We start from the raw sequence: 144,179 nt of genomic DNA, 5'->3' as shown, positions 1-144,179 counted from the left end.
CCCGTTTCTATCAATAATTCTGACAGTACGTTGAAATGCAAAATGGCTTGAATAGGTTTGACGTTGCTGGGATCTTGTCAGATACCGATACCCGGATATTTCCGTGAATCTTGTTATCACTGATTTCCCGTTCGCATAAATAGCTTTAATCCGATACATCTCGTAACAACTTTGGCATCATCGAGACACCTTGAATCTGTCGGAAATTGTGCATACCTATTCACGAAATAGATATGTGTCATTTAAGACAAAGTATATTAATGTCTTTTCAAGAAACTATTGTTTTAATTGAATGGTTCATAAAAATATTTAACATTAGAAATATATATATACATATACATATATATAGTCAGGAAAAATGTTTATGTTATATTAATTTTTCTTATAATTAACTTCAATATCTTAGATCTTAGATATTAATAGATATTAACTTATAAAAATATATTAAAAGTTATCCTTTTTTATTTAAAGTATCTTTGTGTACAAGATTTTATTTTAATTTGTATACATGTAAATTAGTTTGTATAATTTTGTGTACATAATAAGATTAATTTGATGAATTAACTTTCTTCAAAAATACCATTTGTTAAATGCGCATTAATTATCTTTGGTAACTATACAATTTCTCGAATGCCACGAATGTAGCGAGATAGATCCAGATCCTTGTTATAGCTCGACACATTTCACGACTAAACTTTTGCAATATTATTCAAGACTCGAACTTTGCTGAAGGCGGTCATCGGTTGCGGGATACTGTACAACACGTGACTGCGATCCTTCCGAAGTACTTTCCGAAATCCAGGGCTCAAGTAGAGCCGACACGGCTATCTTCCTAAACTTCGGCATCGGTTTCTATCGGTGATTCCGCGAGTGACGGCATAACTTCCGAGTTTGCCGAGAAACATGCTCGGAAACCACAGAATCCTGCGGGTGTCTTTTCCCGTTAATGACGATTTCCTGTTGCGGAATGAGCACGGACTTATTTATCGCGCGATCTTGTTGACGTCTTTATAAAATTAGCTTAGCTTCTCGCGGCTCGCTCGTTATAGATCACTTTCAAGCGTCCGTGAGATTAGGATTAGATGTACTTGCGTGTCATCACTTTTCATTTACAGTTAGACCTTGTAACTGATTTATTACGACAAAAAGTCAAAATTGTATCCAGTTTTAAACAACTTTATGTCGCACATGCATAATGCTTTTTCTTTTAATTTACTTTTCTCTTAATTTAAATATTCTTAATGTCTTCTTCTATATATTTTTGCTTCCTCATAGAGGAAGCTTTGTGATTTTATTTTTTACTCTGCTTAAACATTGTAGTAGATATCTAAATATCTACGCTTAATCAGCGTGTGCTTCTTGAAATTATTTTATTTAAAAGTTAAAGAAGAATAATTTTCGGTTAAAAAATAGAAATAAATTTTATAATTTTTAAAATTTGAACAGGCCATAAAAATACGTATATAATAGCGTATATAATACTGTTGAGAATGAAGAAAATTATGCAATAATCAAATCGTGTTCCATTAAACATAGATGGTTATTAATTGCAAAAGCAAAATTGCAAAAATAAGGATATTTGTGCGTTTTACATGAAAAAAACGCTTACTGTCGCGAGATAATGGATTTGTTAAACTCGATATTTTGTTCGCGACGTCATCATGAAATGAGAATAGATGTGCTGTAATGCAAATTTCCCGTTTATCGCTTCTGCACTCTGTGGATAACCCCAATTTTCATAAATCAGATCAAACGCGACCTGGTTTTTCCCCTTTCCTTCCATGTCCATTAAATTCACGAAACAGTCAGCAAAAAAGCGGAAGAAAAACGTTATTTCACGTTGTTTGCGTGAATCAAAGACTGCAAAAGCGAGCACATCGAAGTTCCGTCAATCGAATAACATTTCCGTCGATTTCTATACTGTGCACCCTACGACAGATAGATATACCGCAGGGAGAGAAAACGAGCTCGTGATATAGTATGAACCCGCATTCTTCACTGCCCGTTGTTGTTTGGATTTACAACTCTTTTTTCTTGCGAACGTTTCCATTCTATCGTATATATCATATTGTCGGCGAACCTGATAAATGAGTATTCGATACGACAGAGAAAATCTAACCCCTTTAAAAACTTGGTGTTAAAACATATTTATTTATTACGGGTCCGTGTCTTATTCTAATTGTACTTCTGGCATTTTACTGCACTTTAAATAAAACATGTAAACATTTATACTTTTGCAAGAAACTAACAGGAAACGCAAAGACTTAAAAAATTTTTAAAATGTAGTAAGTGCAATTAACAAGAATAGACTTTATATTAATTATTAAAATAAAGTATTGAATTTTTCATTGCTAGAATGAATTTTTTTTACGTAAAAGGATCGAAAATATGCATCGTGACCAAATGTAAGTGTATGACATGTCGCTATAATTACCAATTAATGTGGTATTACACGCAAAGGTGGCTCTCGGACGGACGGATGAAAATCTCAGTAATTGGTTCAGCCACGGTCCTGACGCTCTAGATCCTCGCGAAATTATCGAGCCGATTAATTGAAAGCGTCGTAATTGCTTCCGGCCAATCTTGCTGTTGCTTGGCAAAGAAATACTAATTACAGTAGAACTGAATAGGAATTCCCGAGTACATTGTCGAATCATTGATAGACACATGATCGAGGCAATTGTAGTTTCAAACTTTGTTCGCGCATCGTATATTGATATCCGAATACGTTTAATATTCAGTACGCCGCAGAAGAAGGCGTTTTTGTTATCAATATTATATTAATTCAAAATGTTTGCGTATTCATCTGTTGCATCTGTTATTAAGTGTATCGCAGAACGAGTGAAATAAAGCTCGGTTTTTGAGAATGAAAGCGGAGACAAAGAATTAAATAATGGAATTAAACACTGAGAACTTTAATATTTATATGCCTAATAAGGATTAAAGGATTTGTGAATTCAATTACTGAGGCATTTAAGTACTTAAGCACATAAAATTCTCCAAAGCTTGAACACGAAAGAACTTAGGTATTTAAACATTTTAAAAGTAAAGGATCTGTGAGAACATACGTAACCTACTTATTTAACGTATTCGAGACTTGATTTGCGGTTATACGGATTATCCGTCTGGTATCAAAGTAAAATCTTGTTTTATCTTTCAGTATCTTCCTAAGTACTGGCAACTCTCGATGGACATTTTCTCGATGCTTCACAAATTTTTCAAAATCTTCGTGTCTATATCACTGTCTGTTTTATGCTAGTGAATCAAATTTTATCTTCCTTCCACGGAATACAGTATTATCGTGTTTATAATATATGAGAGAAATATATTTACAGTTTTTGATGTTAAATAATACGTAAAAACACTAGTAAAAAAAAGCTGTTATTAAAGTGTCTTATCTTGTTGTGATGGAATGTGATATGTGTTTGCCATAATGCCTCGTGCATTAATTAAATATTAAATAAATAAAATATACAGTATATATTACGGATAATAACTACAACATTATTATATAAATCTACATTCACAAAGAAATTCAGCAAGCAAAAGTGTGCATAAAGTGAGGCGTCTTACAGCTTTTAAGTGTGATGTCTAAAGTGTAAATCTTTAAGTGTAAATCTTCAATGATGACAATGACGAGAGTACGAAAAAAATACGTCATAGTGACCGAAACGTTATTAAAACTAAAGCTTAATACGCGACAGATTACTTGTACTTAATGTGAACTTGTTCTTCCGTATTTGTAACCGTGTACCTGATTTATCCTAAAATGAAGCAGTAAATACTCCAGCAGAAATCTAATTAAAGCTAGAAACTAAAGCTAGAAGAATCGAATTCGCGACTCAAGAGGAAAAAAAAATGCGTGGCTTATACGTTCTCTTGATGGTGGGCGCACTAGTCGCTTCATCGAGGGACGGATTGAAATCATCGATCGGTCAGACTGATCATCCAAAGTTAATGAGAGGCAGTAGCAATACCTCGCTGCCAAAGCTTAGCATCGGCCTGATAGTGCCGCACACGAGTTTCGGCCAGCGCGAATACACAAGAGCCATCAACAGGGCCGTCGGAAATATGCACAGAGAACATAGCAGGTCCAAAGAGACCAAAGGCCAGTCCAGGTTCTCTTTCCTGGACAAATACGAGTTTACCCACTCCCAGGTCAATAGCACTATGATGAAGCTCACACCGAGTCCGACAGGTAAATATTTTTACGGCTGATTGAGTCCCGAGGAGAATGCGTTCATTTTGTTGTCGGACATAGAGATTGACATCTATATTTTATGACATTTGACTCTACAGCTTTTGGAACAAATATCTAATAGAAATATTGTTCATAAAATAATTAACTGACAATCCATTTTTTTTTTTCATTTGCAAAAGTATAACAAGATTAAAAGCATTACATGATTTTTACAAATTTAAAATAATATTATATAATTATGTGCAATTAATTGAATTATATTTTAATGACACACACAGCAACCTTTCTTAAACTTAATATGACTTTACATAATATTTTTTAACATTACATTTTCTGAATTGATGTGAGGATATGATTAGATTTACGCTGAATCAGATAAATACAGATCTGGCGCAGTCTGATGCTGTTCCAAAGGTAAATAAAATACTACGTGAAATCGAGGAGAAACGGTTTGTTCTGTGAATATATGTACAATGAATGTCAGGTGATATAACCAGCTACCATCGGAAGGGACTAAGGTGCCATGCAATGGGCACTGCTATAGCGATGTTAAGCTCAGATTCTTACCTACATATTTTCTCATTAACTTTGACAATGTGGTACAGTACGATAATAACGTTAAAGATATAACGGGGTGTTTATATTATATACGTATATACGTTTATATTATATACGTATATTTTTTAACTAAGATAGATTTCACCAACGTTGTGTAAATAGTTTTACACAATTTTATTAACAATAAGTAATCCGCAAGAAGTAAAACTACCTCTAATGCTCTCGTGCGTTGTGATATTTTTCCTTTTTATTCAATGATGTTTGAAGTCTACTCGCGTCGTGTGAACATTGCCGAGCAAACATAACTGCGCGCAGACTCCTTGTAATTTTCCTCGTTTGACGACGTTGGTCAGGAGGATTTTACCATGGAAAATATTTCTCCGCGCGTTGTTCGGTCGTAGGAGTGATATACGACCTGTCGGAATTAACATTGGCGCATTGCGTTTTCTTCGCATCCAAAAGATGTCCTGGCGAACCAATATTTCAGGCTTAACTCACACGTCCATGACGACAGGCGAGGAGTCGATGTCGGTGTATTTACGCGTTTGCTTTCACTCGGTATATGATTCTCGCGTCTGAAATTCCCTCCTCCGTCTAATATTTGAACAGCTCACTGGCTATTCCAATCTCGATGTTTGCAAAACGACCGCAACCGTGCCACTTTAAGGTACTTGACGATGTTTTGAGCTTTAAAAACCACCTTCTTCCAGGTGATATGTAGGAAGAAAAGCAGTTTGACAAAGAAACGATCGTATTATTAATGGTTGAATAGGCAACTTCCTCAATATTCTTTGAGATCACGAGAATATATTGTTGCAAGAGAGTAATTAGACTTTTTTTTTAATTTCTTAAAATAATTATTACTGGATAAAGTGAAAGTATCAGTGCAATCAATTTGCTATAATAGCCATGAAAAGATGTGGTATATAATCCAATTCCAATTTGTCTTATTTCATTAAAAAAGTCTAATATAATTAAATCAACAATATGTGAACGACTGAATAATTAAAAATCTAATTAATTTTAGAAATATATTAAATATTTATGTGCCAAGTTTAGAGAATTAACAGGCGATCGATTAAGCTCGTTTCATTATGCTAGGTATGTCAACTGTCATTAGTTTTGTGTTTACCGAAACGCCACTATACTCTGCGCGAGCTTTTAGACTAATTGTGAGATATTTACTCGGGATGTCCAGTGTGCATTCAATTAAACTTACCTCAATTTATGCTTCACGGCAAGGAAGTTTGAAAAACACATCGCACTTTTACTGCCTGGAGTCTTATATTCCGTCATGACATAAACGTCAAATCCTTCTCCGTCGAGTTCCAATTAAATAAAACTTTGAAATTTACGACCGAAGGTAAAACTGCTGCGTACTGAAATTTGCACGAGAAATGTTTGGTCAAACGCGAAGGAATAATTAAACAGTAATGCATGCAAATATACAATCTTCTATCATGCGTTATATTATATTATATAATATTTTCGTTAACCTAATTACACAGTTAACAAGCTTAACTTAATTATAACATAATTCATACTTACAAAATACTTGCATCTGCACATTTTGTACAACTTTTTTATATCATTATTACGATATAATGAGAATAAAGGGATATAATATAAATATTGTTAATTCTTGAAAGAATCGCGCAGAACAAGTAATTTTTGCAAGTAAATAAGTAATTTGTGTTATATGTAAAATTATGTTTTTTTATTTTGGCTTAAAAAGATTAATTTAAAAAATATTAATTAAATACGTTAGAAAAATGTGATGCTCTTACAATATTTTTGATATATTTTCAAGTATATATACTTTGAGAAAGGTAAAGCAATCTCGTTTAATTAAATTTCACTAGATATACTTTAATATGAGTGTATGATGTCGACAGTGCCAACTGGGAAACTATTTTTACGTTTTCTGTAGTTGTTTCTTGGCATCCTCACGATTACGCCTTTTCTTCCGCGATTACTTCAGACACAAATCCGCTGCAAATTAAAAAGAATTACATTTCCATTGTAATGTATCGCGTACAAGATAAGCTAATTGAGCTAATAAAAGTCGTACAAGATAAGCTAATTGAGCCAATAAAAAGTTGTGCATAAATAAACGTAATATATTGCTCAGTAGAATAAAGCCATATATAGTCAGACATGTTAATGCGTTAGACATGTTAGTGCGTTAGACATGTTAATCACATTTTTATGACTATAGAGAAGAAACTAAATTTTTTTGTCAAACGCGCTTTTATTGATATTTATTGTAGAGGATAAAATAATTTTTATAAACATTAGTTGTGAAACTACAGAAACCTGTTCCATACGCTCATAATTGGCTGATTAATTAATATGCGGTTAAGCTGACTATCGATATATACGTTGAGCCGCAGCGGCCAAGGCAACATTCCCAAGCCAGTATCTCCGATTACGGTAGCGTAATCATTACTGATATTGTAATTACTGGTGAAATATCTTTGCGGCCAATAATGTGGAATCCTCGATTTGTCAGGATTGTCGTTATTGGCATCGTAATTGTTGGTCGAAACAAACGCGTCCGATTTCTGGTTCGCCAATGTAGATGTGTTAATATTAATGGCTCTGCAGGATTGGTGAAATCGTGTTAAGTCGTTCCCAAATATCACGATCGGAATAACGTCACGAATGCAGTGCTGTTAGGGGTGACTAATCTTGATGATTTACGCGTACAATTACGTTAACCGGATTTACGTCGGTATCAATACGGATTAATAGATTACGTTAAATCGCAAGGTTATTCCGATGTATGGCATTATATGGAAATAAATATATAATTCGAAAAAAAGCACGTGATTATTACAAAGTTAAATACAACCGGATATTAATTTGGCACTTGCCGGATGGGACGCGAGCAGCGCTCACATTGCTAATTCCACGCATCCAATTTTAAATGCCATTGGCTGTTACAAACGAGAATCTGACATTCCATTAGGAATTATTAATTTTCGTGGAACACGCAAAGTCGTAAATAACCCATTCATCGATTTAAACCAAATACCAACGAGCCGTGAATATAATCTGCTCATTTAATAACACTTGACGAGAGTTTAAAACAAGCGGCTCTAATTCGTCGAGTTCGTCGTTCACTCTGGACATTTATCGTTTTTCAATATGGCTATAATTCGTAGAACAATTCGGAACAATATTACTAAATGCATAAACAGGATCAATAATAACGATGCAGTTTTATTGTAACTAACAGATAATACGTTAATGATTTTGTCAAGAAATCAATCCTTTCGTTAAATTTATAATAATATTTTCTTTTAATTGTAACACTCGAGAAGCATTGTGTGTTTTGACTGGTTTACTGTACTAAAGTTTACTTTAGCGAAACGTGTACGTTCAATCTCAACAAATTACGGACGCATGGTCGATGAGGCACTCGACTATAGTATATCCCGAAGTCAAGGTAGTTCCTGATCAAAGGCATTTACGTTAATCGACTTGTTGTTACTTGATACAAATTTAGCTACTACATTCGTGGTATTACGTTTTCATTAATTCGGGACAGAGCGTAAATGTATACGTACAAGGAGAAGTGAAACTTGGACCGTTAATTTAATACGATCATTCCAGAGTGACTTCTGTATATGTGTGCACTAGTTCAGCAGTGCAGCAATAAAAAAAACAGACCTAATGAATCAGTAGCGTGCACTAGCGCGTTGTCGTGTTGAACTTGTTGAAGGAACCTTGAATTGTCTTTCTATATACAGTTCAAGTCTTCTTCTCCTAACATTTCCTCGATCTGGTTCTCGAAAAGACATCGAGGAAAATTTGCAGACGGACCCGAAAAGCATGTACCAGGACTGATTTCGGAAATGTTGAGCATAATGTATTAACGGTGTTGAGAATAATGTATAAACCGAAAAAGAACATTTCAAAGGAGATAGGACTGACTAAGTTTTAAGTAAACCTCCAGAAATGATAAAGATAAAATCCGGGAACTTTTTGAACAGGCCTCGTAGGAATAGATAATATTATAATGTATTATGTTTTCTTTCGTCACAAGTAACATAACCATGTTTGTCACATACATTAACCATGTTTCGTATATTATGACTTTTATTTTTATCGTAATTTTATTTAAATAAAGACAGAATAATGCTATATAAATATTGTTTTATTGTGCTAATTATGATTACGGCCTTGTTGGTAACAATATACGTGAATATATACAATTAGTGTTATGATAAAATAACATCAGTAGTGTTAATGTAGTTATATCACTTATTAAATTAATTAACTGCGTATTTTCATAGCATTGATATCAAAGGCATGAAATTACCATTCGTATATTTCAATTGTTTTCAATGAGCGGATTGATTTTCTCTTGGTATTTTAATCAAATTTTTCGTGAATATTTCAAGAGAGATAGATAATAAAAGATGAACGTAGTCGCTCAGCATATTGAACTAATTGTACCAATTGTTTTATGCTGCAATAATTATATAGTTTATTGAATTATCTGCACGTTGTTTCACAATTTTATACTAAATAAATACAGTGATACGTTATACATATACATATAATGAAAGTGGAGATATATAAGCGTAGTGTCTGTTCAAATATGCCCCATTACATAAATTATATTTCATATTTAGTTTGTTTTCAAGACGCTTACAATATTTATTAACTCTTAAATTACTTCTAAATTTATAAATAAAATAGACAGAGAAGAAGATATTGCACAAGCAAATACAGACTTTCAAAAAACAGAATATTCCCAAAAACTAGCAAAAGAAATATGTTTAATAGATATTGTTTTATAGATATAATTATACATAGATAGAGAAAAAAAGTGTCGATTTTTTTGTTGAAATATTTATAATATTAACAGGATAAAGTCTAATCTGTTTTAAAATTAAAGTTGGTTGTTGAAAGAGATCGTATCATTAAGATCATTGGATGAGACTCTTTCACGATGAGATCGATTTTCTCTATTAGTACTAGTAGTATTAGTAGTACTACTAGACTGGGCAACGGTACACTTGTATTTCATGAAACGTTATATCATAAAAGTGTTTTCCGAACCTCTCTAGTTCGGAGAGAGTATTTTCTATTGCAAGTTAAATGTGATTATCAAGTTACACATGTGACTTACAGCGAATTTCGAGCCGCTGATATCAAACAAGTTCATCTATAATGTATGGATTATTAAGTACAAAATTCCAATCTACTTCTGTTCTACTGATTATGAGATCAATAACACAACTCATCTAGTTCTACAAATAATTAAAGAAAAAAGTGTCCTAGTAAGATAGTTAAGAAAGTCTTATAAATAAGAATTTTTAAAGCCAATTTAAAGCACTCACTTTAATCTAAGCGCACTATACACTTTTAGAATCTCAATTCTGTTTTATGGCTCCTGTGCTTTTTACTTAAATTGGACAAACCAAATGGTAATATTGCACAAAATAAAAATCGGCTAAACTAAAACTTTCCAATTACTCCGTATTTCGAAATAATAGAGCAGAATGAAAATCGAGGTCAAGCCTGTCGCTGCGTGAGATAGGTCGGACTACATTCGTGGTCGCCATTTCCATCGTCGTTTTGCTTCTCGATTTTTAAAAAATGGGCGTGCGTGTGATAAAGGCATAGAGATAAATTTAGCAGGAAAGAATAACGCGGCATAACTGGGATGGCCGTCGCAAAAAGTTGAAGCTACGCGTTCTACTTTATTCCCGCGGCTAAATGATAGTGCATTCGACATATAGATGCGCTTGATCGCTCTGATGAAACGAAGATCCACTTGATTTAACTCGATTATCGTAATTTACGAAGTATAACACCAATCATTCGCCAATGCTTACTCGATTGGACTGCTTAACCAATCGCTCTGTAAAATTTAAGAAGTAAAGTTAAATTGGGAAAGAAACATATTAAACTTATATAAACGATTGTTTTGCTTCTTCATACAGAAAGCTTTGTTTTCGTTTAAAAAAATTTTTTTTTGTTTTTCTGAATGTGTTCAGAATGTTCTAAAACGTCGAAAAATTGCAATTTAAAAAAATGTCTGTATGTATGAATGTGTGTGTGTGTGTATGTGCCAAAACCGAAAGTTCTATAACTCCAGAACTAATCAACCAAATCTTAACGAATTATATATGAAATAGGGGTAGAAAAAACTGAAGAATATAATAGAATCAATAAAAATTGCTAATAATTAAGGGGTTCTTTTTTAAAAAAATTTTTAAATTTTTGCTCTGTTAATGCTCTAACTTCCGTAATTTTTTAGATATCCGAGTGCATTTTTTTTTTAATCGATAGAGTATCATGTAAGGAAGGTTGGGATTGAATTTAACAATGATCGATAAAAAAACGGTTCTTTTTTAATAAAATTTTGAATTTTTGTAGAAATGTTTATGCTTTAACTTCCGCAAATTTGAAGATATCGATCTATTTCTAATTTTATTATATTTTTCAGTCTTTTTTACCCCTACTTCATATATAAATCTTTAACATTTATTTACACGAAGAACATTTTTTTACACACATCAAAATTTTCTAAAATTTGCGTACCTCGGTCAATAAGTTATCGCTAGACAATATCGGGCGAAAAGTGTGTTGAATTGCATTAAAACTGTCTCATACTAATTCACAATCGATTGGATTAAGATCTTGATTAATATTTGCTAACAAACAGAAGAGGGGAAATGAAGGGCGGCAGTGTGGTCTAGTGGTAGAGCGCCAGACTCGTAATCTGAGGAACCAGGTTCGAGTCCACTAGAGCCATGTAAACATGGAATGTTTTTCCGAAGCTGCGCCCCTCCCCGTGCAAGATAGGCTCTTGTGCGGAGCAAACTGGGCTCCGTCTTTCGGAAAGAGACGTTAAGCCGTTGGTCCAAAGTTTCTCCCATCATGGGCCCACCTATCTGCCCGTTTGGTCCACCCATAGGCCCCATATTTCCGGCCATTCCCATCGGTGGGCCACCCTGTTGAGGTGGGCTCCACTGACCCTGATGACTATCGTTTATTTTGCGTTATGAATCCCGCGGTTCTGTCCTTTTAATCTCAACCTGAAATGAACAGATGCTACACAAATGTATTATAAATTTCATTTTTTTAACAAAAATAATAAAGATTTCAGACTTGTATCAATTATCAAATTTTTGAAAAAAATTATAGAAATTTACATTATCGTCATCTACAATTATCTTTACAAATTAATGTATATTTTAGGCTAACAAGTGGGCTATTATTAATTAATTTTATATTCTGCACTAACGCTTGTGCTACCTTATGTAGAAATAATATTTAACTCTAATTATAAAATAGAGAGTCATTAACTGAACTTATATTGTAAACTAACACATTTTTTAGTGTAATAATACTTATATAATAAATATTTAAAAATATTTATCACACATTTAATACTATTCAAGTTATAAAATTAATTCAGTTCTATCCCTTTCAATTCTACGTATTAGTAAATAATTTATGTGACTAAAATTCTTATATAATATTAATAGGCTTCAAGGGAGGAACAATATCATCACATACTTATTTTCTATCTTTTGCATAAAATCACACAGTTACATGATGTTTTCCATCAAATGTATATCGTTTTATAAATTTCGAATGATTGAAAGTCATTGATGTGTATCATCAAGCAGTGTTAGGTATAACCTATGGATATTAATAAAATTAAAGATTTAAAAAATTTTGTTTAAGTAAGTCAAAAATTGGAATATTTATTAGAATGATTAATTGTTACATAATTTGTGTTTTAGCTATTTTGGACTCATTATGCAAGGAGTTTCTTTCGCTGAACGTATCGGCCATCTTATACCTTATGAACTACGAGCAATACGGACGTAGTACGGCCAGCGCTCAATATTTTCTTCAATTGGCCGGTTACTTAGGAATCCCTGTGATTGCATGGAATGCCGATAATTCTGGTCTGGAGAGAGTAAGTTGATTCAACTAAAATGAAAGAGAGTGAAAGAATTTGCGAGTTAATGTTTCTACCGAGCACGCAAACAATATTTGCTCGCGGGTGAATTTTTCATTAACGTCAAAAAGAATTTCTCAAGTTATATTGAAATATACGAGATGAAACGTGCAGTTTGCAATTTAAGCAAGTTTATACCATTTACCTTTTCTTCCTCCGTATAATAGACATAGAAAAATATATTTTTTTTTATTACATAAAACTGAAATTAAAGTTGAATGGAAATATTCATCAACATTCACGAAATATAATGGGAATTCCGTTGGTTTGCAGCGGGCCTCGCAAAGCAGTCTACAGCTGCAACTGGCACCGTCACTGGAACATCAGACCGCGGCGATGCTGAGTATCCTGGAGAGGTACAAGTGGCATCAGTTTAGCGTAGTCACCTCGCAAATAGCTGGTCACGACGACTTCATACAGGCGGTCAGAGAGAGAATCTCCGACATGCAGGACACATTCAAGTTCACCATACTGAGCGCCATTCTGGTTACCGAACCACACGATCTGCTCGAGTTAGTCAACAGCGAATCTCGAGTGATGTTACTGTACTCGACCAGAGAGGAAGCTACTCATATCCTGACCGCTGCTAGGGAGTACAAAATTACCGGGGAGAATTACGTATGGGTAGTCACGCAAAGCGTTATTGAGAATTTACAAACCCCCAGTCAGTTCCCGGTCGGAATGTTAGGTGAGTAGCAAAATCATCCGTATTCACGTACTTTCGGTCATATGGATCCACAAATTCACATAAGTTTACAATATGATAAGTCCGTATATAGTATATATACGAATCGCCAATCAAATTATCCGTGAATTATGATTCACACTTTAAAATCCACATATGTATAATAAAATAAGTAATTGCGGTATATTTTATTTACGATCTTTTATGTAGTTTTGATTCAATTTTGCTGAGGCATTTCCATATCTAAGAAATTAAGTTTTATATTTTAAAAGCTTTTTTTCTCACTTTATAATAAATTTTTAAAGAAGATTAAAACATATTTACCGGAGATTTAAAAATTACGTTTATTTATTGTATCGAAGATGATTTTAAAATAACTATAGTTTATAGTTACAAGTAAGATATATGTGCATATAGTAAAATAAAAACAATTCTGTTTAATTAATCTATATAAAATTCGTTGGAAATATATATATAATCATATCTCTTTCGAATACGCTATAGGCATCGCGGTGAATCGGAGTATATTTACGCCCGTTACACATACGTTAACAATCAGAATACGCCTCTTATCCGTAAGAATGCATGGCTTTCGGGCGGGAAAGTTATTCACATCGTGACCAGAATCGCGGAAACAGAAAATTGATTTCTTCCTTGAGAATTTCCCAAGAATATCCTTGGGGGAAAAATAAATTCGTTGAATTCCTCTCAGTGAACCACGTGGAATAACATAACTCGGATTGAATCTCTCGCCGTCTGAATTTCCGCGAGCTAAAACTAGCGCGATAAACTCGCTCTACGTAAAACGCAAACACCTCGCACTCTTAAACACGATTGCTATGAATCGAGCAAAGCAAACGTTGCTTATATTTAATATTCTCTGTCTCTCTCTCGATGCTGCAAGAGTACATATTCAACCGTTCGTATAAATCTACGTTTATTTTAGCTAATACGAAAAAGATGTAAGGATTTTACATATTTCATCAAAAAGATGTTATGTGTTATTTGCAGCTCTGCAACATTTCTGAAGACCGTCCCGTGGAATTGAACATTTTTCTATACAAGTATCTCAGTGAATTTTCAAAGGATATCTCAGCTTAAAACATATTTGTGCAATACAGGAAAATTTTGTTGACGTGTGATTTTTACGGGTCAACTTCTGGCTGAACAACAAGGCAGCTCGACGATTCTTGCATGAATCGCCAACATTTCTCAGGCTTATGATACATCGATTTATCTTCACTTTTCTCTCCTTTTCTCACGTCTTTGCTCACATTTTTGATATTTATGGAAATGTAGTTGTCGCAGTGTGTCGCATAAAAATCTGGCTGAATAAAATCTTGCAAAGTGCAGCTTCTCCGTGAAAATTTTTTGCGAAAAGAGATATATTCTTCATATGGAAAAGAGACAGTCAGCAAATATTCTTAAATTTAGGCGAAATAAAATTAACAGCGCAAGTTGTAACTATGAGAAAATTTATCGTAAAACTGGATGAAGTTGTTCTATCATTTTTATCTTTTTATTTCATTAAGTTATATTATGTCTACAAAATTCATTTTCTGAACCACAAATGAATATTTGTTTAAAGTTTAAGATTATATTTTTGTAAGCAGCTTTTAATATAAACAGAATGATGAATTTATTAAGAAATAAACGAACAAAAAGAAAATCAGAGCAAACTGAAGTTCAGTTACTTTGAAAAATTAATTTCTGTAAATCGCAAGCTTATACAAGATTACGAGTTATCAAAGAATTTAAACAGTAAGTTGGATATTGAGAATTTAAATCCGTGTCTCATAAATTATTTTCAATTTCTCGTTTGGTTATTCGCCCATCCGATTTTATCATTGGCAGAGCAAATCGAAAAAAAAAATGAAAAATCTTCTTTATACTGATATAACTGAATTGGTTATCGTGCAAACCAATATAAATCTCGCTGAGATAATAAAATCGCATTAACGAATCCGCTCGATATCTTTTCGCTGTTACAGGTGTGCATTTCGATACGAGCAGTGAGAGCTTGGTAAATGAAATTACGACAGCAATCAAGGTCTATGCTTACGGTGTCGAGGACTTCATCAATGACCCGAAAAATGCAAATCGTAGTCTGAACACTCAACTGAGCTGCGAAGGCGTCGGTGAATCACGATGGAGCACGGGGGATCTATTTTTCAAGTAATTTCACATAATTTATTAAAATGTGGATAGATTTATTCATGCGCCAGTCACACGGAATTTTCTAAATAGCAAGATTGAAATTTTCTTCGAATAATATTACAACAAATTTTTACAAAACAACTTTGCAAAAAATTAACAGAATTTTGTAAATTGTCTGAAAATCATATTTGAGGAAATAATATAGAATTTTATTTATTTTATGTAATATTGCAAAATGAAAATGTTAATTTTATTAAACGATTTGAATTCATGATGCAATGTAATATTTAGTAATTTAATATTATAATCTTATTACGCATATCACAATTTAATATTTTAATGTTGCTTTATATGTACATATTAATACTTCAATATCATATGATTATGAAATATATAATGTTTATTGTATATTAAGCTTATAATAGCTTCAATTATAATTTTTACGAAATACCTGCAGTCTTTGCTTTATATATTATAACGTATTGTACTTCTTCCTCTCTGCAGATATTTGAAGAACGTTTCCGTCGAGACTGATCATGGAAAGCCAAACGTAGAGTTCACTCAGGATGGTGTGTTAAAAGCTGCGGAGTTGAAAATTATGAACCTTCGACCGGGAGTTAGCAAGCAGCTTGTTTGGGAAGAGGTAAGCTCAAATCATCTTGCATGCACTTTACCAGCCGCGAAACTTTACTTTCCAAAAGCTATCGCTAGTCATGACACGAGATACGGTGCATCAGTTTACAAATAAATACATAAAAACGAACGAATAATTAAACTAAAGCCGAACCAAGATTAAAATCTTCATGCCACCTTCGCCGAATAAAACTGAATTTTATTACGATGTTGTTAATGCAACGAGATATTTGCATATATTTGCATAAAGTTTGCATAACAGAAAGAATTTCTAGTATATAGAAATTGTGTTTGAAAAAAAAACACAAAAATTTTTTATTATACGCTAGCGAATAAAAATTATGCACTAAAATTTGTTCTGGCCAACAAATTATTGTAACCCCCCAAAAAATGGGAACTGTAATATTAAAGATTAATAAGTTTTTGATTTATTGTGCAAGACCTTTTTGATCAGATGTTTGTGAATTAGACAATACGGAGTTTAATAAAAAAAAATGAACTTATGATGTAACGCCTAGTTAAAACTATTGAAAAAAGATGTCGATAAAAATACGCAATAGGCGGAAAGTTTTTTTTTTGTGCACGAGCTTCAAGCTCGAAGAAGCGTTATCGAGTAAAAATGTAGAATTTATCGCCCTCGCTGCCGAAACGGCTCAAAGGGGTCGCGCTATATATAACTTCGTGATCGTCTCTTTCGTTACATTGGATTTACGGCACCGAGCCGCGGAATTGCGGTAAACTTTAGACTTCCTTTTACGTCCGACGCCGATGATATTCCTTTTGCAATCTGCTCACCAGAGAACCGCAAACGAAGTGTCGCTCTATTACTCGGCGGAACAACTTTATCATAATCCGTATCCTTTATCGTTTTCACAGTGCGGTGCCGGATCAACCACGATAATAAATTAATGCGTCGGTAGAGGTTTCCATTAAGTCTCGTTGGCTGGATCTCCCATCTAGCGTACGAAGGCATGCTCTGCCGGGCTGATGCTTTCTAGAAATTGTCAGACTTGGATGGTTCATAATCGCGTTATGAAATGCTTTGCAAGATATTTCAGAACGCATCCGTTTCCTTCGCCGGCAGAAACGGCAGCACAATTGTCACGTACGCAGCCGTTGTGAGAATACTGCGTAGTGTTTTGTGGCAGATAAAACTAATATACTATCCCTTAATGTGCGCAGTGGAAATTTCCGACGACGAAGATATTGTATTAGGAAGTTTTTCTTCTCCCGGCGGGAAAATTTATGATACAAGCTTTGCACAAAATTAGATATTGGGAAATCAGCTGAGTTTCGAACGACTGTAAATGTAATTGCATGTGGAATCATATAATTATACCATTATACGGAATTTTTAATTGTTATATTTTTATTAATAATATTCTTCAAAATCCAGCTTTATTATTATTCAAATTGTTGCTGTTGATTAATTTATTGGTTTATTGTAGTATCTTGTTCTGATAATAATTATACAAAATAAGTGTGACATAGAACGTTTCAGTTTTCTGCACATTCTCTTTTCTGCATACTTTTACTACCATCGTATCGTAACGTATCATTGAATATTCGTCGGAAATTTTTATTGTGTTTGCAAGTTTTAACAGTATCGAGTTTTGCAAGTTTGATGGGAATTTCGTCAGAAATGCCGGCGAAGTTTAACTCCACCTTTCGACATTCCTCTCGCGACACGAATCCATCTTTGTTCAGCGAACCGTTTCATCCAGGAAATTCTTTCGTCACCTCATTAAAGTTTGAAACGCTTGCGTTGTGAGAATCATGACGTCTCGACACAGGCAAGAATTTATCATCCATCCGCTTCAGTAAATTCGCCATTTGCGGAGGATGAGCCGTCAGCCGTCAGGATAGACTTTTTTGCTGAATGGCTGATAAAGCTTTTATACTTTGCGCAGGCTATTCATAATATATTATGATCTGTACCGGGACGGCGGCACTTTACACCCTCCACTCTGATAAAATATTGTTCTAATATTCCCATGTCCGGTATTAGCTCTATATAGGAAGTCTCGAGTCTTTTTTCATATAATACTACTGTTACAGTCTAGAGGTCTGTAATAACACTGAGTTTAATATCAGAAATATATTCATTATTCTTACATAAATATTATTTATTTCTAATATTTGTAAAACTAATTTGACCAGAGAGAAGAATGTCATTTACGGACTGTTTAATAATAATATTGTATGAATTTTATATATTTTTTCCAAGCTCAATAAATTGTGCGCCGATTTTTTGTCGGGCTTTAAAACATAGCTCTTTGTTGGAATAGTGAAACCAAATACGTAAATTGATAATCGATTTAAATTTTGATGGTAATAAACATTTTTATTAAATCACTGGAAAGAATTTATTGCAAAAAATATTGCCCTATCACATTGTGTCACGGAATTTAGGAAGATCCATGTTCGAACGTTGGCTGGGGGTGATATTTTTTGCAATAAATTCTTTCCAGCGATTTAATAAGGATGCTTATTAGCATCAAAATTTAAATCGATTATCGATGTTTCAACTAGGAGCTATGTTTTAAACAAAAAATTGGCGTACGTTTACTGAGTTTGGAAAAAGTATATAAAATTTACACAATATTATGTATGCTATATAAATGGACATACATTTAAACACTTTTTGAGTAAAAATGACGCGATTACTATTTCTGTTCAAGTTCTGCATTTATTGTGACGCATTTATCTGCGCTTATCTTAGTGAAGCTATAATTGAAACGCTATTAATCCAGCACCTAGCTCGTCACGTAATGAAAGCTGCGCGAAAATTTCATTTGCCCTGCAACCGGCGTGGCAGGACACGAAACTTTGTTACGCCAACACGCGCGACTGCTTTCGATTCTAACGATTCGCGTGCACTAGTCACGATTTTAATTATTTCTTTTAAAGAGAATTATCTCGACACTTTGCAACTCCGAAGACTTACAATCCATCGCGTGATATCACAATCCTCATCTCGTTTCCAATTATATCCTTCGTTTGTATCACGTCAGCACGAATCATCCACCGGTGGATTTCGGAATAACAAGATTCCATGTTTCTGTTTAGGTATCTCATTTTTACGGTGACGGCCTTCCATTTTACTATGCTAGAAATAATTAATTGGAGATATCGACACTTGATATTTCCTGCGCAAAATCGAGCTGACAAGTTGATAAGGGAGAACAGTATTATAACGTACAAATGTAGGAAAAAAAACACATTTTTAAATTAAAATGAAACATTCATATTTTTTCTATTTGTTTAATGAGAAACAGTTGTTAAAAGCAGGTAGATAATACATGTTTTTCACAGAAAATATTGGATCTGGGATGTTAATAATATTCTTATGTTACATAATGCACATTTTCTCTCCTCAGCACGGTGTAAATAATGCTATTGAATGCAAGCTGCTTCGTATCATGAGTTTCATTAGAATTTCAAAGCCATTGAAATGTTTCGCACCTTTATAACGGCTGCATAATCAAGTTCACGATCATCTCAAAGAAATTAAAATATCCGAAGGAAATTACGCACTGCTAATATTTTAAAATATATAATAATTTTTTTATGTCATTATAAATATAACAATACTCAATTTTCACACACACAATACACAAATTATTTCTTGAAATACATTTTTAAATTTAAATTTTACAGTAAGATTGAAGAAACTATATCGAACTGGTCTGTATGTTACGTTTATAAAAAAAAAAACAACTTTAGTTTGTGTAGTAATATATGAAAATATACGAATGTAATATCTTTTCTTTGTTCGTGATAGCGATTTAATTTTCTGTACAAAAGAGTTGAATCTTAACTTAGTTTGCAGTATTTTTTCATAGATTTGTTGTCATAATTTGTACAAGGAACCTTTCTCTTTTATAGAGGATCAATAGATTTATAGATAGAGTTGCTCGTTGTTGTAACTTGGAGGAAATCCTTTTTCTGATTTCAATTTTCACATATTAAAGGACACCGGGTGTTCATGACAAATTTTAGCGGCCCGGGTGATGCATCATTTTCCGGCGTGCACATGTTTCCCTGCACATTTCGCGCGCTACTAAATTGCCGGCCTTTTGCAAAATAAGCGGATTATCGGATCAAAGTCTGTCCGATGCGAGCGTGAAACGCGTCGATCGGCTAATCACGTTAGATACATCCGCTAAATCCCAATTCCCGGCGCAAGAATCGCACCAAACTCTCCGGAACGCAGTTTACTCCAGACTCTCCTGCATTCGCGCAATTGTGCGAAATTAGGTCGTCACTTAGGTAGCTGGAACTAGAATTAATTAGTATGCATGCATCGGCGGGATAACGTGTGAGGCGACTCCGACAATTAACTGTACATGCATAAACGTACATGCAACGAGCACTCGCCATTTAGTCGATATTTCAAACTGCTATCGCTTTATGTGTGTATGCTTGTGTGTTATTCTCTCTTTTCCCCCTTTTTCCCCTATTCATGCAAAATGAAGTAAATCGTACTAAATAATATGCTTGAAAAAATAATTGCTCCAAACAATCGCTTTTTACTATTTTGTCTAATTTGTTGATTATTTCTCGTTATTTTATTAGTTTTACATTTTTATTTTATTTAAGTTATAATTATTGTGATAATTGCTTTGTGGTATATTCGCTTAAAACACATTTTGAAATAGAAATATCGCCAATATTAGTTGTAATCTATCTCATTAATTATTCTTGTATTTTATTCGTGTTTTATTATAAATTATAAAATAGTTTATTTATATTGTCCTGTTTAACTTCATTTCTTATGAAAATTATTTTGTGATATTTAAACAATTTATTTGAAAATTAATATTGAAACGTAACCAAAATACATAAGAAAAAAATTATATATTAAAAATAATTATTAAAATAAATTAGAAAGTATTTTAAAATTCAAATAATTGATAAAATTTATTACCATGCTTTTGGTGGCATAAGTGATAGCTCGCGGGAAATTAAAGATAAAATGATATTGATTGTTGGTCAAAGGCGCGAGTAATAATGCCTGATGGCAACCCCCCAAGGATACAGAATTCAAGGCAAATATGAACAACATTTACCTTGAATTCTATGTTTGATTAAACGATTACTGATTGTTATGATTTCTCGCTCTCTTAAATAGCGTATGTTATTTTTGGATATTGACAAAGAATATGAAAGAAAAGTATATGTTCTTGTAATCAAAATATTTTTCTTCATGCACTATTTTTCTTCATGTTTCTATTTTAAAATATCTTTAGATACAAGCAAAATATTTTAGAACACAACTACTATAACTTAAGAGAGTTCACAAATTTACAAATTTTATATTTGTTCTAAAAATGAATAATATATTTGAAATATTTTTATCTCGCATTATTAAAACAAAATTATAATAAAACATAAATATGTTTGTTGAATAATTTACTTCGCAATAAATTATTTAACATGTATTTTAATTGATAAAATCATTGTCATTACGACGCATGTACATTTTGAGAAACAAATGCAATTCATTAATGTAGACAAATGCAATTAATGTCAGATTATATAAATAAATAGAATATTGTATAGCAATATAACTTATTCAACAATTACATATGACGTTAATTGATTAATTCATATATTAAAATCACAAAATATATTGTGTACAGTTAATTAGGATGTGTAATAACCAACAGGGTGAGCGTGAACAAAGTCGAATAGGTATTGATGACCTCTTAAATGGCTCGCCAAAATCAATAGCAAAATGTTGACGATCAATTCTCGCCATTCACGATGACCATTTGCGACCTTCCGTGATACCATTCGCGACACAGTTACTCCCAAAACATTTTGATTTTTTACAGCATGAAAGCTATTGCGGAGAATTCTGCGATATAACCCATCGATTTTGCGCCAAAGTGGTCTTTTATTTTTGCACTGCAGTTATATCGATTTTTTCCGCTACGCCCTATATTCTTCCAAACAAAAACGAATTCCGGGGATTCTCGGCAATCCGGAGGATTACGTTGCGAAATCCTTAGTGCGAAATCGCTCAAGATAACAAAAGATGGCCAAGAAAGAAAAATCAATTTAAGCGCTAGGGCGGCGTGTCTGAACGGCAATTTACTGAATGCCTTATTAGAGCGCCTGAAATAATTGGATTTTCGGTATATTATCCAAAACATAAAACAATAAAAAAAATAAAAATAAATGTCGATAGAGATGATAAATTATCGAATATAACAGATGATAATGTGATGGAAATGGAATAACTAATATCTACAAAGTAACAGAGATATTTTGATGCATAACAGAAATGATCGTTGTAAATAATATATGTTCTTTATTTATAAAGGTTCTTTATTTATTTCCAGAGTGTAATATGTTTATAAAAATAGCAAAAATCACAGGATTACGCAATATATGCAATTATGCGAAAAGCATGAACGTGATGTCAAATGCATCTGTACTTTCCAATAAACTTTTGTAATAACTCTCTTGTCATTAGCATTTTAATGAGAATATTTTATGCAACTTCTGTCTGTAGCCCTTCTTGTCACGATCCTGTTGTGCTGAGAATGAAGGACTCGATGAGCTTGCCTCCTGCAAACAGCATGCACAAAGGGTGGTAATCGGCGCACGTCGTGTCTATGTAAATTGTTAGCTGTAAGCGCGGGACGAGTAATTAGTCAATTATCGGAAACGGCGAAACTGTACGAGCCTGCCTCCGGAATTAACCATCGACGATACGTCGCGGTCACTTGAAGCTTTTCGATACCGGGTATCCCATGTATGATGTACCTACAACGCGTGATGACGCACGCATGCGAGCACGCATGTATCCTAAGACACACGTGCAGCGCGTACATCGAACTAATTAGCGAAATTGTTCGAATAGCGCTATCCGATGCTCCTATTTACTCGTCAGCGGTGTTAATTGCCAATGGAACAGAGAATCGGAAAGCTAGGGAAATTGATAGAATACATCTATGTGTAGGATCATTTTGTGCGACATTCGACGTTGCAGATTTTGAGCGCGTTACTTCGCGCATTGCTGGTATGTCTATAATGGTTTAATAATTTGTAAATAATTGTATATCTTAATAGATTATTATAATTATACCAGCTTTTGCATAAACGCAAATATGTTTCTAAATAATTCATGTTTCATTAAATTTATATTTTTCTCAAATCCAACAGATATATTGAACTTGTATATTTATTGCACAATTATTTGTTCTTAGCAAAGTATTTTATATCATTCTTATGTATTAAATATCATTAAAATGGATTTTAAATGCATTTTTGTTAATAAACACTACAGCAATTTATAAATTTTAAAATTATTTATTTTATTTTGCAATACAATTACCATAATCTCTCCTCTACAATATAAAATTTGTGGTTACATTGTGACATTTCTAAGTTAATCGATCAGAACAATTGTTATCCAATTTTTTATATATAATAATTTTAATTATAAACAATGTGATTCAATACAGCACTGACTTATACTCGTAAGAAAGAGGACGGAAAACTATAACAAATATATTAAAGTGCTTTATCATTTTATTTGATCAAAAATCCAGACTCGGCAGCAATTTAGAGTGCGATAACTCGTCGATTTTTCGGAAGAAACAGCACTGCGAGCATGCACGTGCCGCATATGCGTTTTCTCCTGTCACATATCTTGAGTTACATTCTGCCCCATTCGCATTCTCGATTGCGGTAGCCCCGAAGGCACCACGACCACGAACGAGCTTAAAAATTGTCCGTCCCTCCGAGGAAGACGTTTTCAGGGAAAAATTTAACCCGGTAGTTTTACAGATTATAAGGAACCGTGGCGGACTTAACAGGAATGGCTGGAATCATGCCAAATACTGCGGGATGTATCGTCGCAAACGATTCCAGTAAAACGCGGACAATGTATAGCCGTAATCCCCGTTTCCCCCTGACCTGACCGAGCTTATCGAAGGGACAGCTATTGTGGGAACTTTATGTCGCGGTCGAAATCCTGACGGGACAATTAACCTTTTCCAAGACCGCCAGTATTCTTAGCGCAACGAATTCTCCGTGAATTTTTTTCGTCACGTACGATTAAATTTTTAAACGTATTCCGGGATATCGTAAAGAAAGGAAGAAAGAATGGTGAAAGTCACTTTGGAAACACGTTCTCCGATAATAGATTGAAAGGCTGACGACAATTGCGTTAAATACAAATTGATGTTTCTTTGGATAACTCAATTCCTGTTTCTTTCATAGAAAAGAATTGCTTTCATAAATTTTTTATGTGTATAAACAGAACTTTTTATTTAATACATTTTTAATTTTAATTTGATAATTATTTAGGTATATTGTAGTTTCTTTGTTTATTTGGCTAAATTGATTAAAATTGTACATGATATTTACCTACTATTCGATATACCTATTTCATGTAAGCTACCTATTTCATGTAATCAAATCAATAAAGAAAATATAAGTACAGAGTTAACATTAAATGACACTTTAAATGACGTTAATATACGAAGAACAATATTTAAGATGTCTGGATGATTGTCACGTACACTCAATACGTCAATCTCCAATTGTCGTTAAAATACGTCTCACAACTGTAATCGCTGTGATTATTGTGGAAAGTTTAGGTTTCGCCGCAGCGCAATAAACTGGTTAACAGAATGTAGGTAACTACTAACGTGTCCTGAACTAAACGGGCGGCGGAACTTATAATTAGGGAATGACGCACCAACGAGTATACGATAATTAGGAGATGCCGTAAGATTTTACGGTGCATCGCGTTGTTTCCACGTCGAGAAAGCATTTACAATTGCCTTGATGAGAGAAACATCAACGACAGAGAATATCAGCGTCAAAGAACTCGTTACGGCGTATCACGTGGTATAACAGTTAACTCGATATAATCTCGACTCGTGTAATGAACTTATAATCTGTTCATTAATTCACGGCATGTTAATGTAGTCATTAATTCATCAGCCGGCGCTTTGTAGCCGGCGCCATTGCACGTGACGTTTTGCGAGATATTTCTCGGCGAAAGTTTAATTTCCGAGTCTTCCCTGCGGTTTACTGACCCGCGCGTTACATCGCGCGATTTAAATTAAGTAATGAGTAACGAGCAAAAGCACAAGGAAACACGTATTATTTATTCCGTTGTTAATTGTTACCGCGCGCGTTAAAATGAAAATACAATTTCGGTGATTGCAGACTTGGATGTATGAAAAAGAAATGAGGACAGTCTGTGGAAGATCTTGATTTAGATTTGTAATTCATTTATATTTGCAACTCAGAAATAAATTTGACCTATTAAAATCAGCGTTAAAATTATTATCTTAATTATTAATTATTATGTTTATATATTAAATTAAAAAAAAAACAGTCAAAAAATGATACGTAGTACATATATAATTTTCTTTATCAGATTACATATTTCTATTACACGGTTTACGACATCGTATTCCGAAATTTATGATTATCCTTCGTATCCCTTCAAAACGCGATCTTGTTTGTCGAATATCCCGTATGACGTTGCTTTCGTTAATCTCTCTCCCGATCCCCCGTAACCACGTTAACATATAAATACGTACGCGCTTGTCGTAATTCCTTCATAAACGAAGGATTTTCCGTAACGGGCAGGCCCGGCGCAGGCTACGGTCGATGGGTACGCAGGCGAAAAGCTCCGAATGCATGTAACGCTGGATCCCCGAGCTTTTAATTATGAATGCATAAATCTCCTGGAGAATTTTCAGCTTTTCTAGAGAGAACGGATTTTGATTGAAACTTCGCGCGTTTTGATTTTTTTTCGTTTCTTCGCACGGGAGACGATAAAAAGTGTACGATCACACGGCTGTACGGTCATGTATATGAATTTTCATGGCAACATGTTCGCTGTAACTTACTTCCCCGTGCAGTATCGGTTTCTAATATGTAGATGTCTCGCGCGCATCGCCAGTGAGAGCTTTACATATTCAGAAGTTGAGCAACACTCACACCGGAGCGATCCAATTTCGTTTTATTGGCCCCCTCGCACCTGGAAAGTTGCTATGTAGTATTCTACAAGAAGTCATTTACTTTCTTCACCATGGTGCACGACTGCCAAATAAATTTTGGCGAGCTGACAGAGACAATAGCCGTTGCCAACAACGCGCGCAATGCACGGGGACGAAATGACGGAAATGCACAGAGCCCGGCGTACGTAATGTTGACGATGTAAATAAACTGCCCTAGTTTGGCTCCTTGTTCACATCGCCGTAAAATTACCTCTTTGAATGGAACGTTTTGGAATGTGTGGAATAAATCAATTCGCGTTCGAATGCACTCGATTAAACGCATCGCACGGGAGTCGATGAATAGTCGATGAAGTGTGATATAGAAATAGATACAGCCTGTTTGAAGTTTCAAACTGGATATATGACTAGTTTTAAAGAAAATGACGTTAAATTATTATAGATATCGTGGAGAGTTTATAAGAAAAAGAATCGATTTGCAGATATTTCAGTGGGATCTTTTCCTTTTAATTGAAGAGATTGTGGAGCGTTGTGCGATTTTTTTTGGCCGAGTTATCGAGATTTGAATAAAAAGTGGTCACTTTGACTTTGATCACTTCAGCGATCCGCAAGATACAAATAATAGAAAGTCTCCACGATTTTTTGCACGCCAGATGTAGCGCAGCAAATTTGCATTAAAAATGTTTATTTTGACGGATCAAGCTTTATCATAGTGCCGTTTTTAAAAAAAAAGGTAATTAAAATTGGCAAAAAGCATTTAAAAAAAGTTTCAAGCTTTAAAATGCTTTTTTAATGTTGTGTCTACGATGATTTTTTGCCGAGTTTCAGTGATTTAAAAATAGCCCAAATTTTTAGCTTATCAAAAGAGTTCCCTATTTTTTGTTGAGTAATTTAAAATTGTAATTTAAATTTTTAAAGAAATAATATTTTAAAAACTACATGATATTTCACAAATATTTATATTTTAAAAATTGCTTGTGCGTATTAAAAGAAAAAAAAATATCAAAAACTTCTTACTTTTTTAATAACAAAATCGAGAAAATTCAGAATTTCATGTTAATAAAATAGATTATCAAAATTTTCTATGTGTATTTTGTTTCTTTCCATTCGTATTGCAACAGTACAGCGAGAATCTATCAGCAAGATTATCAAAAATTTATAGATTTTACTTTTTGATAAAGCTTTTACGAATGCAATGCGAGAGATGCAGAAAAGCGGGCGTGAGTGCACTTTTCAATGCCGCCCACGTGTCTTTTTGACACGACGGTCACGTATTTTCACATAACCTGTGTCGACCAAGTTTTCAACATACGGAAACGTCTGGCATCTATGCAAATGATTTTAATAACCAACGTAAATTACATCCGCGTTAATTTTACATTTTGGTAGTTCATCTATTACCGAATTTTGTAGGGCAGAGCTACAACGTTCTTTATATCACAGAAAAGAATATAGGATTGATAGAATTGATAAATTATGTAAATTATGGAATCGGTTTTTGTATTTTTTAAAAAAGATTGTTATTTTCAAATAGCTATGTATATAATATCTGTAGTAGCTACGTAATATTCGTTGTTTAAGCTTAGTAGCATCTAATACTAATTATATTTCTGCTTTATGTTATCAAAAAAATCTTTTTCATAAAAAACGTAATTAGGTTTCTATTTTTTTTTTACCTTGCCCTAGTTCTTCTTTCACAGTAGCAAACAAAGTGGCTAAAGTTCCAATCGGACCAATCATTAACAATGTTAAAATTTCTAAAGCGCGATAATGCCAGCAATGATGGATGTATTATAAAATTTTCGTCGACATTGACTAATGGGGCTCCATTACCGAATACAGTTTCGTCTGAATAGGAAGTAAATTGCGCGCCCGATAGTGAGAAACGATACGCGTCGAAAGGAAGCAAGTTGAAGTACGGGACCAGTTTATATCGTGTACAACTAAACCTTTTCGTATACTAGATTCGTCACGACGCGATTCAGAGAAGTGTAGGAAGAACTTTGTAATTTCACTTCCGTTTCACGTTATACTTTTGTCGCCGACACTTTCTGTTGAAAACAATTTTGCACGCAATCAAGTATAGAACGCCAACGATACGAAATTTAAAGCAATAAAGCTGAAGTTTTATCGTAATACGCTTTATACACGTTAAATAAAAGTTTTGTAGGACCTATATTAAAGAACTAAAAAGCTGATTACGAATTACGATTCAGAGAAGATACCTTTAAAATTATTTAAATGGGGGTCAAGTAGCATTAAAGAATGTTGATAATATTTTTAAAAGGAAGCCAAAAAATATTCTCATCAAAAGTTAAATCATGAAGAAGAAAAAGATGACACGAAATAACGAAGGACAAAAGAGCTATGGTAGAATTTTTTTAAAAATTTTAAATTCAGCACACTGGTAGTATGCTACTTTGGCCATTTATTTTTATTTATATTATTTGCTAAAATTAAAAGAAACACTTTAATTTTTGAAAGTAAAATCACACTAATAAAATATGACATTTATGAATAATTTATTAAAACTGCTACTGTATTTGATCACATTTGCTTTCGTCTGCTTGTCCGTAGATCGGTGTCTGGAAATCCTGGGAAAAAGAGGGTCTAGACATTAAGGACATTGTCTGGCCGGGCAATACCCACACTCCTCCGCAAGGCGTGCCGGAGAAGTTTTACCTTAAAATAACCTTTCTGGAGGAACCGCCTTACATCAATCTTGCCCCGCCGGATCCTGTGACCGGAAAATGCTTGGTGGACCGCGGTGTTCATTGTCGAGTGGCCAAGGACTCCGATATGGTTGGGTAAGTATGAAAAATTGGATTCTTTTGTTGGAGAGACATATCCGCCAATACTTTATATCGATATCTAAATGTTTAAGCATTTACAAACCTGCGATTCTGAATGGATAATTACTAATATACTCACATATCATCTTTTAATTTTTAGTCTCGGATCACTTATATTATTTGTATATTGTTTTCTTTTTATTTGAATGTAATTGAATTTTTAAAATGTTGTTAATAATACTATTCAAAGGATACTTACAACTATTAAAAGTGTTTTTAGAATTGTAAAAATTTTTTTATGTATTAGCTATTATATCATATATTATTTTGTTAAGCTATTTTAGATGTTAAAGTGTATTTTATATTATTCACATTATTTGAATAAGTAAAAAGGTATTTAAACGTTGCAATGAACAACGCGTCTGATTAGAAAGAAATTGACTTTTAAGAAAGTCAGACTATTAACGTCTGACTAGAAATTGATTATTACTACTTCAGTAGTAATAGTCAGCTTCGTGTAGTATTCGTGAAATTGAGAAGACTGTATTTTAACTTATTATTTTTGATGAAATAATAACGTAGTAATAAAATATACAAGAATAGTATTACGTAAATTTCAACATATTATTTATATGACTAGACACTACAGACGCGCGCTACGCGCGCGCTATTTATCTTTAACATTTCACTATTAACCCTATTATACACAACTGTCAAAATATACAATGACAGCTGCAAATGAAGTAAGCGCAGCAAGAAAACCAATCGGCATCGCGGAAAAGCGGCAACAATAAATTTCACATCTCCTTTTTAGAAAAGGACTAATTTACTTTATCTCTAGACTTCCTATCAGAACTTTACTAAACGGCAAGTGAACCAATATTAATTAACATTAACAGACAACATATACTAATTTAAATGAACAAATTAGGTGTGTAATTTATTACTACCGCGATATATACTGACGTGCGCGAATGCTCCAGTTTGTGATATTTCGGAGAAATTAACTCATTACGACGGACTCAGCGCTGCTTTTAAGCGAAGACCGAATATTAAACCCGAACATCATGGTATGCGACACACTTATTTCATTTAGAAGGGAGTCCTAGTAAAGTAAACGTGTCGCTTCTACACCAAGTTGGAAGAAGCCTTGCACATTCAATCCAAAATTGAAGGGCCTGCCTTTGAAAGCATTGGACAGGCGAGACTAGACTAATACCTACGCGCGCGCTTCATCAGGACGGAGGAGTTGACACTTTACAGTGGCACGTAATGACATTTATCATGCGGTAAATGAATTCATTGAAAAGCACTTTACTATGTGCCTTTGGTAAATCTCTTTCGAGTTCGCATTTAGCCTCTCGGAGAATGTTACGAGTGTGATAAAGGATAAAGCGTTTACACGACGGGGGTAAATATGAAAAAGAAGCGTAATCGCGATCATTCTGACTTTGTTTGATAGTCGTACGCAAGTGCTATTTTTATCGGGCCGTTTATGTCGACCTTCGCGTTAAACGCAAGCTGCATTGTTAAAATTTATCGAGCGTGTTCTCGAATGTCGTTATCCAATTTAGAGTATCATCGATATCGTTTGGGGTTACAGCCTCTAGCAGACGTTCTCTGCATATAACAGTATTTATTTGCGCGAAATCGGGTCACGTAATATACGTTAAAAACTCTTTCCCGCCTGCATTCTCTATATAGTACAGTGCAAGCGACAGCTGTTGCTACGCTCGTTTTCAGTGTAAACTCGAGAGTTCTGCGAAAAAAATCTATTTCTGTTAAAAAACAATACCAGCACTTCGTTGAAAATAGTGCGAGGCAAAGTGGCTCTTTACATCTCGCTATATTTTTTCTTTTTTTTTTTTTAAGCAAGAAATTGTTGAACCAACAATTTGTCATATTTATGCGCTATTAACTTATGAATAGAATTGGGGTAAAAATTAAGCTGAAAGTCTGTAGACTACAAATGATTTCTTTAGTTCTAAACGCAACATGACATTTTTAAAAAATATTTACCTCAAATGTTTTGCAATAATTTAATCGAAAATTTACTGTATATATTTTTTAAACATTCGCATCTGCTTTTTTTTTGTTTTATAAAATTGAATTCCGGAATATTTAGTTTGCATCACTAAATTGTAATATTCTCTGTTATTTAACCGTTATACCAGTGCAGCTCCAGATATACAAAATTAAATTACGAGTTATTGTGACGCACGAGAAGGGAAAAAGGAAGACAGCGATTTAACGTGTATTTGTACACGTCAGATCCAAGAGTCCGATTCGAATCGCACTTCGAAAATAATCCGCCGACAAGTTTCCCAAAGGCATTTGTGAGAATAACAGCGTGGAAGTAATTGAAACTCTTCTCCTTCTCTCTCTCGAGAGAAACGCAACTCGTGCGAAGAAACGTTAGGAAATTACGATGGCAGAGGAACGAAGTAGATACAAGTCGATTTTCTGCCTCAATTGTCGATGTCACAGCAGTCACTCTGTCGGAAAAATTTGGAAAGAACGGACATTTACAAATTGAAAATTATGTACAGTGCAGAACTGTAACGATTTGTCACGTTTAAAGTAATGTTTATGTTTATGTTTAATTTAATGACTATCTTTAATATATCTTTATATTGATTTCAAAAATTTTCTCATGAGTTTGCTCATAATATTTGTAGCTTTTATTGTTTTAATATATTTTTTCAACCAAATTTTATTAATAACGAATAATTCAATATCAAGTAAAGCTCTTTTCTAAAATAAAATTAAGTCCACTTTTTTCGAGACTTAAATATGTTACAAGAATATTTTAAATAAAATAACTAACTAATCTTAAAATAATTAGATAAACAATTATTATATCGACACACAACTAATATTATATTACGCTATCACTTCGACAAACAGCGAAGGAGAATTAGCGCTTAGTACAGTTCCTCTCAGCAAGAGAATTTCGGGAAAGGTATAATTGAAAATTCCGCAACAAATTCTCATACAATTGCTTAGAAAATGTCGATGTGAAAATGTTATCTTCCGTTTTTGAGATAAATGTTGAAACTATGAACACAAATATGATTATGTTTGCGAAGATGAAGATTATGATAACAGTGAGGAATTAAACAATATAATAATTGAAAAATAGCGAATTTGTTACATAATAGGAGATTTTAACAAATATTTGTTGGTGTAATTTTTTGCAACAAGTGACTAAGATTTCAACTAGATTATGCATTAAAATTATTGCTTTCAATATGTTTACTTTATTATAATAATTTGTATATAGATTTTATTCATGATTCGAAAAGTGTAACAAGATGCTGAACGCAAAGCATGTCTGTTTTGTAAAATAATGTTTTTCATTTTAATAAATTAAGTTAATAAATTCTGTGTAGCGAAACATATTCGCTACACAGATGCACGAGGAATGCGTACTTAAATAGAGAGAGAGAGAGAGAGAGAGAGAGAGAGAGAGAGAGAAAAGATTAAACCATTAGTAGGAACTTGCACGTTGTATTATCTTTTTTATGTAGAGTGCGCGGCAACTAACTGCTGCCAATAAAAAATAAAAATTACGTTCTATCAGTCGCTGGAGGGAACAGAGAGCGGATTACCTAATTGCTAATTGTGTGCTGCAGCCTGAGAGAACAGCGCGTTACTCCGGCTTAACGAATTGATATTAGCGCTGTAAGAAACTTACGGAGGTATTGCACGGTGCAGAATAATTGGCAATAAATTATACCAAACGTAACATTTCACCGATGATATACTGTCGGCACGAATACCAATTTGTCCGCGTTACATTTTTAACTTTTCTTCGGCTTGGAGATCACATTCTCATCCAATTAAACGAGTACTACGACAAGATAATGAATGTTATCTCGCCGCGATTATTTTTGACAGAGAAAAATGTGTCTGCCTGAAATTTCAATGAGTATTCATCGAAGTTTTATTATGATAAGATAAAATCTCTTTTATTCTTGTCTGTACGTGCACATCTACACGTTAAAAAAAAAATTATTAACATTACTTATTTTTTTATTAGAATAAGTTATTATGAATATTGAAATGCAAAGATAAAAAATGTAATTAGCTCTTATCGCTGCCACAATTCCTCTCGTGCTCGTTTTAATCGTTATCGTCACTCTCTATCCTGGGTAGCTATCATAGCCACATAATGGATCTTACGCGGCTAAATACTCCACTACGCACTTATAATCTCCGGCAAGACCGCGAACAGAGAACATATCTCTCTGTATTAATATGCAAATCACTTAGATGTCCTTTATAAGGGAAGTGGCTGAGACACCTACGAATGGTAAAGGCCGCGAGTCCTTATCTTGAGTACGGGACGGAATATAAACGAGTTCTTGCGGAACGCAGGCTCTTCTTGCGACTTGGAATGCAGCCGAGTCGGAAGCGGAAGAAATTTCATTAGCGTGTTTCCATGCGCAACTAGATTAACCCCGAGATGTCCGATTTGACTTCAAATTGTTACACGAATTATAAATATATACAAGTTGTTCTCATAAATGCAGGCATATTATTAATGTAGCGGAAATGATGAAAAATAGAATAGAAAATGATGAAAAATAGAATTAAATCGTCTATATAAAAATCTTTTTTTATGTCTGCATGTTAAATCTCTATTTCTGTATTTATGCTCGCATAGTAATATTTTTTGTAATAATTTTTAATAGCATAGATTTCTATGAATAAAATTAGTGAGAAAGCTCATTTGAAACTTCAACGTAACAAAATAATTACCCAGGCTGAGCTCGAAAGCATTATAATTAATGACACTGAACTATGATGGACAACGTCCATTTTGCTTGAAGGACAATGTAACTAATGCAGCTTTATTGATAGACTGCACGTACGTATGAACTGTAGCGCGAGACAATAGATACTGTTTTTACGATGTAATATAATCCTATACTTGATATCACGAATATTAAAAGAATATTTTGGTACGTTTAAACATGGTAATTACAAATTTATTTGCGATCTATACATACGTGTATACATTATTCTATCGCATAATATCCACAAGTATTCGTATCCTTTGACGCATCGATATGCGCGGGATATCGAATATCTCGTTAGTCCACAACCGAAGCTTCCTTAATTCAGCCAATAACGTTTCCCGATAATTCAGGAATGCGAGTCGATAATGATAAACGCACATGTGGCGTAAGACGAAGGCATTAATTCGAGGCAGCTCAGATACCCTTGACAATTTCTATCTTACACGCTAATATCTGCGAAATGAGAATGCTACGCGTGAACGTGTTTCGAAAACGGATGCTCTTATGAAGACTCGGATGCCGTAAGAGCGTTGTGTCGATACAAAAAGCAGCCCCTCAACAGAACTCTCGTGTAACACTTATTGAAGGTGAAGACCTCTCTTTGTAGTTCAACCCCCTTTGTAGTTCGACCTTCTACTTTCGTGGACGAGGAAAGAATCTACTTTTCGTAAAGTAGTAACACGCTTGACAGACCGCCGAGTAATTCAATGAGATTTTTAACGCAAGGCTGCTGAGAAAATATGTTCGAAAGAAGACAAGTTAATTACCCTTTTTCCAGAAGAATTAAATTTTTATATAAAATAAGAAAGTATCAAATTTTTTAAATTTATATTAAATGTATAAGATTTGTCATGAATCTTTACTGTTGCTATTAGAAAACATGTAGATACATACCTAAAAAATATACCTATTATTAATCTTTTATGAAATATATAGTATAAACATCTTTTTTATTTTCAAAGTCAAAGAAACTAAACAGAATAAAATTAATTTATTTCTTTTAATTACTTTGATTAAATTAAACTATTAAATATTATTATCAACTCAAAAAATAATCTAAGTATTACAAGCAAACAAGGACAAGGATACGGAGAACGTTATGAAACATGATTCACGGAAGCAAAAATGGATTTTGATCAAAAAGTTAATAGCAGGAACGTACATATCACGGTAATACTGGCCACTTAATCTTCCAGAAACGATTTATTTGTCAAGCGTCAAGCAGTCATAATACATTGCGCAAAGAGCCACCGTTCATTTTTCATGTTTCTGATATGCGGCGAAACGGGTCTGCGATAACCGACTGTCTGTTGTGACAAATCACTGTCGTTGGATCGATCCACGATACGGATTTAAAGTGCATTTTTGCGGCAATTGCGGTCGTGGCATTCAGTGCACCGAATATATGGGTATATCCAAGGCAATATAAAATCGTTTCCGCGCTATATGAGGAACGGAAGAGAATTTACATGAATTAGCTGATGGCACATTCCCACATGTTCCATGCCTCTGGGAATATCAAGCTCAGGCATCGCCCGCCTGCTGACTAAAATTACGCAAATGAAGTTCGCGATTAATGTCGTTTTATATAATGCACACGTACCAGTTTTACTCTACATTACCCGCTCGCAGTGGTAGACGTGCGTTACTGTCAGATAAACGTGTCTGTGACTTTGAGTGTACTCCATTATTGCCGAGTGGCGGAAAGAGTCTTATTGTGCGTCACTCGTCGTGTAAATCGATGGTATGCATTTATTTTTGCAGATAGACAATTCAGTTTTTTTGTAAAATTGACTTGTAGAGTCGACTGTTTCATTGTTGACGATGATAATAATATATAGAAGAAATATTATGAACACGATGTAAAAAAGTAGAAACTTGCACATTGCTTCCTCATAGTTATTAAGTGTGCAAGTTGAAACTTGCACATTGCTTCCTCATAGTTATTAAGTGTGCAAGTTGAAGCATTTATTTTTTTCAATGTATAATTTTCAGTATTTATTTGTTTTGGCTTCCTCATAGAGGAAGCTTTGTGTGCGAAGGTTTCTACTTAAACACTTAAAAACTCTAATGAAGCAATGTGCAGGTTTCTACTCGCACACTTAACTCTTTAGGAGCCTGTATACATAATTATGTACCCACACTTAAGAACTCTAAGGAAGCAATGTCCAAGTTTCAACTTGCACATTTTTAATAGAATTATTAAAAATAGTTAATATTACAGGGGTTACCCATTTCTTTTAAAAAAATGTTTTGGCACGTACATTTTTTTAAAAGAAATCGGTAACCCCCTTAATATTAACAATTTTTAATAATTCTATTAAATTACTCAGTCTTTTCTACCCCTATTTCATATATTTAAAATTTAAATTCGGTTGATTAGTTTTGAAGTTATGGATTTTTTAGTAAATTGTGCACATACATACATACATACAGACATTTTTTTTGGGGCAATATTTTGACGTTTTACAACAATCTGAAGATATTAACGTCAAAAACTATAAAACCAATCTTTTCTTTAGTTTTTTCTACCCCTATTTCATATATAATTAATTTAAATTTGGTTGATTAAACCCAAGATTATACGCAATCAAAAGTTAATATACGAATTTACGAAAACAAAGCTTCCTCTATGAGGAAGCAAAAGTATAGTATACGCAGATTAAACGACGATATGAAGAACAGATTACAAAATTTGTTGATAATTAATTTTAGAAGCACATACAGACTCGGAGAAAATATTTTTTCTTCACGCGATCTTTATTCGATACAAGTAAATGAATTTTATCGTGAAATACGATAGATTGTTTCCTATAAAATTAGTATTTTTTGAGAGATAAGAAAAGGTTTTAAGAAAAATATGAGTTTTTGCTTATAATGTTTATATAATAAAATTCTGAGATCAGAAAATTTCTTCTGCATATTATATTTTTAATTTTGATAAAATTGCATATAAGATGCAATTTAAGTATGCAATATAAGCTGCATGTAAGTAGTATTATTCTTACATTAATTTAAAAATAAATCTCCAATTCAATTTGAAGCGATTGAGGTATATATTTGACATAAGAGAGACTCAATGAAGAAGTAAAAATAAAAATATTATAGCAAATTTAACATATCTGAATTTTCTAGCTAACTTTCTTAGCTTTTACATAATAATAATAAATTAAATTATTATTAAAAATTTTATGTAAACTTACATTAATTCGTCAAGAATTTTGAGCGTCGCAATGCGCAAATTTACTTGTTGCACCATGTTAAACGCAGAGATGTCCGAGTGTTTAATCTCGGAGATGTTATCCAGGCTAGCAGCGACAGCTCGTATATGTATATGAAATTTCAAAGTTACCATAATATTACAATTTCCAACAACCTTACTTCAGAGAAGGAAGCTCATTTCCGTTCCCTAGAGGCGTATAGCTTCATCGTTATCCTAATGAAGAGATACAAGCTACATCTATATTAAGTATGCAATAGTATGCGAATTATATAACGTCTTTATAAATTATTAGCCATACATGTCTTTTACAGCAGTTACGTTAACGTCACTGTTTAACATCAAAACAATAGGAAAGTTTGTTACGAACAGCTTTATCGATCCTGGTTTTAGGAACTCGGAAATAGTTCATGACAGCAGAACCGCCATAGTCTCGGCATGCATAATTTTGGATGTTTTTATATGAACAATCTATATATTCGCGTACTATATCTAATTTAAAGTTGTAAATGTAAAAGCAAATCAGCTAAGTGCCTCGTGGTAATTTATTGACAAGTGTAATTATTATTATCTATAAGTATGTATGATATGTTTCGCATTAATCAAAGAATGTTAATTTTTGACAGCATTTTTTAATAGAGGAAATATAATATTTCATGAGAGGCAATATGATTTAAGTTTTAAGCTAATTATCTACTTAATAACATCATAAATATAAGAAAAGTAAATCTTCAATCTTCTCAGAGAGTAGCAAGAAGTAATATATTGCATAAAATTAATTTACCGAGGTCCGTTACGTATAATAAACTAGCGCAGAAGGTGTAACGTCCGTCACATCGCGGGCAATGTCGCAAAATCTCGTGAAAATGTCGGCTCCGAAGAGTAACATCAAAGTTCCCGCTTCTTATCCGATGCATTACACGACAGAAACTGAAAAGTTGCGGGCATTACGGGCTTGAACTTCTCACTTTTAATGCGAAACTACATTTTTCTCAGCGGCAACAGTAGTAGCCGGCTGCGCACTGCCTCGAAATTGTGAGCATCTTTTACGCCGCCGCGTGCCACTGCGAAGAGAGTGGCAATAAATGTCAGTGCGGGGCGTTTTATGGTGGTGGCCCTCCACTATGGTACTTTTCTAGGCATCGTCGCCAAGCTGGCCCACGAATACGTATTCGATTTTATCACCGCCAATTCCGGCATATGCTTCCATTGGGACTTCGCGTCCTGTCGCATCGCGAAACATATTTGCCCTCCCTCTATTTTACTGCCCGTGTGGCTTCGTCTTTATGCTCTCTTTCGCTTGACAAATATTTTCACTTGAAACAAAAGGGGTGCAAACTTTGGTAAGATTAATATATGTTTGTATAGTGGCTAAATATAATTGTAGATGTATTTTCAGATGTTATATGAAAATACATAGAGCTAATATGACATATCTTATTACGTTATATTATGAGAAAACAGAGTTTTGATTGACGTAGTGATTACCTTTTTTATCTAGACAAACTTTTTTTTGGAGGGAAGTTTAATTACATAAAAATGTTATTAAAGCGCACAAACATATAGTGTTGCACGCATTCCTGAAACTCGGGAACATGATACGAAAGAAAGGATGGGATAGCGTACAATACCGAATTTTATTCACGTGTGGGCATTGGAATTCGATATTTTCGTGCGTCACACACATGTCAACGCGTCGACGAAAATGCCGTAATCGACACTGTAAACAATGCAAAAAGTTCGCTGAATATACCGTTATAGAAACTTATATCTACATCCATATCATATTTTCAGATTTTACTCCTCTTTTCCATGTATTTTTTCCTGACAACGCCTTGTTTTTGAAAATACATTGTTATCGATCAATTATTGATCATTATTTTATGACGTATTGAATACGCCAAGAACGAAAATAAAATAATTGGAAAAGAAAAATAATTGCAAACATTTTAATTTATTTGCGAAAAATATTTGTGAGAATTTGTTACGAGCGTAATTTAAATATACGTGTATCCTTTTCTAAATTTTAATAAAATTTCTTAACAGATTTGTATTATCTTCTAGTACCTTTATTGATAAATTTATACTGTTTAAATATCTCATATTTTAAAATTTAATCTCCAATATTTCGCTACAACAATAAAAATGAAAAAAAAAAAGAACATTTGTTCTGCACCGGCCGCCACGCTAAATGGAGCACGGCGTCTGTAAAGTGATGTCGGCAAACTTTTAATCGGCAATTTGAAGTAACGCTTCGATGGAATCGGCCACATTCATTCGGCCGCAAATAAACTGCATTGAAACAATTGTTTGAAACAATTATTACTCGCTACCGCCAATTTAAGTAATTTACTATCGGGGGATCGATACACGCATGGTTAATGTATACTTGTTTCAAAACGTGTTTAATTCATATTGCAATCAAACCTATATGAATTTTGCGTGTTAAACTAAAATTTGTATATGTTTTTCAAACATTCAGGAAGAGAAACAATATCAATCGATGTTTAATATCCTGCAAACAGTGTGTAAAACTTCTACATCAGACAATTCAATTATAATTTGAGAAAGGTTACATACGCACGGCCTGTATAAATCTTTACGATCGATTTTTATAATAGAGAAAAATTTATTATACGGCTCTTTAAATTCTGTTCCGTTATATAGTTCAGTTTATATAATTTTAGTTTATATAATTGACATAGTTTGATACAATTCCGTTTTATCGTTGATATTGTCATATTAATAAATGCAATAAAACTGATATGAAAATTATATTATATTTTAAATTGTAAGGATAATTGAGATATATTTTATCAAACTGTTTCTTAATGCAATAGAATTTTCGTGACTGTAATAATTTTAAATTCTTTTACTGCTAGTATTTTCTTAATCTATTATTATTATATTTTCTAATAATATATTATTTTTCTTTTTTTTTAAATTTAGGAATTGCTAATATTTTTTAAGGAAAATGAACATGTTAAAGAATTATTAAACTAGACCTACTTCAAAATATTTAATCCTTTTTGGCTTAAGAAACCACCGAAATCCATTTACCTTTAATATATGATTGTCTTCTGCTTTCTATTTTTACACCCTTTTATACTTTGTTTATCTTAATAATATTGCGCCCTTAGTGTATCAGCATTAATCACGACTTGGACTATTCTGCACAAAAGAATTTAATGTTACTCTCAGAGTAAATCTTGTTAGTTGTATATGTCAGATGCATGAAAAGGCTTCATTCTGAGAGGCGATTTTCTCAAAAGGCAGCTAACAATGGCTGTCAGTTCTTGCTTCAACGACATCTGACCCGAATGGCACAGCTGCGGTGAATTTAATTGCACCTTGCTTACACTGGGATAAAGAATGACTCAAGATCGTTTAAAGAACGATCCAAAATTCTTGAAGCGAAAAATCAGGACGCTTAAATGGAAAACTTTTCAAAGTGTTTCATTTCTTTAAGAAGGGGATTGAAGTTTTATTGAATACATTATATTTTATTTTTTATATAAAAGTTTACAACTTAAAATGAATTTTGTCTATTATGCGAATAATGTAATCGAAATTCTCTGATGAGCGAAATGTTGTTTTAAAACAGTTTAAAATATCAGACTTTGTGATGTATATTTCTTCTAATTTATTTTCTTCTAATACTTATTGCTCGCAAAAATGATATAACGCGATTTATGCGGTTTCTTAATTTTCTCTTTAACTTTTACGTCTTTATTTTGTTACAAGCATAGATTCTATGTTGTAAAAATTTTTATTTACAATATATATACAATTTTATAAATTAATATTTTAATTCTGTTTTGTTCAGACATTTTTCATGAATATCTTTTACGAACAAATTATATTTTTTTACTTATCTTTTGTAATTCTTAGAAGAAATTATACATTTTTTTAACGTGTTGCAATAAATTATATGCACTGAAGTTGTGTATGCGATAATGTAAAAAATCTCTCTTAAGACTTAAGGAATCTTTTACTATTTATTATATTCCCTTCCGAGAAGTTGTACGTGCGAATATAAAATACACACCATTTTCCATATCAGATACAGATATTGCCGTTCACGAGCTCTCGTTTTACGTTTCAGAATGGATTTTCAATCGGCGCAGAAGAATGAAAGCCTTTTTCAGTGTTGCAGCGGATTTTGCATCGATCTGCTGCAGAAATTTTCCGAGGAAATTGGTTTCACTTACGAGCTCGTAAGAGTGGAGGACGGCAAGTGGGGTACTTTGGAGGTAAGCTCGAGCAAAATTCATGAAAGGTGCTGCTTACTTACGTCGCAGACGGAAGATAAATGTGTCTTGTAATGCAACGAGAAAATTCCCGCGTAGCATTTACCGCATCCGCAAACGGTGCGCTCGTTTCTTCTTTTGGAACGGTTAAAATTTCTGTCCTTTCATGTCTACGGCAGGCGACTAACACCAAGCAAGAAAAACGTAATGCGGCTTGGGCATGACTGATTGCTTTGTATATCTCTATCTTTACATATCTGATAAATTTGTCGAATATAAAAAAAAATAGAGAAAGGAATTGCGCTTCACATTATTGGAACCCTATAGATTTAGTACTGTGTAATTTGAAAGCCCAATTATCTGACGATAATAATTCTCTGCAAGCACGTGTATTGACCCAGCCATTGATGACTATTATTACGAAATGTACGCATGAATGAGCTTCCGACGCGTTTAATTTCCGCTGCACAAAAGTTGCTTCCATCGATGCAACGATATTTACGCTTCAGCGACAGCTTGAATGGCCTAAAAACAAATAATTTTCCATTTATCGTGCGTCCTAATCACGTTATCACATTATCATCATTTCGTGTTTCTCTCTCGCGAGACTGTATTTAATTACGATCATTGGCACTGAAAATAATAAAAAAAAATACCCGTTTAAATCTTGCATAGCATGCAAAATTCTCAGTGTTTTATTCCGTTTTATAGAATAATATATTTTTATATTTAAATCTACAAATATTAAATAAAATTAACTTATGTTTATTTATTTATGTTCTGTTTCTTTTTCGATAAAAACAATTTCGGCAATCGACTTTCTCGCAAATTTAACAAACGTCACGATTTATCAATTATTATACGCAGAATGGGAAGTGGAACGGACTTATAGCCGATTTGGTCAACCGGAAGACTGACATGGTGATGACTTCGTTGATGATCAACTCGGAAAGAGAAGCGGTGGTCGATTTCACTGTACCTTATATGGAAACTGGTATCGCTATTATTGTAGCGAAAAGAACAGGCATAATATCGCCCACTGCATTTTTAGGTGAGAATTGTAGGTACAGAAACTGCTCCACAAACGATACTTATAATAACATGTTTGCAAATCGGCAATATATAAAAATACATGCTATCTTTATTATGAATAAACAATGTTACATAAATTGAGTAAAATATTTGCGGAGGCAAATAGTATATTATTTCGAAACATTAATATTGCTACATAAATTAAGGGAATATTTATACAAAAGCAGTAATTTCGTACGAATCGTTACCGCGGACGAAAATACGCGGCGAATGTCGCGGTAATGCTGAAACGAAATTCAGTTTAGCATCTAACAATGCAATTTTCAGAACCATTCGACACGGCTTCGTGGATGCTAGTGGGCATTGTTGCCATACACGCTGCGACGGTAATGATACTACTCTTTGAATGGGCATCACCCTCTGGTTTCGACATGAAGGTAAACCCTTCAGGCGCTGCGCAAAAACTGGTATTTTTTATTTCGCTTTTTATTAACTATATGTATATATGTTTCTACCTCGTTCGCACTTTTACCTCTCAATGCACAAATGTCACAATTAGAATAGTAACTAATTAATTCCAATGCATCCTTCGGTGTTTGTCAGTAGAAAAATAGAAAGCATATGTTTCTAGAAATCTAGAATAATGTTATACCGACTTCTAATTTGCAGTTGTTTCATACAATTTTATATAATTAACAAAAATTTTTTTCAGGAATCTATTCATTTATGTGTATTTTTTATCATTACATAGACAGTGTGTGATATTTCCTATAGAATTATATAATACGTGATTTTTTTTTCAACGTGTTAATGTATGATTATTTGTTTTGCATGTATGTTGCACAATTTCATAAAAGTCACTATGTTCTTACATAAACTAATGACATTGTCTAAACATGTGTTCTAATATAAAAGATGTTCTAATAATCATAATCGTCAAATTAAATTTTTAATTGGAAAAAGCGAGATAACGATATGCTAATTTTCTTATAACGTGCATATGAACAGTTTGAAGTTTTGTTCGTGTTAATGTTATTATTACACGTTAAATTTTGTAAATGTTAATGCGTTATCGATTTTTCCCCTTCTGCAGAAGAATCCATCGACAAACCATCGATTTTCGTTCTGTCGCACGTACTGGCTGGTTTGGGCCGTATTATTTCAGGCTGCCGTCCATATCGACTCTCCCAGAGGATTTACAGCCAGGTCAGTGAAAAGGATCCCTTTCCCCAGGAACGTCGTTCTCCCGACGAATTTTAATTACCGACGCGAGATAGAACTCGAGCGACAAATTAGTCTTCCGCCTCTTCGCTTAACCATTCGAGATCGGTCGCTGCGCATAAATGTTCCCGGGCAAACATTTGCTTGCGACAACCGTTCTAAAATGTAAATTACTACGACTACTTATGAATCGTCAATCATATTGACTCGAATCCAAAATAATTCGATGTAAATTATGCAGTATGCTGATGCAGCATCGAATTTTGTGAGTCAAATTAATTTAATTAATTAAATTTGATTTGAGTAAAATAATATTTTGAGGCAAATATATCATAGTTATAAGGTTAAAAGGAGATTAAAGATAGAAGTTTGTTAAAATTAAATATATGCTTCGGAAACAAATTGCAAACATTAATTTTGAATATTTATTTCACTGTTGAAACTGATAACATGCATATAATGTAACTGGAGAATTCCTACATAAAGACGTTAATTAAATTAATATTAAAACATTAATTAACAAACAATTATCTTGTCGACTATGCAATGCGTTTATTAATTCTCATAAACATTGCAAAATATCTAGATTTAAACATAATTTGTAAAAATTGTTAATGCTAAATGTCAATATACTATCTACATAGATTTATGACAAACGTCTGGGCATTATTTGCCGTGGTCTTCCTCGCCATTTACACTGCCAATCTGGCTGCCTTCATGATCACGCGGGAAGAATTTCACGAGTTCAGCGGTGTGGACGATCATAGGCTCGCTAAGCCCTTTTCCCACAAACCCATGTTTAAATTCGGCACGGTACCGTGGAGTCACACAGACAGTACGCTGGCAAAGTACTTCAAGGAGATGCACTCTTACATGAGGGCTTTCAACAAAAGCAGTGTTGCAGATGGGGTCGAAGCTGTCATCAGTGGGTAAGCAATCTTGTGATATAACTTTATTTGTCAACATTTATGTTATACAATTAAAAATTGTATCTGAGAAACAGAAAGAAAAATCGAAGCAAAAAATGAAACAATTATTTAAAAATAACACAGTAGCATAGCAAATTTATATTTTGATAAAAAATTTCTTTTTTATGTAAACGATTTATGTGCAGATATTTATTTTAAAAAATACATTTTTGGGCTTGCATGTTTTTATTTAGCGCACATATTTTGTTTAAAAATTGAAGAAAATTTTAATAACTGAAATAAAACATTTTATTTGATTCATTTATACGTTTGTGTTACATGTAAACGCATTTCAACGTAGTATTTTGCATAAACAAATACATCGGATTGAAATTGATTAAAGGAATAGAAATTTAATCATCTCTAAAGTTCTAAAGTGGGGGATCCTTTACATCTAATTCTATAACATTATGTATATAAATTTAAAAAAGTCCCTTGACATTGGCTTTGTTGTAATGCCGATTTAAAATATTCTTACGGAGATATACTGAGGTATAGAATATTCTGTTATAACTTCTGTATATAGAGATCTGGATGCGTTCATTTACGACGGCACGGTCTTGGACTATTCGGTCGCCCAGAACGAGGACTGTCGACTGCTAACAGTCGGGTCATGGTACGCCATGACGGGATATGGTCTGGCGTTCTCCAGGAACTCAAAATACTTACAAATGTTCAACAAACGGCTGTTGGACTATAGGGATAACGGTACTTTTATGCTCCAAATCTTTTTAAGCGTAAAATATTTTTACATCTAAAAGTTCTTCCTCTGTGTGTGTGTGTAAAATATATGGATGTATGTAAATTGTACTCGACGGATCGATTTCTACGTCATTCTATCAATTCTAGGAGATCTAGAGCGATTGAGAAGATACTGGATGACCGGGACGTGTAAGCCCGGGAGAGAAGTACAAAAGAGTAGTGATCCGCTCGCTTTGGAGCAATTCTTAAGCGCATTTCTCTTACTGATGATGGGAATTCTTTTGGCGGCATTCCTTTTACTTCTGGAACATTTATATTTTAAATACATCAGACAGCACCTGGCGAAGAGCGACGACGGTGGCACATGTGCTATTTTTAGCCTAGTAAGCATCGCGGATTTTAATATCGCAAGAATCTCGTTATTTCCTGTGCTATTTCTGGAACTAGGTCATTCTTAGCTTCAAAACTACCTTCAGCTAGTGACAAATGTTTAAATGTTAATAATATTTTTTCAAAAATATGTAACCAATAATCTAAATTGACTGTTTTTAATAATGATAGAAATTGTATAGCTTTTGAGCAAAAGAATTTAATTAATAACAATCTACTAGAATTTAATAACAATTAAATACAAAATAAATGTTTGAAACGTATTGACAATAATTGATAAAAGAACAAAATTCCACATGTAACAACATTTTAAAAGAAATATTCCAGAAATATTCCTAAAATTCTTTACAAATATATTTGCAAATTTATATACATATATATCTTTATCTTATTCGATAATATTGATTTTCATATACTCCGGAAGATTAGTATTGGAATGAAAACTTGAAGAGGACAATAATATGCAAAATGTCTTATTTAAAGAGCGTAGGAAAGTCCCTGACCTTCCGCGGTGCAGTGTACGAGGCGCAGGATATCTTGAGGCATCACAGATGCAAGGATCCAATCTGCGACACCCACTTGTGGAAGGTCAAGCACGAGCTCGACATGGCCAAGATCAGGATACGGCAGCTTGAGAAGGATCTCGAGGCCCACGGAATAAAGCCCACCCAGACCAAGTACGCTCCGCCCTTCTCCTAATACCGTTTAATTCCGTATTAAGCTACGAAAGTACTCGACTGCACCGGGTATTTGCAATGCGATCGAGCGAAGAGCTGAATTGATCAAGTTTGAATCGCACGGTTTGCGAAGACAGAGGCTTGCCCTTCCCAATGATCAGTCATGCTATTCGATTATCTTTGAACTCGGTCGCTTAATATCCGATGAAGCGTCATTCCCTCGTGAGCAATTCGTTCATAACAGTTTTCCGTTCGACTGATTTTATTTCTTTCTCTACTAAAATAGGAAGAGTTCGCAAAGAGTTTTGAGAATAAATCGCTTTGATATTTGCGTCAGAAGTCTGCATGACAAATGAGGGGTATTGTCTGATATGATTAATCTTTTAATGCCGGAATTTTCTTTGAATTGAAACGTCACGGTTATATATGATGAAAAAAAAATGAAAATTTAATATTACGAGTTATTGATAGTGCAATTTCTTGATACTGAACGATAAAAAAATATAGTGTTTTTTTTTAGCATAAAAATAAAAGTGAATCAATATTGCTTAATATCTAGCCGCAATAACTTTCTATCCAATTTCAGCGCAAATATGCACAGGAAAAATTAAATTTTTTAAACGCGATGGGTTTTTTAGTGTATATTTAAAGATATTATAAATACTGTTATACATCTCAAATAAGAATATAATGCTCATAAAAACAATTTAAAGGTGTTAAAGAAATAAGAATTATTTGTGAGAGGTATTTTTTTCCTTGACAATTATATCAAAACATTTTACTCAGCAATAATTAATACGACATTGAAAGATTAATTTACACAATTTAATCGAGTGATAAAATATTTCCGCTGCAGAAAACGAGACGTTCAAACCGCCGATTAAAATTACGCATTGATTTTTCTCTAGATTACGATTTATGCTTTTACGAACGATACTTTTCGCAGAGTGCTGTCGCTTGTTTTCTATCCCCGAAATGGGAAACCTTTGTTCTAGAAAGCTTTCTTTTGAATCTCTTCATCTTTCCACACTCTTCGCTTTCCACTCTCTTCCGGAAATTACTTCGCAAAGCGGAAGTGGACCCGTGATAAAAGTCGACGCATGCAGTTGCACAGTTACATATTCTACCTCTGTCTTTGTTCTAATATCTTGAACAAACTTATGCTCGGTTCTCCATGCAAATTTCTGCGTTAAAGTTTAATTACTGCGGAAATCGTTGTTATACAAGTAACAACGTTGAAGCCCGTATATCCCTTAAGACGAATTTTGCGGGCCGAGCTTAAGTATAGTAACCTATTTTCTAACGTCACTTGGAATCTTGTTTGCACAGCATGCATCTATTTATAATAGGGCGAAACGTGCGTTTTCGGTGAGACGTCAAATCACGTCGACGTTTTTTAATATCGCGCTTAAAGATTTTATCACGTTTTCTTCTTTTCTTCGCGTTCTCTATTGCTGACAGGATCTTTTTTCGATTGCTGCTTTACATTAAAATTGCATAAATTAAATGCAATATTAAATAGCATTTATTATTAATGGACATGTTAATATAGTTCCTTTTTTCTTTGGCACTTGAAGAAATTGTAATTTAAACATATTTCTTGGAAAATAAATTCTTAAATAGTTATATTATCGGTGAAATATTTTAATAAAGTGTATTTATATGTATATATAAACATTTTATATTTACTTCAAACATTGCGAAATTAAATTTGCATTTTTTGAAAAAAAAAATATAATAACGGGGAATTTATTTAGATATATTTAATTGAAAACGCTCGCTTTGCCACTTCTATTTAGTTTCGGTAACATGTATATTGTGTAAACATTTATGCTTACATACGTTAATATCCTATCGATTATTAGCACGCGCACTTGATTTCTTCTCGATTGTCCGTCTGCGGTATCACGCGCTCACTACGTAGATAATTGGAAAACCTATTCTTGTTTCGTTGAGAAGCGAATCCATCGTCATGTTTGACAATAAAAGAAAAAAAAACTTTCCATGAGAGTGGAGTCATGGGGTGTCCCGGGGGTATCGTTTCGAACGGGAAATGGTTTATTTGGGTCATGTTAAGCGATAATTGGTGGTTCGACGACGTGAGAAGGAAGCCTGGCACATATCCACGTCGGCTTTTTTAAAGGAGGAAATCTGGAAATCTTGGCTGGTGGCGAGGGTGCCTCCAAAGTTCGGACCGCCATACACCACCGGAGCCCATGGCGATGGAAGCTCCGCATCCGCTACCGCCATACTTCGATTCGTAAGTCCGCAATGCCAAACTACACACAAGAACGTTCAGTGACGCAGGAACTAAAATATTCTTTTCGTTGAAGCTTCAATAAAAATCTCTCTGTTGTAATAATTTAATTTGGCATAATTGCTTGGAAAAGAAAGTCCTGTTAGCGATGCTACTCTGATTTCATGTCTTTGCCATCTTATAACACAACGACATTTAAACACAACCCATACGAAACATTCAATATACTCTGTTCAATAGTTACCATCAATTGCCTATCTTTTTAAAATTAATTGAAAACTATTCTGCAGCGCGGGACATAATCGTGACGCTAATGAAGTGCTCTATAGAGAGCTATGACAAATTCCTCTCGCAAAGCCCTTTTCTCCCTGAACGTCAAACCATTGAAATCCTTTTTACATAATTACACTCCCACGACACAATTGGCACTCACACATTGGAATTTAGCAAACGTTCCTACGTCACTGCAATCGGTCTCACATGGTGTAGCAAAAGATCGTTCCACCGATCGATAAAAATTTTGCCACGACTCGCGCGATCCCGCGAGGCTCCGTTGTTTCGTAAACTCGCGCGACCTCCGTTCCCCTTGACATCACTTTATCTATAATAATGAAGAAAAGAGAATGTGTGCAGCGAAAGAGGAGACACAAAGAGACGCCGAGCGTCACGCGGATCGACGACAGCGGGCGCCTCGCTTACAATTAGAGAGACCAATCGGTAGAATAACAGGGATGTAGAGATTGGGTATTAGTCCGCTTTTCGCTTCTCTGTAGATTGGTAGATCGTCTTTTGCATAAGTTACGCATCAAGTATCTCTCGCTCATTACACTTTCGTGTAGTACTTATTATCACAGACTTGTTCTTTTCTTTTTTTTTTACTTTGATGTGCTCGAGAGCATGGCATGCAAGTTTCTAGAAGGAAAATAGTTAGATAACTTGGGCGTGTCGGTGCCAACAGTGTGCGCATTATAGGTAATTACCTGTGGTGGTTTGTGGCGGTTAATCGATTAATTACCTATAATGTCCGACGGCGACGACGAGACAATGACGCGGGATGAAAATTAAATCGGGGTGTGGGAATGTTGAGAAAGTGCCGTGACCGGGGCGAAGACGAGGAAGACGGAGAGCATGATAAAGTTTACTTTATACGTGTAGGAGGCAACTTTCGCGGTGTTACGATGGCGATGACATAATTCCCGATCGTTTATATTCAGGTACATCGATGCCGTCGAGGTTGCCCGTCCGAGGGATATGAGTAGAAACCATGTGGTCAGTACAGAATACGCCGAGACGTTCTTGCCCACGGAGATTTACAGGTAAAGACCAGGATTTATGCGGCGTTGTGGATTGGAAAGACAGATTACTAAAATGCGATATTACTCATCATAAAATGTACTATTAAAAATTTTACGAAATAAATTTTATATGTACAAAAATATTTATAAATAAAATGGACTATTAAAAATTTTACAAAATAAATTTTACAGAAATATTAAAAGTTTTACAAAATGAAATGAAATCCTTTATTTTTTAACTGTACCTTCCAATTGTTATAAATTTATCATATATGCATTGAAAGCGTATGATTTACCATTAATTTTATTTTAATAAATAATGCATTACATAGTGACACAAAATTTATCAAATTTCACGTATTTTTGTATTTAAATGTATGTAATTGTAATTGTTGGACATATTCGATTTTTATTTATTTCCTGGTAACAAAGTGACCTGTATTTATATGTAAGTAGTATATTATATTAATGTAGCAAATTCTAAGCACAATGATTTTCGTTCTTTATACAAATTTCGCATCAGAGCTGTTATTTTCTTGAAGTTTTTTCTTGCCAATATTGCATTGCTCAATTACTTATTTATGCCATTTGGAAATGCCTCGAATTTTATGAAAATAAGCGGTTGTTTGTCACAGGATTCCGGATGATGATGCGACCAGGACGGAAATCGCCGAAATGGAGACAGTTCTGTGATCGTAAGAGGATCGGCTTCAGTCGCCCAATCGCGCCACGATGGAAGCGTATGGGACCGACTGAGGGGCCCTTTGAAGACTCCAGAAACGATGCGATTTAAACCAAAATCGTGTCCTGTTGCTCCTGCCTCGAACAACGAGCCCCACCCACATCAATTTTTCGTTCGGACGAAGACGCTGATCCGCTGATATCGATCCTCAGAAACTGTCGTCGCGCGCGCGGTGAAACAACGAGAGGAGGAACGTCGTCAGTGCCTATCAATGATCGAGAATCAACTATAGTGACCAAGAAGACATCGCTCGGGGATATTTTGTGACTCGAGGAAGTGCATTTGTTGTTGACACTTGCGTTACGCTCCTGAGAAATGCATCCTTTGTGTCCTTTGAAATATATCAGAAGGACTTGCGTGGCAGTTGCATTCACACAACAATAGTGATCGTTGCGAGGAAATGCCTCAGAAAATTACTGAATCTTCGGTGATGGTCGGACGAGCACTCGATAATTGAGCCGGATTTCGATCTGCGAGGGATTTATTTTTAACAACACGATCGACAAGACATGTCATCGAAGCTAACTGCTTCGCGCTCACGTAGTTGTGTGCATATGCAAAGATTCGTTTCAAAATTTCAAACCTGTGCCTAAAATCGTCTGGGCACGGCTCGTGATGCACTAGATGATCTATTAGGCGTTCTGAAATATGGTTAGTAATTTGATAAGAACAAAATAAAACTTGCAATTTTTTTAGAATACTTTGAGATACGACTATCTCATTGAAACAACTAGTTTCCGTTAAATGTATAATTTCTTTATTAAATACTCATATTTTTATAATTTCAAATTAATCAGTAGTAGAAATTTCTATAAAGATATTTATTAGTGAAAATTTTGCAGAAACAATTAGAACATTACTTTATCCATGATGCATTTTTGTTTATTTTAATCCTAATTTTTTACTAACTATGCATTCCTCTTTGATATTTATCTCAATACTTTATTTACTTGTTTTACTGCAATTTTTTTAGAGTATAATTTGCCTTTTATTAAAAAAAACTTGAATCTATATTTTAATATCGATTTTCAATCTAATTTTTATAATATGTTTTATTTATAATTATTATTTTAATTCATACTATATTATTTATAGAAAAGAACAGTTACATTATTTTTATAAAGACTTATTACATTTTTAAGTATATTGTATTATGTATGTATGTATATCGAAATATGTACAACATATATACATATATTTTTATTTTTTAAGCATGTACCATCAGTACATTTTTTTTATATCTTACTCCTACTTTAACTCGTCTCATTTTTTGCCTTGTCGTCGTCTTTTTATTTTAATATATTTATGTTTTTCATATTAAAATATAATTATTTAGAGGCATCGCCAGTGCAAGAAAGACAATTGGAAAAATTTCAATTACTACTGACAGCTGGAACCAAGGTCACGGAGGAAAAGGCACATATTTATTCAGGCACCAACAATGCAATAGATAGTTATGAAATTCCTAAATCTTTTAAAAAGGACATATTCAACTTTGTACGAACTCGTGCCAGTTTTCAAATAAGTGTCATATGGTAATACGTCGATGCGAACGATACGAAAAGATTCAAAAACTGAGAAACCTAATCGATATCTTGATGGAAAATGTCAATGTGTACCATACGAAATACTTATATGATATCTAAGCCTGTATGTCGAATAAAATTAGTGTTAATGAGTCCGCATAACTATAAAAAATAATATATATATATATATATATATATATATTTAATATGGTTACATACACAATGAAATATTCTAAAAAAATGAACCTATTTGAAAACGTAATATGCTCAAAAACAAGAAGTAACATATATAAATATGAAATAAAAATCGAACCATAATGCGCACGTACCTATCGTGGAGTGTCAGGACAGGTTATTTTTAAATAGGAAAAAGAAAATATCAAGCAAATAAACATAATCAATAACAAAAATAAGATAACAATGATAGTTCAGTGAATCAAAAAGATAACGAACGAACAACAAATAAATGTTTACGTCTGTATTAATAAAACGCGCGATGCCTAAAATTGTGATTTAAGTCGAATCTGCAGAAAAACGATTAATCGATAACAATTTACTATTCTTACATGTTTCGCAGATATTTTGCAAAAGTATACGTAAATTTTATACATTTTTGTAGACCGCGTAAGTCTTTAATATTCTTGAAGAAAGACGGAATGTCGTCGCGATCTTTGACACAACGTTCTGACAATCCGCAATAGATGATGATAACTCGAAATAACGAACGAAACCCTTTGAGCGAATTCGAGTTTCACGTGCGCATCGAATTCGAGACTTAAGATTAAAATTTTAAGACTTATGTCGCTGTATATAACTGCATTTATTCGTATGAACTTTAAAGTGCATTGCAGGCTACAGTATTTTTTATCAAAAATTGAAACATAAAATATTCTATCGCAACTATATGTGCAAGATAAAATAATTAATCATGATAAAGTATTGAAAATATTTTAAGAAATCATTTATTATCATCAATTTACAAGAAAAATTGAAATGATGTATTTTTATTAAATTAAAATTAGATATAATTACGAGACAAATAGAGTTTTATAATAAAACAAATATTCTGATAAATTAAATTTGTAGTTTACTTTTAAATAAAAAATATCACGACTTGATAGAAATCTTAAGATAGTCTTTGTTTTATTGGATTGTATTGGATTTTTATTGGATAATTTTACCATTATTTTTTATTATTTGTAGAAAAATTTACATGTTAATTAAAATATATTGATTTAAAAATAGAAATTTTATACATATAAACATGCATTAATTAAAGCATTTATAAAATTTTCTGATATAAATTTTATTATTACGCATTAATTTTAAAAATATGCACTTAATTTATATTAGGTACAAATCCAAATATATATATTTTTTACAATAAAATTTGTAATGAGTAAGAATATTATTAAGTTTATGTTTATTTTTACTGTTTTTAGGAAATTATGCTTTTCAGACTTGCAATGCACGTTAAGTTATACACGCGGAATGAAATAAAAATTAGGGCATACTTCGTAAGAAGAAATACGAAAGGCCTCGAGATGCTCGCGATCAGTTCCGCGCTTAATCCCATCCATAAAATCATTAACTATCTGTACTAATTATTGTGCGATGTGCGTGCGTGGATGCGAGTTGGGACGCAAATCCTCGACATCCGCGGAGTATTTTAAGAAATACATTGCTGTCAGAAGAAAACATGTTGTTATTGTTGTTGTTAAAGATAAAGGGAAATGTTACGTTGTTAAGTCAAATGCGAGATAATTATCCTCAGAGAGTATTGGCATGGCGTATTCGAATGTATTATGATAATAATGGAGCCGGCAGGGTCACTCGAGTTTCTATGTGCTCGGACATTCGCGCAATTGATGATCTTACACGTTTCGATATATTTGTATGTCCATTAAACGTGTAAGAAAAATATATGTAATTTAAACTTTTAAGGAAAATTTTTTATTTCTTATAAAATCTCTATATGTAAATATTAAATTTGTTTTATTGTGTGTGTGAATTATTCTATTTAAAATAATATTTTTTTTATTATTTTAACTATCTAATTTTGTTATAGATTCTCACTTATTATGTAAATATAATTTATAATAACTTTTTTATACTTTATAATAATAGAAATGACTTTATTAAAAATTTCTGAGAGAATTTATACATACACTAAACGGGTATTACAGCACATAAGTACGCGTTGGATGTTCGAGACGTTTAATAAAAATTGCAAACGTAAATAAAAGAAAAAACGTGCGATATTTGAATACTCCAAAGCTGATTATGCCAATACTGCCAGCTCCAAGCTATTACATACATATATGCCATATGATTCTAATTAAACTTCTAAAGTTAAGATCCTTATGTACATGAAATCTTTTTCACACGCGGGGGTCTCATTCCTATGCTGAAAACTCTCGTGCGGGCGTGTGGAATGGATCTAATCCTCTTACTAGGTCTGAGTGGAGTGCAAGGCTTTATAACAAGGATTTTCGATCCTTGTTGATTTCAGAGTGCATTTGTGCGCGATTCGCTCAGGCGAGGAGAACTTTCCACACGTGCGATTCCTCTTCGCTTTACGTCTCAGCTGTTATAAATCTCCCCGCTGCATGCACACGTGCATTCGTAAGCATGCACCTCCCGATTATGTTAATCCATACGAGCGACCGTTCTTCACAAATGCAAAGTGCCCCTGCATGTTGGAAGGTGTGCGCACTCGCAATCTATCGCGGTATCGCTCGAACTTGCGCGATGAGGAAGCTCCTCAAATATGTCGACAATAGTCCTCTTAATCAAGTGGATTATCGTGCACTCTATCATGCGGCACGATTGTTTACGTCGACGCAACGATTAGCGATCCATTAACTTAATTAGCTAATAAGACTAATAGGATGGAATAATTGTACGATTTGATTTATCGATCAATCATCATTAAACGCTAATGGAACATGCGGGAATTGATGTGTACGCGAAAATTAATCCTGCGGATGAAATGTAACACATGTTCCCTGTCGCTTCTTTCAATATCGCTCAGAATGCAGCCTAACTTGAGCGTCTATTGAAACTGCAGTGTAAACGCTGCGGACGATGCGACTTAATTAATTAATTTTATATGTGAATATATATATGCCGTGGGCCTTTATATCGAATGTGATGTTAAAGCAGTCACTATTGATCGTGGAGCGACGTTCTCCAGACACTGCCTAACTTTGAGCTGGTTTTTACCTACGGCGAGGTGACTGACGCAGCGATGCAGCGTGTGAATTGCAAAAGAAATTGAAATCGACTACGGGATAATATGAATCAATTTGCATTTGTCAAATGTTTCTTTTGTACTCCATCTCGTAGGTTTTATAAACGAAAATAAGTGTAGCAAATTACACCTCTGCGCGAAAGTTTGTTTCCTGCGAGTTGCAATCTATGCGAATAAAAGAATCAACGAGAGTGCTATAAGCGAAAATTAGATTGCATTAGCGAAAGTAACTTTGCGCTACAACATAGATAAAGATCGCGTGATTTAATATCCAAATTAATTTGCCTATAAGCTTTAATTTAGTTTCTTATTACTTGTGAACTATACGTTATTCTTGTATGGATTTTATACGAAAAAAATTCAAAAAATATTCTTTACCATAGTGCAATGTTATCGCTACTGCAATTTCAGCTCACGTTACGATGTTATTACACTTAAACTTGAGCTTTGAGAGCCAAACGCGGTTAGTTGTGTGAAGTTTCCGGAAACTCCGATGTCTTTCCCAAAACTGCAGTTTGTCAATCTCACGTTCCTTGAACTTGGATTAGTGAGTGAATTTCACTTCTCTTTGCCAGTTAGTCCTAATTTTAATTTCTAATCCGAATATTTTACAGATTACAAATATTAGCAAAATTTGTCTGGTATTTTCTCTTGAAAATTATACTATCGTACGATTTATAATTTGTATTAAATTATTAATTAAATGTTACATAACGTTAACTCACACGCACAACTAACCACATTTGACTCTTAAAGCCCAGTTTTGCTTGCTATTCATTAATTTCAATATCGAGAACCTTTAGTTAATTAATTATTTACATACAAATTTTCATGTTCGTAAAGTTTCTTTGACGATACGCGTTTTTAATATACATAACTAACGCTAGTCAAGAATTAGTCTTCTAATTCTCTTGCTTATATAAATCAAATTGTTGCGAAACTCAATTGTAATGTAGGTAACAAGAGGACAATGCTTGTAACAACATGAAATCTGTCACAACGATTCGTCAATCAGAGTGGTTGCGAAGCCCCGAAAAAAAATCACTGTGCGCACACACGAAATAGCGGCCTTAATAATTTCCAGTATGGTAGTCGCTGCGAACTCCTCATATTTGTAACTATTAGACATACACTGAATTTTTTCGAACCGAGAGTAGATGACGAATGACTTTCTTTCATGATCTCTCTGTCGGACTCAAATCCCTCGCCTTTTAAACTTTCTATTGCTAGCCGAAACTCTTTCGATCACGATCCATTTATTATATAGGTAATTATTTAAACAAAGATATTTTCTCACGTCAAAATTGATTGGCTAAAATTTTATATTTAAATAAAATATTTATAATTTTAGAAGTTTGATGTAGGCGATAAATAAAATCATATCAGTCATTCTGATTAATTGTTCGAACAAAATTTACAATATTAATACGTACATGTTACAAAAAAATATGAACGAATAAATTTTTTGCTGAAATTTGATACCTACATCTCGTGAAAAATTGAGGTCTTATTAAATTAATCAACTTATTAAAAAATATAGTAATGTTATACAAGAATAATAAATAAATATTAACGTCACTTTCTGATATCTTTCGTAAAAAATTATGAACTTACGTTGCATTGCGCGAGGATCAATACAACGAATAAAAAACGCCACTTTTTAGCGACTTATGGTCCAAAGGTTATTTTATTTCAAAGATAATCAAACCACATAAGTGATTAAATTCTTTTAAAACATAATTTTGTCATCTCTTAATCTAAAGTTTTCTTAAATTTTGTTTGTTATATTTTTGTATATATTAAATTATAAGTGAATTGGGCATATTTTTATTTACACATTATTCTCAAAGAGTGTACTCGCGCGAATCAACGAGAAAATCAGTTATTTATACCGCGAGCTGAACATAATGTTCGATTGTTGCATCGAAATGGTTGCGGCTACGATCAGAGCGCATTAACGTAAAAAAATTCTAAGACCCTAGATTAGATATGAAATCACCAAAGGCGTCGCACCCGAGCGTGATGGGTCACGCCGTTTTGTGCCAACCGAAAAAAGATTGCTGTGACATCACAATTAGAGGTATCGCATTGAGTATGTGTGCATACCAAAGGTATATGACCTCGTGTGTAGTGTATCGTACTCGTCGGTGTATTTGTACATAATGGGAAGTCTTCTCCGCTCGATAAACCCACTTGTCCTCGCTTTCCGTCTTCGAGGACTAGGATATTAGCAAACAGGAAATCCTTTAGGATTAGCCCTTTAGGCAAAGCCCTTTACATAGCAAGCGTGGCTTGGAAATGAAACCTCGCGATCGAGACCCTTGCGGCAATAAGGGTCCCTGCTCCCTCTCTTTTTCTGACTCTACTTCCGTCTGCCTCTCTTGGGGTCTAGGATATTGTATTCGTGTTTCTAGCCCAAGAGAGAGCAAAAGCAAAAGAACCCGTACGATATATCGTATATCGAAGTGAAACTCCTGTCCGTATGGAACGACGGCGTTCATAAGTTCCGCGGCGAAAGTGAACGGGCGAGGGTGAAACTCGAACGGGACGAACGGGGTTGCTCCGCGAACTTCGAGCAATTGTACTTATTTGTAACGTGCACGTCTCGGCAGAACGCGCGAACGTCAAAAGGGCTTATAAGGAACACACGTGGTACGTGATTGTATGTTGTTTCCAATAAAACATTGTTGTTTTGTATACTAGTGGTCCTGGTTCTTTGTAAAGCGTTATCATTCTCTTTATATTTTTTTCTCCTCTATTAATATATAGAGTATAAAAGGAGCAATATAAAGTGATAGAACGTTTAAGAATAAATTATTTATTTTATTTATAATATCGATATGTAAAATTTAAGTTTTAATTAAAAGATTCAAGTATCAAAAGATTCCAGTATTTGTAATTTTTATTATATGTCATAATAATTAATAATATATTATTTATAGGATTAAGAAAGATATAATTATGCATATCAAATTTAATTGCTGCTAAATATAACGTTTCTTTTAATACAAACAATTTTGTATTTTGTATATGTAAACTTTATTTTAATATTTTTTAATTAATATGTATTTATTTGTGACAACTTAGTTACGTATTACCTATATACTAATTTCTAAATATTTTATACTTATGTATCATATCATTGTCTTATACATATATTTGCTTTCAACTTTCAAATTATTGTTACCAGTAACAGAAAATATAGATATGTGCTCTCTTGGTCGTCGATAAAGAAAAGAACATATAACAAGAGTTAGCGTTTATTGGTTTTGCAAATATTTAGCGAGTAGTAACGATTGTTGATAACTAAAGTAATTAAATGCACTATAGAACATTACATATTTATCGTCCTAATTGGAAGTATATTGATTTTGATATTTTTTAAAATATTATTATCTTCGTAAAATATTTGTTGTTATGAATATTGTAGTTTTTATGATAAAATAGATTTCCATTTAAACTGTAAACGATAAACCAAAATGGAAATAAATCTAGTAAAATAATTTATATATTTTTTATCTTGTGAATAAACAAAAAAAAATTATGTTGAAAATTGCCGAAAAATTATATGTTAACTTGCGTTAAGCGACTGTATGTATATCTCTTTTTCTTGCAAGTAATATTATTCAAAATTAATAAACTAAATTCATGAAGAAGGCAATAGTTGAATAAAACATTCAACAATGTAGAAATTGCTTTCAGTGACTGTAATTTACACGACTGTGATTTAAGTGAAATAAAAATCAGAAACATTAATCGCGTAAATCTTGCACCGTAATATATACGTCAGATCTAGAAATAATGTTAGCACAATGTTTTCTCGATCGTAAATCCGTTTTACAGCCGTAACAATAGAAGTGAAATTGCGAGAAGATCGCGCAATGGTCATCCGATAAATATCTGAAAACTATGAGCATACTGGTACGGTGGTCACATGTTAAAGATTTCACGCGTATCGCATTACGACAGATCCGCGTCATAAAGAACGAGAGCAGGGACCCACTGTTGCATTGAATGTGCGTTGTTGCATACTGTTTATGGCCCTCCACGGAACCCCGGCGCTTCTCCGGTGAATCTGCATTTATTGCCGTCTAAATAAAGTGCCGCAGGCATAAATTGCTTGTTATAGTGGACGGACCCTAGCGGTGCAAATAAAACGAATCTAAATGTATACCTAAAGGCACGCCTCGTTCCTTTTTATCTCTTTATGTATCACATATATCTGCGCAAAACGGTCCAACGAGGGTAAAAATAGGAATGATTAACTGGCGAATTCATTTGGCCAATGTAAATAAAACCATTAAAATGCAAAAAATGTTTACCCGATGCGCGAATGACTAGGTGATATGAATTATATTATTGCATGTGTTTGAACCGTGTAAAATAAATAAATAAAAAAAAAGGCTCTCAGAAATAATCCACTTTGGGTCGTGATAATTACAAAGTTAAGAATTTATTATCACAAACCCAACGACTCTTTAACCATTTCTATTTTTTCTTCTTTGAATTATTTTCTTTCTCTTGAGGATACTGTAGTTTCCCAGAAATGGCGAAAAATCGGCAGAATTATTAATTGGTTCTGTCAATCCAAACACGAAAGTGGAGTACCTACCCAGATGGCAATGGAACTCCGTCGGAAACGCGACTCATGTCGACCGGAAAGATTGCGCCGCGATGGAACATCTGTAATTTCCATTAGAGTAACTCCAACTCTCTCTGTTTTGTTAGCCGTAGTTAACAATGTTACAATATTTTCATATATTTTCTTCATTATAAGGCGTATTTCTAGTCAAGGCAAAATCAATCTTAAACATGCATACTCTCTCTATGACATAATAGACTAAAATTTTCTTATTTAGCATTGAGATGTTAACTTTGTTATATACGATATAAGATCATATGTTGCATGTCGTTAAAAAAACTGCTCTTGATATTTATATTTTTCTTAAAATTTTTTTAGTAAAACCCAATAGAATTTTATTCTAGATAGAGAAGACTAGGAAAATATAATATTTAAAATAAAATATTTTTCATAAAATGTAGTCAATAATTAAAAAGTAAAAATTTTTATTATTAATATAATGCAAAAGTTAAACAAATTTTAAAATAATATGTCAGAAAAATTTGTATAACAATCAGATCGTGTCCATTAATTATTAAAATAATTAGAATAATTATCCCTTTTAATTTAATATTCATACATAAAGTATAATATAATAATAACAAATTTTATATTATATTTTCCATTTCTCTCTCGTTCAATATAAATAATTTACAAATACCAATATTTTACTGTCGTAATTCCGGAAATGCAACAGTAATATTTAGCGCTGAATCAGAAAATGTGATAAACGAATTAATTAATTAACGAAACGCACATGATGTAAAATCCAGCACCAGATTTCACAAATTAAATTTAATATAAAAATACAAATAAGTGTAAGTATTGTAAATGTGTATAAATGTTATATGTTTCATTTTAATAAGGGCGGAAAGAGTATAGGAAAGTTGACTTTGATGATTGGCTCTATATTAAATAATATTTTAATAGACTAAAATAATGAGACGCTTAAGCAAGTGATAGAACACAGGCGATAGAAAAGTGTATATCAGAGAATAATTTTGATTTTATTATTTAGCGCTAAAAAATGCCATGTACAACGCCGTTTTCTGTCATTTCTGACGGCAAATACATAGAATACATAGAATATAACGATGAACCCTCGTTTCATTTGCCATGAAGGCTAACTATTGTCCAAACGAGATCTATCACGATGCTCATTTATACTGTGACCTAATTAACGCAGATCGTGATCGTTATGATATACTGAGCGAGCCACATTCTCACTCATTCACGCACATGCGGCTCGTCTCCAATTATAGAAGTAAAATTGGAGATAGATACGCGTGCGCCATACTAAAAAAAAATTTTGAGAAATAAAACTTGAGATCTTTAAAAATTACAAAATTTGAAATTCAAATTCCTTTTTCAAATTACGTAGAAAAGTTTAAAATGCAGACGTGACAAGAATTCCATGATTTCAAATAGCCAAAAATTCAAAGAGCTTACAATTTAAATCTGAGAAGCATAAAAATTGCTCTCGAATTTATATATCCAAAGAGTTCAAGAATCCTAGTTTTTATAGATTTGAGATTAGATACAAGTTAAAAAATTTTTATCTTATCTGGAATTTTATGTGATTCAAAAAGCTATAAAAATAAATTAATGCACAGACCCGATAATCTCAACATCAGTCTATTATTTTTATAAATGATTAAAATTATTGAATCAATAACGATTACGGTCGCTGCTAATAAAGCGTTTTACTGAGAAATCTAACACAATGTCACAGTAAGTAAGTAAATGACTGCACTGCTTAATACCGAACATTATAGCATCACGAAAGAGTCTTTTGGTTTATACGTACTACTAGCAATGTTACTTGCATCGAGTCATTAGCTGCGTTCCAATACCAGTACTGAAAATCTATAATGTATGTGACGTAAACTATAGATTTTCAGTGAACTGGCAGTGAATATTGGAACACAGCTATTTTCTAGTGTGTGACGTAAATATATAATACAATTTACGTATGTATATATACATATACACATGTATGTTACGTACGGTGTTGGCATAATGTGTTAAGATACAATAAACTAAAGTATTGTGGAGTTTAGCACACACTCGTGAAATTAGTAAACGTCGAAAAAAGATTATTCGACTTAATTAATTATTTTGTATGTAAGATCGACGAATTGATTCAATCGTTCTTTTATAATTGCTAAATAATCGTCTAATTTGATATCGTCTTATTTAAGAATAAAGATATACCTGCATGCGAGAATATATGCGTATGAAAATAATTTCTTGCACATATATTAGCTAATCTATCGAAAATTACGAATCCTTGATTTTTTCTAATACGTATATTAATCTATGTTTTATTAGAAAATTTCTTAGTCAAGATATCATGCGTCAAAAACTCTCAAATTTTCTATAATCAAAGAATCGATAGACAATCATATGGCATAGACAAACCATTTAATAATAATTTGACGTTATAGTAATGAATTAACACAAATATAATACATAAGAATAATTTATGACAATTACTGATATATCAGTATGTATTAATGTTCCTAATAATTTTTTACTTGGAATTAATAACAATAGCAAAGTCATAACAAAATTATTAGCCAATCGATCCTTCAATCGCGCTTCGACTTGTAAGATTTCACGCAGTAATCTGTAAGATCTTAATAAGCAGAGGTAAAACTAAATTTAAAAAAAGATATAAACAATAAGAAATATGTAAAATACACCAATAATCACATATCTCAAGATTTACATATATATAGATATATATATTTACTTAAAACATAAACATGTAAAAAATGTTTATAACTTGTGTTTTCTCTTTTCAAAATGTTTTGTAGAAATGTAGAAATGTTAACTACCTAATAACCTTTAAATTTAAAGCAAGACTTTTTAAATATATCAGGATTTAAATACATAATTGCATAATCTAATGTCAAGCATTCTGCTTGGAGCTGCCTCTGCACAAAGAACGAGAGAGAGAACGAATCGTTTTTATCTTCCGACACTGCGAATTTATCCAACGCTCGGTTTGTCACCTGGTGATTCTTTTACGAAAAGAACTGACTGAATCGGTTGTCGTTTTGCGCACACACTCGTGAATTCAGGACGTGCAAAACGTGACAACGGTAGCGACCGGCTAATCACGCATCGTTTTCAGTCCGAGCGCACATGTCACGTCAAGTCTCTCTACCTTGCTAACTAAGTTCACTGAAACGAACGGACGGCCGATGAGAACGTCACACGCAGTTTCCTCGAGGATCACCTTGAGGACACGCCACAAACCGGTGATTTGCGCACAAATATTCCCCGGGCGTTTAGTCCCTCCCTCCGGCCTTTTTCGCAAATTGATCACTGCACCTCACAGACGAAGAAAGTCTCGAAGCTACAGGGACTGTCATTCCATTTGAGCCCTTTGCCGTCCCTGTTCCAGAGCTCCAGGCAATGCTCCTCCTCGCCATTTTCGTATCTGAAATAGAAATAAAGGTATTAGAAACAGAAGGTATTTGAAATCCGCACTATTTTTGTTAAACAAAAAAAATTTGTGAGAAAGTATGTTATTTAATAACGTATTCGATCTTGGTTAAATTAATTTACAGTTATACATGTTTTCAGAAAGAAGAAGGACATGTAATATAATTTCGTATTATATAAATGTATTACAATCACGTAAATATTGAAAACATTGCAATACAAAAGATTAATATTTCTCCAAAGTCATCGAAATTGAGTTTCTTTCTTCATTAAAATTAAAGCATGTTCCTCGCTAAAGATCCCATAAGAAGACTCAACAACTTTCACCGGAAACGAATTCTAGTACTTCGATAACCGATTTAATGTAATGGTATCGCAACGGTAGGGGCAAATGGAATTTGCGCGATCGATATCAGAAGGAATGTAAATTGTTTGCGATCGTATAGCAGCCTTACCGGAAATTATTTGGTTCGCCGACGTTCCAGTTCTCGAACGTGATCGGCCTACCGTTAGCCATCCAGAAAAAAGTTCCCTCCTCGGCCTGGTCGGTGCCAGAGGTCCAAAAATGCTCGTGGCCGAGACCGAAGTCCTTGATATGCTTCTCAAGTCTATCATTCTCCTCTTGCGAGGCTATACTCGCCAGATGCATCCCGTGATAACGACAGTATTGCGAGGCTCTGTACCAGTTTGCCTGCGAAGCAAAGAAGGGATGGTTATATTTTATCCTAATGTTTCCTTTTCGGCAAAATGCCATCAATTGTACAAAATGTCTTGCATAAAATATATGCGGAATAAAATATGTTAAAAATTGATGTGCTATCGTAATAATTCATTATCATTACATGTCAATTAAATATCGATCGACATTAAATATATATTTAACAGAAATAATGAATTTTCTTTGCCAGTATATAGAATAACAATTAAGTAATTTAAATCGACTGACTGGTAATATATAACGTCTTTTCGATGTGAACATTGAAAAAACTGTGAGCCAACTCGCTTTGTCAGATTCACACAGCACTTTTTCGGATCAATCATCGAGACATTATTAATTTCGACCAACGCTTTTGGTCAGATAATGTAATTTCTAAATTAAATAGTTTTAAATGTTATTGCAAAAAATATTACCCCAGCCAGGGTTCAAACCTGGAACCTCCCGTGCGGGTGTCGTTATATTGCCAGTCAGTCGATTTAAATTACTTAATTGTTAAATATTTAAGATAAAATATTTATATTCAATATAAAATATTTAGTACTGTACAAATAATATATAAATTGTTTATATAATGGTGGACTAAATCGATTGTGTAAAAGAGAATACCATGAGAGAGAAATGCGATGACCTAAAGCGTTATGTTAAACGTTAAACGCTACAATAATTATGGCAAAGAGAAACGCTTGACCTATTGGTAAATTATGTTTAATCAAATAATAGTAGAGATAAGTTGTCCTTAATAATCACATATAGTATATGTGGTCGTTGATCATAGCAGATTGGTCAATATAATAATTAACAGCACCCAGATTGTAGGGGCACATTTAATATTCACGCTAAAGTTACATAATCACCATTCTGGTATCGATTTCGGCAGATCATATTCGAGAACCTGTTTGGAATATTATTAACAAGTTACAAACAAAATCTGTTATTTAATGTGTCAATAATGCGTCAATAATACTATAATCATCACACGAAAAGTAGAAGCAAATGTTCCAATAAAGTAGATTAAATTTTTTCATAAATAATCAAGTAATAAGAGTATTATGTAGAGTAGAGAGTAACTCAATAATTAAATGCTAAGATTTATTTTTAGACAAACTAAGTTACACTAAAAATATGGAATGTATAAGGAAAAATGCTAATAACAATGTTTTTAATGTAAATTTTGTTTTAAATTATAATAGAAACATTATTATTAAAAGAAAAAATCTTTCTTCCTTGACAAATTAAGTTCTCTAAACAAAAGGTTCTGGACTTTTTTAAATGTTTTAAATTTAAGATTGATCTTTTATCATTTTCCAAAACAGTCAAGTACGTATATAAGTGTATCTCATATTTAACCAAGTGAAATTATCTACTCAGTACTGTTTAACTTGCCTCGGGCTGTTTATGATAGCACAGAAATGTTTATTAGTAACCCGCATATCGCAATATTTTATGCGGTTAAGAGAAATCTGACGAACGTTCAATATGCAGCAAATTTGTATTTCGATATTTCAATATTACACGATCAGTTGTGTGAGTAACTTCGGTCATTCGCGCTGCATTATGTAATTTTTATGACCGCGGTACGTTGCAGAAGCGTATAAACGTCGTTGACATCATCGACAGTGGTCCTTTACGATCGTTACGAATTTCCTCGCGGCGTTTCGTCGCATTCACGCTTATAGCCGCTGCGAGCAACCATTTAAGTGCAAAGTTGGTCCTCAGCTCTCACATACCGCATACGTGCCGTCTCCAAGTATCTGTTCACAGCATCCTTGATAATGCAACACATTACGCAACATAGTGCAACGCATTCCTCTTCGCGATAACAAATAATCGCAAAATCAGGCTGCAATGGTAGCTAGCTCGCAGAAGTTCGTGTGTGCCGCTATGCAACTCTATTCGTGATCCTCAAAGTCTCTTATCAACATAATTAGCACGCATAATACACGTTCACTAAGAAACTGGATTACCCGCTTGGAATTCTGTGAGAACAACGCGGCCGTTACACGTATATGCAACAACTACACTACACTTCTGCAAAGTATACATATATTGTGCAACTTTCGGTAAACTTTGTATATTTTGATAATTTGGCGAGTTGTCGCTGTATTATGTCGGGCAAAATATCGCAATAGCAATGTTAGTCAATTCAAACTTGTCAGATATGACATACAAATATATTTTTTATTATTAAACCATTAAAACATTTGCTTCAATATTTCGTGAATATTATAGTATATAATCAAATAAAGAAAGTTTATTACAAATTACATAAAAATCTTAGCATATGTATATTGCTTTTTCATACACAGACGGCTTAAGAAAAGTGATTATCGCAAATTAAAGCAAGCAAAATTTTGCATATTTTGCTTGTTTTGTGGAACTTAATGAATCTTTTCGGATCTTAAACGCTATGCTAATTAAAGTTTGCCCGAATTAACATCGTGGGTAATTAACACCGTTGGTAGCTAATGCTTATGTAAATTATTTGTCTTATAACTGCAAACTGATCTCCCTGTTAACATAACAGGAACTAAACTCGGAATTAATATACAAGTACATATAAATCAAATTTTAATTAATTTATTTTAATAAGTAAATTAGTTTTTAATTAGTTTTTAATTACTAATTAAAATATTAAAAATTCTAAAACAATTTATGTGAGAAAAGAGTGTGCGTAAATTTGTTTTTAAAAAAGAATCCTGACAATCTTTACAAGATATGTCACAAAAGTTTCATCTCACCGTCATAATTATATAAAATACTTTTGTGCTATAATTTTTTTATTATATATTTAACCTTGCAATATTACTACCGCGATAATTCTTTTCCAACAATCCATTTTATTTTTATTTTATTTTATTTATTTATTATTATTATTATTATCGTATTATATTTATTATTATTATTATTATTATTATTATTAGTTGTTACAATATCTGTGTATGGCATTTATCGTATATTACACATCTTTCATCCACGCATTTAGCCGTTCAGAAAGAATTTATTCAAGAGCATGGTAAATATTGTCTCTCGTTTCGTCAACGTCAACGGTACCAAATTTCGTCGCTGCTCTCTCGTTGCTCTTTCGACGATCCGTCCGGTGTGTACGGTGGGGGGCAAAGTGGAACGCGAAAGACGCGAAAAATCGAGTGTAACCCGCCGGGAATGCAAATAAAGCGCAATAAATAGAGCGCCGTCGCGATTGCACCGGAGCGGCCCGACACGACGGCGTTGCATTACCGCGCTGGCATTCCCTTTCCGCTCGAATCTCGCAGTGCGCGCTCTCCTGCACCGCGTCGCCACGAAACGTCGGCACGAACCCGTCGTTACTCGTGCACGATGGCTTCGCTTAAGCTCTGTCTATGTTCCCTAAACGAAACAGCAATCGTACGTGACGATCAATGGCAAGCTATTGGCTTTTCGGTTCCGAATATTCGGCTCCGTCTGTTTCCAGGCACATCCGCACCACGGAAGAAAATGAAGATTAAAGAGAAAGTAATTAATAGATGAAAAAAATCATGTGTCTTTTCTGATAAGAAAAAAGCAAGTAAAATTTATGACTAATATAAATGCTACTGTAAAAGTAATATAGTTATGTAATTATATTAGAAGCAGGAAATTCCACGGTGTTCTCGTTTATTCAATAAGAGTTAATATACTTCAAAAGAAAGTTGAATCACCTTTTAACAAATCTAATCTTCTGTTCTGTGCTAGGTTCTTAATTATATTTTCTTCTTTTAATGGTGAGCATTGCGCAATGAACTTTATTTCAAATTTTAATAAAAATTAAGATAATAAATGTAACATTTTAATATTTTTTAGGATGCAATTCTTAATAATAAATCACATGGAGACATCAGCTTCAAGAACAAATACAAAATCCCTTTAATTAATCTATATAGGTAATGTATAGCAGGATCGACATATATCTTGGTCCTTCAAAGACACGCATGAGTGCATATCTTGTCACAAATTAAACAGACGGATTAATCGAAGCAGCAAGAAACCAAGTGGTATTTAGAAACTTGATCGGGACTTTCATCCAGAAAATCGCCTCCTTTTCTAACTCAAATAAGTTTCCCATCGAGGAAAGAGGCAAACACTTCTGTCGTTAGAAAAGAACCACGAAATTCTGTCGAAAAGTCGGTTATTGCCCCGCAAAGAACGAGGTTGTTTTGCAAGGTCTCGATTAATAGGGCGCCGGCACCATTATTTGCTTGCGAAACAAAGAGGGGCACTCGTCTTCAGCGTGATCCGATTAAAGGAGAGGTCAAGAGGGAAGGAGAGAATCTCCACTTTTTCCCTCCTCGCGCTTTCGTTGCGAAAAGCCCGCTTAAACGAATGCCTTTACGTCACTTCCATCCATCTCATAGCGATAGTCACCTCGGCCAGATCCGCAGCAGCGCGATGGAATTACGAAATCCGTGTTAATAGCCGCGTGAGTCAATAAAAGCGCCTAGGCTATCCGGGAAGCCGTAATAAGGGCGACTCTAATCGATACGATTGTGTTCGCGCGCGAACGGACACGCGTTTACACACGTCAGAACCAGGAATGTCGCTCTCGAAAGACCCGCATGAGATCAGCACTACCTGCGAAATCGTCGAGATAGAAGATACGCTTTAAACTTTAAACTGTCACAAGTGTCATAAAAAGATAGTATTTCATGGAAAATAATTCTTAAATATTTATAATATTAAATTAGATATAAATTATTTTTTGTTCTTTGAGCTTGTGTAAATATAATTTAATACTTGTAATTAAAAAAGAAAAAACCCTTACGTTATAAACGCTGCATGGATAAGATGTTTTAGTAAGAATGTGGCATTGTTTAAACTTATCAATATGTACCTAACTAGAAAATTTCTATCTATACTTTTGATTTATAATAATAAGATTGGCATTTGCAATCTGAAATCACTTTTGCTAGAAATTCTTTCAATTTTCCTTCACATGGCAAATATGTCGTTTCAAAGTGTGTTTTATCTTCTTTCTTTCATCACGCGAGCTTCCTTGCTATAACTAACACGGAGTCGTTGTTATCCGAAAAGATCCTTACTACCCTAGTCCTTGGCATTCGATGCACCGTAAAACCGTCCGTGACAGCAAAGCCGGAAAGTTACGAGCTCGGAAATAATTTGATAAAGTCCGAGACCCGGGTCGGGTCGGCGGTTCGGTCAAATAAATCAGCGTAACTGGCAGGAGCGATACCTTGAAGAAGATCCCCAGGTAGTATCTCTTCTCGCCCAGCTTCAGTAAAGGCATCGTCCATCTTGAAGCCGCCAAGCTGCTGCTGTGTTCGTCCACGCAGTTTGGACAGTCGTCTGCAAAGAAAATAGAAAGGCTATTAATATCGATACGTTTTTAAACAGAATGAATGGTAAAAAAAAGTACAATACGATATTTTTTTTTTTCTTGCACCTGACAATATGTTTAGTCTGTAATATAGAAAAAATTTAATCTCTAAGGATACAGCTTCTTGCGCCAAATAAATAATGGTTTCATTTAGCGGCGAATGGCTCGATAAGAAAGACATTCGCAAATTCGCAATTAGTTGCGGAAAATATTAAAATATATCTAATAATAATTTAACTCTAATAATAAATTAATAATATATCTTCACATATATTCTTGTATACATTTCTAAGTTTTAAAAAAATTTTGAAGGTAATATATTAAATTTCTCAACACCAACTATTACAAATCAAATGACGTTTTGTTTTAATATTTACATAAATTTTGGCATTGATCTATAAATCTAAGTCGTCGCAATGCAAGACTTCGATACGGTATTTCAAAACGCGTCAGCTTTCTAGAATTCCTTTCGCATTCATTCATAAATTAATTTATAGTCCTGACTATATTAACATCTTTTAAAATACGCCCACTTCAAAAATTTCTCCAAACACTTCGTCTCTACTCATAGATATTCTTCTACCAATAAAACATATTGACACGATATCCTTTTTTTCCTCAAAAGAGAAATTTTTCGTGTAATGTTGCGTCAACTATATAACTTCTTAAATTATGCAATAAAATTTACCAGATCAATTATAGATACAATTCAAATATATTACTATATTCAATAAATAACTACTAATAATTGAATTATGAAATTAAATAATAAAGTGATATATTATATATTTCATTAAAAAATTCTTAATTTTTAATATATTCTTATAAAAATATATTTCATAAAAACATAAAACGCTTCTGCGATAATATATAAATTTCCGTAAGTTGTCTGTAATCTTCTGCAATTAGACTGTTAAATATTTGCATATCATTGAAACAATATTTATTTCAAAAATGATATTAAGACGCTTCACCATAATGTAAACTGAATTAATTCGCGTCAATCTAACTCGCGTTCAATTTACAAAAGGAATAGAAGACACAAAGTGAAATTTCATGACGGCCTTTTCTCCGTTAGTATCTTATTAATCAGTAGTGCATTCGGTTTCTCCGACTATATTAGGAGAACACAGCAATTGCGACTGAGGACTTCAGCAATTGCAATTACGCAACGCGGAAGAGATCACATGTACATCTATATGTGTGTGCACATGACTGTGCAGTTGTCTCGTTTGTGCCTTTACGCAAAGCAGCGTCGTCAAATGTTAAAACCGCAAAAAAAATATTGTGTACTTGTAGAAGTATAAAAACGAAAGCTAATTAGGACAAAGTATGATTTATCTTCAACCAAATGACAATTATGCTACGATGCGGAAATTATCGCGCTACCTTTTCTGAGAAAGTACAGACACTTATGTAGATATAATATGTGTGGATGTCATGGATGATTGCAATAACTGTTGCAATATCGTATCAAAAAAGCCTAATATGCTTTCTATATCAATAGATATTTAATTCTAATAATTTATGAGTAGATTATTATCAATACAATATATATATAGAAGTACTTTAAAACAATAATTAAACTATATAAAGTCTGTGTGTATAACTTTAAAAATTTTTTTAAATATTTTACATAAATGTTATTGTATAGATACTGCTTTTTTCTGTAATATATATAATATATGTAAATTAATATTCTCAAATTTGCTAATGTTGTAACGCATCATATTCGTAAATAAACGAATAATACACAAAAATAAAAAAAAAAATGTTGTCTTCAATAAATTTACAAATGAATGAATTATATGGAACAACGAAATCCCACGCTCGTAGTACCTATTATGTAAAGAAGCCGAGTATCGAGCATTATAGTAACCTTGATGAAACAAACGCGAATTATGGAGATACAACGCATTGCTTTGTGTCTCCCATATGACGACGAACGCTTTCACCGGCTCACGCACTTCTCGTCCCGATGCGATTCCATTCGAAAGTTGTCTTGCAACTCGATTGTCGAGAGACGGGTCAAAGTAAAATGCAAAATATTTTTACAACGACAGCGGGCGATGAACGAGAATGATTAATAACGTCGCAGCAATAGCCGTCGTCGCAGACCAGGCTCATTGTACTGTGTGTCGGAGCTGTGTGTAATACGAATACGGCAATATCGCATTTTACACGGTAGTGAGAATCACGGAAATCTCTGCCGCCGGAGGATACGTGATACCTCGCGTGCGTTTGCGTTTGCTTTACCGCGTTCTATGCAGTAAGGCTGAGTTACAACGGTTACACGAGCAGTTGCGTAAACCGCGAATCTCGCTGCACGTCTCGCCGGCACGACGTGAAATTTCGGCGACGATTCTGTCTGTTCTGTTTACGGTGCGACGACAGGATTTCTCCGACGAGGCTCGTTCGTTACATAGCTCGCGTGTCATGCGTGCGTGCGTGCGTCGTTCCGTTAATTGTCGCGGTAAATGAAGCGCGCTTTCGCATAAGTAGCCGGAAGTGGCTTTTTTCGCACTTTCGCGCGCGCAATGCACCGCGGGTGAGTCACTTTTTCTCATTCACTCTTTTACCGTCATGTTAATCTCCTTGCTGTTAACAATATTCGTTGTTATTCTTCCTTTCGCATTTTTACGCGTTGTACATGAAACGCGAGATTGTAACATTAGCGCTACGTTATACGAGGCAAGATAGATTAGCAGCTACATTTTTTATCGTTTATGTTATCGACAGACTGATGATGTGAAAAAAATAGCTTTTTATTTCTGTATGATAGATGGTGTAAAATATTTTCTGAAAATCAGTGATTGATTTACAAATAAGTAATATTGATTAGTAATATAATAAAATACATAAAAATTACATATACATTGATTATAATAGCGGAGAAAATCTTAGTTTATTAATCTTTTTTATAATACATATCTAATGCATAGGTAAGTCTTGAGATTCTCTTTTGGTACTTATAAATCTTGGCATCTCATACAATTTTTTCAATTCCCTTAAATATTTGTTTTATTTTTGCTAAAATTTTACAGTTTTTATTCCAAAAGTGTCTCTTGAGTTTTTATCACTAAGTCTCCCGATATTTAAAGATTCTTCATCAAAAAGAAATCCATGAAAAATAGTGATAAAATAATAGTGCTCGAGTCAACTCGAATCGTCGCGCAAATTGAGCGAGGTAATACGGCGAAATTGCATCGTGCTAAAGTTCGCGACCTTTGTAAAACTGAAGAAGATGGCAAGCAGACTAGACGACTTCTTGGTTTCATCGGCGGGCTAATTAGGCTGGCGTACTGCATATTTTAATAATCGCCTCGTTAATCTCCGCGCCGCGGCGTCAGAAAACATTTCGTCGCGTTAATATTCAGCGGACTTCTTAATAGACACCTCCGACTTTTGCTTCCTGTTCCACTTTTTGGTTCCACAACATCGCTTCTCGTCACGCAGAATACAAGATGGAAAAAAGATAAATTACTTCCATTAGAGGAGCCATTAACGGATCTCGGAGCTACCACAACTTTTATTATTCGAGTTTTTATATAATTATGGCTTAAGTTCTCCGATACCGATGAAAGTGCATAAATTTTTTAGAACGTTCTGTAGGATTAATAACAGAAAAAAATTGTTTTTAATTGTGGTAATTATCGTTTAAAACTAATTGAGTTTTAATTATTTAACCCACTAAAAGATTCTCAGTAGAAACATTACATTAGTATTAATTTATGAAATTCACATAAATTTAAATAACATTAAAAAGCAGTACGTGTTATCTGTTCCAAAAAGTACAATAATGGGTAATTCACTGTAACAACAATAAGAGTTGTTTTTTGATTAATGTGAGAGGAAACATAATCGTAGTATAATAAAATGTGCCCTCCGGTACTATGAAAAACCCGGCAAAATTCGAGAGATCTAGATGACATTATACACGCCACTGTTTGCTCCACAATGCATACATTCTGCTAAATCCGTTGCTCGAATTTACAAATCCGCCAGCGGCTATTATTGAAGTTAATACATATCGCGATATACAACGTCGAGCTTGTCGTTATGCTTGTTATGTAACTAGAGAAATAGAGAGTTGTGTTTGAAAATTCTAACATATTCAAACTTTAAGAACTGTTATTGCAAATAAAAAAAGATATATTGTTTAATTTTGTCAAACTTTTGTATTTCGTTAAGTAATTAACGGAAGGATAGGAAACACGAATTTATAATACTTATTATAATAAGCAATCTATAATTAGTACAAAAACTCTCAATATTTTTACATAAAAAGATTTTTTAAGAATTAGTCAGTTATAGATAAATGCCTTGTCAGCATTTTAAATAATTACATTAATCAATATTAATGTGGAAATATTACTCAAATAATGAATATATCTTATAAAGAATAATATTAGAGAATATATTGAATGTAATTTTGCACGCCGCATTAGCGCGATACAGCGCGTTGATAGCGTTCAGATCAATCAATCATTTTCGAAACTTGCTGAAAACGTAACACCCGACTACGATTATTTTAAGCTCACAGTCAAGAAGGTAAATGATCCATCGACTCTTAAAATGTCGGATTTTATCGACGGGCGAAGCCCGCACTCGTTTAGAAGAAACGACATCGTAAAGTCGAATTTTACGAGTGCAATCCCGAAAATCGCATGAATTAAAACGACGCGATCTGCAAGTACGAAGAAATTTAATTACCGTTCACAAACTCACGAAATCGTTCGATAGTCCATTGAATTACAATCAAAAGAGCAAACGCTTGAAACGTACGAATAATAAAATTGCTGACAAAAACGACGAAAAAATTTCACCGATACAAACTGTAGGTACCTTGCATCATTTAAGATAATAAACGTAAATGTTATTTTTGTATATCTATAACATTAATAACTAAGGATCAGAAAATTGCATAAGATTTGATATTCATTTTCAAGAAAATGTAATAATACGATTTGTTGATAATATTAATTATTATTGATAATTCCGTAGATCAGGAGAAATGTCGAAATTTCTGCTCGGAAAAATTTCGAGCTCTGCAATAAGTGCGATTACGCTCCATTGATTGCAATGACCGAGTTCATGTGCAATTTTTTAACAGCTAATGATTAATGTGCTACCCTGAAGCAACAATACGCACATACTGATGTGAGACGACCATCAGAGCTCTGTCGAACATCGCTCGGCAGTCTTTTACTATAGCTCAGTCATCCAGAACCGCATTAATATGACTAATGAATAAGTACTTTAATTAAGGAAACGATATCTCAGGTACATTCTAGATGAATATCGTGGCTAAATCAAGTTAAATCAATTTTCCCTCAGAAAACGAAATTAATTACTCATCGGTACATGAGTGGTTTAATCACGTCTTTCGTCTTCTGTCTATTCGACGTCGAATATCATGCTTAGAATACGTTTCAAGCGTCTTCAAATCTTGGAACGTTTAAAGAGATGAGTATCATTCACAGTTCTAAGCATGAATAGAAGCTATTACAAAAATTTCAAGTATATATAAATATATTATCTTAAACGTTTATAAATTTATAAAGTACAGCTATTCGGTGTGCTTGTTCTTATCTCATAACGTAAACTCGAAAAGTTAAAAATAAAAAATAAAAAAGGATTGCAATCGATAAAAATTAAAAGTATAAAAATAAAAATAAAACAAGATGATAAGTAGCATATGGTAAAATAATTTCTCGCTGTAAATTGGGTATTGCTAAATATGTATTTCTGAAAAACAGTTAATGAGACATGATTATGGCGAAAGATGATTGCCCACAATAAAACGATCCCGACGCCACGACGTATACGGTCAGCTATTAAGGATAACGGTGTCTCTGATCGAACTGTCACTTTTAATCGGACGTCAAGAAGACGCGCGGCTTAACAGTCAGCCAGTCGGATGACCGACTAAACTTCACGAGAGCGACCGACCTTCGTTCAGCGTATCCTTGACACGCTTTCGAAAAGACAACCAGCGCGCGGCGCCGCGGCCGCCGCCGCCGACGCGAGTCACGTTCGGCGTTTGCATTCGCCGAGGAAGATTTTGCCGAGGATGACGGACATGCCGCATGTGGGCAAAATCACGGGGGCCACGTTACGTAAATGTCCGTTATAGGGCAATGCATACTGATGGGGTGATCAAAGCGAGCGGTCACGGCCCACCAACATGCAATTGCACCCTAGAGCTGTCAATGCACAGCGCTGGCAATACACAGTAATGCGAGCTAAATGGCGACATAGTGTCCAGAAAAATGGTGCGTATGGTGACAATCCTCTCTCTCTACTCTTTCCGCGCAAAATATTAAGCACATAACACCCACGCACATGATATCGACAATGAATTATATCTGTTATATTATTCTTATCATATATCGATCGTTATTAAATTTTAAAGAACATCTTTTGCTATCAATGCTGTAATGCCGAATAGAATAAAAAAAAATATATATATATTTTAGTGAGAAATTCTTTGACACAAGTGGAGTTTACTCCTTCATATAAGAAAAACGGACGCTTTATCCCATGCATGGCAAGGATAGCGTTACGCAAAGTATCGGCTTCGATAGTAGAAATATCTTTGAGACTATTGAAGTGGGTTGTCCTTTTAGTGCACTCGCATGACTCCCACTTCTATTATGGATCGCATACTGGCATTGCACGCCGTCGAAATGGCCGTATAGGTATAGCCGATACGGTACGATCCCCCTGAATTCGTGGCCACGCTGCACTGGGAGCGACGGAGAAGACAGGTATAGAAAAAGCGACGGTTCGGATATCGTTTTCGGCAAATGGAAGAGGCAGGTTTCCACATTCGGCGATGGAAAACGGCTGCCACCGACTGAAATTGACTCGCGGAATCGCGACGTGGAAAAGCGGATGCGGCCTAGACGTGCGTCATGACCTCGTCGAGCGTGCAATCGGTATGGACGGAAATGTTTCGAATTCGAGGGAATCTGCGTTTCTCTCTTTATGTCTTACTAGTGTAATTCCCTTCGGAAAACCCTCCACCAGACGCGTTTCTGGCAAAACATTGAATAAATTCCGAATTTATTCGTGATTCGTTTTGAAATTTGCATTTCGCTTTGAAATCTCACAGTATTCTCTCGAATCTTTCTACGATTGTTTGCCTATTGCAAACAATTTGCTATTTGATTGTAGTTTGATAAAATATTTGTTAATTAAACACATTTATAACGTTAAGTGTTAATGTTAATTAGAAGCGTTGCAATAATTAATATAAACTGCGATTTGTACGTACAATTAACAAATAAAGTAATATTAACATTATAAATATACTCAATTATATAACGTAATATTTATAATAATATAAAAGAATCTTTCAATTGTACATTTTTTTATACATTACATTACATATTTTATTAGATTAGGTTCAGAAATTTATATAAATTTTCCATGATTTATTTATTATCAATATTTATATGTAATAGTTTAAAAATAAGGAACAATCCTTAAGAATTGATAATTAAACAAATTATTTCCTCTTGTTGACAATTTTTTATCGAATATACGTATATTGCTCAACAATATTGTAATGTCCTATACATAATTCATTTTTAATATTGGGTAATTGAGAGAGCTCTTATTAAATAGCTCAGTTATCACAATTTAACTTCAAGTAGACAGTATTTATTCAGCTCATTTCAATTCTTGTCTGAAGGAAGGCGTTGTACGCCTGAAAAATCACGAAATAAAAAATTTAATCTAATAATCTGACCGCAAAGTTTCCGGTGAAGAAATGCAAATATAACGAAAGAACAAAATATTTTCATGAAACGTAATAGCCTCCGCAAATTATATTTGAGAAAGATGTTCTCACTTTAACTTTTATATTATATTATAACACAATTTTTTATTAACACGACTGGAAATCGTACACTTAATATTCAAGAAGTATATTCTAAGTATCCTGTATAACAGATAATTTAAGAAGTCTCCGATCTGTAGACACAATCTCTCATCTAAATTATTTTAAAAAATTTCAATATACTTATTTTCAAAAAATCGTATTATGGCTAGACAAATAGCATCAAAAAACATTTTCTAAACTCGAAATTACAATTGTGTTACGATACTCTTTATCGTTTTTTTAACGAATTCAAAAATTTTCATAAGTAATGATAATAAATCAAATCTTGGAACTTAGCGTATCAAATGTCGGTCGTAAAGCCATAAGAAACAGAAAAAGAAGAGGAAGAAGAAGCATCATTAGGGTGTAATGACGACTTAAAAACGTCACCATTGGAAAGATACTCCCCGAGTACTTTACCCCAAATACCGAGCTCCGTTATTACCGTTCCCGCCCATCGCCATATTTCCTTACGAGGCTCCCCTCTCAAGAGGACGGGCATCCCGGCGCGGCGCTCGCGCTCCCGGAAAATGGAGTTTACGTAATTTCATCAACGGTCGAGACGGGAGAGAAGCCGGGTGAACGCGGGGAGGAAGGAAAATGCGGGGAAAAGGGGGAAAGGGGGGGGAAGAAATGCACATTGTCCCGGGAGGAGGTCGCCGACGGTGCAACCACCTGAGAGAGAGAAAGAAGTAACTTTGGTTCCTTTTATTACTTCGCCCGATGGAGAACCACCGCGCCAACAGAGAAATGAAGCCAATCAGCTTCATCGAAACTTTCTCTCCGGCATGTTTGCGTGGAAGTGGCACTTACGTGTTCGTTCGTCCGTCGCGCGCTGACCTTTCGCGGACGCCACGCCGGGCTAATTAAACTCCATCGGAGAAAAAGCACGCGCACGGTGGAAAAGCTCGAACCCAGGTTCGTCGTCGCCGTCGAGCTTTGTCGACGAGTCCTTTTTGTACGGGGGCGCGATAATAAATGACGCGAGAAGAGGAGCCGCACGTCCGGCGTAACCTCGGTGACGTGGGTGGCGCAATGAGAAATTGCATCGCCAACTTGGCATCGTTCGGTTACACCTCCGGTTAACGATCTCAATGTCCCCCGAGCGTCGGGCGAGAATAACACGGTTCTCCGGTGTTGCAAAAAAAAAAAGAACAAAGCCATGTCATTTTATTACATATTTTGAAGATGAGAAATGACGAAATATTTAGATTACTTCTTTGGAGGTTCTTCTTGTAATTGTATCTAATTTGCATTAAAAATTTCACAATTGCCTTGTGCTAATAATTTTTACGTTAAAAACACTAGTAGCTATTATGTCAAAACTAGCGATAGCATTTTTGTATAGAGAAGAAAGTAGCTAATACTTATCACGGCATTAATAATTAATACCATTGTCTAAAATTGATCTTCATTATTTATTTTATAAATTTACTTTTATATATATTTAAAAGTAAATTTCTACAATCTATTTTTAAGCAATTTATTGTATTTCCCTCTCTCGTGCAGGTTACTTCTGTAAGATTTATTTTTTGAAAGTATATTTTTACAAACTGTTTTTTTAACATGTAGCTATAAAAAATGTGAATTAGGGGAATTATTACCTTCCGTACCACATTGCGCGATGAAATATTACATTCCTGTATTTCTCTATATGCTTTTCAACACAAGTACAATTCGTTGTATATGTATATGCATTATACACATATAAGACGCGATTATATATATATATATATAAATCCAATCCATCAGAAATTCATTCTTGCAAGACGAGTTATTTCCGACTAGCTCTCGATAACGATGCGACAGCGCAGTTACTTCGCCCTCCATCTTTCTCTCAGTTGCGTCACAAATTCGATATCATTTTACGGTCGTTGCCGACGTCCTACGGGACTTTAATGTTTTATTTCGCTCAGGGCTGCCTTTACGTGTGGCTGTTCAAGCGTTCGCCTTCATAGATTCGAGATAAAAATTATAATTAAATAAATAATTATTTAAAAAATATATAATATAGGTATATCTACAACTAATATATCACGATAAGCGATGAGTTTGGCAGAAGTTGTAATTGTTCATTTAATTATATACAATAGTATTTAAATACCAATTTGCATGCATAAAGTAAATTTTCTTCGCAACTTTATCAATTTTCCAATTTAATAAATTATTGTTAGAATAAAATAATTTCCATATTGTTTGAAAACAAATTTATTTCTCGTATTCTTTCTGTTAGATTTTGTTAAAAAACTTTTCTTCTTCTAAACGAAGAGCCGCTGTGACAGCCCTGTCCTCGTTGCGATGCATTTCGCCATGCACTTCTTTCAGAAACGTACATCCATGTGTATTTACGTTGGAATAGCCCGTGACGATCGCAAGATGTGTTCGAAATGGTAACCGAACGTGACGAGAACACGTGGATAGCCACGTGAAATCGATGCAGGACGGCAAGCAGATCGAAAAGAGGCGCGGCGAAACGTGAGCAGACGTTCTTCACCGCATTCTCTTACCATTTTAACTTCTATCTCGCGCAGTTCCACGCGATAACCTTTCCTTCTTACCGTTTATCTTAAGTAAAAAGGTCATGACAATTTTATTGATATTCGCCGATGCAACATTCAACAATTAAAAAAAATCCAGCTCATTATGCTCGTATATCACGCTTATTAAAACAAAGTAACTTTTTCTTCTTGCCACATTCGTGTGATTATAATAATTATCAGATGAAATTAACGTGCATGGTCACATAAATATGTGTTAAATAATTAAATTATTATTATTAATCAAGTCATAAATATGTTAATTAAATTGCTTGATATCTGTGTAAAAACTAAATAGAAATCTCTGTCATTTAGATGGGAGAGAGTTTATAATTAAACGATTTATGATTTCATGAATTTTTGAATTATTAAATAATAGTTTCTACCGTAATAAATTATATAAGCATTTACTAAATACACAACGTCAAATTAAAATACTTTTTTCGACTTTTCTTTTCAAATTAATAATACGAATATAATAATAAATAACAATTACAAAATACATGTGTTGGAATAAAAAATTTAAGCTATGTTTTTATTTCTTTAATAAAAATTCTCCAGCGTATTTTTATGTACGCGTAGTAACATAAACAATATTTTAGGCAAGCAACATTTTGGTGGCACATAAAATAACACGTGACTAGGATGACGCTCGTAGCAGTGCCATTAAGAGCATATTTCGGTTGTTGTAAGCGGTCGGAAGCAGATTATGTTATCCTATTGTCAGACGTATAATCATATTTCACGGTGGCAAAACGCGCCGACTGTTGACGGCGTAATTAAACTGTAATAAATTCAACGGTACGCCATTAGATAATGAGTGCGCCAGCTGGACGTAACGCGTGCCGTTTAGGTCCGTTCGTTTCGTAATTAATCCCGTAAACGCAATAACGCGTTCCGCGGTGAATTTTCCCACGATGAATTCACCACCGCGAGATTATCTGCCGGAGCAATGTTATTGCAAAACGATTGCTACTCATTGATAGACGCGAAGTACCTGCTTTGATATACGCGCTACGCGCCGCTCGATTACGAAAAACGAGAGTATAGCCAATCGCTAATAAACCTATTATAGAACTAGAATGGTAATTGCATATGCATTATTAATACTGATTAGCATGAAAACAATACCTATACAATACTGGAGAAACTGTGACATCATGTGTTTTACTTTTAATAAAATTCTCTCGAATTGACCTCATTAAAAAGAAAAAATTTCAAACGAGCAAAATTTCGAAAATTTTTGTATTTATAAATATATTTTTAAAAATTTAATATTTAATATTTCAAAAATAATACAAAATAAAAATTTGAAAAAAATTCTTCAATTTTAATAGATTATAAAACTTAAATGTATTTTACACATTTACTTACTTTATTGTCAATCGTTTACAATTAAAAAATTCTTCGCCTGACAATAATGTAAGTAAGAAATAATATATATAATCTAAAAAATTCGTAGAAACTAATTTAAATAACATATCAAGTTTAATTAATGATACCTTGATTTATTGAAACATCAAAAAAAATCATCATCGAAGTACATAACGTTGCCGAAGTTTCGCCTCATATGCATCTGTATTTTAATGCACGCTACAATTTGCATTTTCACAAGCGGCAAGGTGCGACAATTTCGCACTGGTCTGTTCAATATGGTCAAACAACGTTATCTAATTTTGGTTTTGTTTTACCGCGGCGGACCGCAGACCGAGCACGCCGATGCGTTCGGCGGCATTGCAGCAAAGATCGCGTTTTCCTCTTGAAACCGCAATCAGGAGCACGTACATTTGTGCAAGTGCCGCGTAATACTCTCACCATCTGGAATGCCAGTGCGATGAAACAAAAAGCATCGTTTGAATGTCCAACGGCACTGGCTTTGCTAACAGCGTCGCGAGTTAATGCAATTGACGACAGATAAAGCTACGTTGGAATTTATTTTTATAGAAATTATGTAGTCAGCTTTGTTATTATTTTTCTTATTGAGAAAATAGCTGTAACATAGTTTACTTTAATATTATTTTTGTAATTTAACATTTATTTTAATAACGTTCTTTATTTATTCAAATAATTTTATTGTAATTCTCTTTAAAATGAATAATTTTGCATATTGAAAAACAATCCAAGTGCATAAATACCTACAATATCAGCTGTAAAGAATTTTAGTTATTCAAGCATAAGAGAGAAAATGTAAATCGTGTACATATAGAAACAAAATATATGCCATGTATTACATTGTAAACTGCGAAATAAACTTAATTAGATCGATATCTCAAGATTTCTCGCTATTTCAATAATTTTTTAATGAAAATAGAATGTTGCTTTCAATCGCGACAACTTTGCGCGTTAAAAAATTAAACTCCTTTAAGCGTGACGATGTTGGAGTAAAGTGCACGAGCCTTTCGTGAGATAATGTGCCAGGATATAAGTCATTGACCTAAGTTTCAGCAAGAAAATATTGCTATAAGAGACAACAACGCCGACAAACAAGAGAGTTATGGGTGAATCTTCTTTTATGAGCCATAACAATAATTAGAAAATGTTTCTTTCGCATTACGATGTAAAGCGCAAAATGAAATATAAATTCTTGATAATAAAAATAAAATTGAATGAAGGAATTTATTTTAAACACAAGCATAACGTCTTTTTCATAACTTACGAATGAAAAAAAAATACGCAATGTTCTTTACAATAATTGTCAAAAAAATTTCCGTACATACGTCATACTTTTAAAATGTTATTCAAACTTCTTGCAAACAAAACCACGCTCTTGATAAAAAAAGATTCATCATTAGTATTATATCTGCAGCCGTAGAAAATATCGTATCTGCTATAAAAATATCTATTTGTGCCTTGTAATACGCTTATTTTTTCGCTTCACTTACGAATATGATTATTTGCATTTAACTAAAAGAAAAAAATTACGTATGTATTGTAATCGAGCTTATAAACAACATGAAAAAATATAAGATCTCATTATACTACTGGCTTCTGGTCAGACTCATTGGGAAATTAGTCTTTTCAAGCGTGACGGGCGTGTGGCAACTCTCGAGCCTTTCGTGTGAGATAAGGCTCCAGGATATGCGTCGTTAGCCCGGGAGCCGGTGGAGGAGGAAACATTCGCGGGAAGAATATTGCGGTATAGAGGTGAGGGAGACAGAAAGAACGGCATACCGCTCCGCGCACAAGTGCAACGCCTCGTATAGAGCGAGCGGAGAGAGTATCTCGTGTCGTGCTGCACTTCCGCTCCGCGAAGTAAATCGTGTGCATTGCAGTGCAACGGACCACCGGCGGCTGAGCGTAACGCGAGGCGAACCACCGGCACGTAAGATTATGAAATTCGATAGAATAACGTCATTGTGCTAACTCCTTAATTGCCGCACCGTAAATTCCGCTGCGTTCCGCAGCGGGAACGTGCATGCGAGAAACGGGCGCACACTCCTGTAGCACGAATAGCCTCAATGAAACTCGTCGACGATTCACGAAATTCATTAATTTGTACAATACGTTTGTACGGTACAATTAATACCATACAATCAATATTGTACAGTAATATCGATAAGAGAGCAAAGAAGAATATAATCTACATCAAGACATTGCTCTGCAAATAATTGCTAGATAAAAGGTCATAATATATACATGTATGCGTGTTGTTATCGCGTAGCATTTACAGGTGCTGGAAGAAAATGAGGCTGAAGAAAAAGAATATTTCTTGGGGCATATTATATACTTGATCAATGACTAGGTTTCCAAGGTTATAGTGAACTTATTGTGATCACCGTCAGCATAAAGATAGAGTTTAGATTTAATCTCTGATAGAATCTAAAATCTCTATGAAGGTAAAGAGGTTTATACTTTCCAAATTCAAGCGGAAATTCAGTAGACATAAATCATATGTGACTGTGGTATACACGTTTCCAAATTTTATCCTCTCTCCTAGCCAAGATATTTCATCACTTCTGTATTAAATCTTCTGTTCACTTTATTATAATATCGATCTTTTAAATCAAACGAAAATGATGTATAAAATTTTTTAAAATTGCGGCTACAGAAATATATTATAAAAGAAATACGAATATTAATAGATATTAAAAATTATTTTACAACTTTAAAGAATGTTAATATTATTCATGTTATGCACTATCTGAACCCGCACAATGAATATTTAACAGTCTCTATTTGCAGTAAAAGTTATAAAAGTTAATCCAGATCGTTAAAGTTGGATGATTTATCTGTTATTTATGCATGTGTATTATATGTGTTATTTATCTCACGTTTTATTGCTATGCTTAAAGTCATGAATAACTTCACATTTTGCATAAAATATATACTATATAATATATATAAATATAATTAACATGTTCGATTTTAATACAATCGATATTCGAAAAAAATACGAGTTTAATAATAAAAAAAATTATTCCAGATTAAGCGAAAGTCCTACGAAAGTGACGGAAGGAACGAGTTCTAGAATCGGTGAAAGTATCGAAGAAAAAAAAATTTTAAAAAAGGTTAATTGAGGAACCGGACATGATTATGGTTTAGTCTGACGAAATGTAGACATAATGACAGTGTAACAGTTTCATCGAACAGGCTGAAAGTTCGGTGGTAATTACACGATAAAGACTATAACGTCATTACAGTAACGACAACATCGTTGCAAGCGATTTACATAATTTAGTAACACCGTTATTATAAACAAGCAAGTGTTTCAAGAAGATCTAAGAATGTGAATTTAATTCTAAGGAAATTATATTACATAGTTTAAGCTAAGAAGATAAAAAAGAATATTGAATATATTATTATCTTATTTAAAATAGGCAAAAATCGTGTGTCTGTTTCTAAACCATTCTAAATATATATTTTTAAAATAATGAAGATTACATGTTATAACATTACTTATGTAAAGTTATGCAAAGCTTTGTAGCATATAATCTTCTTTTTTTTGTATAATATAATAGTAACATAATGAATCTTGACAACAACAGTTCGTAACGGTGAATGCGTGACGTAAATACATTTTGCCATACCCACATTTAGACATTTGAAAAAGCGCGATGCAAAACATGAATTCTCATCGTTGAGTCGCGGAGAGATCGATTCATTCCCCACAGGATTACAATTATGGCGCGGAACCACTCGCCGAAATCATCGACAAGCCGTCGAAACCAGATCACACCCGCGTCATGTCCACCACACACCACTCCACCGTCCACTCGGCGAAGCCGTAACAACACCGGATGCCAATCGAGAAAAACAAGTCCACATACCGCTGAGTCTGCCAGGAATGGCGTGCAACGATCCCACGAAGAGGACCGACAACAGGAGTAAACGTATCCTCGTGGCCATGTCGTCTTGGATGGTTGTCACCGCGATATTGTTCTAACGGTCGTGTTCGATCCGCCGAATCTTCTCGTCTGAGGACAAGACCTCATGTAATCCCGGTTCGATCGATCGGCGTCCTTGGCGCGCGCGCGAGCGCGCACGAAATCGAGAGATCGACGATGCTGGGCCTCCAGCAGCCAGCTGGAGAATGTCGTCCGACCACGTGTACCCGCGAATTTCTCGAGGATCGCGGGAAAGAGTTACGGCGCACCGGTTATATGGTAGAATGTCACGCAGATCGACTCCCGACCGAGAAGACCAAGTTCTCTTTTACTGTAAATCCTGTCCTGGTGTACAGTGCGATCGCGTGTTGGTATTGTGTGCGTGTGAGCTTGATGAAATCTCGCTAGGGTCGCCATCGTGAATTCGGGTCGAGATCAGATACCGCCGGACGTCCATTGTGTTGGCGAAAGGTAAAGATTTTGAACGTAAAGTTCGTAACAGTAACTCCTTTGCAAGAGAGAAAAAGAGAGAGAGAGAGCGATTGAATGCTTTTAATTGGAATTTTAATATAATTAACCTCAATAATTAAATTATTCAGGTATTTATTTGCATATTAATAATGAGTTGTTCGACTGGAGCAATTATAAATATTCAAAATGCTTTAAGAAGAGAGTCCAGAGATGCAATATCGCTGCAGAATTAAAAATTAACTATTGAAACTATTTTCGAAAAATAACTTAAGGAAGGACGTTCATAAAATATTGTAAATACAAGTATTCTGTCATGAGGATACTTCTACTACTTTATAAACCGATAACTCAAGAAAGAAATGAAGAAATTCAAGGTGTTTCTAAAGTTTCCATCAAAATAAAATGTTTAATACATTTTTCCTATTACTTTTCGCGAATATTTAATTAAATTTGTGCAGATTGATGGAAATTTATGCCGATTCAAAGAGCGAAGAACAAAATTTGTTCTGCATTTTTGATCAACAAGCAGATTCTCTCGCAAATTATTAACTTGCTTTGTCGGAATATGACGACGCGCTGTATGACACAGCGTGGGTTCGCTGCAAGGCGCCCAAGTGCATCGTCAATTATGCATTCTGCAAAATGTATCTACTCCTCCACTTTCCACATATCAACACCGATGCGCCGTTAATTCTTCTTCCCGTATGCATGCATATAATACACACGTCGCGCGGGTGTGTCTATGCTTAATAGAGCATGTCGGCTAGAGAGTTGCAAACAATAGCATATACATACGCAAATATGTAGATCAATATGCTTTCGTGTAAAGTGCTAAAATAAAAGCTGTGCAAAGCTAAATTTTGTAAAATTTATACGCACCTACGCAAAAATTTTTCTTAACGTTTTATCTTATTAATTTTGAACTTTTAGTTACGTTTCACATAATTGTTTTAACCAAATATTGTTTAACCAAGTCATTACAACAGTCAATGTAAAAACAATTATAGTAATTGTATCTTTATAAAAATAAATTTTAGTGTGCAAGAAGAGAGAATAAAACTTGCTTGCATTTCCTGTTACGTTCAATATTAATTTTATTAATGATTCTTTTCTCTCTTTTTCTTATCTATTGTTATATTGCATACAGATTTGCACGTGTGCAGATTCGTATAAACCCCCTGCTCCAATTTTGCCACCCTCAAAGACAGATCAAGCTACGAGATCAAGAGATTAACTATCATAGAGTAGATCACAATTCAATCATGTTCTACTTTTCGGCTATCTTGATCAGCTTAGAAGGATACCGGAATCTCTCTGGACAATCTTCCGAGGTAAACAACGATGAATTGATTGCATTGCAACATTCGCTTTTCAATTGGATTCCATACTGGCCGACCTTCACCGGTTACTTATACCCCATTCGAACACCCTCGATCAGTATTTTGGTCCGCGTGTTCGAGAAAGGATACATGTCGCCAACGAAGGTCGCCAGAATTTGCCGATTGGGTTCCGAACATACGCGAGGTTTTCCTCGTGATTGATATGCAATAACGATACACAAATTTTGACAATACTAATATTCTGATAATTTCTGGACAATTTTCTGTAATTTAAGATAATTCGATGGTTTTGCCGTATTTGTCATTATGGATTTTCAATTACGTATCACGATAATTCCGGGACATATATTGTGCATTCTTGACAATAAATATATGTATACTTTAAACAAATATGTATTTAATTACTTTATTATAGTTAAAAAGTGATAATTATTTCAATAGTATAATTTCAATCCGAGAGCTATTTATAATATAATTCGAGAGTTATTTACCTAATATATACACAATTAAAAAGTTTTAGCGAAAATCGAAGTTTCGAAGATATGAAAGAATAAGAAAATTATGTTTTTTAATTAATCTAACGTTATTTTAATTTTATCTTAGATATTTAGTAACAAGTCTAATTGTCACGGTATGTAATGTTAAGCTATAAATTTGAAAAATATATTTTAATTATAAAAATTTCTAACAAAAAAATATCAGACGAATCTCTACGTACATTTTGTATGAATTGTTTATGAGTTTATAGAATTTCGCGAAACAGTTCTTCATTTAAGAAACTCATTTCAACTTTTTACACCCATTATGTTACATGGGTGATCAATCATAGATAATTAAAAAGATGCAGTCATGCGAACTGGTTAGAATTTGAGGAGCTTTGCGAGTTGATTCTTTCGGGAGATGATTCGTCGATTTAATTTCATTTTCTCGATGCAAACGAGTCCTTTCACTGAATTGTAAATCGAATTTCTCGACCCGCCTGCCCGACACGCCCAAAAAAATATGCGTGACGTAAGTAGGCGTCGCTTTCGATTCAATTTCTTGGTCTCTAAGAAGAGCTTCTTCCTTTCTCTCTCTTTCTCTCTCTTGTTTTCTAGATCTTCGAAAGGTATTTCATGCGGGTAAAACTCTCGAAATATCACGTTTAAAGACTCCATGAAATCCCGATCTAAAGTGAATTTTTCTCGGTCATTTGGGAGAGAGAATTTTACAGGTTTCACGCCATATAACTAATCATGAATTTATTCCAATACGATTAACGGAAACCTAATTTCTTCTGAAACGAAAAACGATCAGAAATATTTTCTTGTTTAAATATGGTTTTAGAAATAATACCCTTTGGTTTTCTTTCAGCGAACGTGACGGCATTAAATGGCATATATCGCAGCACGTATACACGTTGCCATATATAATTTATCTCAATCCCCAATATGATACGTGACCTATCTCTTATTCTAAATAAAATTTCAGTACAAAAATCCACAGTGTAAAACTTTGAATTCAAATTTCTTTGATAAATTGGAATTTATTTTGCATTTTTCTGAAGAAAACATAAGAATTTAAAAGAATAATTTTTTTAAGGAACGAGTAATTTATAAGAAAATATCTTTACTATTTTTTCTTAAGAGAAACTATTTTAGATCATTATAATCTCTACTGTGGATTCTTCTTTCCTGTCACGCATAGTTAAGTCTTAATTAAACGTTAGACGTAAAATTGTTAAAATACAGTGTTATCTTTCAACGCAAAACATCGTAAAACGTGTGCTTTGCACATGAATCATCCGGTGTGCGAGTGTGTCAACGATATTTTTAACCCGATTATTACAAAGACTGCAACGGCGACATTATCACCATCCCTGTCGTCCGCGCTGGACAACGCGACATTGCGAATTTCTTCTGGCTGAAATGACAGAAAGTGGAGGGATTCTGCCGGACTGAATTCTTGTCACAACGGGGCCATAATTTCTTCGTCATAAAAGAGATGGCAGGCAGTTTCTTGCGAAGGAAAACTCACGGGAATACGGAAATATTCCTTCGACGCAGATCCTCTCTATCTTTCTCTCACAATTCCTCTCGTTCATTCCGCGATATATGAAGTTTTTTATTCTTACGAATTATAAAAAGCAAGATTACGTTTGTTTAACAGCAGTGGACATTGCTGTTCTAAACAAAAAAGATGTCAATTTAATAATTAAACTTTCTAACTTTTAGATATTATTTTGCTCGATAGAAAAATTAAAGAACATTCACACATTTAATCAAAACATCATGATTTCTCCTAATTATATTCTTATTATTTTACTAAGTATTTTTCTCTATGCCAAAGTGATTGTTTTACTTTCTGAAAATTTAATTACCCGGATAACCATCTATCAATTTCAATAATGATCAGACATAAGGTTGCATTAAACCGTACTCATGATACGGTAACGATCTAGATTGGCGAACTCCAAGTTGCAATAAATCTACCGCGCAAAATCAAGTGCTTCGATCTCTAATCCGTGAAGTGCAATTCACCATCCTTCGGGAGCCCATCGTCGCCGCAATCAGGGCATCGCTCCTGATCGAAAAACGGTGTCACCGAGCAACGTGCAACGTTTACATATGCGATCGGCGCCGATCACGTTTCGTATCGAGCGGATATAACATCATCGAAATCTACAAGGATTGACAGGAAATATACGCAGGGATCGATGTCTCGACGAATTATTCATGAGAAGAGATTTGCACCGAGATTATTCCACGACATCTGCGCGACACCCTGCCATTGAGAATCCTATTTCTGTACTTTCGATCGAAAAGGGCACCAGTCGAAGAATAAATCACGCCAGCGGGGATAACTGTAAATCGTTCGTATACGAAGTGCACGCTGTACTAGCAAAAGAAATCATTGATTGGATATGTCAATCGGAAAGAAGCTACCTAACAATTGCAGATGCCGTGGCGATGAACGGCGTGAATGCGAATGTCGAAGTTGCAAATCGTTGACGCGTTAAGAAGATCATATTAACCATCGAAATACGAAGCTGTATGACGGACCTGCTAATTACTATGTTGCAACTGCAGGGATTGAGTTGGATTAAATTGCAGAGTGAATCTAGCGTCTGGTATCAAGTTCACATTCGGACGTATTATTACGTATTAATACGTAATACATTGCTCGTATAATATATTTGCGAATAATATCGTTTATATCAGATGCGTTAATCATGTGCAAGTTTAGAATCTTTATCTTCTGAGATATATACATTTATTTATTTATTTACTACTTTATTATTATTATTTTGTAATTTTCCAAAAGTTACTTTATTCATAGCAGTTGGAAAACCAAATTTGACTAATTTATTGTTTAATCTTATATTAATAATTTTTAATTTTAATTTAAAAATGTTTTACAATATTGTTGATGTTGCTGATCGAAAAGATATATTAGCAAGATTTAATACTAATCTTCCATATCCTTTTGTAACATAACTCTCTACATCATCCTTTCTATAAGTCGGTTTTAATAGCATCATTATCTTCGAAATAAATTTAAAAAACTTCCTTAAAGCCTCGAACAAAGTTTGCGAAACGATAAGATACTTTAACGATCTGGCTTCTGAATTTTCATTATTCAGTACTTTAATGCCACGTGATCGATCGTTTGTATTTTGTATCAAGTGCGAGGCAAGAGAGCCCGCGGGATTCTTTCGCAACATGTTTTGCCGAGTGAACACACGTCGTAGGAATGTAGGCCTCGGTCACGTTATCAGGATCAGGTCGACAAGGTCTGTAATAAAATTCGAGAGTGACACGTAAAAAGCGCAGGAATGCCATTTTTCTTTTAAAATAAACCTAAAATAAACGCGCGACACAATTTTTTTTTCATCTAGATCGTGCATGATAAATTTATATAAATATCCAAGTTATTTTTAAAATGTATTTGATACATTAAGGTTCAGGCATCAGGGTTCCCATTGCACCTTTAAATAATTTGCATTTGAGATATATCAGATCGTTAAAGGATCTTATCGTTTCTTTTTCCACATAATTTAATTCAAAAATTTACTTATCAATTGACAAAATTCTTTATTTACCAATAATAGCAAATAAAGCATTATCTACATTACAACAAAATTTCCCGAAATATAAATGTTATAATATTTCAAGCAACTCTCAAGAGACAAAAGCGGTAGTTTAAATTATACTAAAATATGTATGCGTCAACAGCATCCATATAAAAAAATCTGCGAAGAAACTTGTATAACGAGAAACGCTATTTATTTTATTAGGAAACTTACACTTGAAGAATTCAAGATTACTTCTCCGGTGCATTGTTGGCCTTAAATGCGCGAGCTTGTCGCGTAAACAGGCTCTCGGTTACACGCCAGCCGCAACGATTGCAACGCGGGCTTTTATGCACTTGCTGGACCACGCGCGCACACACGTGCAGCTGCGTGCACACATGGCGTCACGTGCAGAAGCATGCGCCAGGCACGTCTGTATACGTGAGGCAAAGAGGTACGACCGTAGAAAATGAAAGTTGAGATTCCACGGCGTGTCGTTTCGTAACCAGGGTCACGCTTAGAAAGGCGACGTTCAGTATTTAAGCTCCTAATATTGATCGCGACTTCGGAAAAGAATCTATATTGGGCGCGAACAATTCCTTGTTATATAGAATCTTATAAATCAAGACAAATATTTTGTAGAAGACACTCATCGTATTTGTGCATGATTAAGTAGTATTATTGAGAGAAAATTATATATTATTGAAGCACTTTAACGGCAGCGATAATATTGAGGTAATTGATTAAAAACGTGACATTTCCAGCGATCTTTAAATGTTGAAGCTGGGAATTTACGTGACTTCAATTAATGTATCCCTGCACTTCATTAATTCTTATCTTAAACTGTCTTAAAGTATTTACTTGAAAGTTTGTGCCATTCTACGAAGAATGCAGAGTCTGTTATTATAGAATTGTCTTTTTTCTAAGTTGGAAACAACAATTGAAAACCATAAGTAAATATCATGATGAAAGAAATAATTAATAATATTAAAAAATTTAGAATAAAGTTTATCTTTTATAAAGTAAGTAAAGCAAGATATTATTGCATCATATCGTTCGAGAATTTTGAAATTTGACGTTAGAATAAATGATATCGATTGAAAGTTGGAGAGAAGAGTGAAAGAGATGTTTCCCAATTTAAAATCCACATATTAGATATATATGCTCATCCGTTCAAGGTTGGCCAAGTCGATCGGACAGTTTTGTTGGATATCGTTGAAATTTTATCATTTAAATCAATACTGAAAGTATTTCAAGGTTCAAGGTTGACACATACGAGTATGCTAGATGCGAAGTGACAACGATCGGAAATAGACGGAACGACAACGTTGTGCTATAATGTCATTTAACTTGTGTTATTTGGCATATATAAATAAATTATCTTTTCTAATTATTTTGTTAAAATTTTTTAAAAGATTTAACGCGAAACTAATGGCAATTAGATCCTCTTATTTCCTATAAAGCATTTGCATTAAAAATATTCATCGCAGTTAATTTAATGGAGTTATCTTTCCAGAATTTGCACATAAAAAATATTTGTTTTAAAAAATATATGATTGATAAAAAATATATATATAAGTTAAACATAGTATTTTCTTGTTAGAACAAAATATTTTATTCCAATATTTTTCAGTTTTTAATTTAACATTTAATTCTTGCACTTTTATAATTAACTGAAACGTGTGTTAGTCTTATACTTTACTACACTGTTATGAAACGTTACTTCTGTAGCGATAACCTAAATAGAAAAATTTTAATCGCTCTTATTATTTCTCCAGCAGAAATCTGCTTAATTAGCGCATAATAATATTCGGGATTAGTTTGAGGAGGCAGTAATCTGTCAGTCCGAACGCCAACCTGTCATTTGCAAGCTGCCCTCTTGCGCTCAAAGCATCGGCTTTCTAACGACCGTTTCGAATGATATAAAATCAGGGATCAATCCCCCGTGCCGTTTTCAGCATAGGAACGATGGTGTTTTCAGCATTATCGGCATTTTCGAGAGAGAAACCGCACGTTATTGGACTCGCTAATTACCTGTCGTCTATCGCCTTTGAGAGGCTCCACATGTCTTATTTTACTTAATATTAAATAAAAAACTGATACATGTTGCATTATTAAATTATGTAGATCAATATATGTTCTAATTATTTCAGAAACTGCAGCTTGTAATTTATTTCGTAAAAAAATTATTCTTTCTCTTCTTTCATTTTGCCCTGATATCCAGAAATACATTCGATTCCTAAGATAAATGAAAAATATAATAATTCTAAATAAAATTTTGAGAATAGACAGATTTTTACGTATATATCAACAAGGACAAAACTAATTATCAGTATGGCATGAATGAAAGATATTTTTATAAATAGCTCATAATTATTTTACAGTATTTCAAATTATTAATTCACAAACAAAGAAATCGAGAAATACCAACAGCAGTTTCTCATTTAACAAGTTGATATTATGCTACTTTCTCCAGAGCGCCGGCCTTGGCAAAGTAAACTGGATTTGTTTCACGATACATTTCTCGCGATTTATTCTGGATTTATCACGGCCGATGGTCAGTCAGTTACAGTTAAGTCTCGCTTTATATAAACTGTCGACATTATATGATCACGCGTATTTGGTATATCTATAAAAAGTTTCATGTTAAAACGCTCTAACAATGTTCGTTAAATTAATTTATTACGTGTAATATCGATGCGCCATTTAAGCGTATATAAAAACGGAAATCAAGTGTATTAATTATTCATGCATATTAATTGTCTGCATGCATATTATTTGAATAATAAAATCTGCTGCCGGAAAAATACTTTTGCGAAGCTTAATTTTCCCCGATAATAAAATATTTTCAATATCTTCAACGAGTGTTACACATATTCAAGAGCAAGACTTAAATAAATCTATGCACGAGACTTATTCAATTAATTCTAAAGTGCATCAAGATTAAATTAATCTGTTTGATTAAGCAAAAGTTACTTTGTGATAAAAATGTGTAATCAAATTAACGGATTTATCCACGAATAAATTGGTTGAATAGTTGATAGAAACTTTTTTCAAATTAAATTGATTACATGGTTTACCGCATAGCGCCGCTCCTACAATTTAATTCTGATCCTTTGCCGCTTTATCGATTGTTTGTTTAGTCAAAATTGATTTACAAACCGCACAAAAAATGTCGCGACAAACATGATACATTTATAAATAAAAAAAGTTGCTGTTCAGAAAATTGTCATACAAATATGATTTGCAATGTTTACTCAATTGTTGCTTATAACAACATGGACTTCTCAATATCATTTTTATAAATTACATTATTATGTAATTGTTGGAATAATCAAATAAGATTTCCAGTCTTATGTATTATTTCGTAATAAATAATTTTAAGAGCATTTTGCAGAATTTGCAACGTTATGGCGTTTACAACATTGTTTTATAATTCCTCAGTGAAACATTTAATTTTGCACAATACATTAATGTAATTTAAAGTCGTAATCGATTTGCGATTATGCATTTTAAGGCAATCCAATCTATTTTTGAGGCAATTTTAAATTACCAAGCGCGTCGGCGCGCGAAATCACCCCCAATAAATCACGTAACCGATTTACACTCCGAAATTCCTCGCAAATCGGTGGATCGATCGAATTTCAGTGGCAGTATTAAATCGATTACACGCTTCGCCGCAGCACCACGGCTGGTTCATGGGGGCGGACAAGCGCGAAGTATCCCCGGATTCCCCGGCAGGCGTCTTCCTCGCACAAAGCGAGGATAATTCTGACCTTTCCAATGCGTACACAGGCGGACAGGCTGAATGGGAAAGCGAGCCGACTGGATCTTCGGTCGACGAGTCGGGAAGACTTGATCGCACTTAGGCGGGCCTGCGAGTCGCGCAGCCGGAAACGATCGCGTATAATAATGCCCCGTTTTGTCTCCAAGTGCTTATCAGCCTCGGCCAGATCTCCAACTCGGAACTCGCTTGAAAGCACTCACGGTGCATTGCTTTGACGAGTATGTAATAACGACTCAACTGCCGTTAACTGCGATGTATAAGCGGCTTTCCCAACTTCGTAAGGAGAAAGAGGAAAGAAGAGGAAGCAAACAAGCATATTTTTCGTGGAATAAAGACCAAAGAACCAAAGAAAATCGTAAAAAGGAGCCGACAAAGGACTGACAAAAACATACGTATGTACAAAAAGTCTTGTCAGGTACATCTCTGTAATCAAGATGCAATCTCGATCTCGTGTTATGACGATCATTTTTTATTAATTTTTAATGGACGTTTTTTTCCATAATTTTTATAACGGTATATCAACTGAACAAGTTAATTTTAATTACTTAATGAAATCGCATTGCTATTAGTTATTTCCTTAACGTATGTCTCGAAACAATATGCAGGGAGAAATTCTGGCGAGGATGGTCGGCCTGAGATCAGAATGCTAATGCGAGTCCCGCGAGTCCCTACGTATGTCGACATTCACGCTAGATTATCGTCTGCGAGCACTTCTGACGAGACGCCTCCGTCGAGTAGACTGTATAACAGTCGCATTATGTTGTGCAGGAGACGGCCAGCGAGAGTGTATGCGCTAGATACTTGGCGTATTCGCGCAAGAAGCGTAATTAAGACCAGGCCCGAGTTCTCCTGTCTCCATTTTGCCGTCTGTAGACGGCGAAATCGGACTCGTGGCTGAAGGCATGCTAGTTAATGCGACAAGTTGTAAGTTACATCGTCTAATACGCTGTTGGATCTACTCGTAAATCCTGTCTGCGCCTGCTTAATTAAATTGGATGTTCCGATTATCTATTACCGATGTCCCGAAGTGAACTACGCAAAGTAGTTTGTATGCCTCTATTTGTCTGAGATTCATATCGAAAGATACCTTATTAAAAGATACAAGTCGTTGTTTCTTTTATATCGAACATAAGTAATATTCTTGTTTTCCTTTCGAATAAATATTTTACTTATTATATGTAATGTTTTAAATTTAAGAAGATTTAATTGTAAATAACGTTAATCGTCTTGAAAATTTTGAGAAATAATACATGTACTAAACTTAGAAAAATTTATTTTATATAAATATTATTTTTGGATGTAATGTAAGAAACGAGAGTGTTTAAATGTCGAGATTCGCGCGAACATTCGTACCGTTACTCGCGTCTTCAGCTACTCGATTACGCAAATGCATATTCTGTTACAAACTGCACATCATACAAAACCACACAACCGCCTAACTTGATTAATTAGTGTTTATACGAACGAACTTCTATTTCAGGAAATTGTATAAACTGATTAAAAGTTTGAAATAGCTACAGTTAGAAAACAAACGGCTGCCTCGTTGAATTGTCGAATACGCACGAATCATCATCTATTTTTCATCTAATTTCTATATTTTAAAATCAATCGGTACACGTTATTATAATTTGTCGTCAATATTGATCATTTTCATACTAATTTAATTGTCAAGTTTGTATTACAAAAATATTCGAGGATGATTCGATCTTCACGGAAGAGAAATAAGGTGGAAGTGAAAGTCAATTTAACTTGATACCATCTGATTGCAGCTTCGGCTGCTCGTCGGAGTGTAAAGTAGAGTGGTGGAAGATGTTTGCAGAATCGAAATTCTATTTGCGAAGTGAAATGGTCTGATTACAAATCTATCCTACTGCACGCAACGTATAACGCAAAACGCTATCGTGTTTACCGTCACTAAACTTCTGGAAGAAAATGCATGCAATTCAATTTTGCTTCGACTCTTCTTCATCACTTGACATACATATATCAATAATAATTTACTTGCATAACTCTGATATTAATATGTTATTGTCAATATAAAAATATATGTTACTCTTATTTAATTTTACTTTCTGTGAATGATGAATATAAAATAAAACATTATATAAAATAAATTTCTCTACATGTACAGCAAGATATACATTAATTTACGCTTTGTTATATAAAATAGCGCAGAAAATGTGTTAATTTGCAAGTATTCACAAATTACTAAATTTAAAGATTCTCAAAATTTTTGTTCTTAGATATGAAGAAAATATCTAGATCTGTAAATTCACAAATTTAGAAAATTTACAATATTAAACACTAGAAAGTGTTAAATTTATAAAACTTTAAAGTATGTGACAATATATCTATTAATGTTTTTTCTAAAAGCAAACTCCTTACAGCAAAAATTACTCGGTTCAAAAATTTTTAACATATTTTCAAGTCAGAGATTGGAATAATAAAATGTTTGAATATAATACAATATAATTACCCTGTTCAATCAATATATATTATGTATATACAATGTATATCAATATACCATTATAGATTTAATACATTTTGGTTTCCTATATAATATTTTGAAGCATTTCTCTCTCTACATACATGTATTGCGTGTTTTCAGCATGGATCTATAATCCACTAAAAATAAACCGCGTATTAGTAAAACAATTTTAGAAGCCATACGCTGTGCTGCGTTTTAAATATTTACTCGTCGAATTTGTACGAAATGTTCGCAATCACAAAATCGAATGCAAATTGCACCGTTGTAAAACAAAATACAGTAATTGCACGAAGTGCTTCGTCGATTCACATTAACTTCTTGACATATGGTTGAGTGATTTCTAATATGATAATAACTGTATGAACACGACATTTTGCAGTGAGAAGTAAGAAATTGATGTGTACATGCCTTCATGGTTCGTCAAGTTAAATAAATCTTGAATAAGGAAAGTAGACAGTTGTCAGAGGCGGAAATGCGCGACGTTTACAGACTTAAAGTTCGTTTAAACATTGGCACAAGCTGCGGATGAGCTTGAAAACTATGTCATAGCTCTGTAAACTATGTTATGGAATTCTGCAGTGAGAGGTGCCAAACTTATCTGTTTTTAGATTTGTCAGATACGTACGCTTTACGTGATCTATCTTTAATATAGAAGTTCTGTACATTACATTTTTTTTTCTTAATTTGAAAAAATATTGCTTTTGTAGGAATTAGAATAAAAAGTTTTAAATCTAAATAAAAATCTTTACATGATGCTTTTTAATACAATATTGTAATTTAACAAAGGAGATAGAACGTCTAGGTATACTTTCACGTGATACATAGAATTTTTATAAATAGCATCGACAGAATTGTATAAATATAAATTTTACATAAATGTAATTTCTGTACAGATTTGCAACACCATGTCTATCTAAAAAGTGTAAAAAATTTGTAATCATTTTTTAGAAATATTTGATACATTTTATGTAATAAAAATGAACAACGTGAATTAAGGTAAAAATGCTTTCTATTGCAAAATTTTCTAGATTGTACTAAATGTTAAGTGTTAAGTATCAAAATTGTTGAGAGATGATTGAAGTATATGTTGACCATCAATATTTAATCTCTGGTTACCATCAACACACATAACGTTGCAAAGGAGATATTTGATTTTAACAATCTTGCGAACGTGATGAAAATCAAGATTAAAGGGCCTGCGGCCCTTACACATAATGCAGTTTAGTAATATAAGTAGTAGTGAAATACACAGAGAAAATTGCATGTTGAATTCAAGAATATCTACTCCGCTATATTCTCGTTGCAGTATCTAAAGGACCGTCTTTATGCTAACATTAACGTATGGTGCGTTATTTTTCACGCATGACGTAACATAATGCGCCGTTTTTACGATCAAAAGTACTTGTAAGGAGTGACGTAAAAGATATGAAAGATTAAAGCGTGGCATAATAATTGCATCGTATAAGAGCTTATACCCTGCTGTTAAGATGAAAGATAGTTAATCCTTTCTCTGTCTTTTTATTTTTCTCTTTGACAAATAACGAAAAAATAAAGCGTGTATGTGTATATATAAAAGTATTCAAAGACTTAAGCGACAAAAATTTAAAATATCCTCTCTTTGCAAATTATCTTTGAAATATCGCGAAGCGTTATACATACGTCTCGGTTTTTCTATAACGTATAAAATAAATATTGAATCTGAACGCGTGCGTGTATGTAGGATGAATATTGAAATGACGTACTTTGCACAAACAGTTATTTGCGGTGCGACCGGAAAAAACACCGTCGCGCTTTAACGGTTAAATTAATTTCCCTCTCCTCTATTGAAATTTATTGATTTCTTCTACAATTTTAATATTATAGCACGTATAAAAGAAAACTGATGGTATATCTCTATTGTAATAAGAGAAAATTATTTTTATTGTTTGATTTATAGAACTGTCAGATATTTGTTTTTAAACTGCTCGGTGATTATATTTCGTAAATATTTACAAAGTAAATTTTCTTTCAAAATAATGGAGAAATAATTTTAATATTTGTCCGCTTTTGCGGTTTAATTTGGCAGATAGTTTTAATAAGCATTTGCACTCAATAATTAATATATCTATGAAATATTTCTATAAAAGAAAAATAAAATTAATCGGGCATGTAAAATATGTTAACCGTTGTGAAATTGAATGTGTAATTTTTGAAATCAGATTTTGGTTAAAATATATTTTAATTTATTTTACCCAATTTATATTAGCACATCTGGCAATGTAATTAAATATCGTATTTAATTAAATTATTTCAACGTATGCGTACGCGTAAAAAGTTATTAAAAAAATTCCTGATTGAAAATATTTCCAATTTGTAATTTCATATTATATGTACTTCTAATAATTTTCTCTTTTTTATTTATCTACCTTTCACTGAGAAGTTAAATCTTTCACTATAAGGGCTAAGAAGAAGTGAAGGACTAATTAATCAAATTGCGCCATTATAATACAATAATTGTTTCAGACGTATTCTGCAAGCTAAAGATTAAATTGAAAATCCACCACTCTATACAATGACATACACTACATATAGCTTTAATTTAATGCGTAGCAATCGTTCTCGCGGATGCGACAAAAGCGCGCACACGATGGCGATATTGATCGCTATACGTTACGCGAAAGACTCGATAATTTCTGTCAACTGTCGACGTTGCTGGTGAACATTGTGAACAATAACGCAAGGGTAGACAATCGTCGGACAGATATCGGAACGCGCGCGTTCGCAATTTCACCGCGATTTCTCGCGATTGTACGCGTTTGTTCGTGGCGCGCAAATGTAGTACAGCGCTTACGCGCTCGTTTTATATGGGCGACGAATTGACCTGTCTGGACTTCTGGAAAAATCCAGACAACGCGAAAAACGCGCGCGCTGGCTGCAGTGCGGCTGACGAGATTGTTCGTACGCACAACAATAGAGTGATGAATTGCTCACTTCTGCAATTGGAAGATGTTTTCTCTGTAGATTTGAAGACGGATATATAATTTATTTTGAATGCTGCTTGGATGCACTTACGTAATTTTTCAACCGTAAAGAATTCGAGAGAATACATATTACGTTAAGATAAAGAATTATACAATATTTAGAATTTTTTAAAATAATTATAAAAAGAAAATTATTCAGAGAAAGAAAAATTTTTTTCATAAGCATATGACTACAACCATGTGCTTCTTCTGATAAACATTTAGCAATTTTCTTTTTTCAAAAAAAAAAAAAATGAAAAACTGCGCAATTAATAAAAGAAAGAGAAAATGATCAAACGGTTCAGTGGGAAGATTTGGGTCATTCTGCCATAGTCAAATGATCGAGTACTTGAGAGTGTTTGTGATATATCTAATTAAAGAATGAGAAGTTTGCAGTTGTGACATCTTCCCATTGAAAATGCAATATTTCAATCCGTGTAAAGACTGTAAAGGCTCTGGTAACAATCAGAGAGAGTGTGGAACGGGCTAAGTAAGAGCCAAGCGCTGTTGACGGTGCATGCACAAAGGTTAATTCCTTTATTTATTATATCAAATTTTAAAACGTTTTTAAAATTTGATATTATAAATAAAGGAATTAATCTTTGTGCACCGTGTCCACACTCTCTTGGCAATATTTTAAATCAGCCAATATATCCCAAACTCCCATTCTTTATTTAACCGCGAAATGTACCGAGCAAATCGTCAATCTTGATTATTGCGGAAGCTAAGCGGATATCCGTGGCAACAAACATGCATATGTATATATGCACATCGGTAAACTTATGACAGGGACAAATGGCGTTTTCGAAAATGCTTCAGGTGGTGCTTGCAACTACGTATAATCGCTTAAGCGGCATCGGATTAGCGTAGCATATCGGTACTTCAAGGGCAAGCCATGCTTGACATCGCTCGAACTTCGCGCGTAGTATCGCATCCGCTTCATGAAAATTTCATAAAAATTTGCATGAATGGGATGCATCTGCGAGCACCGCGCATTATTTGTCTTTGTCAAGCCGTTCCACGGCGACTTCGGGAGTACTCGCTTGCGCGTGGCCCGCGCGCAAATGCATTTCCCTTTGGGAGACAACCGGTCCATCGCAGTGATATCTTAAGTACCGTCGACAATTCTTTTCATCCCGCCCAGATCTGTCTCTGCTCGCGTTCCCGTTCCCGTTCTCTTTCCGCATAAGCATCGTTGGATAGCGCGAATAACCGTGTGAGAAGAAAATTAATGAAATTTGCGCAAAACAGATTTCCATTTTCTGACATTCCGCGTATCGAGAAGCGAACTTGCGATATTTGCATCAGTTATGTGCATTTATAAGCATATCTTCAAAGTAATGATTGAAAAATGAATAGCATGATGTTAAATTAATAATTAATATACAATAATGCGCTTGGATAATCTTACAATTGACTATGATTTTTCATATTATAACCTTTTTTATAACTGTTATTTGTTTGTACTATTTCTAATTTAACTCTGTATTTAACGTAATTTAAATGGATAAGATAAAATTGGTTCAATACGCGTTTTTTAAATTTCTGCCAATTTCAAAGTTGATAATGAAATGACAATGTTATAATAAATATTATAGTTATCCATCTTTTTAAATTTATTTAATTTGTAGAAGTTTTGCAGATAATTGCGAAACTATTTGTCGCGAATAAAATTAGAATATCAAATAAAACCTACATATACGTATAAAATTCAAGACATACACATGCGACGTTAAATTCGAGGTGAGTATATGACAATGCGAAAAGAAATCACGACGCAAGAATGAAGGAGCAGCGTACAAAACTTATCAAGAGTCTGTCGCCGCATCGGAGTGCAGCCGACAGCATACGAGGATTTGATTGGATAGGTCGCTCGATTGCATATTGCATTCGACGAATATCGAAACCCCTTGTGCTCAATTAAATCCACGACAGCGCGGCCGATGGAATATCGAATTCGTGGAGTTAAATCGCCGGACGGTAAAAAAGGAATTGCGTTCGCGAAATCATTTCGCTACGAAAAAAAGAGTATATGGACGAAGAACAAGTGGGCAAGAAGGAAAAATATTGACACAATGCAGAGGGTGTCGATAATTTCGGTTTTTCTCTACGGTGCCCCCATTATGTCACACATCTCTCGAACTATTCACAAATGGCAGTTCTTTGTCAGCACCCGTTATAACAAATACTATATTTTGCCTGTCATGCCGTCAGCATTTTCCTATACATGAACAAGAATAACATCAAACATATTGATTAGAATGCAGTATTAAATTCATATCGATCTTATCAATTATATATTACTTTTATCGAAATCATGATAGTTATATGTATTCGTATAACATAGGATTTCTCGGAAAAGTTGATTCTATTGAATCAACCTCTCTACCACGTACGTTCCATTGAATTTTAAAGTTTCTGTGACTATGTAACAAAGTTTCTTTTAAAGAAACTCAATGTACGCTTTTAAACTGAAGAAAATGTTTTAATGGTAAAAAAGATAAATCTATTTTTCAGGTTATTAAATCAAATAAAGCTATTTTTCTCACTGAATAAAGACGGAATTGAATTAAATATTGTTCCTGAATATGATAATTCCATTTATAAATATGATTTGCATTTTCATTAGATTTGTGAAGCTTTGTATAAACCTATTTTCCTTAAATAACAAACCTATCCCGTACCTTAAATGAGAAGCTTAATATTGCATTATTTAACGTTATATTTTCATATAGTACCGTACAATGCTTCAATTTTGTAATACTCGAAATACAATTTGTGGAAATTATCGAAACATGGATTAGTTCGACATTTATGTATCGTTAAAAATATATAAAAACACTGCTTGTCGATATTTCACCGACTTTTATATAATACCGAATGACCGAGTGCGTCACAGAAATTTTGGAAGTACATGAATTATTTGACGTGTGCGATATACCCAGACTTTTACTGAAAACAAAGAGAAATTAAATTATCGCCCAATTCGGTGCAAAACGAATCGCTAGAGCAGGTATTACTCAGATTGAAAAATCCATCCGCGCGTCGTGACTGCGAAAGCCGCGTCAAAGCTTTGAAACAGAAAACCGATAGGAACAACGTAAAACTATCCTATGTCGATCCCGTTCGATTTTACGTACTTGCCCAACTTTCATCACTATTTTCTCTGTACTGTATTGCTTATTTCTCGTCGAATCCCATCCGGATTTTCAGACCTATATTCCCTTACCTAACAATTCCCGACATATATACAGGAAAAATGTTGTTTCGGGCTTTCAAACGTTCCATTATGTTTCACATAATAATGTTATCTTCTTTTACGTTAAAAAATATATTTTCATATTGCACATGAAAGATTCATGAAGATAGATTTTGCATATATTCGATATCGTTATTTTTCATCAAAATAATAATAAAATTAGTTTCAATATTAAAATACAATTATTTTAGTTGCATTGTTTTTTTTATCCGTTTTTGAACTACCAATCTAATTTTGAATGCGATCTCATTCATTATACCTTTAAAATTAAATCTAAAAATTATTGTGTTATGATTTGATTATCATATTATTCTAGTACAGTTGGTAGTAGCTAGACTACAGGAATTATGCTAATTCGTTAAAAAATCAAAATCGATGGGATCGAATTCGTGTCGGTGGTCGTAAAACCGTGTCACGACACCACGTGCGATTTAGAGCGTGCTGTCGATGCAGTTCTATGTATTCCCGATCCTGAACGATTCACTACGGTTCAGTGCGACTCAAAGCTAGGATGAACAGAAGCAGCGCATCGTGACGTCAATGCACGCTTCCCTAAACCTTTGTCATCGCATTACAGTCGATTGACGGTAATTTTGTTGCACTGCTGTAGGGGAAACAAAACTTGCCCAAGTCTGATTTTTGACGTGCTTTTTTACAAACGTCACCGTTTGCATAAAATATCATAGGATGCCTACCCTTGTCTTTTGCAAGGAAAAGTTTTATTTATTAAAATAAATTATTATAAATTAATATTATTAAATTATTAAGTATATGTTTTAAATATTTATGTTAATTTTAAACGATAAAAAATATATACAGAAACAAATTACCAAATCAAGACAAAGAAAGAAGTATCTCTAGCAAAATTTCAGATTTTTTTTTCGATGCATGTGCAATAAAATTTACTATAATTGCTGTAATGCATTAATAATAAAGCTATGTGGAATATGTATGTAAATGATATAATAATTGACTTTTTTTCAAAACTGTAATTGCTTATGACATCAGAATGAGATGATGCTAATACGTGTTAGCATTAGCACATAGTAATATGATAATTTAGTTTCAAACATCACCCAATCTTCAAGTCATTTTCAAAAATTAAGATCATTTATTTTATCTTAAAACATAGATAGTTTGGACCTGCTTTGAGATGTATAGATATATGACATCTATATACATATATGTAATTAGATTGATTCTACGTTCAGAGAAATATAGAGCAAAAATTGATCAGGTACTTCTAAAACTATTATCGTATTTATCCCAGAATTATGTAAAAATATTGCGTATTCTCCTATCTTTCTATCTTGCTCAAAATCTTTGAGAAACAACCTATCACCGATATTACGATCTATGCCCATATCAGCACAAGAGCATTCTCTCTTTCTCTCTTTTTCTTTGGGTCCGCATTCCATTACATATAACAAGATCTTTTTTGCCATTCGAGAAAGAAAACGAGATAATGGACGCAACAGAAGAACGTCGATCTCCAATTAAAGGTATCTCATAAGGAACGATAAGCCTCTCTCCCTATCGGTCGCAGTTACTGTTCAAGGTGAGTCGCGATTTACCCGCCAAGAGATCGAATCTGGTTCTGCTCCTCTCGCTGTCCTCGTAGCCCTCGAGGTCGTCCTCGTAATCGTCGTAATCCTCAGGGACGGGACGGTGGTCTCCATCACTGTCGCTGACATTTCTCGAGACAAGACTGTTGCTGGGTGAACCTCTCTGAGTGGCCTGTCGGACGCGGGCTCGATGATCATTACTGAAGAGGACCGACGGCGGCGGCGGCGTCGACAGCTGAGAGCCTTGAAGGCGACGCTGAAGGTAACGGGCCAAGAGCGCTTGTACCGCGTCTGTCTCCGCCGTGCCTGGAAGACAGAAAGAGAGACTCGCTCTCGTGATCAGTCGACAATATCTTCCCGATTTTACCGATATTCCGCTGAGTCCTTACATCCGCATTCTTACATTTCGTTCTTTTTCCTCATATCTCTCTCGTCTCTCGATTTTTCACCATCTATTTCTCCTCTTTTTTTATTCTTTCTCTTTTATCGTCAGTTTCCTCTCATTTTTCTGTGACGTAACAGTGCTCACATTTCTCTTTCGCGAGGTTGGAGACAAAAGAGCTCGAGGCTTGATTCGGGGCTGTTTGCCTGTCGAGGGGTCCTTCTTCTTGTGTCATGTACGAGATGCGTCGCGTGTGCATCCTCGTGCAAGCGTAAAGATACGCGCGATCCACGCTCTGATGAGACGGGTTCGGCGATGGATATAATCCCTCCTGCACGATGGTGGATCAATAGAGAAGTGTGGATTCGTTAGTTTCAGAAAAATAATTATGCGGGCAGAAAGAGAGAAAGAGATATTCGCAGTCGTCAGAAATAAAAGACTATCTAAATAACAAGTAAATACACAAGATTTTTTCCAGTAAACTTTAAATTATTTTAAATGTTATTACGAGTAATAGTAATTACGATATCAAGAGTGCTTCTTCAACTGGTGAAACAAATGTCATCAACAACTGTTAAACTAATTGTAAATAATATACGATTGTTATAACGACAAATGATAGTAAATAATATAGAGATTAAAGATGTATGGGAGAAATGCATGATTAAAGACTGCTCGTCTTCAATTCTAACGTATAAACTAATGTAAACGCAAACGATCGCGTGTTCATAATGCGAAGATAATATACGATAGAATACTTGAGTCCGCAGGATGCTTCATTAGAGGCCCTGCCTCGTCTGTGTTTGATGTTCGAACAGCTTTCGCGAATCATTGTTTGGTATCAATGTATATGCGATTTGTAGTTACGTCAAGGAGGTGGAACGAGATGAAAGGAATTATAAATCATTTGATATCGCTTTGCGATCGAAGATACGAACACTGATTAGTTAACATCAAAGTATCATCGATTGTTGCGCACAAGGAAATCGCTAACTTTATTAATCGTTATTGCTAACAAGGGAATCTCTAACTTCATTAATCATTATTGCTCACTTTAGTCACGCAAATCATTGTCATAAACTCGCGAAAGTAGCTTTTTAAAGAATATTTATCGAATCTCGAAGAAGAATGTAACAAAATTTGTTCAACTATTTGTTTATCTCATCCTTCTTCTTAAAAGTTTTTTAGTTTCAAGCACACACATACTAATATTTTTTCATTATGTTTCTATTAAAAATAAAAATATATAAAATTCTACTAAAAATAACTTATGGCATTGCACACAGTTACTATATTTATACAAACTATATAAAGATTTATTACAATATAAAATTTAAATTTGAAAAATTTAAGACATTTTATATAGTTTAATTATTATCTGACAATTCCAAGTATACTTATATGCAGCTCATTATTATGTGTATGCGTTCTGATGTTAAATTTTAATTTTTTCCAATTAAAGTTATAAATGGTTAATGTTTCTACTGATGGGATTTTATGCGAACGTGTTACTAACTAAATGTTGCAGAAGCTCAAAGGTAATGCAGAAACGGATAATTATATAAAGATGCGGTGGACTAAACGACGATGTCGTGAGAGCTGTTGGAGGATTTGCGGCGACAAGAAATCCAATTTTCGGGCAAGTCCAGCGAGCACGGAGGACGAGTGCAATTACATCGATTTCTACTAGTAAGCTTGTGCGCCAGCACGCGGCTGTCTCGTAATTGAATTGGATCAATTGTATCGCACGAATCCTATCATTTCTCCTCTCGATCCTCTTCCCACTTTTTACCTCGATCCTTTTTTGCTGAACGAAGACGCTAGTTATTCCGGGCAGCAGATTCACGTAATTAAATCCTACAGCTAACGTTGATCCCATTATGAAAAAGCATCTGGCAAACCGGCGGAAAACGCGCCGTCGCGCGCGCACTCTGTTTTCTTGTTATGTTTCAAGCTGGAAAATGCACGCTCGGGTTGACCGCAAAGGATCAACCTTCCGGCACGGAGGTGATGCTCTGGCAAGGATTTTCAGAGTCGCCTCCGGAAATCTTTGGCCAGGCGCGAATCTTGTTACCCTTGCTTTCACGCGCAAGGCTAATTTGATGCGAGCGTACATTAAAAAGTAATTGACAATTTTATTATTACATGTGCAACGCTGTTCGTATTTATTCATTGAGCTATCAATAACATTATTTCTTAACCTGAATATTATATACGTTCAATTTTAACTGATTGATGGCAGATTCGGATTGATCTAAATTTATAAAATATATCGTACGCAGTTTTATTTATAAAAAGCGTATGCTTTTACGCAGAAAAAACCGTAACGTTAATTTAAATGTTATTGATAAATGTGGAGGAAACTGCTAAAAACACTGATTGAGCGCTGAAATGAATATTTGAAAAATATCGGACGTAACCGCAAGCAATAATAACATATATATATCGTCCAAATTTTCCATGTGCTCGCGGTTTGACGTGAAAGGTAAATACAACTAAAACTAATATTTGGCACGTTACGGCAATTAGAAAAATTCTCATATACACGTTTCCGCAAGACAACACATAAAGCGTTGCATACGATATCGGAAAAATAATAAAACGTCACATCCCGAAACATTCCTATCTATTTTTTGTTGGAAAAAAATCCATGAGTAATCGCACGAATAGTCGGAAAAACGTTCAGCCAAACGAATGTTTATTCTTTATTATACACAAAAAAATTCTGCAGTTTTACTTCATTTGGAGCTTTATCGACTTCTTTATCAAACAATTACGTGTTGAAAATTTATTAAAAATTATTGCAGTTTAAAAATCAATAATTTTTTTTAACAATAAGTTTAATCTGTGAAAAGTGAGCGAATTGTGAAATCATTTAAAGAAAGACTTAAACTTTCATCAAGTTATATGAGACAGGCACGAGAGGGAAGGAAATCTCGATTTGGGTTGTGAGAAAGAGCACGAAATAAATCGTGGAAAGTCATAGGTCATGCCATGCAACAGATTGAACGGATTTCTTCACGGATTCAACGTGAGATTCGCCCTAAGAGGAATTTAGCGTTTTCGACCGAAAGATGCAAATCCGCGGAAAACCGCCGCCGCCGACAAAGTGAGAATTTCTCTAAACTAAAATTCAATGTATCTTCTTGGACAAGGCAAATTTTATATCGATCGAAACTACGAAGAATTGACATCAAAGAATTTGCAAAAATGCAGTCGAATACCTTTTCCCTTTGAGAAGGAATTTCTGCCGATCTATGAATAACAAATGAAACATTTTCAATGGAAGATGGAATTTTTTCGGCAAAAGGAGGTAAAAGTAAGATTAATTTCGAAGAAGAATAGCAATACAAGACACATGTCGCTGGGAAATCCGAAATATTTTCTTCGGAAGCGGAAAATTATTTCGGCCGAATGCTCGATCACAGCATTGCCAGAAATGTTTTGAGAGAAAAATTTACTATTTTTCACGCACGAACAAAAGCGCAAAAGAAAGCAAAAAATTTGGAAGTCATCCAGGCGGAAGTATAGTCGCTTGATTTCTTTTAAGAGTTTGTATAAATTAGTTATATAAAACTCCGCATAGTGTTTGCTCATTTATACTAAATCTACATTTTTTACAATCATTTCTTTCCAAAACATATATCTACAACTTTTTAAGCGCTCCTCCTGGAGTGCCAATAAAATCGTGAAAACTACGGAAACTGCGCATTCCAAAATGAACGACGCGACATGCCGAAATTCAGGATCTACCACACGTTTAGTCGACCGGGGAAAGATCACAAAGTCCGAGTAGAACTTTCCGAGATTGTCGGACGGAGAATTGCTGGCGAGGACTCCTCTGATCAGAATCCCGATTTGGACGAAAAATTCGACAGAAAGCATTCCGCTTTCTGTGTTGAGTATTCCGCTCGAGCGCGAGATCAAACTTATATTATCATCGTTTCCCGACGTCTCGGCTGAAGACATTGTCACGGCCGACCGGAGAAACGTGAGTGTCCCTTGAAGTGATTATTTAAGTTTCGCTCGCGCGTTCTCGAGAGTGCACGAGAGAAGGTACGCATTAAAACGGAATGTCCCGCCCGAACTGATTTGCAAGTTTCGCGTCTCTCGTCCGACCCGCAGCCGGCGCGGAAACCAACCTTCTCCTGTAATCCATTGTCCCCACTTCATAATTCAATGACTTTCGGAACTACGTTTCCTGGACTATTTCCTCGACGGGTCTTCTGAATGTTTTATGTGATTTTAAGATTACCGCGGTAGGGTGGTGGCAGCCGGCGTTAGCGCGCGATACGCTTTTACCGTAATTGGATCTAAATTCTGGAACGGACGAACGAAGTTTAATAATAGCTTCACTTCTCGAACGTGAGTTGTTATCGTATTGGAGTCAATGTTGTCCTATTATAGCGAATTATAAAGGTATACTATCGAAGGGAACGCCAGCAGTGATACAAAATAATTTATAACATCATAAGATGCGGTAATATCTACTGAGATGGTATTTTAATAATATAAAAAGATAAAAAAGATCTATTTTTAAAAATGCAATAGAATATATAAAAATACGAAAATCACGAGGTCCAGTTAAATAGAAAGAATATTCAACATATCGGTATTGATCTCTGTCTCGAAATGACGCAATTCATTAAGAAGTAGAACATTTAACTGGATCGTGATTAAAAAAGGCAATATGAATAATTCGCAAAGCAAAGGCGACTATTTGACTTGCAAAGAAGGAAATCAAGCCGTTCGATTACCTATTTCAACGAGACATGTTCTTATAAATTTCATTTCAATCACCAGTGTGAAAATCGACTGCTGAACCTTTGGCGTTAAAAAAGCGTGAAATTTAACACACGTGAAAGACATTCAATAGAAATACTTATAACGTGTATATACATATATATGTATAATTATTTATTATTTTAGTAATTAATGTTTTGTTAAGTTTTATTAAAATTATCATAATTATTTCATCATTACTCGTATTATAATTTTTTACATAATATGAGATAAGAGTCTATATTTTATACACTCAAAGTTATCTAAACGCCAAAATTATCTAAACGCTGATGTGTGTTTGGATGCGTACTTTTGAAACGGTTTCCATCTAAAGAAAAGCACAATGTTTCGTGATTTATACGGCGTAAATAGCGAAAGATCCTGTGTAAATGCCGCAGTGTTTCGTATATACGCGAGTTTCCCGTACGTGACAAGTGCTTTAAGTAATGGTAAACAGAGATGGCGGGTGTATTGTACGCGGGGTTCAGCTTCAAGGCACGTTTTCGCCATCAATAGCGATGCTGCTCATAAATGTCTTTTTAAATCTTTCGCGCGAAAGAACGGGAAGTTAATCCGTTCGTTAACCGTGTTAACCGATGTAATGAGAATTACACGGCAATTACACTGTGTTCGGCAATTTGTCACTAAATCATTTTTGATTAATTGATTTGATGTGGATACGTTGTCACCACATAATAATGATAAATATCTAAAAGCTGACAATATTTTTTCTGATATGTTACTTCGATGAAGATTAAAAGTGAGAGAAAATGAGAGAGAGAATGTGTAAAATATATAAATGTAATGTGCAAAATGTCATAAGCCAAATGAAGAATGTGAGGTTTATTATATCGGCGAAGAGAGAAATAAATATGAATAAAATATACGATCCTGTGTAATGATTGCATTACGTACATATTTATAATAAAATATTCGCAATTAAAATTTTATTTTTTCCAGCATTATTTAACATTGCATAATAAATAACGAGGTAAAATATGTTTTGTTTGTTACTTTTACTTCACTGCATTGCCTGACAACTTATGCAAGCGCGGCCATATAAACAATTGTACTAAATACTTTAATCATACAGGATTGTTACAGAAATAATTAGGGCTGACAGATCACATACTGCATTATTTGGCAATGAAAAATGCATGTCCGCGATCTTCCGTCGTAAGACCGATGTAAGCATAACTGCTGAAACGGCAAGTCGCCAATATTTCAGTACGATGGCGTTTTCGAGGGAAAGTGTCTGTCTGCTGGTACGCCCGTTCTTCTGATATACGCCCCCATTTCGCAGTTTGACAGGAAAGAAGCGGCAGAGTGGCTCGAATGCGACTGACAATAATTTGTCAAGTCGGCCACTCACGACTTCTTACATCGCTCCTTCGGACAAAGAGAATTTCGTTGAAAGAGCAGAGATTTCCCGTCTGAGTTTCTTGCCCGTCGCGTTTCTGCACGTCGTGCGAGACTTGAGATTTCATAATTGCGCGAGTGCATTAGAGGAGCGTTTCCGTTTCGCAAAATTGCACGCCATTTGGAGAACATCGCGAAGGATTCGCATAAGATATATCGAGAGGTTTTCATGGCGTTTTTTTTTTGAACGCAAAATGCATCTGGCAATGAGCCATGATCGTAATAGGCTCTTTAAAAATTTATTGAATGCGCATTATTATCGTTAATCTTAAAATAATCCGTGTGTACATGAAAGGTCACATCAGTTTAAATACTGATAATATTTTACTAATAAAAAAAAGAGAATTGATTGTGTTAACATGTCATGTAAATACGTTAAAATTTCGAACGCTGTTTATCGATTCCGAATTATATCTAATGTTTTTACAGACAAAATTTGCCGTATGTCTTTACGTATCCTGTTTTCATCAGCAAAAGTATTTATATAATGTACAAAATTATATATTCAAACTTGTCATATAATGAATTTATTCGAAATGCAATGTTCAATACAACCGTCGTTCGCGCATATTCTAATTCCATATGAGGCCGTGTTTCTATTCTAAATAATTGGAAGATACAACGTGACAATGTGACATTCGTAATATTTTAATACTGGACTGTGACGCAACTTTGTATTCAACCGGATGATTATTCGAGAAGCAAACGGGATTTAAGTTTAATTAACGCAGAATTTAAACGAGGCTCGCGAGCGGAAGACGTCACCGCGAGGACTTACCTCTCATCCTTTTCTGTATGTATTCATGTTCTCGGAAGGACGGTCAGTGACCCGGATGATCCGCTGAAACCGCATAGGAGATCAAAAACGAGATTCAAGAGAAAATCTCATCTCGATGATTTTCATAAAAAATAAATTTTTTCGCAAAAGAACATAAGTTTGATCTATTATTGTAATGTTTTAAATATCCACGCTTTCTAGTTAGAAATTCTTCTTAATGAGATACAACGATAACTAATGGGTAATTAAAATCCAGATAAAAAATTAAAAAAACTTTCCGAATTCATAAATTATATTAAAAAGTTTTCTAATTGAATATACTAAATCGTTTTTAGGATAAATTTTTGTTAGCGAGATAGCTACAATATAAACAAGTTACATTCATATATTTGAATCTATCTAATTGTGAAAGTAAACATGTATAAATTTAGATATCGACATTAATTGTGCTATTACGTTAATTACGTTTTCAGAAAATAAGATCGTAATATTGAAACAGGATCTCCCATTGTAAGATCTAACTCTTTTTCTTTGTCATATGCGCTTGAATATGAAGATAAATTTTTAACGTTACTATTTTATATTTTTCCATTAATCGGTATATAGGTAACGTTTTATACGTCGTTACTCTGACTATAAATACGGAGCACCATTTTGCTCCCATTGTGCTTTTGTCATCGCCCTTTACGTCGTACGATACGATGCTTTATTTCAGATAGTCATTTTATTTCTTCGCGCTTGGAGCCGATTTTCAGCGTAAAACCGAAACGGATGTAGCGGATGTAAAACGCGTTATCGAGATGCAGAGATTTTGCACTGTGCGATAAATAATTTCTCGATAATTGATGCCGTAAATGTCGCGTTTATGGCGCATCAATATTCATTTATCATCAATTGTCAAGGAATATTACGCGTTGCGCAATAAAGTTAACGTTACTGTTGGAAAAATCTATCAATTTTATTTTTTTAATAATATTGCTAAAAAATTAAATAAAAAATGTTTGTTTCGAACGTTATTAAGTTTGAAGAATTTATAGCAAAATACATAAAAGCACGATCTAGCTAAGATTATGTAAGACATTTAGACAGCATAAAAATATATTTCAATAGCATAAATTGCTGCGTTTGTTATTATCCTTCCACAATCCTATTATCATTCTTTATAAATAATTAGGAACCATTATCCTGTGTAATTAATCAATTTATATAAATTCTATTAACAATTTATAAGCGACAAGTATTTATTAACACGAGTATTTCAAGTAATTTGTTGCAATGTCTCTTTATAAAATTAAAATAGAAGCAATATAGCGAATAAAAATTATTATTTTTTCGTATTTACAATTTACGATAATTATTTCTTTAGCAACAAATAATGTGACGAATAAAGTCACTCACCCATGGTACTCCATACCTTCAGGCCCTTCAGGCTTTCTCCTCCTGTTAGATTTCTTCATTGCACACATAGCACAGCGAAAATTCAATTAATTTACACGCGATACTAATTAGCAGAATATGACAATTGTACAATGTCTTGCATGGCTCTCTTATTAACCGTAAGCGACGATTTTATTATATTGTGATAAAATGACACGAAAGAATAATCACACGACGCTATATACAATTCGTCCAGCACTTGTTGAACGATCTTGTAAATTGTCATAATGATGAACAAATCTTAACAAATATTCACACATACCTCACATCTCGCGCGCGAAATAAATCTTTCACCGGTTTAAATATAATTCGTTCGACGTTTTTGTAAAGTGAACGAACGCTTAGTAGTACACGGATCGCCGGAGTGAATTGTTATGACAACGCGCGGAGCTTTATGACGTATCGAGCGTTTATCGATCTTCTTCGTTATTATGGCGCCCGATCGCCCCGATCCCCTCTCGGGCTCGATTTGGTCAAAAGCGTTTATCAATAACTACTTACTTTGAAAGACAAGAAACGAACGCTCGTAAACAACTTGCTTACCGTTACCGACACTGGCCCGCACCCCGCACCGCCTACTAACCTAACCTAACCTGCGACCTGCGACGCGTACCTCGTACGTTATTATTTAGGCCGGAGTCACCGTTCAATCATTCGTGCGACGACTGGCGACGAGGCTTCGGAGGGACGGGTGGGTACTGCGGGTATAGACGCTGTTACTGAACTACTCCGCACTTGCTCCGCCACATGAAGGGCTCGTATTCGGAACGCACTTTTATCGATAAAAGTGCGTTCTCAATGTACGGACCGTGATCTTTACGTTTGGTACTATTATTGGCTCACTTATGCCAACATTGCTTACTGAATTCACAACCATTTTCGTTTTCGATTTTGGCCATATCGAACTCTGCTGGGGATCGGGTGCTATTAAAATTGTAAGAAGAAGAAAAAGTATGTCATATTACTACTACGCAGTAGGAGATGTAGAGGCAAGATGTCCAACAGACACATTCGTTTCCAATTTTATGATTGTCACGAGTTGATTAATAATTACCGCGATAAGCGATTTGTGTAAGTATACCCCAGACAGTCTAAAAGACATCTTTTAGACATCTTACGGAATGATGCATTCGATAAAGCGAGCATTTATTCGAAGTCTATTATTTCGAGTAGTTTATTGATAAACTGTAATAGAAATCAAAACGACAGATGACATTATAAATTATTATGATATTAATCTTGTATTTTAATAGTCGTTAAGCGCATGGAGTTAAATCAGTATTTTTATGACTTGTTAAAACTTCCTGTTGTTAAAAATTTTATCCATTTACGTTAATTTGCGAGATATATAAGCGTCGAAGCGAAACACAGTTTCGCGCGAACGTCATTTTTGTTGCCTTATTTTATCGCTTACGATTTATGCCGGGAGTACTTATCGTAAAAAGTCGCGCGATCGTTATATCGTGATAATTAATATCGCACGTAATTATAATTAATCGTATTCTTGCCAGGGTTGTATGTGTACGTGTGCAACAAAGGAATCTGAGAGGAGGAGGAGACCTGGGAGACATCAAGGTACAACGGAGCAATCGTGAGTAATTAATTTATTACATTATTTATTGCTTGCAAAATTAATTGTTTCCTATAATTATTTTACGTGCGCACAACAACTATTAATTATTTAAATATTAATCACTTTGAAGAAATTGCTACAATTTGAGTATATTTCTATTTTAAGATCGACGTGCTTTAATTCCGCCTCCACGCATCCTGTCGGTGAGTGATAAATTATATTTTATTTTAATTTTAGATAATGGATCTGTGAAAATTGTAATATATACATAATACAAAGATATATGTGATGCGCACGCACATATAAAGCACATGCAGTGTACTTATTAATTGCATGTATTAAATTTTAATAGCATACAAATATTACATATAACGTCTCACAGATCCATTACTTTAGAATGAACGGGCTGTGGTACAGATTAAAGCTAATACATAATCTCGGATCAGAACGGATCTGCTGCAATCATGCCATGCGAAGATACACACCCAAACAAAAAGTTCATAAAATAGGGATGATTTGATAAGTAAAGTAAACTCGCCGGTAAAAGTAACAAAAAGGATTAATAATTTTGACAAAAGAAAAAGTATTTCCATTGAGACTTGTGTCTTGCGTCGAGCTTAATTACAACCTTCTAGGCTTATTATTATAAATTGGTGCAGAAAAGCAATCTATACATAGACATCTTATTGTTAGTATAAATGTATCAAGTATAAATAAAAGAACAGAATATATTTTACATAGCTTACTCCGATTAATATATCAACTTTAATCTTTTACAGCCTATCCATCTATATTTATTGATAAATTAATAACTTTATTTATTTGAATTTGTATACGAGAGTTAAAATTTGTTATTCTAAATCAACTGGTCGTAATGTCAGCTGATTACTATAGTGTACGCAGTGCACATAAGAAACTAAATTAGTTAAATAATAAAAATCAATATTATTTGTAGTTGTGAAAGTCGGTAAGAGGATTGGTACGAATGTAAATGCATCAAAGCGCGTAAACTCCACACGATAGCATTAGTCAACATAAATCGCTTATAACTCCATATTATTATTAGGATTCTCGACTCTAATTAGTTTCTGGAATAGCAGCTTCCCTCGTGTTTCCCGTATTTATGCCGAGTTTCGGTCGATAAATTGTAAAAAGTTCAAATAACGCATATTTGATTTTGTTATTAAAATTGTTGTACGATAGAGTTGTGAAAGATACTCTTTTACTTATTAGTTTTTGTATTACTATTATTCTACTTAATAATACATCTATTTATATACATATACCCAATTCTATTTTAATGATTTATCTTTAGAAGATAAAACGTTTCTATTAAATAAGAAACTAACGAAAGAATGAGAAAGAGCGCCAAGGAAATTTATACGAGTCCGGATTACTTTGTCAACCGATCGGCTTTGTGGAAAAAATATAGTAGTTGGTAAAAAGGTGGAGCGAAATGTCAGACATGAATAGAGAAAATGAATAAGGTATATAGTAAAGGCGGTTATTCAAACGCAAATTACTCCCGGCTCCATTTTCATTTTGCAAATAAACCGTGGCGAACCTTACCGGAAATAAGAATGAGCTTTCGCGCAAGTGCGTGCAAGTTCCCCCTTGCTTCATCTAACCGCGCTCATAAAATTGACTTTTTCTGGCAGATTTTCCGTTCCTAAATTACCTCTCATTTCTTCATCTTTTAAAAACTTAATACTTGAGCATAAAATAAATGCAAAGTACAATCGTATTAAAAGATCTAAATCGTATTGATTAATAAAAAAATTTTGCAATAAGCAATGGTCTCTGTCAATTTAGCTTATATGTTCGAGAAGTAAACATTAAGCAAATAGATATTTATTTTACAAAGTTTTAAAATAATTTATTCTCTAAAGCCTTTTTATAAAAATAGGTGCTTCAAAAGGGGCCAAACTTTATCTTAATTCCTAAAGTTATAATTTCGTATTTCTATTCTTTTAAATATAGAAGATATTAACTTTACTGTTATTGTTCTTTCAATTCCTTCATTCTCTTTTAAAATTTTATCGTATATACGATTTTTATTTCTTTACAAAATTTTGCCAAGTGGAGATAAAAATTATATATTAGTATTCTATTAAATTGATTCTCTTGCTGAATATTTGTTGAACATCTGATATTGTTGCATAATGCGGTTCTCGATAAACGCAACCATTCGAACATGTTTCCTAATTGGCAGCTTTTCCCACTGTAATTGGAAACGGTCGAAGAGCTTTTCCGTGAAGAGATCTCGAATTGGAAAGACATGGAATGGGGAATAGAAAGAAAACCGTCGGCAACGAAACGGAAAGTATTTCTATAGATACATATAGGTATAGCTAAAGAATCGAAATAAAGAAATTGAACCTTGCGAGGTATATATGCGTGGTATAAATTATTATTTTGCTGATTTTATTAGAAAAGCACATTTTTATCCTGAAATCGTATAATTATATAAATAATCATATTTTACATTGCATATAATTGTATAAATAATTTGTACTTATTCATGATATACATATACATTTCAATAAACAAAGCGGATATAGTAAAAATTGTAACAATATTATAAATAGATATTGTAGAAACTTTCAATGCTTTTAATGTGATGAAGAGCTACGTAAACTTTTCATATAAAATAAAACGTAAAATGCAAGGAAAAAATACAATGGGTAAGGAAAGATATAAAATAATTTGTTTTCTACAAAGAATTAGCTTTCTGCTGAATTATATTCTCCAACCACATACAGCTCTTTCTTTCGCTTTTTCTAGTTTTAAAAAAGCGATAAACTTTTAATAATTAGTGAGAAAACGATACTTCTTTATATTTATTTTTTTTGTGTTAGGCTTGTTTGTAATAATTATGGAAAGTTACCGATAATAGTTAGATAGATGTTAATTTTTTGCAACAAAAACGAATTTTTCTGAATTATTGTAACATTATTTTATTAATTATTATTAATATTCATATTTAACTAAACAAACTAAAGTTTTATCAGTTGATATATTTAACTAGACAATGTTATTTTTGCCTTAGGCAAAAGCATATTATCTCAATATCCATTTTTTGATTGTTTTAAAAAAATTAATTTATTTTACGGCAAATTAGATAAAACTTTTTAGGAATTTTTTGGTTAATATTATTGTAAATATTTTTCTGCAAAAAAAAAACGAAAGTGAAAGCAAAAGGAACAAGAGAATCGTAGTCGTAGCAGTATTTTCATGAGAAATAAAAATTCACGATTTTCAGAATTAAAAAACTGAGAGAGAGACCGTATATACCGCGTTGCACCTGCCGATGATTATGAATACGAAGATATCAACAGCGCGCCATACCTTTATGTGCACTTGGATGCTATCTTCACTCGTAAAGCGCGATGTAAAGAAAAAAAATTTTCGGTCCGGGTCGTATCAGCTTCGGCAGAACTGCTCCCGCATTTATAAATACGTGCATGTGTGCGTGTGTGTAAGAATGCGTGCGCAATGGCAGCCGTTTTCGTTTAACGACCAGCCGTTTCAGGATTTTGAAATGTCGTGGAATGAGCGAAGCTTTCTTCGTATTCATACCGAGCTTCGCTCGAGTTTAATGAGCTCGACGAGTCGTGAAAAGTTCATTCCGTACATCATAAAGTGCTCAATTTCAAAAACGGAGTTACACGCGCGATGATACGCGAACTGTGCTCTTTCGAAACTCTATTAATTCAACGAAAACTGCTGTTTTTCGCACCAGTAATTAGGAAAATAAGTTTTATCGAGTGTATCATACAATATATTGGAACGAAGATAGTATATACGCACTATTTTACAATTCTAATTATTACTAATAAGGGAAAATGTCAATAATTTAACTTTCAGAAACTAAACAAATATTAAGCGATTTAAGAGCCAATAATTAATTTATATAATTTGATGATTTTATTCAGACATTGCTAAATAATATATTTATATAAGATTTTTTAGTCTGTGCGTTAAAGATTTTTTTTTTCTAAGTTATCTAAACCTAAACCCTAAACTATTACTTCAAAATTTTTGATTTTAATAGAAATACTAAAAACAAAAAAGAAACAAGATTTTTATAATTATTGTCTGCAGTTTAAAATAAAATATATTTTATTAACAAGTAACGTTTTTAACCAGTAAGCTTGTAATCCAAGATATTTTTAGTATTGTTAAATAAATCTTTTGATGGAGTGCAATATCACATACAAATGTACGAGATCAAATAAAACATGCATCACATTCGATGACGTGTTTGATGATTTCGGGAATATTCGCGTCCATATTAAATCCCCATGAAACATTAAATAGCGATCACGGATCCGGTAAGTGATTTATTCATGCGAGACGTTGGTGCGTTCCGGACACATCAAATGTTTAGTTTCTAATAAAAATTCCATTTTCAATCTTCGAGGAGGTAACGCGATACCGCATGGCTATGCCTGCAGCCGTCGGTCGCCATTCTTAAAGTCTGCAAACCTCGCAGCGAATTACGATAGTGTTCGCAATGTAAATGTTTGAACTGCGGCTGGAGTACACATGATGCGTGTGCACTCGCGAGATGTGAGACGTTGTTCTAATGGCTCTGAAATTGCATAGAAAGTTGTAGGGCGGAGATCTGTTAAAAGTTTCATGAGATAAAGCTCGCGTCGGCGAAAGCTCCATCATCGGTAACTTTATAGATATCTGTAATTATTTCATATAGCTTGCAGCGTCAATTAATAAATCAAGTTGAACAAAATTAATAGAAGGAAAAATTAAGTAACATTTACATTAATATTTAATTTTATATAATATATTCACAAAAATATTAAATCAAATAGCAATCTGTTACTTATTGTTAGAATACAGCGTCAAATTAAATTTATTTATTTTGCTAATAGTAAATTTATTACATTCATTTTTATGATGTAAAAACATATATTAATTAAATTGAAACATAAAGAATGTAAAAAGAATTAGCCAGAGGAATTAATATTTTAATTTATTATATAAAATATTTACAAAACAGAATAACAAATAGAGGCTTAGAGTTGTAACAATTACTTACTTACGCAAATTGTTTAATTAATTAGCGTGACGTGATGTTAAAACTGAACAATACTACAATAAAGAACGTGACGAAAGTATCGACAGTCGCGTTGTAGAAGGTTGCATAATTTTGTTTGAAAGGTTCGTGGTGAGATGATCCTCACGGGCAACTTCCGTGGTTCCAAACTACCTAAAATACGAAGCGCCTCTCAAGACTATGTAAGTTTCTGTAATCCATGTCACTTCACGTAATGTAGCGTCATATTATGCGCGAAATATGTTACCACACGAGACAGCTATTACTAATCGCGGAACACTTCAAAGGACTGACAGTATCGTCAAATTGCAATTTAAACGTTATCACGCTACATTGCGAAACATTCACAAACATTCAATTATTCTTCTAAAATTGTTTTATTTTAATATTTGATTTGAAATATTTTATAAATTTCTACAATTGTTTTGTGAAATGTATTTTTGTATAGCATTTTGCAACATAATAACGTTAATAAATAATTTGTTAAAGTCTATTAATTGTGCATATACGGCAGTATAAGAAAGAAAGTAAAATACGTACCGCTCTAATAATAATAATAAATATCATTTCCAACATTTTATTTGCAGTGTACAATAGAAAATGTAAGAACATTATAAAACTTTGGTTTCGTTTCCGCGCGATATATACCTATTACACATAGTACAGTGCACGTAGACAATGATGCTGTTTTCTTACTCCTGTCGCATTTTTTCTTAAATTATTTTTATTGTTTTTTTCTTATTCTCTTCAAACTCAGTCACAGTTTTCGAAATAACGCTCTTTTCCAAATAACGCCATTTCTTTTTACACGGAACGTATTTACTGCGCAAGAATAGAATTGGGTATAACTAAACGATTCCGATCTGAATCCATTCCGAAAAGTTCCATAATTCGCGCTCGGAATAAAGAAATAAGCAAGCAAAGAGCCGACCGCGCGAAAGCTCGCGATACTCTTCTTCATTTAGAATTACTTTATTATTTTAAAATAATTTCTTACTCAGATCGAGAAATATTATTGAGAGAAGTATTATCGTCTCAGGCAATGCGCTAATACGGGTCCATGAAACAATGCGAGGAATATGCGACAATAGCCCATTCATCGAAATAAAAGAAACGAATATTCGATTGGAATAATCGGCGTACATTAATTCTGTAAAATAGATATATTAAAACATCATTAAATATTATAAAGAAACAAGCGAGCAAAGAAGCCGACCGTCGCGAAAGCTCGCGTTACTATCTTTCATTTAAATTATTTTAATCGTCTCTTCCCCAGATCGAAATATTATTATTGAGAGAGGGATTATCGGATTATCGTCTCGTGCAATATGCTAATATGGATAGGCGAAACATCGCGGAAGATATGTGATAATTAATTAACAGCCCATTTATCGAAATACAAGAAACGGAATATATATTCGGCGTACACCACGTTAATTCTATACCGCTGGGTATATTAAACGTTATCAGGCAAGTATTCGGCGGCGAGACCGTTGGCGCGCGGGCGCTCGACTTTGTTTTTTTCGTACGCCGCGGCGCGGCGCATCGCCGCGCTCCGCGTCCCGCGGCCCGCGACGGTCGCGCTATCATTACGTTCCGATTCTCGAGCCGGACGGACAGCCGAGCGAGGGGCTCCGTGTGCGTAGCACTGTTACATCGCGATAGGCAATCACGATGATATCGCAGGTATATCAAAGGGATGCAGCGTTCTTTATTAACTATCGGGATTATCCCGTTTGCACAATCGACTCTCTCGCTGTTCGCGACTCACGAATGTGGCCGAAGCCGCTGGTCGTTGCGCAGCAGGCACGCGCCTCACGCGTTTTACAGAAAGTCGAGTCGAAAAAAATGAATACAGAGTTAATATACGCCGAATATTCCGTTTCTCATATTTCCGTTCCGATCATTCGACATTCATTGATATATCGAATAATCTGGCCGTCACTTTCGCATTTTGAGAACGGCGTATAATAGGTATATATACGCGATAATCGTCGGATCGTCATGCGATATTTAATGTGACGGAATATGTGAATCGCGTGATTTAGAATAATGAAGCGCGATGATGTGTGGTGTGTCGACCGTTTAATTGCATTGGTAATTTGTGAAATTCTCGCGGAATTTACACGCTCGAGCGTATGATGGGCCAAAGCACATATGACAGTCGTAGTCATGGACGTATAAGTAATGCACAAGCTTTGGCGTATTTTGATTTGTCAGGTCGAGGACTACGACCGTCGTATATTGCTACGCCATGTTATGTGCTTTGGCCCTAAATCTTCGAACGGTTTGCTCGTTTCAATTCGGAAGTTGACGGCGTTGATTCGACTCGCGTCGTAGCTGCGTGACGTCGCGCGTCGGTATGAAGTTAGCCGCGCTCGGCTGAAAAGCAGCGGTGAATCGTCGGATTTAAATAATAGAAGTGCGCCGTAGAACGCAGATCGTTTCATCTGGGGAGTGTCTAACAAAGTGTCGTGATCGTATGATTACAGTTACCTCGTTCTCGATCGCGAAATATTGGACAGCGGTTCCGTGAGCGGCTTCTGATGTCCAACAGAAAGAGGACTGGAAGGAGGAGGAGGAGGAGGAAGAGAAGGAGGAGGAGGCCTGACAACCTAACCCTGTTCTGAGAGGAGGAGGAGGCCTAGCAAAGGCATCGGGCTTTGACGGAGCAACCCTGCGGTGAGTATTATTTCTTATCTTAAAATTAATAGTTCTTTCTTATTTACCGTTTCATCTCGATAAGTTAGAAATAATTAGAAAAAAGCGTAAAATCTAAAATTTTATAAGAGATTCTTGTAAAGATAATTCTTGTAAAAATCTTTTTCCGAAAATAGGTAATTATATTAAATATCTAATTGTGTGAAAGACAAATTAGACGCGCGTAAAAAGTATTTTTTGAAACGTTATTTTGGGCATCTCTTTAATTTGAATCTTTCGTTTTTTTGTTACAGTAATACGCAGATCGTTTAATCTCGGGAGTGTTTATTCGTTCGTGATCGCGAAATATTAAACAACGCGAGTGTCCGCGAGTGTCCTGTGCAACGGAAAGAGAAGGAGGGGAAGGCTTGACAACCCAGACGTTCTGAGAGGAGGAGGAGGTCTGGCAAAGGCATCGGGCCCCAGCGGAGCAACTTTGGGGTGAGTATTATTCCTTTTATCTTAAAATTAATAGTTTTTTCCCATTCTTATTTGAGCAGTTTTATTTCAATAAGTTAGAAATAATTATAGAAAAAGCGAAATTTTATAAAAGTTTATTCTCATAAAGGTTTTTCCCAGGAAATAGATAATTATATTAGAGTAAATTTAATTAAAAGACGAATTAGACGCGTGTAAAAATTATTGTTTAAAACATTGATTATTTTGAGCGTCTATTTAATGTGAATTTTTTATTTTTGTTACAGAATCATCGCAGCTACGTGGCAGAATAACTCCGCTCGTTGCGCATCGGTCGGTGAGTCTTTTTACTTCTTATTTATGTATTAGTAAAAAGTAAAAATACAGGTAGGTAGGAATCCGCGAAAATAGGTAGGCACAAATTAATAAAAATACGGGTAGGTAAGGACTAAACATAATAACTTAATATTTAAAAAATTAAAATCCCGCAAATTAAATGACATTTAATAAAAAATAAAACTCCGCGATTGCGAAGTTAAACTTCTTTTTTTTTAAATTGAATGTTATTGAACTACTTAATAATTTACATAAATACTTAAAATATATGAAATGAATACTTAAATAATTGAAATACTTAGATAATAAATTACAATTATGTATGTTACATATTAATGTAATTAAGAATACATGGACAGCATAATTCTATATTTGATGACTAAAAAAGGGGGCTAAAAATTGAATAAAATTTAAAATTAATTTTAAAAATAATTTTGCGAAGACTAATTCTAAGTTAATTAATTTTAAAATTAATTAATTTTTAGTTTTAGTCTCTACAGAATTATTTTTTTTTTGTAAAATTGTATACTTATTAAATAAAATAGTAAAGACTCAAACTTTGACTGAACCAATGGTCAGGTATTAACTTCTTGTTCGCAAAATTTAACGTTCACATTTTTAATACTATTGCGAGTACATTTTAATAATTAATTTTTGTTATATTAATAGGATTTATGCAAATTTCGAAATTTATGTTTATCGTCGGTTTTATCAATAAAAATCTGAAGATTTAATTATATTACGTTTTTTGTTATTGTGATTTTCACGACGAGTTAAATATTCCTTAACGAATATTTCTAAGTGTAATTAAGGAATATTTAAATATTTATTAATGCTAATTGCGAACGTTTTTTTTTCGTTCTTGGGTGCGATCGTTGTCTCAGCGATGGGGCTTCATTGCTGTCCTTCGTGTCAGGTGGGCGTCAGCGAAATGCGTGGTTCGTACCGGTGGGGGGTCGATATTTCTCGTCAATTTTCGTGAGATCCATTCGCGAAGTCTCGTTCGGTACTCTATTGAAAGTTAAGGGTTCTTGTTATAAGGTTGGAATTAATCCCGGATTTTCTTGGCAGTTCTCGGAAGCAATGATTTTAGCAATGTGTGAATGACGACCGCTATATGTTTTAAAATTGGATCGTGAAATTAATTCAATAGTATTTTTGAGAAGATTTTCTCCTTTCTTTTTTTTTTTACTAAATGTTCTCCCATTATTTAGTAATAATATTAATGCTGTCTTAATGATGATAAGACTTATTTTTAATATTAAAACAAATATGGATATAATGTAATTATTTGTATAAGTCTAAATAACGTCAAATTTTGTACGAGTAATCTGCCTGGTGATTTTTTAGTGATTACTTTAACAAAAAATATGGTTACGAATGTATATATTTAATTCTTGAACTTTTAATCTGTTTTAAGAAACTATTTTCAGGTACTGCAGGACATCCCGCCATTCTACGTTATAATAATTAGTAGTAACAGTTTATATTTTTCTATGGTAAAATACATGCGCATACAACGCGATCATATTTAACAAATTTTGATTTTTATCGACTTAAATAATTTTACGAAAAAGATTTCTACTCTTTTAATTGTTTTAAGAATCTTACCATGAATACATCAATTTAATTAAAAATGTACGGTTACAAAAAATTCGAGATGAGTCGAATGGGTACCCTTATATCAGTGAGACATCAACAATTAAAATTGTTGAAACTACCAGAAAAATAGGAAATTGTTAACTTTTAAATTGATAGCTTTTACAGTACCTATAAAATTCTTTGAAATCTCGCTGTTATAGGGTTTGACTCATCTTAAACAGTTGGGTAGAAACACTTGTACCTGTACATATAATAAGCTACAATAAAGCATGTATTTTATTATTATTAAATATATTTTTTTGTAATCGCAATTTCATAAGAATCATTCTATTCATGCATTTTTAATAAGAAGAGATGATTTGTAACAATGGGAGAACATATTTTTTTACGTGTGAATTTTTATTTTGCAAATTTGCGATAAATATGGTAATTGTCATTGGCACCGCTGTCAAAATTCTTACTATCGGGAGCGGTCTGAAAAATTCAGGATTCGTTCCCTCCTGTAGCGAAACCGCTGGCGTTTGATGGACCACTTAACTTTTCTTCGCGTATGGATCTTGCGGAACGCGATAGAGAATCAGAGCGCGTTAAGTTCGCTTTTCACCACGAAGATTGTTCTTCTTTGTGTGCGGATTACTAGCGTACTACTCGGCGGAGGGCTTTTGATGTGGTCAAATCGTTGGACCAGTTATCCATCCCTGAACGCGAGAAAAACGTTGTCATTTCTCGCCAATTTTTAAGGTTCATAAAGCCTTATATAAAAGCAGCCATTTCTATGCGTTTATTAATAGATCGTTTAGTTCGTATATTATCGAAATCAAGTATACGCGTTTTCGCAAAATGTAGAATCTGCATATTTATTTTTTTAAAGAACAACATCATGATTATAAGTAATTCGTGTTACACTGTCGCTTTAGATTTTATCCTCTTTTTCGGGAAGTATAATAGTATTGCGAGTATCGCCAATCGATTTGTTCATTCCTTAATTGCTTTGGTCAGCACTCATTTTCTATCGCGGTTTATCTTCTAATTTGATCATTGGCTTAGCTTAAAGCTTTGCATATTTTTTTACACGTAAAAAAATTTTGAATTTGTTTATACTTGAACGATTGAGAAACATAATAGATAAAATTATTAACGACTTTTTTGGTCGCGTTTGCTCGTGTTAAATAAAACTTAATAAATTCTGTCGCAAGTTGATAATTAAAAATAAATACGGCTTAATTATCATCATTTATTAATATTATATATACCAAAAGCTATATATCTAGTAAAATTCGTGTTATTATATGTATTTCAGAGACTTTCCTCGTTATTAAAATTTTTTATTGTTACTAATAATAGTTTTTTTTTATTATGTATTTTGAACAACATAATTTTGTATCATATTGTATTGTAAACAACATACATATATTCAATTTTTAATTGTAGTATAATATTAAATTGTATTTTGATGCGAATATATGTAAAGATAATAATAAAATTAAAAAATTAAAAAATTAGAAATGTAAATAAAAAAGCACATAAAAAAGAGGACCGCCGATTGGAATCGGCGGGGGTGGTGGAGGGCCTCTATAGAATAGCCTATTTTTCAATTCACGATTAAATTGAACGCTCTCATCAATGTTTGACATCCAATAGACAATATACAAATATTAGGTAGGAGAAAACGGAATGGAGAATAGAATACTCGTTAATAATCTGAAAAAGAATAGAGACCGGTTCGAAAAATTGCGTTATATCCGGCTTGATGTAAATATAAATCAGCGTGCCGATCATAAATCCTGCTGCTGTTTTTATATTTATCTGCTTTTCTTTTTTACATATCGTATCACGTTGCGAACCACGTTCTATTATAGTGGATGTAGCTTGGGTGGCAATAATTTTTCGTTAATGCACACGATGTGTTGACACGGATTGCTATGCAAAAATATACGCTATTGTTTAATACGTACCAGCGTTGTTACGTTTTGCTGCTAACTCAAATAATGCAGTTGAATTATAAATACTGTTTCATAAAAATACTTTTATTCAGATTTTTAGAAAGCAGAGAAGAAACACAAGAATTTAGCTTTTATATATCTCTCAATCAAGTAGCGTTTAACAGTATTCCTACTACCAGAGATAAATCATTACAAATTGATATAAATTTCCGTACTTCATTTATTACTTTATACTATTTTTACATTTTAATTTTACATCCTGATATTTGTGTTGCATTAATGACAAAAGTTTTTTGGGATAAAATCAACTATTAGAGAGAGAGGGGGGGATGGGGACAAAAATTAAAGTAGCTTTCTATACCGATCCTGTATTGCTATACTATTGCTATACATTTGCGTTACGAATAATACAAATCACCATAGATTGTGTTGGAGATCGCGAAAGGCGAGCACGTCCGTCCGATCGTTTCGGGAAAATCAGCAAACTTTTCCTCAATCCTACCGACGCAATTATCCGAAGTTCCGGTTTCCGATTGGCTCATTTGGCTCCCGGATATTTCGTAGGTTAAACTTTTCCACGTAGACCGCCTTCGGTGACCCCCTTCCGCTTTTATTGCCCGCATTGCAAATTGGCGGTATACGGAAAAAGCATACGTATGCAAAAGTTTCATTTAAATCACCGAGCGCGCTCAAATAAACCTATCACTACCACCTTCTTCGATGCTAAAGGTTTGCGTGTCGCTCGATTGCGATTTCCAAGTCGCCGCTGGAAATTGTTAGTTATCTGAATAGCGTGCAATTTCAATATCGTATTATGAGAGTAATGAGTTTTCTCTTGGCTCGGTTCGCCTTTCATTCGTCCGCCTGTACATTACTACCATATTATCAAATTACGTAAGAAAAACACTACAAAACTTTGTTATTAATTTTAACAGTGGAAATGTATTATTAATTATGCATATTTGTTGCTTTATTCTGATATATTTATGTTATTTAAACTATTTTATGCCATATTTTATGTTAAAATTTTATATTTACCGCGATTTTGTGTTAAAACTAAAACGAGTATCTCCAATAATAATTTATCTTAAAACTGTCCTCTAGATTATCGATTAAAAGAATTATTATATCACATTGTACATTTGCGTAATTTAAGAGGATCTTTCTCTCTCTCTCTCTCTCTCTTTCTTTCTCTCTCTCTCTCTCTCTCTCTCTCCTATTTTAATTTCAATTTTAACAACTAACAGTTGCAACTTATTTCCATTAAAATATAAAGTCAGGGATCTTTGAAAATGCGAGTATAGTGACAATCTAACCGACCGACAGACAATGCGAAATACAGCAGACGAAGTTCAGTGGACGAAAGCGCGGAGTGCAAAATCACCGAGGTATCGCGGCTACGCGATATTCGTATACAATACAGCAGGCGCTGCATCGAACGGACAATGGTCCTTTTTTCGTTCAAATGGGAACAAGGGTGAAGGGAGAGCAACGTGGCGTGCGGCGTTAAAGGGAGGACGGACAGCGCGCGTGGTACGCGGTACATGGTAACGTAAATCATACCTCGAAATAGATTCGAACGGTCGATCGTGGATTGCGATGTCGGCGTGCCATAAACGCTCGAGCACAAATCCGATTCACGCTGAAATCTTATCTAAAGCCGAGCGCTATGTGCTAAGCCCGGCTCATTTCGTATCACGATTACGTGCTTTAATACGCGGATTAATACTTTCAGCGCTGTTAACGGGGTGACAATATAGCAATTTGTACAAACAATTATCACAAATGCAATAATAATCTGCAGCTTCCGTATAACAAATAATAAAAAAATCTCTCACATATATGTACATATTATACAAAAAAAGAAATTTGATATTAGTTTTTGTTAAGGAATCAAGAATTCTAAATATATTTATTAATTTAATTATTTTTAACGTCATTGCGTACTCTGAAAACTTTTCATTGGATTTCCGCAAATATAAATCGAATAAAATCACACGCAATGATTTTATTTTATTTTATTTTATTGTTATTGCACGTGCAAGGTGACCAATAACGATGGCGATTTTCCAGATGATACGACCTTCGTTTAAACAAAACGCTTAAACGACAAGCGGGAACGGTCCGATGAAATCGTGATCAATACGCGCAATGCACCAGCAATCATTGCGCTCGCGATTCGTTTGCTAAACGAATTTGGAAAGAGGACAGACGCGAGTATTGTCCGATGTTGCTCACGTTAAATACGTCAGTTTAATTACCTATTGAAACGCTGTAAACGAAGTTGGGTCGTACAGATGTTGACAATAGATTCGTTTACTCGAGCGCGCACATAAATCACGCAGCGATGCCATGTCGCGAATTATACTCATTACGATTATGAGAGTTTATCACTTCTACATTGTTAACGAGCTTATTAACAGGCCGGAAGCTATAGTCCGATGATATCACCGTCGCGTGCTATTAGAATGAAAATTCCGCTTTTCATTAAGTGTCACTGGTTCAATTAAAGTAGGATTTTCAATTTCCTGACGGAATATCAATTAGGTACCAATTTTCCAACGACAACGTCCTACTCTCGTTCCGCTAAGGGAAAACCCTGATTTCGATTCCGCTTTAATTACATCTGCCCTACACTGATTGTCTATTATGTGCTTCTAGACGAATCTAACAAGCTCCGAAGCTCTCTTCGCGAAGAAAGCTTTTAGCTGCAACAGTCTCGATCTCCAATCACTGCTCGTATTCAGCATCACTCACATTTTTTACGATTTTTTACGATATTTTGCACAATTTAATATGTTACAATATATAATGTTACATAATTCGATTATAATTCGATTCAACTTCTTAGCAAAATAAATTAAAATTTAATATGACAAATATAGAGAAATATTCTTTGCACACACAATTTAAGATTATTCCAAAATAATACTATTAATGTTTATATAATTAGGTGTAATAAATCAATTTCTTTGTATATTATATGTTAGAGAAAAAAGATTATTTTAATTATAAATATTAAAAAGTTTTTTGATAGAAATTAATCTACGAGAGTATAAAATAAATTATGCGTTCTGAACTTGATAAGGCTACGTTTCACTTTTAATCATTAATGTAGAAGCAAGTTAGGTATCTTATAAGAGATTTCCATAATTCGGTGAATGAATAAAATTGCCCGCGAGGGATCTCCTGGGGATTTTTCACCGCGAAGATATTCATTCCAAAATCTCTTGCGCGCAATATTCTCGTTTAATTCGATCTTTTAACCGTCCTCTTCAGATCCTGTGCGGGATTAGTGACGATGCGAAATTCCTTATATCGCAGCTGCCTCCTCAGTTCTCAATCTGCTCTCCCAATCTCGCGGGACATCATTCGTTGGTGTTCACTCGAATTCCAAACCTTCTCGATTTCGTTGCCTTTGAGTTTATCGAGCGGATAGAAGTCTGTGTATGCGCCGTATCTGTTTTGCGGTCGCTCGAGCTGCAAAAATTTTATGTGGAAACTGTAGAAACTATCCGCAAGACATGGTATTCTGACCTCTATACTAGCCCATCTCGGAGATGAACTTTGCAGCTCGTAGGCGGGAGGCGGACATATGAGAATCGATCGCGTTTCTCAATTCGAACACAAGCGATTTTCTCATCCTGTGTTCTTGATGATTACATTTAGCGTACACATATTTTTTATTCGCTGCGCGATATAAAATTACAATTAATACTTTCGTAAGATAATAATCAGCAAGATAAAGCTGTGAGAAATGACATAATTTATCAAAAAAAATATTAAAGTTTAAATTTTAATCGTGGCTTGTAGCGTACTTTTTTGCGTCATTCCTTGATATTTATTTAATTTTCTTCATTACTTATTTAATTATACATTAATTGTTATTATTTTTTTCTATAAAATAATTACTTTTTTTAATTCTTTTTTGTTTTTCTTGAAATATTTTTAAAATATCTTTTACATTTTATTATTTTTAACACTTTTATAAATGTTTCATGAATAGTCGTCACAAACATTGCAAAAATTTGTAAAAAAATATAACGTAATCTTAGAGACTTACCTTTCATCGCGTCTTGGTCACAAATATAAACCGCAAAAAGTGCAAAGAGAAAAAAAAGAAAGAGAGAGAGAGAGAGAGAGGGAAGGCAGAGAATGTTGTAACCTTATCGGTGAGGGGCAACACGTAGGTCTAATTAACTTCGCGTCGGTTCCAAGGATTTAATCCCGTGGAAAACTGGGTGCACCGAAAAGAGAAAATGTTAAGACTCTGCATCTTTCGCAATTCCGTGAAATCGCTCCCGGACAAATTGAAGATTTTCGAAGAGCAGGCGAAGTGAAGATGTAGATTTAATTTTTCCGCCGTTGCTCCGTTGCAGTGAACAGTATAAATTTCTTTAGACGGGAAATGAGATTAGATATCGTGAAGCGCAATCGAGATTTTCAGCAAAGATGCACTTTGTCAATTAATCTTCAGATTATCTTGCGCAAGGAAATAAGATTAATGACAAGATTAAAGGTAATTAAACAAACGATTATTGGGTGAATGATGATACCTTATTCTGTAGAATTAAAAAAAAGAAATTATAACATAATTAATTGTAAAGAAACGAATCCTTATTAGGAACAGACTAATTACGCTCCACTGATTACACACTATACTTACTTTTAATGCAAAATTGATAAAAATAACTTTGCTGTACGGTTAGTGATGTCATAGGTACAATTTTTATAAATGCAGTGCTTTACAAAAAAATAGAGAAACGTATTGCAAAATATACATATATCCATGATGACCCTCTGCACTGCAGAATTTTTATATATTTTAACGATTTGGCTAAAATTTAGCTCGAGAATCACGACAAACGAAATTATATTAACGAGAATACATAACAAAAATACTATTACTTTAACGATATTTTTTATTTTTTATTTTGTGATTTTTGTTACAATAAAGCCATAGTTGATTATTTCTTCGTCAGTGATTAATTATAATTATTATTATTTCCTAGTTTTATCAAATGTTATTAGTATTTATTTTTTAAAAGAAAATGATTACTGTAAGAATAATAGGCATATGATGTAACAATTGTAATTATCTGGACATTTTTTCTTACATAGTTAAGATTAAAACATTAACAAATAGCTTTCTAGGTTTAAAACTTTCTATTATATATCGCATTTTATTTCGCAGTATAGAATATCGAAAATATTGAAAAATGGATTATTTTTATAACATTGAATTACAGCCGGTGCTTGATTAGTTTGAAACAGTAAAGCAAAATTGTCTCGCAAGTTATTAACCTTTCAACATGCACGTTATTTTAACTCCGGCGCCAGTAACTGCGGAACGCGACTGAATCATGAAGCGACACTTACTGCTCGTTGACAAGTTGTTGAATCGAGGCTAAAAAGTAATTACGATGCATATACGCGATACGCGTGGATTTCACGAATTTAATATCCGCCGATTTGTCCAATGCCAGTTTAAACGCGACGTGTTATTTTCGGATGGTATGCGTTTACCAAGCCGCATAATTGCTCGCATGCTCATCGCTCTTCTCCGCGATTAACCGTTTAATTTATCGCGACGACGAGTGAAACGTTTGAGCACGGCTATCCCGATGATAGTTACGTAAAACGGATGGACATGTTAGAGCCTGAGTAAAGGTAATTTATCGAGCACTTAGTCTCTACAGTGACGTCATTTCTCGGAGCGTGAAAGATAATCTATCATTGTGCAGCCAGACAATCGTGGATCAGGATTTGCTTTCACGATTAAAACAGTTTATTAACGTTGAAGTAAGACGAATTGCCAGTCTATAGCACATGATCAATATATTCGTTTAAAAGATACGATTTGACAATTAGTTGGATTGTTGAATATTTTTTCTACAAGTATTTCGATAGATTTTTTTGTGAAAATGTTAAATACGTAAAAAACTTCCGTATATCAAACATTATACGTACACAAACAGTATAAGCTTTAATAAAAATTTAAAAATTTTCTAAAATATTTTAAGAATAGCGTTTACGATATTGCAACGCTCGGATAACTACTTAGATTACAAAGATTTTGATGTGAATACTTACTTATATTTTTATCTCTGTATTGCGGTCGCGCATCGCCGATGAAACATACGAAGAGCACCCACACTGCGAACCAGCACGTTCCCATTTCGACCTGAAATAAGAAGCGATATCCTAAATAGGTTTAATTAAGAATTCAATGGCGCGGCGTACAGCACATTACAGTTTCTTTACGATTGCAATGTTACCGCAGCTTTTGCATGATCTTTTGCTCTTAGTAGGTAAAACATAAAATAAGTATTATAAGGAAATTTAATAACGTATATAAAATCAACATTTCTTGATTTATTCAATTTAATAGACATGTAATAGCTTACCCAATTACAGAGTTTTTAAAAGTTTACAAAATTTTGATAATTCAGTTTTGTCAAGATCTTGGAAACGTCTACTTTAAATTTCGGTTAAGGTAGCATAAAATAGTTAGAACAGGATCTATATATACATATACTATACATATAGATATGTATAAAGCAAGTTTATCACAATAAATTCTAGTCGCTTTTGCTTGCTCGGAAGGAGCGTCGTCGTTTCCTTACGAAAACTTATCGTTTCCCGTTGCGTTTCTTCCGATCCATTATTGTACTTGTTGTGGCAAAGTTGCCGCCCACAAAAGGATAAGCGTTTTAATTTATAAAAGTTTTAAATTTATGTTGTCTGTTTTACGATTTAACTCTTCGAAATACACGAGATGCCTTTGACATCAATAATATCGCTGAATTGTTCTGCGACTTTGAATACAACGAGTCTTTGATAATTGTATATCTTTCACAACTTTTTTAAAAGATTGTCAATCTTTGAGAAATTTATAGTGCAACTTCAATTTTTATTTTGCCACTGCTAGAACAAATGTATATTCACTCGCGGCTTTATAGTTTGAGCAAAAAGATCGATGGTTGTATTTGTACGTTTCTATAACTACGCCGGATCATCGACCTAGCTCCGTAATCGCTGAGGGGATAATGCTCCTCAACCATCGAGACGGAGACAATCCTTTGCGGCAATCGCGCGGATAATCGAAAACTGGGAGAAAGAGTACACGGAGTATAGGATTCGCGACGATGGAACACGGGGCTGAATATTTCCGGGTTTCCAGCGGGCATGCACAGAGATGTTATAAAATATTTCTTTGAGGATTTCGACTGTGCAGAAGATATATATTTCATTCGACAAGCGTTTCTGCGCGGCACGTATTCGGATCTCCATATCAGTTTCCACGAATATTATTCGGCAGCCGAGCGCGGAAAAGTTTTCTCCGCGTGAGATGACGACACGATTGCTTTATCCGTGAAATTAACGGGATTTCGTTGTCATGATGACACCAGCGTGCTTCTGCGTGCGCATTTTATCGCTGCTTCCGAAAGAATACGCGCCGATCGTTCTCGTCTCGTTTCGCGACGTAATATACCGGAACGTCAACTCGAGGACGTCAATCGTTTCTAGACTGAAATCGCCCAGCAAATTGCTGAGGCAAAGATCCGAAGATATAAAAAAATATCGACTGACATTAACGCTCACGGTAGATTTATTAAAAATCTGTTTTTGCATTTTGAATCGCAATTTTTATTAAACAAACTAATTGTCAGAATATTTCATCACTGAAAAAAGCATGTATAATTTTATGTTACTTTTTCATACATATTTAAAAATCGAAGAATTATATATGTATTTTTATACTCTCTAACGTATAAAAAAATTAGATGAACAATTTATTTCTAAATTAAGTTAAATTTGATTAACTAAAGAATTTATTTTTTATTCAAATTTAATTATATTTGCAACTCGTATGCCGAATATGCTCAAATCGGTATTCTTAAGATTACAAGAAGATTAAAGGCACGTTATTGTTAGCGGCGTTTTTGGAAAACGTTGCAGCCGTTCTCGCGTTTCATCCACTCACATACATTTCGTGAAGGAGCGAGCCAGAGTGTGTTCGAAGGATAGACATCTCCTTCCTCGAGGCGGTGGATATATATCCCTTCTGAAGGCTTATCTATCGAAGAAGCTGCCCTTTCCGGAGAAATCCCCCAGACGAGCAGCGTAAAAGTTCCTATTCTCCCTCGAAAGGAAAACATCGTCTAGTACTCGAAGTGCAGGTCCTCCTCTCAACCCCAGGATCATCTCGACCAAGAGTACACGAATACACGTGACCTCGCGTACGCACACACACGTTCACACACGCCCGACGACGAAATGATACTCGGGCGTGAAGTGGCAACCCCCGCTTTCGAGGATCCTTCGAACCTTCATCGATCACTATATATATCTGCCTCAACTTCTCCACGTATCTCGTTTCATGGTTAGCCGGCTCGAAAATATTTCCCATCCCTTTTCATCGCAGTGGGAAAGGGCGACTTTAGTGCCGCCGCCAGGACGCGAAATTTAGAACCCGTTCTACGGAGGTAAATAAAACGTATTCTCGGATCGTCGGATCATTGAGTTTCTGAATCTCTGGATACGCTGATCCCAGAATTATTTTTTTCTCTCACCGTCTACCTATCAATAAAATACGTACGTGCGAATCATTTTAGATAGCTTCTTAAGAACAAAATGACTATATTCTGATTATTCAAGTGTATTCGCATTTGAATCATTCACATTCAACGCTGTATACGGTAGTACGATTCTTTATTTTGTTTATTTAATATATAGATTTCAATCGAGACATCATCACAAATTGAAAACTGCACGGCCATTTAAGCAGTATATTCAAGTTAAAAGTAAGCAACTTTACCTGTTGTAATTAATGTTTCGTCTAAGTGTCTTAGTAAGTACGTTCTCGGTACTTACTAAGCTTGAAAGCAGTATAATTTCGGTAAGTTCAGTCATCAGTGCTGGAAACACACGGATCTACTTTGTACATATATTCATAATAATACGAAAACATAATATACGTATACCATAAGGCATATATGTAAAAATTCAAGGTAGTTACAGCAGTTATCTCGTTTAAGGGGATCCTAAAGCCGTCTGTAATACCGGCTTTTTTTCTTAGCACTAATCTTTTAATTGACTTTATAGAAATACAAAATTCTTGTCTAGAATTAAAGTACGCATCAAAATCTAGGTCATAGTGGTCAAATTTATATCGAAAACGAAAAAAAATTAATATTTTTGTTAATTTTTGGTATACGTGACGACAATATTTGCTTTGTACAAAAATTCCACGATAAATATCCACAAAATTAGACCGGCATGACCTAGGGACAACATTTAAGAACAATATCGTGCAATTAGATCTAAGATTGAAAACCTAGAAAAAAAGATTACTTTATATAACTTTTATATGTGCAAAAGCACATTCAGGTTGACAGGATAAGCAATATTGCGTGTGGCAAGAGATGGCGCAGTAATCGAACAAAGACAGATGCCTCTCGTTAGACAAGGACAGATATAGATATATGACAAGAAAACAGAATTAGAAATGTTGACATTACCGACGTCGAGGAAGTTCAGCCTTCACTTTAGGATCCCCTTAAGAATAAAAAAGTATTTTGATAGAAGAAAGACATTAAATAATAACTCTTTACAGACAATTAAACAGTATTATTTTCAATTCAGTTTTTTATTTATAGCATTAAAAATTGAACTAACTAATATAGTTTTAAATTTCAAGTATTGATTAAGAAACAATAAACTTGATTGTAAACAACAATAATCTTCAGAAAGAGAATAAAAGTTCAGGCCTTGCGAATCTCGTAAATCTCGAATGAAAACAGATGACAAAAGAAGAAAGAAGGGAAGCATTGCCAATAGACTCGACGAAAGTAGAAAGTAGAAAAATTTGCGAGACAAATTTCCGTCAGCGACCCTACTGTGTCCGGCTGAGTAATAATTAGGGCTCTTCGTCACTGAAGTGGTAGGCCAACCGATGCTTTCACAAGAAAGCCTTTCGATCGAACAAACTTCCTTTTGCTAACTAGCTCTCCAAAGATTAAACTAATTGTAAGTCTTCATTTATTGCAGAGAAATGCACTTTCTGGAAGAGTGAGAAATGACGATATATACACACAACATACGTATATTTCATAGACCTAGAATAATCCTAGGTCTATGGTATATTTATATCGCAATCCGTCGCGTCGCGTAAAAGAGTCACGGTCGGTCTCGCTCCGCGTGTACTTGGCGCGAGACACTACCGTGTCTCTTGATTCATTCTTTGGCTGTTAAAAACTAAATTGTTTATAAGTGCGTAAATACACGATATTTATAAAACATAAAAAAATATAATTATAATGCAAAATATATAAAATAGAAGAATTTTTATTATAAAGATTAAAATTATTAGTGTATTAATACTTTTGACTCGTCACAAAATTTTTATAATAACCGTAAAATATAAATTGATTATTAACTTGATTTGAACTTTTAATTTAATTGTGAATACTGGTTTATGTATAAAATTATTAAAAAGTCTATAATAGTTAATTTATTTAACGTCTTAGTGTTAATTATTCTTAAATTAAAGCTACAATAGAAAGAAGAATCTTATAGTAGCAACTTTTGATAATTTGAATAACGCTAAATAAATGGCAATGTATGGCAATTACATGAAACGGCAACCGCGAAATAAACGGAGAGATAAGAAACAAAGCACGACAAAACATATTTAGTATACTTTAAAACTGGGCAATGTTTCACAAAAGAAATAAAATTAAATTATAGGAATTACAATTTTTTTATATAATTATAAAGGCAATCTTATATCTTATCACACAAGTAGTATATAACAATGAACAGGTTTAATTTACTTTTATCACTTTAATACAATTATTCACACATTTATTTTTATTTTAACACTTTCTGAAATTCAACCTTGAAAATTACGCAATGTAGCGAAATGCAGCGTTCCGCAAAATAAACTCTAAAGTAAACAATTTTCACGTCACTCATGGGATTAGAGGATTATTAACAATGGTATGGCAGCAATAATCATAATAAATAGCACTATCTAACCCAGTGATATTGTAGTAGAACAAATATCCGGGAATGACTTTCCCAGAGCTGCGAACGATACTAAAAGTTATTAATGACGGTCTCGGCAACCTCCGTTTCGCCTTATCCTCATGGAGAGGCGAGAATTAAGGAAGGTGCGAACGGACGGAAGGATAAAACCAGAGAAAGATGGAAGTTCAGTTTTCTTCTCTCATAAAAAGTTTCTTGCTTCTTCTCTCTCGCGGTAGCATCCCCCCGTACATCCGTGCACTTGCTACGCCACACTCTATAGGAACCGCAGTTCTCGTTATTATCTCACCGTTGCCATAACGTCATTCTTAAGCTTTGCTATCGCCCGTCTGCTTTGTCGTTATTGCGCGCTGGAAGCAACATTAAGCACAGGGTATAAATATAAACGATTGTCGGAACCGGAGAGAAAAAGGTGAAAATAACGCGCTACATTTTTGCACCGTAATCGTCGCGCGAGCTCGAAAGCTTACAGGATGACGCTGAACGCGAAACTGTTTATGTACGATGGCAACGCTACCTTTCAATTTCTAACGGAAAATCGTACAGAGAAAGGTAGATGAAGGCAAACACACAGAGATTCACAAGGGATCGATACGCGATGAAACATTAAGATTAGCTCTCTCGGCACGGAAGCGTATCGGTATATACGGACATCCTAGCGAGTTTATACATAGATTCTATTATGTAGTGATGTAGTCTCGTTTACTAGCTTCTTACATATATTAATTAATGCAATTACAATAATACGATTTAGAGCGAATATATTGAAATTTTAATAAATTCTTTGTTTAATTTTAATAAATTCTGATTTTGATGTGTATCAATATGAAATCTTTATTTATGATAATTGGTATAAAATATTGAAAATTCAATCAGAGATTATAAATACATTTTAAAATTATGTCACTTCTCTATCTTCAAGTGAATTTGAACGAAGTTGCGAGTTTCATTTTCAATTTTACCGCAAATGTTACCTCAATCCACAGCTTTCTTACCACTGACCGAGAGTCATTGTGAAAAATTGGCTCGGGTCAGACATTGGGATTCCGGTTAGGGATCAAATCGTAACGAACCTTCGATTCCGACCTCGCCGGATAGCTAACAGAAATAATTCTAAGAAATGGGAGGGGAACGGAAGCGAATAATCCGTCGTGGCACAAATGACGGCAAAATCGATCCACGAGCGACAAAGCCGTCTTACGCCCGGCCGATATTGGGAAGTAAACCGGAGCCGTTCTCTTCACGATGTTCCCGGGGAAAAGCTTTAGCGACGATACGCGCGGATATCTGCGGCCGCGTCTCCTCTCCCTATTTACTCGCGCGGAGGGGAAAGATTCTTCTCGGTAGGAAAGAAGGGAGCGGCAGGAGGAAATAGAAAATGCGAGGCGTCGAGTAGAAGAGTGCCATAACCACCCTCGAACAAGTTCTTCTCCCTGCATCGATTCTATGCCTCCCTCGCGTATATGCTCGTCCTTCAGACCATGTCTTTTCAGACAATTCTTTATTTGTACCAAATGCCTTTCGAAATTCTCCTGGCCACGCGCACGTCGATGTGTACTTAAGGTTGGCGAAGGGAGGTAGTCGAAGGGGGTTGAAAAAAAAATGAAGTCAAAGGGAAAATAAATGGCGGTTTGAATAATAAAGAACGTGATCGTTGAGATGTTAGCTACGTCGTCAGTAATGCTATGCGCAACAGTGTTTGCATAATAGTTACCTGCTAGCTATGTCATTTTCTGGTTTAAAAAAAGCAGAATAAATATAGAAATTTTAAAATGAGAGCCGATATATTTGAATCAAACTAAATAATATTTTTTCTAATCAGTGATGACGCTTTAATGGTGGCGGTCACATATAAGTTATATACTGCTATAGATAAGATTTATGATATTAATAAAAGAAAGTTGCATAAAACGCAAAAAACATTTTTTATTTAAAAAATACAACAACTTTATGTATAATAATATTACATTATATGAATTATTAAAAAGCTAGAGTGCTAGTTTTGATTTTCTGTTATTTATTTATTGCATTGCAGAATATAGATTAAGAAATACATGAGAGATATTTTTAGTATCTATTTCGAAGGCGGATAGGATCGAAACAAGCAATAAAGAAATACGACAAGTATTTCGTCCTCTGTTTCCTTTTGTCGCGGTCGCGATGGACTATCTCGAGACGCGCCCTTACGTACCGCCAGTTTATTTCCGGTGGAAGTGGAGAACGTATTATAGTGGATCGCACGGTGCACAGAAGAGTGCACGAGTGATAAAATGGTGCACCTAGTCAGACACATCGAAGGATTCGCCGTTATCTTACTCCTTTTTTTGTACGTTATTTTGTTCCATACCCCATCTCAGGACCCGCCCTTTTTCCATTACATCACTCTACCGCTGCACCGATTCTATATGTCGATACGAGTTTGGGAGGGGGATGAGATTTTGAAGATACATAACAAACAAGATATACCAAAGAAGATATTATTATATAACCACGTAAATTCTTCAATACAATCTAAGAAACAGTTACGAATTTTACAGAATTTTATAGTCGCAACAATCGTCTCGATGATTTAATCAAGGAATTTAAATATATCTAACATTGTATTTACCTAAATTGACAATGTTACCAATTGAAAATTTTAACGTTAGATTTGACATTACCGCGAAGGATAAATTTAGCACAGCTTAATAATAGAATAATAAATTTGATGTATAGACGCGCGAGCTGCAAGTAATTTTTCGCGCATCACGGCAGCGTTCCGACGCGTGTCGACGCGCTCGTTTCTCTCGCACGAGTTCACCGAGACGCGCGTGTAATAATCCGGAATAACCGAGAAAGCGGAAAATGCATTTACAGGCGCTGCTCTTTGGTCCCATGGGAGCCGTTTCCAAGAGTTCGCATTTTCCTTTGATCTACTTCAAAGTGTACGCCTTTAGCCCTCCCCCCTCTCTCTCTCTTTTCCCTTTTGCCCACGGGTTATCGTGGCGGTTTAAGAGTATCTTGCGCCTAAAAGTAGATTCAGCGTACAATGCCCCAAAGGTATCGTTTATGCCAGAATGGCGAGCGAAAATCCAACTTTAATCCAATTAAAACACACCTTCCCTCGAGCGTCTGATAGTGCGCTGAATACAGTTTAACTATTTAGTCTGTCTTTAGTCTGCCCTACTTGATGAAAACTATTTTCCGACATATTAACAAAGTTAAATGGCAATTTACATGCAATTGTTGTCTAATAATAATACGACTAAGGGAGCTTAATACTCATGAAATTCATTAAAAAACGAGTAAACTAACTGCAAGAAAAACGGATGTATAGATCGATAGAAAATAAAACTGTTAGCGAAATAAATTGCTTAGAAAAAAAAAAAAACTTAGAATCAACATAACATTTAACGTAACTTAAGAGTTGCTCGGTTGCCACCAGTTTAAAGCAAGCATGGGGGAAACGCTGCGGAGAGACGCTATAATCGTAAATAAATGACGACTACTTCGAAAGTGAATTAATGAGTTTACCGCAAGTCTGCAACAGGAATGAGGAGAGAAGAGGGTGTCGTGTGCTCCCGCACGACACGTGCACATGGAGACAATTAACTGGTACGCCAGGCACGCAGTTCTCATAGAAAGTAAACCGAGAAACAATTAACCGACCTCGCCACAAATGAATCTTTACTTCGCGTGTAAAGCGAAAAGTCTTCTTGGTCGATATAAAATTAATTCAAAGCGTGCATTTATATGATGTGGAAAAATATTTATAGTATAGTTTGTCAGGGGCAACCGATTAATTTACAAATTGCATATATTAATATAATATATTAAAATAACTTTTTTTTTCAGTGTATTGATCATGGCAGGGGTTTGTATATTTTAAAAAATCAATGTAATGAGAGATTAATAAGATTTTAACAACTTAAAATTGCCATATCGTGACAGTATTATCCGTCATAAATCGCAATTATTTCTTAACTCTGATAACAAGAAAATCGCGTTGTCTCTAACACTCGGACAATTGTTACCGGCGAGTTTTATAAAAAAGATCCCCGTAACATGGCCTTTTTCTTACGGCGCCTTTTTCTCATTGTCAGACAGATAACTTCGCAGCATCACGCACGATCCTCGCATTCCAATTATCGCTCGCAATCCGTAGGCGATCGAATACTCTCATGATGTAAAATTAACTGCCGAGGAGTGCCGCGCCCGATCTTGCGATAATCGATCGGCGTCGCATCGAGTGGAAGGTTCGGGTTTAATTTTCAGGAGCTCACACAATCGGAAGGATACTTCGTTACAGTCCCTCCCTCCCCCCTCGCTCTTCTGCTACCTGCGGACGTACGATGAAAAGCCACCTGTTGATTGGCGGAAATACCGATTCTCTACTTCGCTCGGTGACGGGTTTCAGTTTGCTTTGAGAACTGCGAGCAGCCGCGCGTTTTCAGGAGTAGCAGGACCGCAGGACCTGGGGTTGGAGGGACTGCATGGGTAGAGATGTACGGCGTTTAATTAACTACCTGATCGATACACCTGTCCCGGGAGCTCACCTGAGCCTGGATTTCTCCAGGGACAGCTTTATAGTGCCTATGAGCGAGTCACAGTGCAATTGCTCGAGATTGCTTACGTCATCTTTCAAACTTCTTTAATTAATCCGTTACCTATCGCGGCCTTCTAGAGCTGATAATTTTCATATATTTTTTTTCTATATAAATAACGATTTATAACTTAACGTGTTTACTTCCTCCTTTCTTTAAAGACGAACACATAATCTAATATCTTAGGCATGCAATAAGCATGCCTTGATTAAGATGTCGGGTTTGATTCTCATTGTTACAATATTCTTGAAAATATTTATACATATAATTATAAAAAGAATATAGAATGCTTTAGGTTAAAAACATATGCGCGGGGGCATGATATAATTGTAAATAGATTCTTTCTTAAAAATTTGCGAATATTTGAATGACACCTTAATAAATTAAGGTCTTTGATTATTGATGAATTTGGAGATTCAAGGGAATTTCCACACTGTAATTACGTACAATACATCACATATATCTCTGTGGAAAACAAATCATCTAATTTAAAATTTTAATTAACGATTTTAATTAAAGAAAACTGCAATATATATATTATTGTATTAGAGTGTAATTTTGTATCAGTATTACTAGTAGAACATTACAAAATAAGAAAGGAAATTTAGTACAAATAAAGAATATTACTTTTTTTTAACAAAATGCACGGAGAAAATTTTATAGTAAATATTACTATGGTGTCGCACTAGCTGCGGACCATCGAGGAATTTTAAGTTAAATTACTATGTTTATGGTAAAAATTACGTTATTTTATCGTTTTTAAAACAATAATTATAGTATTTTAACTTAAAATTCCTCGATGGTCCGCAACTAGTGCAACACCATAGTAATATTTACTATAAAATTTTCTCCGTGTGTGACATCTCAAAGATCAACATTTATTTAAGATATATGT

General features: G+C 34.1%; 2 protein-coding genes across 8 annotated transcripts in view; one reads left to right on the top strand and one right to left on the bottom strand.

Annotated features, from left to right (window-relative positions):
* LOC112455680 (glutamate receptor ionotropic, NMDA 2B) overlaps positions 1-53,025 on the top strand; it is a 159,671-nt gene extending 106,646 nt beyond the window's left edge. For 2 of the 7 annotated variants that reach the window (XM_025017768.1, XM_025017767.1), the window contains exons 2-18: positions 3,161-4,198; positions 12,532-12,710; positions 13,026-13,440; positions 15,429-15,612; positions 16,099-16,237; positions 28,800-29,029; positions 41,145-41,292; positions 42,157-42,340; positions 42,649-42,788; positions 43,415-43,527; positions 44,187-44,471; positions 45,037-45,218; positions 45,360-45,595; positions 46,086-46,279; positions 48,423-48,539; positions 49,751-49,852; positions 50,467-51,535. In XM_025017768.1, coding sequence (XP_024873536.1) covers positions 3,859-4,198; positions 12,532-12,710; positions 13,026-13,440; positions 15,429-15,612; positions 16,099-16,237; positions 28,800-29,029; positions 41,145-41,292; positions 42,157-42,340; positions 42,649-42,788; positions 43,415-43,527; positions 44,187-44,471; positions 45,037-45,218; positions 45,360-45,595; positions 46,086-46,279; positions 48,423-48,539; positions 49,751-49,852; positions 50,467-50,524 — 3,246 coding nt within the window. In that variant the 5' untranslated portion in view covers positions 3,161-3,858 and the 3' untranslated portion in view covers positions 50,525-51,535. Of the gene's footprint in view, positions 1-3,160; positions 4,199-12,531; positions 12,711-13,025; positions 13,441-15,428; positions 15,613-16,098; positions 16,238-28,799; positions 29,030-41,144; positions 41,293-42,156; positions 42,341-42,648; positions 42,789-43,414; positions 43,528-44,186; positions 44,472-45,036; positions 45,219-45,359; positions 45,596-46,085; positions 46,280-48,422; positions 48,540-49,750; positions 49,853-50,466; positions 51,536-51,909 lie in introns of those variants that run through there. The other 5 variants (XR_003040884.1, XM_025017765.1, XM_025017764.1 and 2 more) reach the window with 5 other exon arrangements.
* A 9,743-nt stretch (positions 53,026-62,768) lies between these two features.
* Positions 62,769-133,827, bottom strand: LOC112455684. The gene is made up of 5 exons (XM_025017772.1): positions 133,743-133,827; positions 105,213-105,509; positions 69,351-69,463; positions 63,882-64,117; positions 62,769-63,421 (listed from the first exon to the last, which is right to left on the bottom strand). The coding sequence occupies exons 1-5, from the start codon at positions 133,825-133,827 to the stop codon at positions 63,304-63,306; spliced, it is 849 nt and encodes a 282-aa protein (XP_024873540.1). The 3' UTR covers positions 62,769-63,303.
* Positions 133,828-144,179: the final 10,352 nt, after the last annotated feature.

The sequence above is a fragment of the Temnothorax curvispinosus genome, unplaced genomic scaffold (genome assembly GCF_003070985.1).
Source record: "Temnothorax curvispinosus isolate PA1 unplaced genomic scaffold, ASM307098v1 QBEX01006321.1, whole genome shotgun sequence".
NCBI classification, from domain to species: Eukaryota; Metazoa; Arthropoda; class Insecta; order Hymenoptera; family Formicidae; genus Temnothorax; species Temnothorax curvispinosus.
This window is presented reverse-complemented; position numbering and strand designations above follow the sequence as displayed.

What these genes read in the sequence shown, in the direction of transcription:
- LOC112455684 (XM_025017772.1), bottom strand. Translation starts at nt 133,827, where the DNA reads ATGGGAACGTGCTGGTTCGCAGTGTGGGTGCTCTTCGTATGTTTCATC. An exon ending in ATACAGAGATAAAAATATAA is followed by an intron (nt 105,510 to 133,742) that starts GTAAGTATTCAC and finishes TCTGTCTTCCAG; the next exon opens with GCACGGCGGAGACAGACGCG. An exon ending in ACCTGGGGATCTTCTTCAAG is followed by an intron (nt 64,118 to 69,350) that starts GTATCGCTCCTG and finishes TTTGCTTCGCAG; the next exon opens with GCAAACTGGTACAGAGCCTC.